Source organism: Manis javanica, chromosome 9 (genome assembly GCF_040802235.1).
Source record: "Manis javanica isolate MJ-LG chromosome 9, MJ_LKY, whole genome shotgun sequence".
Taxonomy (NCBI): Eukaryota; Metazoa; Chordata; class Mammalia; order Pholidota; family Manidae; genus Manis; species Manis javanica.
In genome coordinates this window covers 101,781,903-101,903,798 of record NC_133164.1, presented here as the reverse complement: position 1 = coordinate 101,903,798, position 121,896 = coordinate 101,781,903, and the positions used below count along the sequence as shown (strand labels likewise).

Sequence of the window (121,896 nt, the reverse complement as noted above, 5' to 3'; positions counted from 1 at the left end):
CTTGCTTTTAAGCCCTTTGGGGACTGGACTGGTAGCCAGGTTGTTCCTTGTCAATCATACAGAACCTGGAAGGCTTCCTCAGTGGAAGAATTAGAGATCCAAAGTCTAACACTTTGGAAAGATGGTCTAACTCAGACCTCAAGTATATCCACTGAATTAGGGTACCCCTCTAAGTATCTCACTCCCATATTGGGAACAGATTATTCTAGAATTCTAGCTGGCCCTGATTTTGTTTCTATGTCTACTCACCCACATGGACACCCTGGTCACATAGGAGAAAACATTTGTGTGGCTTTAGGTAGCTTTTTATAGGCCATTTCACATTAAAACTGTTGGCTTGTGTTACCAGGAAGGACAAAAACACCAAAACAGCCTTCCTATTTCTAAATCTAACAGCCTTTACCCTACACCATCTTCCCCCGCTGCTCTAAGAAATGGAAACAGAAGTCTTAAGAGATGGAATGCTGCACCAATTGGCTTTCTGGGTCTCCTTCACAAGATATGTTTTAAAAAGAGGCGAGCAGAGCTGCTTCTAAACTGACAATGGAAGAAACCATCCTGTTTGGTAGGTTCATCTTAGCACAAATGCAAGCAGGCAACAGAAGAAATGGTAACAATTATCAATACTCTTTTAACTTCAAAGCCCTGTGCTATTTATTCACTTTCATATTTACTATTTTATTAAATCATCACACAGGTATATTTAGTTATCATTGTAGGTAAGTTCCACTTACAAAGACCAGATAGAACAGAGCTGCATTCACAACTACAGTTTGTCAACGCCATGATTCATGTTCTTGATCATAACCTTTCTATGAGAAAAGTACTTCAGTGTTTGAGCAGAGAGATGGTGAAAATGAAGATTTTGAAAGGAAATCTGAAAAACCTGTTAAGACTCAGCCAATTATTTTTTCAGGTCCATCTGAAGGTACCCTCCTCAGGGAAGCCTTCATTTCTGCAAAGAAAGAGTGTAAGTCAAGAACACTTACTTTTTGAAATGGTACTTCAGCTTACTCGTTTGCTGCCTCTTTCCCATTAGTTATCTTGAGTCAACAATTAAATCTACACAGTAGAATGAATGCTTGACAGGGAGTGAAGAAAAATATGTTCTAGTCTTGTCTCTGCCACCAATTACCTGTGTGTCACCTATGTTTCTTTTTAACTTTAGTCCTCTGGTATTCCCTGCCTAACTTAGTAAATGCTTAATAAATATTTAATGTGATTAGTTGGGTCCAATATGTCAACAGAGGCCTGGGTGTCCATAAATAAAAGTGACCAGGTTACCCAAGTGCAGTTACGTCCCCATCAGCTTTGGGCAGCCAGCAGCTTAGGGCTGTGTGGTGAAGTTGGTACTTAAAATTATCACTTGAACAGCGGAGAAATGAAGGTAAGAGAAGACAACGCAGCAATTAAGGGGCATCGTACTAGGCGCTTATTTTTTATTCCTTAGAAGGATCATTTAGAGCATGAATTATTAACACTATTCTTAACCGGTTAAACAAAAATACCTGGCATGCTGTACCCTGGCCCTAATGCCCATAAAAGATCTCCGCCCAGGGTTTATTTACATCTTGGACCCCGCCCCCGTTTACCACCACGAGGGCCCCGCCCACTTATTCGCATATGGGCGCGCCCACTGTGGGACGGGTACCCGGGCTTCTAGGGAATCCTCTTCTACTCCAGGTTCGTCCTGTCCTCTGGGCAGCCTCCGGGCCAACCTAGGGGATGAGCACTTATCCTCTCCCGGAGTGACTACGGAAGGTAGCACTGGCGGCGGCCCCCAACAGGCCCCACCCAATGGCGCTGGCGAGAGACCGAGGAGACCCTAGGCTAGACAATAAGCGACGGGTGGTCGCCAGCATGGCAGGTTACAAGCCTTCTCCTCCCCTCCCCTACCCTCTTCCCAGTGCCTCTGGGGTGAGCGCGCCGTAGACCAAGTCAACCGAAACCGCGGACGACCCACCCCTCCTCTTCTGCCGCCCGGCCGCGCCTCTCCTCACGCTCTACGGGAGAGGCGGGACCAATCAGCGAGCGACGTCTCCCTTCCGATTCGAGGCCCCCGACGCGCGGCTCACACCCCGAGCACCGCGCACACTGATTGGTCGTGTGCGCCGCCGGTCCGGCTGAGGGGCGGGCCGAAGGGAAAGGAGGTGGGGAGGTAGTGGCTCACGAGTCTCCGATACCGTCTCACGCCGCGGCTCTTCCCGGGTGCTCGGCCTCCTTCCTTCCCTTCTCCGCTCTCCCTGTCTTCCGTGCGCTCCGAGGGTTGCGCTCGGCCGGCGTGCCTCGCGCCCTAACGGGCGACCGGGGGCGCCAATCAGCGGGCGGCAGGGTGCCAGCCCCGGGGCTGCACCGGCGAATCGGCAGGGCTCGCGGCCCGGGGTGGGAGGCGGGTCTAGCGCGCGGCCGCGGCGGCGGCGGACCAGCTCCCAGCCAGCGAGCACCGAGCGAGCCGCCTGGAGGTGGGTGCGCCGCGCCGCTGCGGCCGGCGGCGGAGGGCGCAGGGCGGAAGCGGAGGTGGGCCGCGGACGCGGCGGGGGAGGGCTCGGCCGTCTGGGCGGCCCGGGAGGAGGGGGATGCGGGCGCGCGCCTGAGCGGAGGAGGGGCGGCGGCGGGACGCGCGTCCCCACCCCCTCCTTCCCGCGGGCGGCGGCCGGGCCCGCGCCCCCTCCCCGCACTGGGGCTGCCTGCCGGGCACTGGCTGGGGGGCGGGGCGGGCGGCTGCCGGAGTGTTTTCAGTTCCGCCTCCAATCGCCCATTCCCCTCTCCCCTCCCAGCCCCTCATCCCATTCGGAAGAGGAAGGAACAAAAGGTCCCGGACCCCCGGCTCTGACGGGGCGGGACCCGGAGCCTCGGTCCAGGTAAACGGCGGCGCCCGGCGGACCCTTGGGGCTGGGGGTGTGCTGGTGTCGGGCTCGGGTCGGTGTGGCTCGCCGCGTCACATGGCCACGGGGCTGGGGGCTGGGGTGTGGTGCGGTCGGGGCCGCGGTGCGCCCGGCCCTCGGGGTGCGGGAGCGCGGGGCCAGGCAGGCCGAGGGAAGGGTCGGTGCCCGGAGCTGCCCGCCGGGCCGGGGCGGGGTGGCTGCGGCCGTTCCCCTCCGCCGCGGACGCGCTTGATAGTTTGTGGTTCAGATTTTCAAAGCCGGAGGGGCAGAGTTGTTTCGGGAGTTGCTGGGAAGCGGTGTTAGGAGCGTGCGATACTTCGCTTCCACTTTCTTTATTTTTTGGTCCTGTAACCTTTGTTAACCATTATAGTCTTGGGGTTCTGAACTGTTTGTGTACACTCTCCCACAAACACGGCTGATACTCGTGAAAGTTACTCTGAGTTGGAGCCTGTTAGTTTTTAACATTAGTCTTTAGAAAGCAAGCTAATTGATTTCACGTATTTCAAACTTGGTTTTCAAATTGCAACTTTGTTTTGTTCTCTCCTGGAGGATACTGTTGTGTTGGGGACTTTTGTCTTTTACTTACTTAACCCAGATGCGGTTATGATTTTCTTTCCTAAACCGAAGAAAAACAATACCTAGGTTGGTTTTATCGTTCCTTTTGACCCTTTAAAAGCTGAGTATTACCGGCTTGTTGTCAACTAAACCTTTATTTAGAAAACCATCTCCAGGTAAAACGAATTTGGAAGTAGCGTTTCCCATAAAAGCTATTCTTGTTGGTTACAGTTTGGAGTATCCTAAGTTTTGGTGTTTTAAACTTTTTAAAAGACATATTTTTGCCTAAGTGGTTAGGCACACTTACTTGGAGTAATTCCATCTTTTCAAAAATGGTCCTTGAAATTTGAATTTCCAGAGTTGTGAATGATTATATAATCTTGGTTTTCATTTTCTTTTCTCATTTCATATGAGTTGAACCTGTACTAATTGTAAGGATGGTTTCCTTGAGCCTGATAATACATTTGCTACTACCCTGAAAATTAATTTGCCATTTTCTAGTTTGACCCCCTTTAAAAGAGAGTTTTCCTACGTAGAAGTGTAAGTCATATAGTTAAATGAAGTTTGAGGGGTTTTAATGTGAATAAAGTGAAGCAAATATAACACAAGGGAGAAATAATGTAAAATGGGTTTCATAAGTGATCGTAGTTTGAGGACTTTTTTTCATTTGCCTAAAAAAAATAGAGAATATTGAATTTTCTCTACCAAAAGTCATTTAACAAACATCTTAAATTTGTAAAGTAACATTTTATTTCTAAAATTCCCTAGTTTTTTATGTAAAATAATAAGAATTTAATTTCCATTTAATAAATAAGAATATTTCAAGTCCGTGGACATTTCTAAGGTGAGTGCCAACTTACACACACTCTTAATGTTAAAATTGAGTTTAAAGTAGTTAATTGGCCAGTTTTAATGTAGTGTGATTGGAAGCATCCATTTCTGGGCTCGTTTTAGTAAGAAATTGCTTTAAAGCTTGTTTTATACTTTTAAGGTATACCTTCTGAGCTGATGTCGTCACATTGTGAGTGTTCAACAAAAGTTCGGTTTTTCAAGGTAACAACTGTACCTTATCATACCTAAGTGGTCAAATCTCCATACAATCTGTAAGGTTCATGAAATAATAGTCTTGTAAGAAACTGTGCAGAGTAATTTCCTGTTGTTTGCGGCTGGTCAGATCTGGTATGTGTTTTAACTCTTAAGTTAGAATTTAGGGATGGTTTTCTGTATTACAGCAGAAATTCTGTATAATAGGAACTAAGGTTGTTTCTACTTGATGGTAAAAGGTGCATTTATCATATTCGTATTGTAAATATTAGAACCATGTTGCTATAATCTTGTTATTACACATTGGGAGAAAATATGTGAATGGAAAACAGTTTAGCTGCATAACCTGCTTATCAAAGAGCTATTGATTTTTTACATTTTGCAAATATTTTCAGTTTTATAAAGCTCTCCTTATTCTTGTGTGGTTTTGATTCTGTTTTGTACTTTAGGACTCCAAAGGCCTCGTTTTGTAGCATCTTTTTAATACAGGTGTTTTTGTAATGCATATAAAAGCTGTATGTAGTGCAGTCTGGCAGATGGAGGTTTATTCATATTCTTGGGACAAGAGTCATTTTTAGAGGATGGAGAGGGGCATATATCTTTTAGAGTTTTTTGTTCTTTGGTGGGAATAGAAGAGCCAATTTTAAGCTCTTAGTTTCTGTAGCAGGAAAGATGTTTTCCATTAAGTATTTGAAATTGAGAATGTGAAATATAAAGATTTCAAAACCAATTCAGGAGAGGTTATGCATCTATTCAACAAAAAACTTGTATTTATTGAACAAATAGTGTTTTATTCATTTATTCAACAAATAAAATAGCATTTGCTGTGTGTCAGGCCCTGGACTAGGCATTAAAGTATCTAACAGGGAACCAGTATGCCCCTCTTCCTTAATGGAATTACAGAAGTAGAAACTCCTCAAGAATCTCCTGCCCTGTCCTCTAGGGCTTAGAGTCAGAAAAAAAAAAAATGTTATTGTGCAAATTGAGGGAGCTTGTAATACATTACTGAGCCAGTTCCTAAAATATGCTTATACTGCTTTCTGAAACGTAGGAAACAGCCCTAGGGAAGATGTCAGGTGTCAACCTGAAGTGTCCCTGAGAACATTCAGTGTATTTTGGTGGGGAATTGTACAGACTGAAGATGTGACCAAGCTTTCAGAAACGTATTTGTTGCTGAACAGATCAACACTATGAGAGGTGCTCTTAATTTGGTCTTGGATTGATTATCCATTTTCTTTTAGTTCTAAAAACTGGCTGGGGAAAGAAAGAAAACCTGAATCAGGTTCCAATGAAAGAATCAGAATTAAAGTGTAAAAACAATTAGCTAAACTGAGAATAGGGATTGGGCCACAGTCTCATGTTGGAAAGGCCCTGTGTTTTGGAGTTAGAGACCTTGGCTGATAGTTGGTTTCTCAGTTACTATATTGGTCAAATTCCTTACCTCCCAAGCTTTGGTTTTCTGCCTGGAAAGGGAGGCAATAACACCTACCTTTTAAGATTATTATAGGATTAAATGGTTGTGATTAAAGTACCTAGGACATTGCCTCATATATAAGGGTCCTCCCAGCTGATCTCTTCTCTTGATCTCTAGTGTGGCTTTCAACTTTCTTTCTAATCCAGATGATTTACCTGCATTCTTATCCTTGAGAACCTGACAGTAAAAAAGGCGCAGGGTAGCCAAATTGTCCAAGTCCATACCTTAAAGCTTTAGTCATAGGAGAACCATTGAGAACTTTAATAAGAACATATTGGCATTTATTACAAATGTTTCTGACAAGCAAAGTTATCTGGCTTCTAAACACATAGATTAGAAACAAATAGACTGTGGGTAATGCGGGAGGTTAGGGGGACTGTAGTGGGGGGTGGGGTAGGAGGACGGGGAACTGTTAGCCTACTGTTAATTGTAAGAAAAACAGATAACAGCCTGGTGAGGGTGATAGAGATAATCTACAAGACACAGAAACAAATATTCAGAGTCTAAGTAGTGTGTCTGGGGCCATTCAGTGCAGGACCAGACCTGAAAGCATAGTAATGAATGTTCATCAATTAGCTTAAATCGTGTTTGGGAATTTAAGAGTGTGGTAATCTACATAATATACTTTAGATTGTCATTCAGGATGATTAAAAAATGTTTTTAAAGGGGTAGAACATTGTGCCATATCAAATAACTTGTTCCATGGAGGATCCACAGTACATACTATGACCAAGATGTTTCTCATTTGTTTTGCCAGAATCCAGACTGAAAAATCTTTTTCATGCTAGGCCAGTAGTAAAGAAAGGTGATCTAAATGGTGTAGTACCTACCCCATGCCACACCTTTCCTTTAGAGTAAGTCAATGTTTTGTCAGCTTACAGGGGTGTCATGACTCAGGCTTTAAGATAAGAAGAGTGCTAGAGATTTCCAGGACCCAACAAGTGTGGATGGTTGGTTAGTCTTTTGAGGTCTTCTTGCCTCTAATATGTGAATTCTATTCAATATAAGCCTTGATAATCTTTTTGGGTCCTTCTTTCTACCTCAGAGTTAACCTCCTAAACCATCTCCTCCATCATATATTAATTTATGACCTTATATTACACAGGCTTACTAGTTTTTTAAAAAACAGGATTTTTTTTAAACCAGAAGTAAAAAAGTAGTGCAGCCTTTTTCATTTAAAATGTACAGTTTGATGCTTGCTTCTTGTCTGTGATCAGTTTTGATCTTTTCTCCAGATCCATGTAATTTCAGTGTATTCAGTTAGGACACAGTTCAGTGCTGACTCTGGATCTACATCTCAGATGAGCTTTTAGCTTCAATTTTCTCTTCAAGTAGTTTCATGTAGGGAGTATGTAATTTTGCCAAGTCAGATGGATTTAGGCACTGCCTCTGGTTTGGCCAGCGAGTCAGAAATATTAGGGTAATTCTGTGACTAACATACTTGCCTTATATTCTAGAATGAATGGGTTCCTCTTACATGTAGCTGAGCCACATTGATAGGACAGGTGCCTGATCATTTAGGTCTGTTTTGAGGTTTGTACCCTTAAGAAAACAAACTGTAAAGTGATTTATTCTCATTAAAATTTGTGAGTTTACTGTGAAATTGTCACTAACTCATCCAGGTAGTTCTGTAATTTTTCAAAATCTGGAATTTGGCCTTGAGACTAGAGCATTGGGGAGAGTAGACTTTAATTGTGAACTATTCAGTACTCATGTCCAGTTTGCATCTGAAAACCTCATTTCCTTGAATAATCTACAGTATCCTACCCCTACCTCCCGTCCCTTTTTGGGGGAAGGGCATAGTTTCAGGTTTAATGTATTCTGTAAATAGAAGAATAATCGTGTTGGACCAGTTTCTGGAAGTTCATTTAGTCTTTCAGTTACAAAAAAAAAATCTGAGGAAGTAGTATAGCAAATCTGTGATCTTGTAATTTGCCTGTATTTAATGTAAAGTACATTTTCATATGCTGCTTCAGCTTCTTCCAGATATTCTTTAAAGAGATAGTGGTTAAGGTGTTGTAAATATTAAGGAAATGCTCTGTCTTAATCACACCTGTCATTACAAAATGTGGGGTGGTGAATCTGACTTGCAAAGTTCACAGAGTAAACTCCTGATAAATACTACAATGGAAGCTAGGCCCATGAGCTTTCTCCCTTGATTTGAATGAACTGTGGAAACTTTTTCGTTGACTAAAGATGCTCTATCTGTGGCAGTGAATGCAAATTGTCCATGTTTAGACCAACCTTTTACTTCACAGACAGCTGGTGAGGCTGTAGCTCATGTAAGCTGGCCAATTAAGCTTTTCTTTATAAAATGTTTTAAGTATCAGGAGAGTCTAGCTTTGGCTTGAAGTTGTGCATTGGCCATTTCTGCTAGAAACCAGTAGTCTTGTATCTTAGAGCATCCACACCCCTATGCACACAACAGCGACCAGAAGGCTCTTAAAAAAATAAAACAATGACATTATGCAGAATCTTCAAATGTAAGGGTAACAGGCAGTTGCTGAAGCCCTGCCTGCTTAGTTTTCCTCTGACTCTTAACCTCGAGAAGCCTTTGAAGCTCCACAGAGGAGTAATAGATTGTAGAGAAAAAATCTTTGCTGTTAACTGACACTGTCCAATAAGTGGGGTAGACACTAGTCACGTATGGCTATTTAGCACTTGAAATATGGCTAGTGTGACTGAGGAAATGAATGTCAAGTTTAATTTTAATTAATCTTGATCCAAAAGAAAGTTCTATTAGACAACACCACTCTAGACTTTGCTTTGATTGCCCTTTTACACTGGAAGACTGTACCCACTTGACATGAGTGTAAGTTGCTGCTTCAGCAGAGGGCAAAGACAACTGGGAATTTGAAGGGCCATTAAAGCACTGAATATTTGTGCTGATTCGAGTCTGGGCCTGTGTAGTCTAGTAGTTGGATTCTTTTTAATAATCTGGGAATGATAAGCCAGTATGTAATTTTATGTTTACAAGGTGATTATAGATCTGAAGGTTCCACACAGCTCATTAAATGTGAAAGGAATGTAACTCTAGTGAAGAACAGGGAGTCTCTTTACATAGGAGTCCCTATATAATGCAGACATTCGCTGAACTAATGACCTACTTTCAAGGTTAAATTCAAGCTCTAACATTAGAATTCAACAGTCCATAAAATTGAACACATGAATGTTTTCTGTTTGCTTTTGTTCAAAAGGCATGTTACCCATCGTTCTCCATGGGAAAACTTAGGTTTCCAGTTGGCAGTGTCTTCCTTACTAGCTTACAACTTTGGGGAAAAAAGCATAGTTAACTGACACTGTTACAGTGAAACTTGAGAAATTTGTTTTGTCTTTTTTTATTAGTTTTAATGTATTTTATTTATTTATTTTTTAGTGCTTTCTGTTGTCCTGATTTCTTTGACTAAAACAGTTGTAAAAATCCAGGTCATTAGTAATCTGCTATTTTCCCTTGTGTGATATTCCTTGTGTACTGCATGTTTGAACATGGATTGCCATCTAACAGTGATTTTATGCTATTTGCAGCAAGAACTTAAATGTTCTTTATGAGGCAGCACCATCACTTTTCAAGTATTTTATGTTGAAATGTATCTAATTTGATATTTACTCTGTAATTTGATTACAGAGTGTGTCGGGTTAATTGTCTAACTTGGTTTTCTTTTGAAATAAAAATTCATGTGGGTATTTGGGGAATATTTTATATTTGCAGTTTGAAGAGATTTGAAATTTCCATTTGCTTTCTATATTTAATCACTTCCTTTGTTCTAGACTTGAACTTTGTGAAGTGTTTTTTGCCACTCTTTTTCATATTCCTCCTCCCCACTGCTTTCAGAAGTCCTCAGTGAATTTTAACTGCTGACTTTAGCAGTCTATTGTCAACTATCATACTTTCTTCAGTGTTTGATGTTCTTGTCTATACTTTCTTTATCTAAATTTCTTAAAATCACACAGACATGCAAAAACACAGATTAGGCCCATTCCTCCTGCTAGAAATATAAGACTTTTTCTCTTATGTATAGAGTTGATCTTGGAGGGTGGGGGAAGGGAGAAAAAAGTCCTCAGGTACCAGAAACCTGAAAAAATCAGTGTTAAGGAAAAGCTGTCTTTGGGGAATTTGCTAGATAAAGAATCCAGTAGCTGGGGATGGAGTTGTAATGCCATTTGAGGAAAGGAGAGAGATAACTCTGGGAACTGTATGCTAAAAAAGATATATATAAACTGCCCTGGTATCATTGAAATATCTGTGGCCTGTGGGAAAAACAAGTCTCAAACCTCTCTATGGAGGAACAAGGAAAACATTAGTCTGTAGATGGACTTAACAATCACATGAAGGCCAAGCAGGGTAAATAAAAAGCAGGTGTCAGCTAGATGTAGAGGATATATATATTTTTTTACAGGTAATGTATTTCTGTAATTTGAAATTCAAAAGGACATATGGTGAAAAGTCTCTTTGCCAGCCTGGCCTGTGTTATCCAGTTGTCTTCCCAAAGGCAAGTAGCATTACTAGGTTTTTGTATATTGTTCCAGAGATTTTTTGCATATGTGAGCAACTTTGCATATATTACCCTTTAATACAAATGGTCATATATTTTACTTAGTGCATCTTGTAGATAATTCCATGTCAATACATAATGAGCACTTTTTTAACTTTTTCTTTTGGTTGCATGTATTTCTATTTGTCCTCTATTGATAGGCATTTAGGGTATTTCCCATCCGTGGTACTAAAAACAGTGCTGGAACAAATAACTTTGTTTATACATCATTATACAGGGTGAGAGATTTGTAGAAGTAGGTCAAAGGATATCTACATTTGTATATTTTAGGGAATGTATTTTATTCATTTTTTTGGAGAGGTAATATACATGTGCAAAATTCAAGAGTAAGTAATGAAAAGTTAAGTGTGTCTCATATGTCCTACCTCCTACTACCCAGTTCAACTTTCCAGAAATGTAGCCACTTTTCTTACCTTTTTATGTATCCCTCTGGAGCTGCACTGGCCAGTATGTAACCACTAGCCACTTGTGGCTCTTAAACACTTGAAATGTAGGGAGTCTGAATTGAGATGGGCTGCAAGTGTTAAAATACACACTAAGTTTATAATAATATAAAAATAGAATATAAACCATCTGAATTTTTAATACTGATTATACATTGATAAAATATTTTGGGTATAGTGGGGCAAATTAATAATAATCATTAATAAAATGAGTTCACCTACTTTACTTTTTAAATGTGGCTAATAGAAAATTTACAAGTACATGTGTGGTTTGCATTCTATTTCTGTTAGACAGCACTGGCTTAAAGAAATTCCACACATACAGAAGCATGTGCAAATAGAATTCCTGTTATCAGGCAGGGTTTTCTTTCCCCCTTTTGCATTGTAATCTGTGGATTGGAAATCTCTTGCTGACAAGTTGGTTAAAAGAGTTTCCAGGCTGTTCTTTATTGTCTCACTCTCAACCGTTTACCACAGTCATTGTGGGTCTCATTAGTGAAAATCATGCTTCCATTGACTTTGGTGTTTATTCACTTTGGAGAAGCCTGGCATTATTCTTGGCTATGTGTTTTGGGACCTTCTCCAGTTTTCACTGGTCGCCTCTACACTTAGTACACAGCAGTCATCCTAAGGGGTTCCTTCACCTCTCTCCTTTCTTACATCTCCATTATTTTGCTCTTCTTCCATTTGAGGAAAGCTGTCCTTCATGATCTCCTGTTACATCTCCATTATTTTGCTCTTCCTCCATTTGAGGAAACCTAAACCTTTCCTTGAGAGAGAGTGTGTGGGGTAAATATTTGAAGATGTTACTTGTCTGAAAATACCTTTGTTCTACCCTGGTTAGGTAATAGAATTCTAGGTTGGAAGTAATTATTTTCAGAATTATGAAGGCATTGCTTTGTTGACCTCACCTACAATGTTACTGTTGAGTAAACCAAAGCCATGCGAGTTTTTCTGTATGACCTGTACTTTCCCCTTGGAGACTCTACTGTCGCAGTTGAAGTTTTACAGCTACTAACTTTGATGTGGGTGTGTTTTCTTCCGTTGTCCTGGGGTGGGCCAGGCCCCTTGATGGGCCCTTTGAATCTGAAAACTCCAATCTTTTGGTTCAGGGAATGTGTCTTGATTTCTCTGATGGATAAGCCTATGCCCACCAGCCTGTTAGCTTTGACTTCTTTCTGGACGTCTTACTTGGACACTGGACTTCTCAGCTGGTCTCCTCAGCTTTCTTCACTTTACTGTTTTCCACCTTTTTGTTTTACATTCTGGGAGATTTCTTCTACTTTATTTTCCAGCCCTTCTATTGATTATCCCTTTCTCTCTCCCCAGTTGTGCTATTGAGAGCTAGCAAGCTATCCTACAGCTCTTTGATTCTTTGAATGTTCCCTTCGTAAGGCATGTTGCTCTTTCTTCAGTGTTGCTATATCTTCTCTTATTTCTCCAACTATAGTGATGAATTTTGCAGTGTTTTCTTTCTCTGTATAGTCTCAAATTCCTTGAAGTTGGATTTTTCTGTTTTTGTCAGTTTTCCTCAGATAATCAAGGTAATCCTTGATTACAGAGATAGGGGTCTAAAAAGCTGATTGGAAATTAAGCATGTGGGTGAGACTTGTCTCCTTTCAGTTTCACTGTAGAGTGATCTGAGTGGGTTGTTTGTTGGTAAACTTTCAATATTAGTGTCTGTCCATCTTTCCTCCTGGTTTGGTCAGCTACTCCAAAGAGGAGTCTTGATCTGACTAAATGGGAAAAGGCCTGGCTGCTAGTATTTTGGGAGCCAGAACTCAATGGAAGAGGGGATCAGGGAGTTTACATTTAGCATGCAGTGAGCTCAAGTTCATTTACTCTCCCTCTTTTCCTAAAGGTACCCAGGTCGTCTAGTCCAGGGAGACTGTCTTACTCTTTGCTGAGAATGAACATTGTGTATCCGGAGAGGGAGAGGAGCATCTACCCAATGACATAGAGGGGGGAGTGAATCTAAGGGTCTAATTGCTTTTCAAGTATCTCTCACCCAATTCTGCCTATTTTATCTCATTCCCCTCCTGTCCCTCAGTTCCTCTATGACTGTGCTGTCTGTTACTTAGCCTTCTGAGGATTCTGCTTTGTAAATCAGGATGTTTCCCCAGAGCTAGCCTAGAGTTTTTAGTCTCTGATTTATTCACAGTTACCACTAATTCATCCATTTAACAGAAAAATTTTGATTGTTTTCTCTTTCCTCTTCTCCGTATCTTCATGACGTTGTCTCTTCTTTTCTTTTTTTAACTCCTCTATTACGGTTTTAAAAGGTTGCTGTCTTCACCTGCAACTCACTGATTACAGTTTTCCATTAAAATTTTTTTTAAGAGTAGCTCTCTGAAAGAATTGGAATAGAATGTATAACTCCAAATCAGTGGGGACAGGGAGTGGGGTGGAAATGAGGAAAATTCAGGCATTCCCATAGAAGGAAGGAAAGGAGAAAAAAAGCTAAGGAAATGCATAGCAATTAGAAAACACAACATAAAATGATAGAAGATAAGGTTAAATGTCTCTGTAAATTGAAAGTACAATTTCAGATTAAGCTTGCAGGTTAAAGGAGAATGAAAACTTGGAAAAAAAAACTTAATTAAATGCTTCTTCTTAGTAGACACACCTTAGAGTGCAGTCATATAGTTTCCAAGTAAAAGTTTAAAAAGATATTAGATACAATCTATGTCGTAGTTCATTCAGGCCTCTTCAACAATTCCATGTACTTCAGTGGCTTTATAAACAACAAAAATGTGTTTCTTACAGTTCTGGAGGCTAGGAAGTCTGAGTTCAAGGCTCTAGGAGATTTTGTGTTTGGTGAGGGCCAGCTTCCTATTTCATAGACATCTGTCTTTTTGTTGTAACCTCATGAGGAGAAGGGCACAAGGGAATTCCCTGTGGTCTCTTTTATAAGGGCACTAATCCTCTTCTTTAGGGCTTTACTCTCAAGACCTAATCACCTCCCAAAGGCCCCACCTCCAGAAATGATCACATTGAGGATTAGGTTTCAATATAGGAATTTGGGGGTAGGGGGACACAAATAGTCTATAGCACTCTTTATGGTAAAGTTGGCAGAATTATAAGGATAAATCAACAAATACATAACAGGAGATTTTACACATCTCTCAGTAATTAAAGAAAAAATAGGTAAAAATATAAGGTTGTACAGGATTGGAAAGGTGCAGTCAAGGAAGCACACAGCAATTACAGAAGATGTATTTTCAAGTACCCATAGAATTTTACAAAAATTGATTATGTACTAGACTTGAAAGCAAGTGTTGACAAGTTCCTAAGAATTTATGCATACAAGTAGCATCCTTGGATCCTAGTGCAATTAACTTAGAAACATAACAGGAAGATACCAACTCCCAAATTCATAGCTGTGCATTGAAAAACCTAAGTTTATGGGATGAAGAACAACTCATAGAAATTAGAAAATATTTAGAACAGAAAGGTGAAGATATTATTTATCAAAACTGGAATACAGCAAAAGTCCTGTTAGGGGAAACTTAGAACCTTAAATGTTTTATTGGTGAAGAACTAAAAATTGATGATGTAATGAGCTAAAAAAATACCCAGAATGTAATGAATAGAAAAAGGAAGAAAATAAAATTGAGAAACATAAATGATAAAAAGAAAAGATAAAGTTGGATCCACTATGCTAAAGGTGCTAAGTTGAAAAAACTCAGTTGCCAAGATTGTTAAAGGAGGAAAAGAAAGCACAAAAATATTAGAAATGAAAAAGGGATATGACTGCAGACAAATTGAGATTTTAAAACTAAAAATACTGTGGGCAGCTTTTTGCCTTCAAATTCAAAAACAGGTAGAATGGACAATTTCTAGCAAAATAAATAACCAAAATTGGCTTAAGAGTGAGAAACTAAAGTAGATTATAATTAACTTAAATTCATAGTTAGAAATCTACCTGTACCAAAGTAAAATCAAAATCAAAAAAAAAAAAAACCCCATATGAAGACTCCAGATGGGCAAGTTCTACAAAACATATGAAGAATCAGTAATTCCAATCTTACACAAAATGTTATAGAAGAAAACACAAAAACTCATTTTGCTAGACTATAGTAATCTTGATACCCCCACGGGACATGTGTAGTATGAGAAGGGAAATGTGTAGGCCACATCTCCTTTATGAACATGGCAGTCAAAAGTTTAGGTAAAATGGTAGTATTGCTCAAAACAAAAATTACCATGACTAATTAGGATGTGCCTCAGGAATGTAAAAACGATTAAACATTAGAAAAACCCTTAATTGAAATTCATAACATTAACACATCAGAAGAGAAAAGCCATGTGAATAATCTTGTAGGTGAAGCAAAAACTATGAGGTAAAATTCAGGACTCATTCTTGATGAAAATTCTTAGAAAACTGGGAATGTAAGAGAGCTTACTTAATTTGAGTAAAGGGTGTTGGTTAAAACCAGACACTGAAGTGTACATATGGTATATTTCCATTTATCTGAATTTCTAGAACAGGTAAAATTAGTTTGGTAGAATCAGATCAGTAATTCCCTGGGGTTAAAAGGTAGCTTGAAAAGGGACACAAGGAAACTTTCTGGGATGATGGAATGTTTTATATCTTGATCAGGATGATGGTTACTATATGGCATAGATTTGTCAGAACTCATCAAACTTGTTACATATTTAATATCTGTGCATTTTGCATGTAAGCTGAACCTCAATGAAATTGATTTTTGAAAGTATATAAAAACCAGTATTTGTATATACAGGCAACAAACAATTTAAATTTTAAAAAGCCATCATTTAAAATGGCAACACGAACTACAAAATAACTAGAAAAAAATAAAAACGTTATGTGACCCTAATGGAGAAAATTATGAGACCCATATAATTCAAAATATAAGATGTTACACTTGTGTTTATGAGTAGAGGACACAGTATCATAACTATGTCAGTTTTCCTCCACTTATTTATAAATTCAGTATCATTCCAGTTAAAATCCCAGGAGGTGAAAGAGAATTCATTTTATCAGATACCAAGACATATAGTCTGTAGCTTCAGTGATGGTTATTTACCTTGGGTACAGACTAAGGGAAGAAGAAAAGCCCAGAAACACAAGTAGCATTGTAATCACTAGGGAGAAGATATGGTATACTTAGTTGTCTCTGTTGAGGAAGGGAGATACCTACCTCACAGCATATACAGAGATTAAGTACATTTAAGTATGAAAAGCAAAACTTTAGACTTCATGACTTTCAAAACATGGCAGCATATGGAAGGATTTTTAGGAAGGTGCTAATGTATACATAATGAGCACACTAAAGTAAAATAAGTATAGAAAAGGTCACTTGCTGTGTGAAGTTACATGTGCATGTGTAATTAACAGAACATCGTTATCCAGACTATATAAATAATTTGTGAATTAAGACAAATGTGGTGAATGTGAACAAATGATTCAAAGGAATAGAACCCTGAAAAGTCAATAAACATGAAAATATTCTCAAGCTTCTTGGTAATCAGGGATGTGCAGAACAGCAGCTCTTTATGTCGCTCCCTTTCTTTTGACAAGTCTTGGTGATAGTGGGTAAAATAGCAACTCATACTTCCCTGGTGGGAATGGCAGTTGGTATAACCCGTGTTGACAGTATTTCGTAAAAAACCAAATGACAGTATTAAAGTTTCATATAAAATTAGAAAGTTCTATTATAGGGAGACAGTATATAAAAATCACATGTGCATGTCCTACTATGCAGCATTTCCACTCCTTTGTATATGTCCTAAGGCAGTGCCTTTCATATGATTTTTTTACAGACCCATTGTGGGAAATACATTTTACTTGTGACAAAAACTGAATTAAAGATTTTAAAATAAATAAATGTATGCTGTTTCCTATATTCTCTTATATTTTCTCTATTATCAATCTTTTTCTGCTTTCTGTTTTTTTCTTTTTAAAAGATACTTCTCAGGATCAATTAAATTGACTTGATGTTCACTAATGGTTCACAACTCTCAATTTGGAGAAACAGCAGAGAATAACATGGTGAAATGTCTGTTTTAAGAGAGAAGGAGACTGTGGTGTGAGTGAGAGGTTGCAGTATAAAATATATTTCTTACTGTGGGGCTGCTTTTCTTCATTAAAAAGTTTGAAAAGTTTCTGCCCTTGAAGAGCTTCACATATTTACAAAAATATTGATGCCAGACACTCATGGCAGCTTGTAAGAGAGGAAGATTGGAAACAAATAGTAGTCAGGAAAGTGGACAGTGAACTGTGATAGAGTCATTATGGAATGCTGTATGATAGGCAAAAATGGCTGCACTGGAGTTGAGGATCATGTGTGTATCAGCATGGATAATTACAATACTGAGTGAAAAAAAAACATGACAATATTAAAGTTTCATATAAATTTATAAAAATTCTATTATATGGATACAGTATGCAAAAATCTTTAAATGATCATACAGGAAAATCAGGATAGTGATTATCTCAGAATCAAGAGGGAATAGAATGAGAAAGTTACACCTAGGGAACTTAAGCTATATGCATCTATCATGTCTTAATTCCTTTTTTTTTTTTCAAGGTATCATTGATACACAATCTTATGAGCAACATTGTGGGTTCAACATTCATATTATCAAGTCCCCCCACCCCTACCCCATTGCAATCACTGTCCATCAGTGTAGTAAGATGTTGTGGAGTCATTACTTGTCTTCACCATGCTGTACTGCCTTCCCTGTGTATCATGTCTTAATTCTTACATCTGATCAAATACTTAATACAAGATGCTTAATAGTTGATTGAGCTGGATGGGTGGCCCAAAGGTGTTCAATAGTTTTTTTTTTGATGACCGAATTATTAACTTCTTAAAAATAAACATCCCATTCATAATAAAATCTGGTACCTGAAGAATAAAAAATTTAACAAGATGTTAATTGTATGGAGGAAATTAAACAACTTACTGGTGAATATTAAGTCCAGAATAAATAAAAAATCTCATTTTCATAAATAGGAATACTGAACATTGTAATTGGTTGGTTCTCCACAAATTAAACTCATTGCCACCTTCAGTCAGAATCCAGTAGGGTTTTGGTGGTACTTGACAAGCTAAACTTAAAATAAATTTGAAAAATAAAGAGGGGGGCTCACCCTAAAGATACTGAAACTTACTAGAAAGCAATAGTAAGTAAAACTGTGGTATTGGTATAGGTAAGAACAAGAACACCAATAAACAGTATGTAGAGCCCACAATCAGTTGCTTGCTTACAGGGATTTGATGTGTGACAGGAGTGGCATTGTGAATTATTAAGGAAACAATTAATAAATGGTGCTGATAAAATAGGCTATCCTTATAGGAGATGTTTAGATTGCTATCTTACCCCTTAAACAAAAACAAATTCCTGATAAATTTTAGACCTAAAGCCAAAAGGTCTGTAAAAATATCTAGGGAATATCTTCAAACCATCAGGCTACTTCTTCATGCCTTGGCTTCCTCATCTGCGAGTAACAGTACCTGCCCCCGTGGATTCATATGAGGATTAAATGAGTTACTTCTACCTAATTGTTAGACTCAGGGGTTGCTGTCATAGAGTAAGCACTCCGTAAATGTTTCCTTATTGTGTTGGGGACTTAACTTACTTACTTAGGGATTTATTTAAAAAGCAAAGTTGTGTCATAAAAGATTTTAGATTAAAATATAAATCTGTGTATTCAAGAAGACACTGTAAGAAAATGAAAAACATTCTAAGGGTTTAGACATTCTTGTAATATTCAGTGATAGAGTTTATATCAGAATTAAAACAGCAGAAACAGCACAGTTGAAGACTGCAAAGAATATGAACTGTATTAGTAGAACATAGAGAATGCTACTTGTAAAACTATGTTACACGTTTTTAATAATTTGAAGGCTGTATTTGCTAGTTCAGGATAATCAGACCTCTTAATTAGCTGAAACTTTCCAGTGAGTAGTCTTAGAATCCCAGTTTTACTAAGGTGTTACTTGAGAAGAAGCTTTCTTAGCTGTAAAGATAAAGTCTTCCTATTCTGTTCAGACTTGCATTACATAAGTATTACTTCTTGCTGGAATTAGGAACAGAATTAATATCAGCTTATTTTTTAATTCTTGTAGATGTTGGAGAAAAGATTCTAACGGGAGTGCAGACCTTGCTGCCACAATATTGAAGGAAATCTGTATATTCTGTAAATGACTTACTCATATTTTGATAACTTGATCATAAATTTCGTTTTCTTATTTTCTTATTTCATTTTGTCTTCAACTTGGAACATATTGACATTGATTCCTTGTAAAAACTTAAATTCAGTCTGACTTACATTTCAAAACTATTGGCTTAATATGATACCTTAATTATTTAAAATGCTCAACTGGTTGAAATCAGCATTACTGTAAAACACTTTTATTGAATAATTTAAAGATTCTCTGGAGATAAATAGCTAGGTGTCAAGTCAATCATGGCTACTAAGACATGACAAGTTAAGATTGATAGGTTCAGTGATTGCATGGTTCTAAAGTGGTCATAACTGCTGTTCTAAGACAGGGGATGCTGAAATCATGTGGCAGTACTAGGTCATGAGGTCATTCAGATGACCCAGAATAGATTTAAACTTTTCATGTGTTCATTTCCATGAAGAAAATAAAATGGTTTTATAGACTTTTAGATCCCCAAGACTACATCTCAACTCATAAGGAACATTTATCCTAACAAAAGTGTAACAGAATACTCAGATTCTTCCTACCCTGGGAAACCCTTTCCTTTTGTCTGGTTATGTAAAGATTTACTTTCTATTTGTTTTCTTAGGCTGAATTCTCCTGGATGGATTGATTGAACCAAAGGTGTAGATACTTAAAGATAGATTCTTGTTATATTTTGCTTGTTCTATCAGTTTTGTACAAGGAACAGAGATCTCCTCATGTAACTCAAAGAATTTTGTTCTAAAGATAAAATTGGTATGGACATCAGCAGGACCTGGAGAGTCCTGGGAACCATGCGTTAGAGACTGGCTGCTCTGCTTTTCTGCAAGAGTAGTTGTCTCTGCCTTGCTTGGGCGCTACCCTCTCTCATATTCTCTGGTGCTTCCTGATCATGTGATGAACACGGTTACATGTATAAAGGCATGGATAATACTAACCTTGAAACCTTATTCCTGATCAGATTTGCTTCTCTGTGTTCCAAATAGTAATTAGTGCATCATTTGCTGCTCAGTTCCATTAGTTAGCAGCAGTACCTTTGAATTCTCCTTTTCCCTAAACTGTCCACGTCCAGTTGGTCCATAATGTACACGAACTGTATCTAAAATAACTAATACTTTTATCAGTAGCAATTTCTTGTTTGCAGCTTTTAAACCTGGGCTGTAACTCCTAAAACATTGCCTTTCTGTAGAAAACATGCTGAACTTTCTGCCTGTTGTACTCTCCTCAGAGTTCTGCTCTCCTGTCGCTTTTGCGATACCTCTCCCTTCCAAAGGTTGTGTTAATAAGCATGTCCTCTGCGGTCAGATAAGACTGTCACATGGTATTGAGGTTTATATAGGTGGCTCCCTTACAGCACAGAATAGGAATTAAGCAGAAGCCAAAGGTAGCCAAGTGTACCTTTAGCTGCCTGGTAGTCCCAGACGCCTGCTTTGTTGGATTATTACATGTGTTTGATGGAGTTTAGTTGTGTTTGCTTTGTTCTGTCAAGTTGTAGTTGTATATGCTGTAGTGCTTATTTATGTGTGTGACAGAGTCTACCACTGTAGACAGCTTAACAGGGCTGCTGTCAATTCTTACCTTACAATTGCCTAACTGAGCAAACCTCACTTTCCCACCGTTTCTGTACTGCTAAAGAAAGTCACATATTGGCTCCTTCCAGTTGTTAGTGTTTCAACCACAGCTGGACTATAAAGGGTACCAGGGCAGCAATGAGATGCCCTTTAAATTAAGGGTTTCCATGGCCAAATAAATGTATGAAATTTAGTAGCCCACTCATTTTTTGTTCTGGAGCAGTATTCCTTTGTATGAATATACCACAACTGTTTGTTTAGTATTCTTGATACTAGGGCTGTTTCCAGTTTTGACTTGTGAATATGGCTGCTGTCAACATTCTTATGCAAGTTGCTTTGTGGACATAAGTTTTCATTTTTCTTGACTGTGTAGGAGTGGAATTATGATAAAGGGTAGTTTAAGTTTTAACTTTTTAGAAACTTGGCCAGTTTTTCAAGGGCACTGTACCATTTTTAGATGGGTGAAAAAAATAACTTCTGAAAGTCTGTTGTGTCTGAAAGTCCGTTGTGAAAGTAATAATTTGAATTTCTATTTCATTTTGTAATTTGCTTTCAATATTATGTTGAAATTATCACTTGATTTGAAAGTTAGCCTCTAAATATTCTCTGTATCTCTCCTAGGTTAGATAAAGGAGAGTATTTTCTTAGTGTGGATTGCTGCCTTTGGTAAGAACATGTCGTCCATCTTGCCATTCACTCCACCAGTTGTGAAGAGACTGCTGGGATGGAAGAAATCAGCTGGTGGATCTGGAGGAGCAGGTGGAGGAGAGCAGAATGGACAGGAAGAAAAGTGGTGTGAGAAAGCAGTTAAAAGTTTGGTGAAGAAGCTAAAGAAAACGGGACGATTAGATGAGCTTGAGAAAGCCATCACTACCCAAAACTGTAATACTAAATGTGTCACCATACCAAGGTAAGTGTTGATAGATCCGAAATTTGATGGTCACACTGTTGAAAATTGCTTAAAGGACTCTGAAGTACAGTCACTGAAATTTTATTACTTTCAAGTCACCTGTAAATAGTGATTATTAAAATATGACAGCTATTTTTAACCTGTCATATTAATTTTGCTTGACTAGTTAAGACTTGTTTATTTTATAAAATATTTACTTGAACAGGGAGAAGGTTTACTCCAGTAAAATAAAATACTTAGGTTGCAAAGTTTGATCTATATATTTTCATTTATCTCCATGTTATCCTAATTTCTGTGATTTAATGACATTTGAATAAAGATTCAAAGCTTTTTCTATCACTAGTGATTGATAGTTTTTTCCCCCATTGGTCAAAACTTCAGTCAGTAAGGAGTTAACAGAGACTGCAAACACTGATGAATTTTATATAGTTTTTGTTTGAGTTGTAGCATTACTTCCAAGAAAGAACAAAAGAGGAGGCAGCTTCTTAGTTGCACAGGTCTTCTATTGCAAGGAACTATTTATGAAGAGGTTGAAGTTCTATTAGTGTAAATTTAGTAATTTACAGATAAGTACCACCGTCAGAAAGACTATTTTTTAAAAATAAAGTAGCTGGTGGTTTTTAAGTGTTTCACTACTATTTGTATGCATTACAGGTTTTTTGGGAGTGTCAATATAACATTTTCTAAAATGATATCAGAGTCATACATGTAGACTAGCTAGCATGTAGCATGTGAAACAATTCTACCTGACATGTTTCCACTGAGCTTTGGGAAATACACATTGGATGCCTGCTGATTAATAGACAACAGTAACACCAGCCTATTTACTTGTAAATACCAATAGTAGAATGTTTTCTGCCTTGTTTGGTAGATAATCCATTTCTTTTACCTTACTTGTTTCATGTATATCTTAAATAAGAGTCACTTTTCTTGGTTTAATCTTTTGTTTTACAAATGCTTATGAGTGCCTGCTGTGTGCAAGACACTGTTTCTAGGCAAAGTATGAACAAAACACAAATTTCCTGCCCTCCTGAGAGATAGATATACACAGTAAACAAGTGGACAAATTCATATAATTTGAGATGGTAATGAGTGCGAAGAAGGCAGTGACTGAGGGATAAAAAAGCTGCTTTGGATTGGATTGTGACACTTAAGTTGAGCTTTGAGAAGTAGCAGCTAGCCAAGGAAGGAGGTCTTGGCAGAGAAAAGAGCCAGTGTAAAGATGCTGAGGTGGGAAGTAGCTTGTTGTTTCGGATGATCTAAAATCACAGTATAGATGCAATAATGCAAAATGAGTACAAAACTTGGAAGGAGTCAGATCATATAGGGCATCATAGGGTGCTCTGGGAATTTGAATTTTATAGTAAATATAATAGCAATTTTTTATGTAAATTAATTTTTATTTTATTTTGGTATCATTAATCTACAATTACATGAAGAATATTATGTTTACTAGGCTCCCCCCTTCAGCCCCCCCATATACCCCTTCACAGTCACTGTCCATCAGCATTGTAAATTATTATTATTTTTTTTATTGAGGGGTAGTTGGCACACAGTATTACATTAGTTTCAGGTGTACAACACAGTGATTCAACATTTATATACATGATAATTCTAGCTACCACCTATCACAATACAGAGTTGTTACAATATTTTGACTATATTCCTTATGCTATACATTACATCCTGGTTACTTATTTATTTGTAAATTAATTTTTTAAAGGATTTTTTATATTTACATTTTGCAGAGATCACTGACTGCCGAGACAAGTGGTGGGGGATAGTGGTGTGTGTGTGTGTGTGTGTGTGTGATAGACTGGGTGGTGGGTCTGGAAGCAGGGAAATCAGTAGGCTGTTAAGTAGTCTGAGAGGCTGGAGGCTGGACTGTCATGGGAGCTGTGCTAAGTCAAAGTGGTCAGATTTGGATAGAAGTGGAACTGAAAGTACTTGGTAATGAATTGGCTAAGGAACTAAGTCAAGCTGTGTTTGTTAAATTTTCATTGTATAACATCTGGTATTTCAGTTTGATGAACAGGTACTAAATACTCACTACATGTGCAATGTGCTCTTCCTTCTTGGAGTTAAAATGCAGTCTTTACTTCTGAGTTGCTTGCTTTCTAGTAAGGGGGATAAACTTTAAAAAATAAAAAAAGAATTTTATAAGGTGCAGTGGGTGTTAGGAAAGATGTATGCTCAGGGAGCTGTGTCCAAAGGAGAGGAGCTTTGCCTTCTTTGTGGCTGTTGACAGTTTCCTCCTGGAGAAAGATTGGTGCCTGGACTGAATCTTGATGGATGTAAAGGAGGCATTTAGACAGAAGTCTGCTTCATCCAGAGTTGTGCTGTGGAATTGAGAGTGTGGCAGTTGTCCTGGGACTGTGAAGTGGGAGGCAGGAAATGGCAGGAGGCAGGAGCGGGACTGTGTAGGTCCTGAGGAAGCCCAGCATGCTGCTGCAGGAGTTCACAGTGACTGAGTGTGGCTGGGGGAGGGTGAAGGCGTTGAGGAGTTTTAGTAAAGACTTCTAAGTCTGGTTGATTTTGAGTACAGCATCTGGCTCTAGGGAGGAAAATCGTTGTGAGACTGTCAAGTGTGGAGTCAGGGAGACCAGTTAGTACATTATCTCCTTCATCAAAGGGAGCTGTGTGAGCCAAGAAGAACTGGAGCCATGGTTTTGCACAGCTTCATCTAAGGCTCAAATTGCCTTGGCACTGAGATTATTGACAGAGCAGAGCCTGAGAGTAGAGTTTGCAAATAGTGTCCTTTGAGGAGATAAGTAGGTAGCAACCTGATGATTGAAATATATAGACATGGGTATTTAAACCATGGAGGTCATCCTAGTCAAATTTCTTTTCCTTGTTTTCCATTCTTCTTTTTATAGCTGGTCTTTCATGTTCTAGGGCTTTTCATCTTGAAAAAAATTTTTTTCTAACCTTTGTCCTGAGAAATGAAAGTGAAGTAGTTTTCTATTGTCTTTTTTTTACTATCAAAAGTTCCTTGGAGCTTAGAAACTTACTTGTCTAATTTGGTGAGTTTTTTAAATTACTGCAAGAAATATGAATTTGTTAATATTGGTTGTCAAAAAATTTAAGCTTCTCACACTGTGGTTTGGTGCTATATATTTTATAAAGTTTGTTTTTAGTCAAACAGTTATATCGTGTCAGATTATTAGTTACTTCTTAACTGCTAAATGTCCTTAAATGTTTAGTCAACTATGGGGGTGGAAAGGATCCATTATGCATAAATCCAAACCATAGTTAAAACAAAATTATCTAAAACATTTTATACAAAATGAACTTACCATAAGCCTACTTACTTAAAATTGTAGCTGTTCATAAAGTACTTTAAGGTTTTACAAACCTAAAAATACAAATAAGTTCAACTGATGAACATGAAACAAATTACTCAATTTTTAAAAATGGCAATTATTTTCTGTTAAAATACCTGTTTTGTTGACTCTTCACAGAGTTTTTAACACCTGATGTTAGAGTGGGACTCAGTGTAAGTAAACCACAGGCCTGGCTTTATGTCCCTCCCCCCACCTCACATAATGACTCTGCCTTCATAGCTTTGTCTATGAAGGGATAGCATCTGCAGTTACTGTAGGTGTCATGACTTCCTTCCACTGTTGTATGTGGTGACAGTGATTCATGGGTAGAAACTATTAACCTCTTAAGCTGCAATGAGCTGAAAAGCACAAAAAAAGTTTCATGAAGCTTTTACATCTCAAACATTTTTAAGACTGAGAAATGAAAGATACCTGTCATAAAATCGGAATGTCAATTGATATTTAAGGTAATGAATCAGAAGTAAAAATGGCTTTCAGTGCATATTATCTGTCATAAAGCAAACCCAAACTGCAGTGGGGATGGAAACAGTAAACTTAAAAGCATAAGGCTCTGAGGTCTAAAATGGCAATTCAATAAATGTATGGGAATGCACAGTTCGTTTTCATCAGCATAAATTATAAGGGCTTTCCTAAGGTGACACTTAGACAGTGTAATCACATTTTTGATTTGTCATCCTTAAGGTAACAATCAGGAATATAGCCAAAAATTTCTGATGCTCATTTCAGTTTTCCTAATATTTTTTATATAAAACATAAAGTATGAAAACACTACTTTTACAGCCAACACAGTTAAATGTTTATATAGCACTTTTTGGCAATACTTCAGTTATTCTAGTCTTTAGTGTTTTACCGTTTGTGGTCAGTTTTTCACTGCCCTATTAAAGGGCAATTATATTTTCATTTTCTTAATTTCTTTTGAAAAATGCATAGTTATACCTGTTTCTTCATTCAAAAAGTATGTTCCTTAAAAACATAAGGTGGTATGTGTGTACATGTTTAAAAATTTAGCCACAGATTTTACAGTGGAAAAATGTCTCTTTCCTATCCTTGTTGTCACCGTATTGTCACCAACTTGTCTTCTTCAGGGATAATTAATTGTATTACTGGTGCCTTATGTATCCTTCCAGGATAATATGTTTCTTTCTAATGTTGTCACTGACTTTTGGATTTTGTTTTCCATATTCTTAATTTTTAAACAGAGTAATTAAAATGAACTTTATGCAGATGGTCATCTTTTATTTCTAACTTCATATTCCTACTCTTTTAACTTCACTGGATTACCCAGAAAGAATTAAAAACATGTCTTTTAAAACGCAAACTATGGTATCCTTTAATTCTTTTTCAATTAGTGCTTTTTCATTGTTTCAGAAGAGAGTAGGAGTAATTCTTCCTTAGACATACATAGATTTAGTGTGTCTGTGTGTGTATCTCTGTGTGTGTGTGTGTGTGTGACAATATGTATGGAAGACTGTGATGGTGAGAACTCTGGAGTTTAGTTTGAAGTTTGATAACCTGTCTTTGAGTCAGTTTCTTTGATACTGATGAATGTGGACCCTGAGGCATTTGACTATATATAACCTTTACTATTTCATCTGTGAAAGAGGGTGGTACTGAGTACTTTCATAGTACTATTTTTGGGTCCTTTGAAATAATGTAAATTTGGTTTTTTGAGCTGTAAAGCACTATAGCCTTGAATGTAATTTATTTGAAATCTTCACAGATGTTCCATGTCTTCATTTTTGTTCCAGTATTTCTAAGAGAGCTCACATTAAATTTTAGGCATTAAATTGTGTTGTCTATCCTTGAAAAAGTTACTGCCAGGCAACATTGTGTTATCCATAATTCAGTTTATTCAGATGTGTAACATTTATTCCCAGAATCAAGTAGTTAGAACAATGAAACTTTTTATAAGTGCAACTTAGAACTTTGAGATCATGATACTAGCTACCTTTTATCAGCCACAGCATCCAGCTTGTCATTTTCTGTATTTTCTGTGTTTAAGTTGTGAAAGGACTTCTGATTAGGTCTAGAGTCTTATGAAACACAGTTTGAAAGACACTTTGACAGACCGTCAACCTTGATTTGGTCCTTGGATTTGCAGTTCTGGTTTTTGAGGGATCTCTGGCCCCAGGACCTGATATTCAAAACCCTTTTGTTTATATGATATATTCTTACCTAGGACATTTTTATTATTTATCTTATCAGGGAAAATATCTACTTTAGGATCTTTGTCCCTCTATAAAATTACTGAATTATATGCAGATTGATTAATCTCTGATTTTTAGCATGTAACACTGAATGCAATAAGGACCATCCCCACTTTTTTGTCCCACTAATGTAATATATTGGTTTTAAAGAAAACATTTATCAGCCTAGAATCAACCTTCCTAAAATAATAGTCATTAAAAAAATTACAACCATCTTTGTTTTCCCAGCATCCTTGGTCTGTTTCCTTTTGTACCATTCCAGCTTGCCCAGAGCATGCCTTAGTCACTAACCACATTCTCGGAAGATCATAATTATTTGGTATAACATTTAACCATACTGTTTACTCTCTTTCCTTCCTGTCTCGTAGTAGAATGTTCCCAGGCCTGTGTGGTCCTCCTGGGTGACACAAGTAAATGTACCATCATGTAAGGGACTCGAAACAGTACCATGTGTGGACTGTGGAGATGGAAAATAATAATGAAATGCCAGTTTAGGATAAATATTCTGCAATCTTCCTTCTAATCTGACCTGGTACTTGAGCTAAAATGATTGGATCTCACATATCTCTTATGCTTTGTTCTTTTCATTTTTTTTTTTGTCCTATTTCAGTTTGGATATTTTCTGTTCATCTAACTTTGAGTTTACTGATCCTATTTTCTATTGTGTCCTGTCTGCTCTTAAATACATCCAATAAGTTCTTAATTTCAAATATTTGTATTTTTCACTTTTAGTATGTTGCTATAATATTAAAGGTACCAAATCTCTATTGAAAATCTCCATCAATTTTTTTCTATTTTCCCAAATTTTCTTTAGTATATTTATAATAGTTACATTAGTCCCTCTCTGCCAGCTCTATCTAGATCATCTATCAGTCTGCTTCTATTATTATCTGTTCATTCTTTTGATTATCTCTCACAATTTCCTGCCTGTTCACATGGCTGTATGCCATATATTGCATATAAGGGAATTATATAGATGTTGCAAATGATATTTTTCCCCAGAGTATCTGACCTTTCCTGTGTCAAATAGATAGAAGTTAATTGCCTTACTCTATCTCAGTGAGAGATTGAGCTGGGTTGGGGTTTGGTTGCCATTTTGATTTGATTTTGTCTATTAGTGGTGTAAACCTTTTTCATGAGTAAGACTCTTCTGGGAGTTTGATTGAAAGCCTGGCAGATCTCTGTCACCTACTGTGGGAGAATAAATACCTGTGGATATTTATTTATTTAGTGATTCTCTCACTGTGAGAGATTCTGTTCCTTCTTTCCATGGTTTCAATTTGGCTCTTGAGCGTCCTGTTGCTTGCAGCTTTTAAACATGGCAAACATCTTTGAGGAAGGAGAATCTTGTGATGGTCAAAAGTTCTACTGTGTTATTTTCTTCAGTAGAGTTTCTTTTCCCAGACGAGGGCAGATCCTCATCCTGTATCTGGAATCTGCAAATGACCCCAGGGAAGGAAATGACAGGCTCTTTTCAGTTCACCTAGAAAGCATTAGTTCTTCTCAATTTTGGTTCATCTGGATCTCACTTTAATAGCTTTCTGTTTTCTTTGAACAAGTTTTTTTTCTGTTATCTTTTTCTCCTTAGCTGTTGCAACAGGAATGATAGCTGGCTACAACCTGCTTATTTTCTTACCTGGAAGTTGAATTATAACAGAATGTTAAAAATGGGAGCTATTCTGATATTTACTAGAGACTCGACTCTGAGAGTAGTCCATTGAAAGTAACTTACATTCAGAATTGAGGTGTTATACCATTCAAGCAGGACTACAAAAAAAAAAAAGGATTCCTTGAGACAAGTATTGCTAGAGTTAACCCGTCACTCACCTCTAGGCCAAATAAATAAAATAGAAAAGTTTGTGAGAAGGATCCCATATAAGAACTTCTTTGGTGAGAGTAGCATATGCTGTGGCATTTCCTCAATCCTTCATCCAAATTGAGAGGTTCCAGGGGAACTTCTCAGATTCACCTGAGTGTGCTGATGTTTGTGAGATAGAGTGGTATCAGACTTCCACCTGAGAAGTCTAAAAAGTGAGAGAGCAGCTGGAGCTGTTCCTGCATCAGTAGAATGAAGAAAGATCACAGTGAGAATGGCTTGCATATTCAGAGTTTGGTGGGCCAAAGATGCAAAAATTTCCCCAGGGGCCAGGTAGACTTTACTAAGGTAATCGAAGCTGACTTGTCTTAGAAAGATCAAGAGGCCCAATTTGAAGAGTCAAAGTGAACCCAGAAGTCGAGCCAGAGAAATTCCTGCACCAGGAGTACCTACAGGTAAGAGGCAGCGTTTGGGCTTCTATCCTTCACAGGACTCCACCACATGATTGTCACATCAGATAGCAGTCAGATCAGCCAGTTCTAGAAGGCTGATCTTTTCCTCTAAAACCCTGTCCTTGTTTTCTTCCAGAACCTACAGGGCCTTTAAAAATCTTAGCTGGAGAGTCTTGGGGGAGGTGGAGTTAGCAAAATGGAATGAAAGAATAGTTTTGATTTAGATTAGGGTAAAATTTTAATTCCTGGAAAGAGATTATAAATATATCTATTTGTATATTATTAGACTAGGCATGGGGTCTTTGAGATTTTATACAGAAAGAAGGAAAACAGTTTGATGAGAACTTGTTTGAGGGTAGTGATATAAGAGAGTCCAAGTATGTATGGACTTGGGAAGCTCACCAAGTCCAGCTTGTTGAATAAGCTGTCTGCATTCTCCTTTTGAAAACTTGGGAATCCAAATTCAGTGTGTTGGGAATGGGTAGAATATGTAGGGAGAATGGAGGATTGTTACATACATCTGCATAAAATGTATACTATTTTCACAAAACATAAGATGTTTTTTCCTAAAGACAAAATATTTGACCATAATAACCTATTAAATTATTCAATTTATGATGCTTTATTTCCAAATAAATTATTTTATTACAGCTTGAATTTTTTCCTGTTACCATCATATTTTTTCCTTGAACTGTTTTTCTGTCTCAAAATCCAACATTACATCAGCTTTGCTTTTGGGTAGTGCTTCATAGAAGCACTGTGAAATGGTTATCTTGAGGTGCTTATGAAACTATAAATGTGAATGATGCTTAAATTAGAACTGAAATATGTAAGGTTTTTGATGAACTCTCTCATCCCAGACTTTTCTCTTTTATGAGCTTTGCTAATCGCTATGATTTTCTGTGTATGTAAGAGGATGTAATTTCTCCCTAACTTGTTTTAGTACAAGTTTGTTAGGCCACTGGAGGTGAAGTGAATGGAGGCTATATTTGTATTGTATTAAGGTAATATGAAAATTCATAGTTTGATACAAAAATAATTTAGGTAACTTGGAGAAATTTTTTCCTCATAGTTATTACATGGTGGTTTATGTAATTTGCATTAATGGGTATAAGTAATATATTAGCCTATGTACATTACTTAAACATTTTAACCTCTACATGTAAAAGCACATTGTTAACTTAGAAGTGCTATCCAAATGTGAGTTAATTTTTATTTTGTAGGATGCTAATTTTTTAAATTCTCAGATTAAAGTATCTTTTCTTTATAATCAAATACAAGCATCACAAAAATATATGACTTAAAAAGTTGAGTTTATACAGAACTCTTCTGTATTGCAGTCCTGTTTTATGCATTTAATTTAAAAGATTGGAATGATGTATTTATATTTTGCTAGGATTTCTTTTGTTGCTTATACTATTTTTTTTATTAAAAACTATATATTCAAATACATTTAGAAAACCATATCTATATTACTAAAATAAAAATTTCTGAGCCCTTGTCATTAGATTTTTTTCTTTTTTTAAGTCAAAAGTTTATGTTTTTGGAAGGACTCAAAATATTTCAAGCAACTATCTTTAGAATTGATACTTAAATATTTTCAATGGTAGGGACTGTATCAATTTTCTTTTTAATGATCAGTGACTATATAGGTTCTACTGCCTCCCCCATTTTTATTCAGCAGTGTCTCTACCAGTTGTCTAAGGAATATTCCTTTTTTTTTTTCTGAGATAACTCTTAGCCTACAGTGAAATGTCTAGTTCTTAAATTTTAAGTACATTCTATAAATGTTTTATGATCTGGAATACTGTACAAAAGTTTTAGTTTTGTCTTGCTGTGTTTTTGTTAGTTGTTTCTTTTTACTAACCAAGAGGCAGAATAGTGTTGGTAATTAAATGTAGCCTCTCTCCCTGCCATCTGCGAGCTGAATGACATTAAGCATGTGATCTCTGTGCTTCCATTTCTTAATTTGTCAAATCGGGCTAACAATGCCTAATTCATGGGCTGCTGAAGGATTCAGTGATTTAATATGGGGTGAATCAATCCAAACGTGGACTGGAGAGGGCATGAAAAGGATAAGTACTCTTATAGTGAGGCTTTATGGGGAGAGCAGGGCAGGCTCCCAATCTGGTCCCAAATTAATGTGAAGCACAGTGATAGGAGATGTGGTGCTGAGGTGACAGTTCCTGTGCTCATGTGTTGCCCAGATTTACCTGGTTTGAAATTTCCACCAGCACCAAAGGAGAGAGAACCTGGGCTTTCTTATCAGCTTGCTCAGATTTGAGATGTGGGGATGAGGGCATAGTGAAACTTGAAACTGTTAGTCAAATAACAAAATGAAGTCAGATACTTCATTATACATAAATGAAAAGAAAACAACACCTAAGTGCAACATAGTCAAACCTATGAAGGAGAAAATCTTGAGAGCAGCCAGTGAAAAACAACATGCTACATACAGGGGAACAATGTTGCAGATGACAAATAACTTTACATCAGAAGCAAGGGAGGCAGGTTATTATAAAATGACATCTCTGAAGTGCTGACATCAAGGAGCCATAACCATAAATGTGTATCTGCTTAATAAAAAAAGCTTCAAAATACATGTAGGAAAACTTGATAGAATTAGTGGGTCATCATCACAAATGCACAATTATACTTGGAGAGTTCAGTTAGGCCAAAAAAACAAAAAGATACAGAAGGTGTAAATCCCACTATTAACTACCTAGTTGATATTTATAAGAGTACTAAATCCAGCATCAGTATAATACAGTCTTTTCAAGTGCCCATAGTAACCTCACCAGGAAAGACTATTTGCAGGGCACAAGTCAATGCATTTTAAAGGATTGGAATCAACAGAGTATGTTTTCTGTCAACAACATAATAGAATTCAATACCAATGAGACATCTGTTAGAAAATGGAAATTAGCACAGTTCGTTGACCCATTGGTTATTTAGAAGACAACAGAGAGAAATTACAGTATATTTTAAGCTAAGTGATAATGAAATTATAATCTATCATACGTGGGATGCAGCTAACACAATGCTTAAAGGGAAATTTATAGCTTTAAATAATTTTACTGTACAAGAAAAGTTACCTAAGATATCACCTAAGAAACTAGAAGGAAAGAACAAAGAAAATGAAAAGTCACCAGATAGAAGGTAAAAATGTGCAGAAATGTCTAGAAAAGAGAAAATAGAGACCATAGAGCCAAAAGCTAGTTTTTTAGAAAGATCAATAAAATTGTTGAATTCCTATTAGATTGACGGAGAAAAAAGGAGAGACCATAACCATAAGTTACCTATGTCAGATATGAAAGATGGGTTATCATGCTAGATTCTGTAGACATTAAAAGCATAATATGCATATATTTTAAACAACTGCATGCCATTAAATTTGTAATGGTCAAATTTCTTTAAAAAAAAGTTACCCCTGTTGATCTAAGAAGAAATGGAAAATTTGGATAGCCCTGTATCAATTAAAGAAATTGAATTAATAATCAAAATCTTTCCCACAAAGAAAACTCCTAGCCCAGGTGGTTTGTTTTACTAGTAAATTCAAACATTTGAACAAGAAATAATATCATTCTTGTAAGAATTCAGAAAAAAAAGTTACTTTATGAGGCCAGCATAACCATGATACCAAAACCTGACAGAGGTGGCATCAAAAGAAGAAAATGTACAGATTAGTATTTGTCATGAACATAAACGAAAAAAATGTTAGCCAGACAAACCCCAGTGTACAAAAAGAATACATCTTGAGTGAAATTTATCCCAGCAATGCAAGGTTACTTTATATTTTTCAAAAATTAATGAAATTCACTGCACTAACAAGAGAAAAACCGCAAGATCACCTCACTTGGTCAAAATCATTTTGCAAAGTTCATCATCCATTTATGATAAACATTCCTTGCAAACTGGAAATGCAAAGAGAGGCCCTCAGTCTGATAAAGGACATCTAAGAAAAACTGACAGTTAAGAATGCACTTAATCATAAAATGTCTTTTTCCCCTAGGATCAGAAACAGCAGTGCCCACTCTTGTCTTCAATTCATTATTTTAATGGAGGACCTAGCCAATTGCAGTAAGGAAAATGAAATATAAAAGGCTTATATAAAGATATGAAAGAATAGGTCAAAGCTTTTGCTTTTGTAGGTGACATGATTGATTATGTAAGAAACCTTAAGGAATCTTCAAAAACAGCCACTAAAGCAAAGGAGTAAATTTAGTGAGGTTGCACTTTACAGGTTCAATGTATAAAAATCAGTTGTATTTTCATGAACATTAATAGGATACAAAAGGATGTTACATTAAGGAAACAATTCTGTAAATAGTATCAATAAAGTAAAATACCTAGGAATACATTTTTTAAGAAGACACAAAATCTCTACACTGAAATTTCAAAATTTTGATGAGAAATGAATAAGCAAATAGAGAGTGTTTACATAGCCAGGTATGCTTTTACCAGACTCATACTCCTTCAAATAATATAAACTGCATAAAATTAAAAAAAACAAACATAAATAGACATATTTTGGAGGGGATTTGACCCTTGGGAGAAGGGAATGGCATGGGTTGAATTTTCTGTTTTTATGGCTTTTACTCATGCAAAATGTGCAGAGGAGCTTTTCTGTCCTGAAAAACCAAAGGTTGGAGTTTAAGAGAACCACAGCTCCTGAAGAGTAAGGGGAGAATCCTAGCAAGGAGAGACCTACCAAAGGAGAGTTCCAGATGCTGCTGAAGAACCACCAAAATCACTAGGCTGACCCCAAAACCCACACATGTCAAGTAGACTTAATGCAGCCTAACTAAAGGCAAAAAGCTGATCTGAATCATTCAAAGACAGTTTGTAGTTTGAATGCAAACAAATTAAATGCCTGCCAAAACAAATACAGTTAACACTTCTGGAAAAATTATATCTAGCACCTCTATCACACAGTATTCACATGTCCAGCATATAGTCCTAACTTACACAGCATACTTAAACACAAATAATGCTGGAAAAGTTGGATATACATATGGAAGAATAAACCCACCTTATGCCCCACTTCACACCATTCAAAAAAATTAATTCCAGATGGGTCATAATTTGCATCTAAAAGCTTTAACTATAAAGCTTGTATAGGATGTATTTGTGACTTGGGGGTAGGCAAAGGGTTTTTTTTTTTGTTTAAATACAGAAAGCAATAAGAGGAAGAGGGTTAGACTACATCAATTTTAAAAGCATCTCATCAAAAAACATTGTTCAGAAATGAATAAGCAAATCACATAGTGGCAGAAAATATTTGCAAAACACATTTCTGACAAGAATATTGTATCCAGAACTTAACAATGAATTTCTGTAACTCAATAGTGAGAAGAGAATTAGCCTGATGAAAAAAAAAAATGGACAAAAGATTTAGATACTTCTCAAAGATACACAGAGGGGCCAGTTAGCAAATGGAAAAGTGTGCAACGTTGTTAGTCATCAGGAACATACATATTGAAACCACGATGAAATACCACTGCACAACCGCCAGAATGGTTATAATTAAATAAACTGACCACACCAAATGTTGGTGAGGATGTGGATCACCAGAAACTCCCAATTGTTGAGAAAGGGAATATAAAATGGTACTTACCACTCTGGAGAAAAGGTCTGCCAGTTTCTTTTTTTTTTTTTTAATTAAGGTATCATTGATGTACAGTCTTATGAAGGTTTCATGTGAGTAACATTGTGGTTACTACATTCCCCCCTATTATCAAGTTCCCCCTACATACCACATTACAGTCACTGTCCATCAGCATAGTAAGATGGTCTGCCAGTTTCTTATAAAATTGAACAAGCATCTCTACCCAGTAACCAAAGAATTTCACTTCTAAGTATTTACCCAAGAGAAATTAAAGCATATGTCCACAATAAGATGTGTACTTACTTGAATGTTCATAGCAGTTTTACTCATAATACCCCAAATCTGGCAACATGTCAGGTGTTCGTTATTAGAGGAATAACAACAAATTGTGGTCTGTTTATGTAATAGAAAACTCAGCCCTGAAAAGGATGGAATACTACCACACGCGGTAATGTGAATGATCTCAGTCATGATGCGGAGCCAAAAAAGCCAGACCCAGGAGTATGTACTGTATGATACGTTGATGAAGTTTTAGAAGATATTAAACCTATGGTGGCAAAAACAGATCACTGATTGCCTCTGGGAATTGGGAGTGGAACAGGATTGTCTGAGACAGGGGCATGAGGGATTCTGGATGGATATTCTGTATAGGGTTGAGGGTTACACAATTTATTCATTTGATAAAGCTCACAAAATGCTGAGTCAAAATCATCAAGAATGTGTTTCATGCTATGTAAATTCTACCTGAAAGAAATGAGTGAACGGTGAATTCTAGTTAATATAAAGTGTCTAGATTTGAAGTACCTGCAACTTAATTTATAATGTTTCAAAAAATAAGATAGATTGATAGAGGGGCAAGGACAGGGCACAGCTCAGAGCCTGTATTGGAGTTTTCTAGGGAAAGAATGGGCAAATGGCGGGTCGATACACTGAGTAAGTCTAGGACTGAGTAGTTTGGAAAATGTTAGCAGGGTCTGGGCTGTAGGGGTCTAGTTGCCCAGTCCCTAAGGCCCTAGGGTGGTTTGGGCAAGAGGAATACTGGCCTGGTGTATGTTTGATAAAGTAGTTGGGGGTTGGTTGGTTTGTCTATCAAAGGTGTGGTCCAAGGAGTCTCTCTTTACTTCTAGGAATTAGCTAGCCCTAGGAGGGGCAGTCTCTCCAGGATCAAGGCCCCAAATGCCAGAGTATCAAGGGTGAGGAAAATATAGTCAGTAGATCCTTGTATAAAAGTTTGACACCACAGATATAAGCCATCATTCTGCAGAAATGTACCTTGGAACATTAGGCTCTTAAGCCAGCCAGAAGTAGATACAGATCCTGACTCTTACTTCAGTAGTTCTGTGACCTTTTGAGTTAATTGCTCACATTTACTTATTTATTTGAAAAGAATGGTACTGTTAATTCACATTATAGGGTTGATGTAAGTGTAAATTAGACAATAAGTGTAATGCATTTTGAATAGTTTTACAAATGAAAATTTAAAGTAAAAAATTTTTAAATGCACTTTAAGCAAATGCTTAAAATAAGTGCTGACAGTCTTAGGTAAATTTTCTATAATCAATGAACAATTTTTAATTGTTCACTTGTATCCTTTGCTGATTTATTAAGGACAAACTTGTTCATAAAACTCGTTTCTTGGTGATGGAGGGAAGGTAAAAATCTATCTAGAGGTAGGCATTTTCTTGTTTTCCATTCCTCAACCCTTAGCTGTATAGTAGTGATAAAGTACACAAAAGTAGTACATGTAATTATACTTTCTTTTTTCTATTACAATGATCAGCCCTTGATTCCCAAGTTATTTAAAATACAAATTTTTAGTCCTTGCTAATATATTTTCATGTATAAAATTAAAGGACTTATAAGTAGAAATAATTATGGATGGGTAGTCACAAATTATTCCATTGAAGTCCATGCATCATGAGTTACATCAGTAATCAAGAGCTAGAGCCTTGAGTGAAATTTCTTATGTTGATACCATTCTGCTAACTTGTTAAAATCCCTTTAATTTTACCCAATGTTCAGCATAAACATTACTGTCTTCTCACAGTGACAACCTGGATTCTTACTCCCTTTAATTCATAGAAGAATACTCACTTTAGGCAAGAAGGTCATGAAAAATAATAAATTAGTAACACTTGGGTTTATTGCTATTGACACTGGTAGTTTAACTGCTGCAATAAATCATCCAAATATGGCAGAAACAGTAAAACTCACTTGTTTAATGGTTTATATGATTCTGTGGTACAGGTCTTTAAAGTCAGTGTTATTTTCTTGAACTTAGTTCTTATTTGCTTCTTATATCTCCTGATAACAAGTATATGAATAAATACATGTCCTAATACAAATAGTGTTTTAATAATGTCTGTTGAACCTAAGTGCAAAGTGTTAATGTTGATGGGTGTAAAATACCTATGCATGTATTTTGTAATGCACTAGATGTGTAATTTTGACTTCAGTTTTCAAGTCATATTATTCTTAGAAGAAGGAAAGCTTTAATATGTTAATTTTTCTGATAATTACTTGATTACTAGGGAAATTCTATAAGGATATCTGTTAGGTTTACTGTTAAGACATCTGGTTAGTCCATTGATCCGATAAATACACTGTTTGCCGTACAAACTTTCGTGGCTGGCACTTAATGTTCTTATGATTTTAATGGTTGTCCCAACCTCTCTTAGCCAGATTTTCTTTTTTAATTCAAACGGTAAGCAAAAAAGTTACACAGTTGAAAGGGCGCAATCTAATCTGTTTTTAAGAAATTGTGTTCTATACAAAGAACTGCAGGACTTTGTAAGAGATTCTAACATGGACATGCTTGCTAATCAGTCTACACTGATACAGGGACAGCACTGTAGATGATTGATGGTCTGTGATATCTTACTGCAACATACATTTGTAATAATCTATGCTAATTGCAATGTGTTGGCAAAACTGGACAGCTACATGTAAGAGAATGAAACTGGATTGTTGTCTAGCTCCATACACAATGGAACAAAATGGATGAAAGGCCTGAATGTAACTCATGCCATAAAATTCATTCAAGGAAACATAGGCAAAAATGTCTTGAATATAAACATGAGCAACTTTTTCCTGAGCACATCTCAGGCAAGGAAAATAAAAGCAAAAATGAACAAATGGGACTACATCAAACTAAAAAGCATCTGTACAGCAAAGGACACCATCAGCAGAACAAAAAGACATCCTATGGTATGGGAAAATATATTTGTATTCATAAATGACTTATCTGTTGAGGGGTTAACATCCAAAATATATCAAGAGCTCACATACCTCAACACCTAAAAAAGAAATAACCCGATTAAGAAATGGGTGGCGAATCTGAGCAGACACTTCTCCAAAGAAGAAATTCAGGTGGCCAACAGGCACATGAAAAGATGCACCACATTGCTAATTATCAGGGAAATGCAAATTAAAACCACAATGAGATTATCACCTCACACCAGTTAGGAGGGCCAATATCCAAAACACAAGAAACAACAAACGCTGGTGAGGATGCAGAGAAAGGGGAACCCTCCTACACTGCTGGTGAGAATGTAATTAAATCTACCATTATGGAGAGCAATATGGAGGTTCCTCAGAAAACTAAAAATAGAAATGCCATTTGACCCAGGAATTCCACTCTAGGAATTTACCCTAAGAAAACAAGATCCCTGATTAAAAAAGACATATGCACCCCTCTGTTTATTGCAGCACTGTTTACAATAGCAAAGATATGGAAGCAGCTGGTGTTGGCAAACACAGTAGATGAATGGATAAAGAAGATGTGGTACATATACACAATGGAATGTTATTCAGCCATAAGAAGAAAACAAATCCTACCATTTGCAACAACATGGATGGAGCTAGAGGTTGTTACACTTAGTGAAATAAGCCAGGCACAGAAAGAGTACTAAATGATTTCCCTCATTTGTGGAGTATAACAACGAAGCAAAACTAAAGGAACAAAACAGCAGCAGAGTGACAGACTCCAAAAAGGGACTAGCAGTTACCAAAGGGAAAAGATTGGGTAGGGTACCCGGGTGGGGAGGGAGGGAGAAGGGGATTAAGGAGCATTATAATTAGCACCTAAAATATAGGTAGGTCACAGGGAAGGCAGTATAGTATGGAGAAGACAAGTAATTCTATAGTATCTTACTATGCTTATGGACAGTGACTGCAATGGGATGTAGGGGGGGATTTGATAATATGGGTGAATGTTGAAACCACAATGTTGCTCTTGTGAGACCTTCATAACATTGTGATCAGTGATACCTTAATAAAAAAAATAATCTATGTTAATTGTATTGGTGAACAGAATCAAATTTTAATCAGGCAGAATTTATCCAAGACCAGTTTTTGTTTTTAACCAATTAGCATGGTATTTTTCAATACTGAGAGGGTTTTAGACTGTCTTGAAGTCAGATGGTCAAATAAGTTTTGAAAATGTGTGCTAATGTGGATAATTTGGATGGTGCTGTCATAATAATAGTAAAGTAATAATACAATTTAATACTCTATTTGGGATATATTGTTAATTTCACCTAGCAAGTATTTTTATTAGTTGGATGTTTCAGACTTAACCTTATTACTTGTAAACAGTTTGATGTACAGGTTGATCCTTTTCACATTCGAGTATGAGTAAAGTACAAAGATTTCTCATGTATGTCTCTTAACATTGTTTAAATGTATAGAAACAGTTTAGTGTATACCTTTACTTTGCAGAAGGCTAACTTATACTGACTTCTGTAACTAAGAAAATTCTAACATCAATTTAATAAGTGATACTGTTTTTGTTCATACTGATTTTCTGTTTCCATTGTGACTGCCATGCTGAACGCTATGTATAACTAAGGTTCTTTTGAGGTCTGCGTATTACCATGTGCCCTGTGTTGCTGAGTGCCCCCAACCTTTTTTCTCTAAACTACTCTGAAACATAAATTATTGCACACCTGATATCATTTGGTCTTTCTGGTGTGTTGTCATCGTGTACATGTTAAGTCAATGTCTCTACTTACTCTTGGTGCTTGTAACTGATTGTAGTGATTGGTAACTGTAGGTGTAACTGTAGGTGATTGTAACTGATCCAAACCCAGAGATGATGAAGCAATGAAAGACTGGTGCTTGTCCAGGTGGTCCATGATATGTGTTTAGAAAATTGGTGTAACTTGCTATATTCTCAGAATGAAAATGTAACTTAAAAAATTATTGTAGGAATCAAACAGATCCTTGCCAGTACCATATTTGAGGTCCCCCGGTGTCTCCGGGCTTTTGTTATAGAAATGCCGATGTAGGTGGTGTAAAAAAGCTCAGAAAGTTTTTAGTAGAGTGGAAAAAGTTGTTTGACAAGACATGGACTAAGTAAGATCTTGGCCCTGCCACTTGTTAGGTGTATGACCTTGGTGAGGGTGTTTTCTTATCTGAGGCTCAGTTTCCTCAAAGTTAATACGTGATAGTACATAGCTGCAGGTTATTGTAGGGTCCATGATGTATTTAAGGTATTATGGAGTACCTATCATTTAGTACTTACTTCGTTGATTTTAACTAAGATGCACATATTTTTACTTTGCTATGCATCTAACAAATACAGTTGGAGGAAATTTTTCCTTTCAAATTAACACAAAATGATGTTGCATTTTAAAGTAATGACATTTTAGATTTATTGAACTAGGGAATGTGTAAAAGACCTTTTTATATAGTTGTTATAGTCGATGCCCTTTCCCTATTATTCTCAGGCAATTTTTTCTTTTAATATTTTTTAGGCACCGTCTATACTTGAAGTTGTAACTTCCACTCCTTATTAATAATCTGAAAACGTGAGAGATCCATTTTTCATGGTTGCTGTTTATAATGTTATGATTTAGTATGACTAGGAATATTGTAATTCAGTTTTTGTGCTGTAAAGATATAATTTAGTCACCAAATACCTTGTTTGCAAGGTGGTAAGTATACAAAGACCTTTGGGAGCTCAAGAGTCTTTGAGGGAAAGCAAAACATGGTTAGAAATAATCTTTTAGGAAGAGGGGTAATTAATGCTGCCTAATTTAAATCACCTAGACCACTAGGTCTTAAAAATTGACCTAATTTGCTAAACATACCTAAAGAGTTAGTAGTTAAATCAAAAGTTGGCTAGGAAGGGGCTGTTTAGATAAATGCACATGAGAAAGTGAACACCAAAACCCATGTTAGAAAGGACATTGTACCAGAAGAGAATAAACAGGGCTCAGGCTGGCATTTTCTCATCTCCTATAATAATGCCCAAGTGAGCTGAAAAGGAAATAGTCTGTACTTCTTATGCTTAGTTATCCAAGGTTAGAAGCATGTCTTTTTGTAGAAATGTCAAGATGATTTGCATGTAATCATGTGGCAGTATTTCTTGTTCCATTTGTTTAATTTTGGTAAAAGGCAATACATTCACATGGCTTAAAAATCTATGATATTTACATATATACATGCATGCATACATATAAACAACATTATACATGGGTCTCTTTGTGTTTCAAGTAACTACTGTTCATATGTGCATCTTTCCTGTATGCATACACAAATATATTTTAACTTGTCCTTTTGTTATACCAAGAGTAGCTACAGTACATACTGTATTTGCTTTTTTCATAACTTGTCCTTTTGTTATACCAAGAGTAGCTACAGTACATACTGTATTTGCTTTTTTCACTTAACATCATATTTTAGAGATCTTTCCATATCATTTAATAAGAGCTTAAAATTACTAAACAACTATGAAAAATTTTTCCTGCTTTCCATTCTTATTTTTATTTAGTTATCTGAGTTTTTCTGTATTTTTTCCTGTTTGTGGTGAAGTACACAAACCATAAGTGCTCAGTAGGATAAAATCGGACAAATTGCACATACAGTGTACCAAGATACAGAATATTTCAGTCCCCCAGAAAGTTCTTTCATGCCCTTTCATTCCTCTGGAGGCAACTAGTTGCATTTTTTTTTTTTTTTTGCTTTGTTTTGCCCCTTTTAAAATTTGATGTGAATGGAATCATTTAGTATCTAGTCTTTTAAGTCCAGTTTCTCTCAGCCAACTAAATATTTCTGAGAGTAATCCATGTTGTATCAGTAATTCTTTTTAAGATTGTTTTGGTATTCAAGATTTTTGTCATTTCTGTATACATTTTTTATCTGCTTGTCAGTTGCTTTAAAAATATCTTGTTGGAATCATGACTGCAGTGAATTTAAAAAAACATCAAATATTAGGGAATTTGGGAAAATAGACATTGTAGTATTGAGTCATTTTATCTTTGAATATAGTGTATCTCTGCAAAAAAGTTATTAGTGTATAAGTCTTACACATCTTGCATTAATCTTTTGTCTACGTATTTTATGTTTTTTGATGTTACTGTAAATAGAATTTAAAATTTTAATTTTCAGGTTTATTGTTAGTATAATGAAGTATAAGATATTTGTATATGTTGCTCTTACATTCTGCAACATTGCTAAATTCACTAATGAGTTCTAGAAGTTGCTTCAGAGAATTTGTAAGCAATTATGTTGTCAAAAAAAAAAGCAGGGCTTTCCAGCTTTATTGAGGTTATTGACATAATAACATAAGTTTAAGGTGTGCAATGTGATGCTTTCATACACATATGTGTTGCAAAATGATTACCACAATGAAATTAGTTAACACCTACATTCCCTCACATAGTTACCTTTTTTTGTGTATGTGCTGGTAACTTTTAAAATCTACCCTTTTTAACTTTTAAACATATGATACAGCATTGTTAATTATAGGCACCATGCTGTACTTATCTTATAGCTGGAAATTTGTACCCTTTAATCAACATCTTCTCATTACCCCAGGCTCCAGCCTCTGGTAACCACTATTCTCTATTTCTTTGAGTTAGGCAAAGAATAAATGCAAAAATAAAACAATTTTATTTCTTCCTTTAAAGTATTTTTGCATTCACTTGTTCTTGTACTGGACCTCTAGTACAATGTTAATTAGAATTATATTACTATTGATTAAAATTAAATCATTAATTTAGAATATTTCTTAAAATGTAAACACTTTTTAAGCAATAATTTCCCTTTAAGTATTACTTTTTTTATTGTAGATTCATTATTACATAGTTCAAAGTATTTCCAAATTATTTTGTGATTTCTTCTTTGACCCATGGGTTATTTAGAACTGTGTTAATTTCCAAATATTTGGGACTTTTCTAATTATTTTTCAGTCATTGGTTTCTGATTTATTTCTTTTGTGGTGAAAGAAATAATCTTTAAGATTTCAGTTTTAAAATTAATTGACTTTTTTTTTTATGGCTCCAGCATGTGGGCTTTGTTTTTTGTAATGTTCCCTGTATACTTGAAGAGTATTCTCTAAATGTCAGATCAAGGTGGTTGATAGTATTGTGTAGCTCTTTCTTGATACGTGGAATTTGGGGTGGGGGATTAATCTTAACTGTTCAAGGAGTTACTGAGATTACTCTGCTGATTTGTTCATTCATTCCTTATATCTGTCAGTTTTTGCTTCATGCATTTTGAAACTGTACTTTTGAATATGTTCATGTCTCCTGTGAATTGACTCTTATGAAATGTCTCTTTGTGTCTAGTAATATTTGTGGTCTTAAGTCTTACTATTTTGATACTATATTTTATTAAACTTACTGCTTGCATAAACTATGTGTTTCCATTCTTTTGTTTTCAGCTTGCCTATTTAAAGTACATCTTTTTTGTAGACATTTTGCATCTTGTATTCACTCTGAGAAGTCTGTCTCTTACTGGAGTATGTGGTATATTTGTATAAAATGTTATTAATATGGTTGGATTTACTCTTGTTTTACTCTTCGCTCTTTACACTTTGTTTTCTATTATCTGTTTTTCTTTTGTCCTTTCCTTCCTTTGGATTGTTTTTTAGTATTTCATTTAAATTTTCTTTATGCCTTCAACTGTATCTCTGCCCTTTCTGGGGCTGGGGGGCTCCCTTCCCAGTGACAGTCAGAATCCTTAGCTTCACAACAGTGCAGTTGTTTCTGGTATCTTCTGTTGCTTCGGCTGCTATTGTCTTGACTTCACATACTTTCCGAGTTACAGTTTTTGTTTGAATTGGTCATCTCCCTTTTGTAGAAATCAAGAGAAGAAAAGAATATCGTTATTTGTATTTACCTACCTACTCAACATTTCCTAGTTCTCGTAATTTTTCCCTGTGATTTAGAGTTTCTATCTTGCATTCCTCTATCCTGAAGAACTGTCCTTTTGTACAAAATCTGATAGAAGTGAATTCTTCCAGTTTTTATCTGAACATGTTTTTTGTTTTAACTTTCTTTATGAAGGATGTGTTTGTCGGTTATAGATTTTAGGTTGAGTTTTTTTTTCCCCTTTCAGCTCTTTAAAGATGTTGTTTCATAGTCTTTGGCTTCCATTGTTTCTAACCAGAAACTTATACATGTGTTTATGCCTTTGTTCTTCTCTGGCGGCTGTCAAAATTAAACAAAGTTGGCCACTGGTTAAAGGCAGTAAAAGCAGATTTTATTCAGTAATAACTACTGTAGGGGAAAGAGCTGAGTTCAGTTTTGATTTGCACAGAGGTGACTGGGAGGACGAGGGAGTGGGGCAGGGGTGCACAAGAGTTGAGTGCTCAAGCAGTTACTGGGAAGTGAAAACTTACCCAAAAAGTGGGTAAGAGGGATGGTCAGTGACAATGTGATTAGGCTGTTTGTGTCTGTTGAATGGCATTTATTGAAGTTAGGCTTCCATCCTCCCTCCCTCAAGAGGATAGATTGGGAGACAGAGGCCCTATCCTTCCTAATGATTGATTACATTTCAAAGGAATGGGTTAGTCTTTGATGAGGACACTCCTGAGTAAGTAAGTAAGATACATATACATCTCCAAGAGACAGGAAGGATGTAAGCTTTTAAAATAAATGCTCTAAGAAAAGAAGGTGGGGCCTTTAGACAGGTGTTGGCTGGAACAAATGGTAAATTCCTTTGGCAGCCTTGAGCTTTTCAAGACAATAACTCAAAGGGGGATGTGGCGGTCGGCCCAGGGATGCAGCCTTAGGCTACTGCTAGACTGTTCAGGCCTCTCAGTGCAGGGGTTTGGATGCAGTCCTTTGTGCCAAGAGTTTTTGTAGTTCTCACCACTTTAAAGATTTTCTTTTCATCTTTTTTTTTTTAGCAGTTTGACAAGGATATGCCCAACTGTGATTTTCTTTGTATTTAAACTGCTTGGTATTCACTGAGTGTCTTGGAAGTGTAAGTCTAGTTTTTTACTGAAATTGAAAATGTTTCAGCCATTATTTCAGATACTTCTTTCTGGTTTGTTCTTACTCCCCCCTTTCTGGGACCGCAACACATTATTGAGACTGTTCCTTTTGTTCTACAGTCTTTTATTTCTGTTCTTCTGATTGAATAATTGCTCTTGATTGATCTTCAGATTTACTGACTTATGTTTTCTCCAATCATCAGGTTAATTTTTTATTTCTGATTTTATAATTTTCAGTTCTAGAACTTCATTAATTGTTACATTAAATCCCTGTCGGTTAATCTTGGGGGTCTGTCTCTATTGGCTAATTCGTCTTATTTCTAGTAGATAATATTTTCCTGTTTTTTCACGTTTAGTAATTTGTGGTTTTATGCTGGATATTTGGGATGAAACATTGTAGAGACTAAATTCTGTTACATTCCTCTGAATAGTGATGATTTTTATTTGGGCTGATAGTTTTGAGTGGCCTCAGAGTCCAAACCGTTTGCCTGTCACTGTAAGCGACAGCTGAAATCTCAGCTTAGTTTTTCTTGGACTTCCATGTGCCGATTTTCAGCAGGCCCCCCAGTCTGTCCCACATGTCTAGTTTAGGGGTCAGTCAAGAATTTGGGCAGAGTTCATATTCAGTATTTTGATGTTTTTTTCCTCCTGCAGTTCCATTCATCACAGAATTTCCCCCTTCTTTTTCTAAACTCTCTGGCAGCCCCCAGTCCATCCTTTGATTCTGCAGATCTGTAGAACTACAGTTTGCTGCTTAAGGTCTAGTTGCCCTGCCTGCCTTAGACTGCAGGGTGTCTGTCCTCAGGTACAAACCCACGTAAATGTATCTCTCATCCACTGCAGTTTCCCTCTGACAAAGGTTGATTTCCCTGCCATCTTTATCTGTTTTTGGTTTCTTTCCACACCGTTTTCAAATAGTTGATTTTATTATATTTGCTTATAGTTTATTTTATTATATTTTGTGTAGAGGCTATTATTTTTTGTCAGAAGAAAGGTTTGCCTAATTGAGGCTACTCTAGACAGTACCTCTGCTGTTTTGTTTTTTGTGTCTTTTTGCTAATTCCATGCTGTTTCCATATTGAGGATTTATAATGTGTTTCCAAATCTAGTCGGGCCGGCCTCTTCTCTTCTTTGCACGATGGTCATTCTTACTTATATTGGTATGTTACATTTGGAATAATGCCATCTGTGTCTTGAATTTTTTTCTTTCAGTTTTTGAGATTACATCAAGTATATAAATTTGATAGAATTGATACCACTAAGATGTCATCTTCCAGTCTAGGAAGATGTATTTGTTTCTTTTTGCTCAGTTTACTAATTACATTTTCTCTAGATGCTTTGCGTGTTTTGTTATAAATTGATTGTTTTTATATATATGAATTGATTCTTTCAAAAAATACTTTTTCTTAAGCAAAACTTTTACTAGCTGGGGGTGAGTTTAATATTTTTAAATAAACCTTCCAACTGCTTGAGAGAGAGATTATAAGACATGATAGAAACAAGGCCTAAATATAGTGAATGCTGGCAATTGAAAAGTGGCTTAGGGAAGGTTGGGATCAAGGTCTGTGCCTCTAGCTTGATTGCATGTTTTGTTTTTAACAACTGGTGTTTATTATTTTGAGGCTTAAGTAAAGCACAACTTCAGCTCTCCATGCTTTCTTTTAGATTCTAGTTGTCATGTCAGTCCTTGAGTTACTTGAGTGAAATGTTCCTTCTAGTCTCATAAGAGCAGAAGAGCCTCTCAGTCCACTCTTTGGTTAATCATTTTCCTCAAATTATTTTCAAAGAAAGAAGACTTAAGTTGTATACTATTCCTTCAGAGGTTTAAGTTCAGATTTATTATTCTAATTTAATTGATTTTATTGTGATTTAAACTGTGGTGCTATATTTTCCAGTAAATATTTGATAAATATCTTTAAAAAAAGAACCATTTACATCATGGCTTTTTAATCAGTACATCTTTGGGGGGAAGCTATCTGAAAATGTACTTTAAAACAAACTGTCCAGTGTTAAGAGTCCCTGTAGCCCCATGACATAGCATGAAATGTTTCTGCAGCTTAGCAGCCCACGGGGTATGTGTTGCCCAGCCACAGGAAGACAGCACTTTCCACCATCCCCTCTGAAAAGTTGGTTCAGTTAGCTTGTTAGCAAGATACACATCTGGAATTTAGTCGTTTGATTTTATTTTCCAAAGTTGTTTGGAAATGTTTGTTCCTGCCCTTTGAAATTTTGATGATTTTTGTAAGGAAATGTGAAAGAAAAATGTTGAGGTCTTTCTGGTCTGTGTCTTTTAGGTGGATTGATTTTAAAACAACTAGATACAGCAAATTTTTCATATTTATACAATATTTTAAGAATTTGGTGCTTCATTTATCTTTAGTCCTTATATTAAAACTTTTAAGGTCTGCTATATTAGAATGACTTCAAAATATATTTTGTCCTTTGTATTAGTAAGAGAGCAGTAATAATTAAGTAAATTCAGCAAAACGTAGTATGTATCTCAAACAAATAACCTGAAAACTGAAAATCTTAACTGTGTATATGTGTTATATACACATATTAACAAACACAGTTGGCATGTGATTTTAGATAAATGTTTTACAAACTAGATTATAACATGAAACACTGTTAGTAAGGCTGATGGTATAGCTAATAGGTCTTTTGTTTTGAGTGGAAGAAATTGGAAAGGGCATTACAGGTATGATTTCATTAAGCTAGAGAAACATCGGAGTTCACATTTTAAAAACATAATCATAACTTATCTGGAGTCACGTTCCATTTTATTGGCTTCCTTCATATAGAAAATATAGAAACCACTTAAATGCCTGTGAAAAAGTGAAACAATATATATTTTCTGGGTGAAGGAAGTATTCTGTACATTTTCCATGTTTTGCATCATGGTATTTTGAATAACCATGCTTCCATGTTCACATCAATTTTTTGTTTTTCAATTTATGCACAGCACTTGCTCTGAAATTTGGGGACTGAGTACACCAAATACGATAGATCAGTGGGATACAACAGGCCTTTACAGCTTCTCTGAACAAACCAGGTGAATATTCTGCCCTCTGTCAAATCCTAGAGCTCTTGTGGGAGGGGGGCTATCTTGGAAGACCTGTAGTGGGTTGCTTAGTATAATTTTGCCTAGTATGTTCCTTAATGTAAAATAAGGCATGGCATTTAAAATACCTGCTTGCCAGTATTAGAAATATATTAAATGTTTCAACTGATGTTTTGATCAATGAATTCTAGTTTTGAATCTTCTTTAAATTATTACATTCCCTAAAGAATAGGAACTTTGATAATTATATTCTCATTTTAATTTTAGATTATAATCTGTTGGCCTAATTTTTAAGTAGATACATAACCAGTTTTTACTAAATTTCTTGCTATCATCTAAATCTCATCTTCTTTATACTAATAAATACATATTTACCAAACCCCTTATATCACAATTAACACTAGGCTAACTTGTTTTTGTTATTTTTTTCTAACCACCTTACTCTCTTTTTTGAGCATATTGGTATTTGTCCATTTCATCCCATCATATTCATCACCATCTGCATTTATGTGTGAGCTATAGAAATACACCTCAGTGCTCAGAACAGTCATAGCTGGGTAGTAAGTTATGTTAGTTTGAGTAAGTTACTTTTACTCATTGGTGGTATTTACCATTCTTCACACTAGCACCTTTTTTTGATAATTCAGTCACCTGCAGAATTAAAGCCCTTAAAAGCATCCCTAAGTAGGAGTTTACTAAAGATAGAAATTGACAGAAAGTTTTTCAAGTGTAACTGATATTCCCGCTAAAAATCAGTGTTTTCCCAAGTGGCTAGTCGTTCATTGCCATGAGATACGTCTTCTAGTGCTGCTGCTCACTATCACATCAGGGCCATTAAGTAGTGCATTTTGCTTCCTTGTGCTCACTAAAACTAACTGAATGTCTACCATTCCTTTCTTTATGCTCTTACTGTACTAATTTAGTCCATTTGAGTCCACCTTTTTTTTTTTTTTTAAGTTCCCACCTTTCTTTTCCCCTTGCTTTCAATAGGTCTCTTGATGGGCGTCTTCAGGTATCTCATCGAAAGGGACTGCCACATGTTATATACTGCCGATTATGGCGCTGGCCTGATCTTCACAGTCATCATGAACTCAAAGCAATTGAAAACTGCGAATATGCTTTTAATCTTAAAAAGGATGAAGTATGTGTAAACCCTTACCACTACCAGAGAGTTGAGACACCAGGTAAAAAAAACTAGATTTCTTTCCCCTTGTTTTAAATTAAATGCTTGAACGTTAAGTATATTGCGTACTCTTATACCTTGGAAATTTGGTGTAAATTACCTTAAATTCAGTATGTATTTGGTGGTAATTAAAAGTTTTTTTAATGTTTTAAATATTTTATAGAAAATATATCTTAGAGGGTAAGATACGTCATTCTCTTGGGATAGCATACTATTTGACGTCAGTGTACATATCCAGGAAATTCTAATCCCACAGATTTAGTCTGTTTAGAACTAAACTGGTAGACCTCTTTACCTGTCTGCTGCCTTAAATGTTTTCAGTCATCCTAATCTTTGAGTGTTTTTTTTTTTTGAGGTACTTTAATGACATCATTTGTATCTGCTCTGTTTAGTAAAACTCATAGCAAGACTTTTAGTTTAGTTAGCTGTGTACTGGAATCTTAGAATCTAAAAATCTGTATTCTAAGAATGCAAAGTCTGTGTTACGAGAATACAGCTGTATTTTTTAGAAAATTCCTTAAATTCAAATTTACAGGTCTTGCCACAACTGTTCCAGTAGGGATTTATTAGCTCTTAGGTTAATATAATATTACCAGGATCACCCTGTCCTCCAAAGTACAGGATAAATTATAACTTGAAAATTTAGGTTGTGGACTATATGTTAATATTAATCAGATCTGTCAATTTCTCAATATCTAGTATAATACCAACTAAGTGGATTCTAAATTTTCAAAACTAGGAAGGCTATGTTCTTCTTTCTTTATGAAAACTTATTAAAGATTCCTCTCTCCACCCCCATTCCCTTGCTCTTTGCCATTAACATATATTTCTTTTACTCTTTTAGTCTTGCCTCCGGTATTAGTGCCACGGCACACTGAGATCCTAACAGAACTACCACCTCTGGATGATTATACCCACTCCATTCCAGAAAACACTAATTTCCCAGCAGGAATTGAGCCTCAGAGTAATTATATCCCAGGTATTTTTTGCTTCCTGAATCTCCTGAAAGTTGGGATACATAGAAATTTCGTTGGTAAACATTCGGTAGTAGTAAAGTAATGGTTTGACTTTTTTTAAAAAAAAGCTTCTGGATTTTGAATAGAAAAGTCTGATTTGCTAGGTAATTATTTTGTGAAATATATAAGCCTAGCACTTTAAACTCTTTTGTCTAGAGAAAAGTTTTACTTTATATTTCACTTTCTTTTGCAGTGGCTTTAATCAAAGTACTGTGAGAAGCAGAAAAGAAAAGATCTTAGTAAGTTTGTCTTAGTTGTTGAAGCTAAGATAGATGCAGAATGTAAGCAAAATAAATGGCACAGGAAACAAGAATTCTAAAAACAAATGAAACTAAAAACTGACCAAATAATCACTTTCACAGATAGCTTGATAATGTTGAAGAAAAATGTAACATTCCCATAGGAGATAGAATATTTTAGTTCTACAGACATAGCAACACATGTACTGAAAATCAGAAAATCTTTATTGTTGTTCATATGGGCCTTGGTAGTTCCTTTTGTAAACTAAGTGAATTCAACTACATGTTTCTCAAATTCCACTCATTTTATTGTTTTATATGATCCAGTAATATTCTATGATATGGTAGCTAGCCTTTTAGTTTTCCCTATTTTTTAGGAAAACAACTAGCATTTCCATACTTTGTGTCCCTTTTTTGTTTTGTGGGTTATTTACTAGCAGAAGCAACAGTATAATATTAGGATAAGGATTAAGTTATCCATTGGCTATTTTAGTGTCTCAGTCCTTTTCTCCTTTTGTAGTATTCCTCCATTCCACTCTAATTTTTATACAACTGAAATTAATGTAAAGAACTTAGCGTTTCACGTACACTAAGCAATATTTCTTTAATGTGTCTCATCACAGAAATAACAGTTGGTCATTGAAAGTTTTAAAAACGTAAGGAAAAGAAGAATTTTTCAAAATAGTTATTTTAAAGTTAGGAAGCGTATTATGATTGTTTTATTCTGCCTTTCTTTATTTAATTTTATTACAAAAGAAGATTCAAGGCTGCTTTTTGGGTTGCTAGAAACAAACTTTTTGAGAAGTTAGGAGACAGGGCATAGAGTGGGGTGGAGTATGAGGCCCAGGATGAGGGAAAAACAGGACTACACAGGACATTTCCCAGGGAGAAGAATGTGGCTGGAAGCAGAGTGATGTGCGTGCAGTGTGTGGAGCAGGAGGCATTTTAAATCTTTGATGTGGGAATTACTAGTATTCAACAATACCAGGAAGCTGAAGGTTTAAGCTTAAGGCCTTTTAAGACACCTACCCAATAATGATTTAGAAGAATGTTCATCAGAATGTTAGTGGCTTTCACTGTGGAGATGTTTGGGTTTATTTTCCTGTCTTCTTAATTTGTTTAGGTGTGGGTACTCTACAAAGTAGAAAATTGAAAGTGGATTCCACCTATTTATTTTTCTGGGCAGAGGGGCTTTATGCAGCTCGGTCCAACTGACAGCAAAACTTAAGGGTTCACTTTTTGTACCTCTTTAACAGAAATTTTAACATTTCCTCCAAAATGCTGATAGCTCTGTTATTTATTATTGTGTAGATAAATAATAATGAGTAAAGAAAAATAGAATAAAGAACAAAGAGCTTTGAGACATGGCTGGTTAAACTGGCAAAGCTAATCATTTAAATTTTATTAGCTTTAACCTTTAAAATAGTACATAATGGGATGTATTATTCTTATTTTTGTGTTCTTTGTTGTTTGAGAACATGGAAGTATTTTATTTTATTCTTAGAATTTCATTATTAAAAATTTTGGGGCACGAACAAATGAAAAGGTTGGTATTTCAGAAGTTAAAATGTGTAGTTAGCTTGCAGGGAGGTTGTAAAGGGTCAGTGAAGGAGCTCTTTAACTCTTCTCTATCCCCCTTTTGATAATTTCAAAATTCATTTTAGGTATGTGTCAGCATTATCTTGAATTGCTTAAAATTGTCCAGCAATATAAATGTTGAACTACTAATAATCATCTAAAATTATTTTTCCTCCTTGAAATTATAATTAGTAAAATTACATGAGTGTTTTTATTTTATAAGAAGCTTATTCAGCTATTCAGATGCCTCCCGAATATAAATATAAAATGTTGGAAATGACACATTACAATCCTATCTTCAGAAAGGAATTTGCCTCAGTTTTGTACAATACTCTGTATTTAAATTTAATTTCCCACTTCAAACACTCAGGATTTACTGTTTAGAAATCCCTGGAGAAATGTACTTTTTAGGCAGAATTCAAGCTAGACTAGTCCTGAATTATATTACCATATTTTGCCCCACAGAACCTAGTGTAAGATGTAAGCCTGTATCCTGAATTGTGTGTGTGTGTGTGTGTCCTTTAATCATCTCTGAGGTGTGTGTGTGTGTGTCCTTTAATCATCTCTGAGGTATATCCATACATGATGACCATAAGTTAAAAAATTGTGGGTACTAATTTCTTTGAAGCATAATGATTCAGAACTGAGACATCTTTGAAGTTATATTTTTGGCTCTTGCCCTAGAAAATATACATATGGGAATGAGCCAGATACGTAAATAATAGCTAAGGAAGTATGCTCAGAGAGCCTGATTGTATTATAAGTAGGTTTAAGAATTCACCTATAAGATTTGGATTGGAATCTGAATTATAAGCCCTCAATAGCCAATATTGCTTTTTGTAATGTTATATAATGTTCATTTTTGTTACTTGGAGTGATTTCTTTATCTTTGGTAGCTAGGAGAAAAGGTGGTGAGATTAAATTGCAATTGCACTAGATTTGTTCTAAACTTTTATAGAAACGCCACCTCCTGGATATATCAGTGAAGATGGAGAAACAAGTGATCAACAACTAAACCAAAGTATGGATACAGGTAAAAAAAAATTTGAAAATATCTCGGTAATTAGATAATATGTTTTGCCTTGTTTGAAATGCACAAGAGTTATTCATAACACTAAAATTGAGAGATGTTGGGACACATATCAAGAAAAGAATCTTCTGCCTTGATTTCATCACATTGAACCAGGGAGGGCCCTGTTGTCAGTGAAAAATTAACATGCTACTGTGCAGAATGATTTTTAGAATTTTCTCATTAAAATTACTGAAAATTTGAAAACACTTTTCAAGTATTCTGTGCTTCTGTTTAAAATTTTAGTTATCTTATGAATAAATGTCTTTGTGATGTAAGGCCATAACTAGCCCAGTAACAGATTTTTTCAAAGGAATTTGGAGGTGAGGGATGAGGGTCTGCATTTCAGTGCTCCTTTAACCTAATAGTGAGTTTTGAATTGTAGTAGATTGTTTACACAAAACACCTTGTAGCCGACCTGATTTAATTAATTTCTAATATTTAGTCATCAACTCCAAACATAGTGGACAAAAAGTGTTAATATGTAATTCGCATTACACACATCAGAGCTTTAAAACAGTTATGTCATAAAATGTGTAACCCATCAGAACTAATAGGTTACCAGTGAAATAGTTGTGATGTTATTGTAATTGTCTTATTTGATGTATTCCTCCTTGTCTGTATCTTAAGGATTGGACACTTTAATATCATAACCTGACAAACATAACATTAGCTTTTCTATATAGTTTATACTATTTGCAGTTATGATAATCTAAGTTTTTTTAAAATAAATTAACATTGGCAGGAGTTGGGACAGGGGAGGACTGGATTTAACAGTAATTCCATTGTTTAAATCCTTCCATTATTTAGACCCAAGTAAAGATGCTTTTCCTATAGCTAATCATGCTTGTAGCTGTTAGAGTAGTAGGTAGCCAAGAAAAGTAAATTATCTAATGATCATTGGAAATAGCATGTTGTACAGCTTAATACAAATGTCTTACTGCAGATAATAGCTCTCCAAGTGTGTTTTCCTAACATGCCTGTATATCAAAAGAACTGTATTCCTGAATCAACCATGTTCCTTTTTTGCCCTATGATGGATGACTGCTGCTGTGACATTGAAAAGCGAATGCCATGAAAGATGCTCAACTTCACTAGTCATCAGTGAAATGCAAATCCAAATCACCATGGCATGCTGCTTCACACTCACTAGAGTGGCTGTAATCAAAAAAGGACAGTAACAAGTGTTGATGATATGGAGAAGTTGGAGTCTTCATATGTTGCTGGTGGGAATGTAAAATGGTTCAATTGTTTCAGAAAGGTTTGCCGTTTCTCAGAAAGAAATAGAGAATAACAATGTGACCCAGCAATTCCTAGGTAAAAATAAAATATCCAAGAAAACTGAAAACATATCCACACTAAATTTGTACATGTAGGGACTATTTATAAAAGTATGTAAATGGAAGCAATTCTATTGTCCATCAAATGATAAATGGAGAAATTAAAGGTGGCATATCCATACATTGGAAAATCATTCACCATAAACAGAATGAAGTACTGACATAAGCTACAACATGGATGAACCTTGAAAGCACTGTGTTAAATGAAGAAGCCAGGAACAAAGGGTCACAAAGATTCCAGTCAGTGCACAAATGTCTGATCGTATAGCTCAAATGTGGGAAGAGCAATAAAATAAATATAATCACTGGTAATGGAATGGGTCATAATTGAAAAGGGGAGAACAGGCCAACTAACATGAATTCATTGTTTTCAGGCTAGCTTTGAACCTAATATTTCTAATTCTGTTTCAGTGGGAAAATGTTACTGACTTTTTCAAAATGATGCATTTAAAAATTTTCCTGTAATGACAATCACATACTTGATTCATGAGATGCTAAAATTTGGTTTAGCTAGCAGTCTTCTACCCACTAACAATTCTTCTCTCAATGCCATGGAAAGAAAGCTCTGACTGATGTAGGGCCCCAATTTAGAACAAAATTGACCTCAGTTTAAACTCTAGTCCCTACCTTCACTGAAGGGAAGGACATGATTAAATTCGTCTTTCAAGCGCAGCTGGGATAGGAGTTAATATATTTTAAAAGGATAACCAGAGGACAAATTAAACAGAATAAAGAACTGTACGAACAAGCCCCTGTTATTTTTTTCTTTTCATTTATATTCTCTTTACCTCCTCCTTCTCCCCTCCACCTTTCCTCCTCTTCTTCACTCACCCCTACCCCCATCCCCGCTGTATTTTATTATTACATTCTCTGTTCAAGCCTTCATTCTTCCTTTAAAGTCTTGTGGACAAGTCTCATGGACATTAACGATCAGGCTGGACATCACAGGAAATCTAAACACTTGATTAAGTTGTAATTTTTTCTTGCTGTAAGCAGTTCTGTGTACCGAGACAAGGTTCACATACCACACTTAGTAGACAGCTTCTCTAACCAAGTGCATATAATCAGGATAGAATGGTCAGATGCTGAGCTAGACTACATGAGTTTGAATTGTTCCTCTACTGTGTACTAGCTAGGTGACCTTGGCACATAGTCTCCTTATCTGAATTAGGGATAGTAACACCGCTCAACCCAAAGGGTTGTTAGCAGGATTAATATTCGTAAAGCAATTAAAAGTGTTTCTAACTTACAGTAAGCACTATCTGAGTGTATTTAAAGAAAATATAAAAGGAATTCACTACAAAAAAGGAAGGAAGTTGATTATGCAAAAATTAGAAGGTAAATGAGAAATTGAGATCCAGGGAGAGAAGCAGTTCACTTTTTATGCTTAGAGTCTTCTCAATATAATTTGAAAGTAAGGTTATTTGTCAAGAATGAAAGATCAGGTTTGAGAATTTTAGGATAGTTGTCTTATTGGCTACACTATCTTTCTGCAGTGTCTCACAGTTTTTAGATAGCATATAACATGTCCGTCATTAGATGCATTCTTCACTATTTTTACCTTTATAGAGCTATTGTGAATGTTATTTTTCTTATTATTTTCTAATTGTTCCCAGGATACTGAATAAAATTTGTTTTTATGTATTGATCTTTTTTCCTGCACTTTGCTAAAATCACTTTGGTTCTAGTAGTCTGTAGATTCCTGAGATTTTATGTGTATACATAGAAAATGTATGTTAAATGAAGACAATTTGCCTTCTTCCTTTCTAGTGTTTATACCTTCTTTTTCTTTCCTGGCTAAGATCTGCAGTAAAATGTTGAATAGGAATATCACAGTATTGTTTTTGCTTTAGAAATATTTTGTATTTACCTACCTTTTTGTTTGCCATTTCTGCTCTCCATTCCTTTCCTAGAGACATCAGTCCAGTTTTAGCACCATTTGTTAAAGAGACTTTTTCTTTCTCCATTGATTTATCTTGGCTCCTTTGTTGAAAATCAAGTGATAATGTTTATGTGGGTCTGAGTTAGTCTGCTGAGGCAATTCAATGAATTCATTTCACATAATCTGTTTTTCAGTTTTATGATTTCCATTTTAAAGTCTTTATCTGATAATTCCAGTATCTAGTTCATATGTAGGTCTGCTTCTGTTGACTTTTATCTCTTGATTATGGGTCAGTTTTTCCTACTTTGCATGTCTCATGTTTTTTAATCAGGTGCTGTATGTTGTGTATAAAATAATGCTAGAAAGTAGTATAAATATTTTCCCTTGCAAAGAGTGACCTATTTTTCTCTCTGGCTGCTCACTTAAGGAACTAATCTTTTCTGTATAATTAAGGACTTTCTTTGAATGGGTGATGATTAGAGGCCTTAATTAATATCAGATCACCTCAGGTTTGAAGGAGGAGCAGTCCCCTAACTGAGCAGGACTTTCAGATTCGAGTATGGCAAGATTGCAGGATCTCGCACTGCTTTCCAGCCTTGCTCAAAACTTCTGTGCTATCATGTACTTAGCCAAAGACATGGGGGGGTTAGAATTGAGTAGTGAAGAGGACTGTACCTTATGCTTGGACTTCTCAGATTCCATTTGCCTGTGCATGGCCATTACAACTTTAGGTGGTGTGCCCTTTGGCACAATCCTGTGTGTCTGTGTCCTGACTTGGCCCGTGGTCCCAGTGAGGAAAGTGGTTAGCACTCTTTACTTATGTAGGAAGAGCTCTTCCTTCTCCCTAACTATTTCACTTAGACTTAACTAGAGCTATAGCTTTTTGGTAACTTCATAGAAAAAAAATTGTTTAGTGTGCTTGTTATTTTCTCATTGTTATTTTAGGAGCAAGGATTTTTCCCTGTCTTCTACATTCTAACCATTAGGGGAACCTTGTAGAAGTTATTGATAAAAACAAAAGAAAAACTTTATTTTCATTATGAACAGAATTCATGCTCATTAAAAATTTGGAAATTCATAGAACATAATAAAGAAACAGGAAAATATTTTTTTAAAGCTGACACTGGCATATTACACATATCTTTTTTGTCCAATCTCATATTTCTACCATTCTATGTCAAATAAAAGTTAAATAGTATTTTACAGATAAAATTATGACTCAACATTTTGAATTATGCAACAAAAATGCTCACTATATATTAAAAAGCAGTAAAACAAAACTTAAACATTGTTTAATTATATCATCTTGCAATAATTACACTCTTAATTAAAAAAATTCGACGCTTACCAAAAAAGCCCACAACATTCCAATAAACATCATAGAAAAATGGCTAGAAAGTGATAGAGGAATTTGCACCTAGGATGCAGATCCTAGAGATCCTGTTTTTGACTATTACATGAGACTTTTTCTGTCTGGTTTCAGAGGACATGGGGAGAAATGCATGCTATTCAGATATACTGCCATGGGTAGGACTTGATTGGTGATTAGGTAGGGGTAAGGTTGAAAGAATTACCCAGTATGATTCCCAGTTTTCGAAAGGTTTGTTAAAGTCATTGATCTGTGTTCAATAAATTATATTTTTTAAAGCATATATTCTAAGCCTTTTTTGGTATAAAAAGAAAATGGCAGGTGATTTTAGTTCTTCAGGATTTTTTTGTAATGAAAACGAAGGATATAAAGTGAAATGATTTGTAATGAAAACAAAGGATATAAAGTGAAATGATTTTAAGACCTTTAACTTGCCTTGTCTTTTTGTATATGCCTTTTGAAAGAATGATTCTATTTTTACTTTTTCATTTGAATGATAATTTATGCTTTGTTACACTGAAACTTATTAACTAATATATTTCTTCACCATTAATTTTGTTTAGGAAATTAGAACTAATTTTAATTCTCCTCAAAGATATTATAAAATAAATAATAAAGGTAACTAATCTCATACCAAAATGAATTCTGTTTGGAGCAAACACTTAAATGGAAAAAATGAAGCCTATTATTTCTAATACATGACACTTAAGAATTTTTTACTCTGAGTATGAAACATGCAATATATAAAAACCATACGAGAAGAGATTAATTTGAATAAGTAAAATGTTAAATGTTAAGACTACCCATTTATTAGAATGGCCAAAATCTAAACCTGGCAATACCAAATCCTGGCAAGAATATAGAGCAACAGAACTCTTCATTCATTGCTTGTGGGAATGCAAAATGGTACGGCCAGTTGGGGAGAGAGGTTGGTAGCCTCTTAGAAAACTAAACATACTTTTAACCATATGATCCAAAAGAATTTACCCAAAAGAATTGAAAATTTATGTCCACACAGAAACCTGCATGTGGATGTTTATAGTAGCTTTATTCATAATCATGAAAACTTGGAAGTAACCAAGATGTCTTTCAGCAGCTGAATGAATGAACAAACAGTGGCACTTCCAGACAGTGGATATTATTCAACACTAAAGAGAAATGAGCTATTAAGTCACAAAACTACATGGAGGACCCTTAAACATATATTACAAGTGAAGGGAGCCAATCTGAAAAGGCTGTGTGCTTCATGATTTCAACTATATGACACTCTGGAAAAGGGGAAAACTGGAGAGTAGAAGAAAGATCAGTGGTCACAAACAGTTAAAGGGGAAGGAGGATGAATAGGCAGAGCACAGGATTTTTAGGGCAGTGAAACTACTCTGTGTTATACTACAATGGTGAATATATCATTACATGTTTGTCAAAATCTATAGAATGTATAACACCTAGAGTGAACCATAGTGTAAACCGGGCTTTGGGTGATACGGACATGTCAGTGTTGGTTCCTCGATGCAACGAACATACTACTGGTGCCAGATGCTGATGACAGGGGAGGTTGTATGTGTATGTGGGAACTCTGTACTTTCTGCTTAGTTTTGCTCTGAACCTAAAACTGCTCTAAAAAATGATGTCTGTTAGAGAATTTTAAAAATGTTACCTTGTAAGATAACCAAAACAAACCAAAAACTTGGGAAAATAGAGTTGTCCCTTTAACCCTATCAAATTGGAAGTATCAAAAGGGAGTGATGCGGACTACCTTATAAATTGTTGGGGGAACTAAGTATTTTGGGAGGGTACTTTGGCACTTAGGAAAATTTAACACATGCCTTTTGATCTAATATTTCCTCATTAAAAATATTTGTTTCCTACAAATATGTGCAACTTTGAATGCAAAGATACATGCACAGGGATTTCTCTAGGTCTTTTAGCTGCAAGTAGCAGAAATCACTGATGCAGACTAGCTTAGTGAGACAGACTTACTATTTCTCATAACTAGAAGTCCCAGACTTCTGTAGCAGCATGTATATTAAGTAAGTAAATTTTTGATCAACTTACCTATTTTAAAAAATGTTCTTAAAATCTTTTAACCTCTTAAAGTTTTCTATATGATTATACTGAATCCTTTACACAATCTGTAATTCTAAATTTTACCACATCTGACTGAATATTAGTCTAAGTTAATGATCTGTCACTCTACTCAATGTATTTAATAGAGGAGTAAACAGTTAAGAGATGTGAAAAATAGGACAGTTTCCTTCTTTTCTAATAGTGGCTTTGTATTTTTATATCAGCTCAGGAAATAGCACTTAAGTTTTAGCTCATTGTTCTAAATATATTTTGACCTTTCTTAGTTGTACCTGTTGTGACTTGCCAACAGATTTTGCAAAGTGAGGACCAGAAAAAGAACATATGAGCTTCATTTGGTTATTGAAGAGTGTTCTGTCTTCTAAAAAATAATTGTCACCTGTTCTCTATTTCTGGTCATCTGTTTATCTGGGGATTGCCATTTCACCTGTGTTGCCTATGGGTCTAGTGGTGTGGGGGACAGGAGAGGAGGTGCACAGAGGAGGATCTGACTGTCTTATTCTACATCTCTGCCTTTGCTCTATATTCAGAGCTGAGGAGCTGTGGGGCATGCTCTTTTAGATAACTTGCCCAAAGTTTATAGAGAATAATAACCAGAAAACAAAACTTACCATGTAATTATTATATGGTTATTTAATAACATTTATAACAAATGTGTTTTGATTGCATGGAACTGAACAGAGTAATTTCTCAATCATCCTGTTTTTCTTGTGTCAGTATTCATTCCTTCTTTTTCTTAATGTATTTGTGCCTCCCTCATTTTCTTGACTCGATTTAGCCTGTTTACCTAAATCTGGAAGAAAGAAATGGATACTTTTCTAAGAAAATAAAATTTACCAAAGTGACCAGAAAATAGAGCTATCTTACAGACAGCTTTCATAGAATAGAGAAATGTCTTAAAGTAATCCTAGAAGATTATTGACTGCAAACAATTACACACAGGAATTTTACAAAACTATTAAAAATTGTGTATTACAATGCTATTCAAACTGTTGGAGTATAGAAAAGACCTAAAGCTTCTAGGTTGTCTTTATAAAGCAGCATAACATGGCACTTGCAACATAAATCTACCAACCAGTACTGCTTGAGATTATTGCCACAAAAGTCCTGAATAAGGAATTTTCCCTCTCATTCTCAAAGCTGGCATCAGACTTTATGGGAAAATACTAGAAGTAGTCCCTGAAAGTTAAGACAAAAATATCCACTGTCACCACTGCTTTTATCAAAGTGTGACAGACCCCAAAATGATTAATAGATTAAATAACGTGAAAGTTTTAATTATGCTTAGTCAAAGTTAGAATTAAGAATCATGACAAATGACCAGAAATTTGCAACCCATAACATGAAAGGACTAGTATCCCTAGTACATAAAGAGCCTTATATAAATTGGTGAGGAAAGTGATCAACACCCTAATAGAAGAATGAGCAAAAGAAAAGAACAGATTATTCACAGAAGGGAAATACAATATAAGGAAGTATAAAACTGCTCAGTGTCATTTATAAGGAAGATAGAAGTTAAACTGTACCATGTTCTCATCTATCTGATCACACACAAGCAGGCTCTCACGATTTACTGGGAAGGTGAACTGATACAACCTTTGTAGGTGACAATTTTGGCAAAATCTGTCAAAGTTACAAATTCATAGCCCTTTGACCTGGCATTTCCTCTTAATTTTAAAAGTCTATTATTTGATATGGTTGGAAGTATTGCAAAATGTAAAATAGTGGTCATTGTAATCTTAGTTCTTAAAGCAAAAGATTGAAAATAGCCTGAGGTGAGTATCCATCAATATGGAATCATAATATACCATTATGTAATGTTACACAACTAAAAAATATATATATAGTGGGGTAAATAATAAGGAAACATACCAGTATCTCTGATAAGTAGTGTAAAAGCAAAGTTCATAACTTTGTTACCATTTGTATATAAAAAGTGGGGGGCACAGAACAGTGTATTTATTTGTAGGTTCATAGCATATTTCTGGAATGATACACAAATAATTGATAACATTGAATATCTTTGGGAAAGGGAACTGGGTGGCTAGATGCCAGTACTGTTTATACTTTTTATACCTTTTCTGTATTGAAACTTCCAAATTAAACTCATATAACACAGTTGTATGTTTTGAATTCTTGGGATGTAAATTATGTGATAATTATAACAGATAACCAATTTTATTGTTGCTTGCTCAGAAATTCTGGGTATACTTCCACATCTGTTTTAAAATGGAATCCTTCTATTTCAGGATCTCCAGCAGAACTATCTCCTACTACTCTTTCCCCTGTTAATCATAGTTTGGGTAAGTTGGAAATATTTTTTTCCCACCATTTTTATACTGTATCACTTTAAATGCCCCTGTGGTAATTTTTCATAGATGAGAAATGAATCCTAAAGAATAATCAAATGATTGTTCAAATTAGTACTTTTTTAAAAGCAATATTGATAAAGTACCTCAATATTATCAATATTACTAAAACTTGTATGGTACATATAAGAAATTATATTAATGGAAACCATATTCTGTATTCATGGAAAATTCTATGACTTATGGCTGAATTTTTATGAGTATGTTTATGATATGTTTTATTACAGCAATTATTGATAAAAGAGGTATGTGTATATACATGCTGTAGTTTATTCTTGGCCTTCTTTTTACCTTACTATTTCACAATTTTTCAGTTTCTATGCATTTGGAATTTACACTACAAAATTTTCAGTTTTTATCATGATACTCCTTATGATGTCTTTTAATCAAAACTGTTTCTTGTGTTGGTTTTCTATTTTTGTAACTCACTGAAAGTGTCATGTTAAAATGGACAAATGTCAGAAATACATCATATTTTGCACTCTGTTATTATGACAATTTTTCTTCTTGTGGCTTTTGACGTTTTAATAGTTTCTCCAGCTTTATTCCACTTCATCCTACTAGAAATTATCAATACATTATGCAAGTTGATTTTCTTTACCTGTTGTGGTTTTATATTTGGACAAAAACTAATGTGACTAGTAGAACAAATGATCCACCGTAAAGTCTAAAAAAGTTATATGAAAATTAGGTGACTTAATGAAATGGAGGAAATTTGAAAAATTAAAAATCTGGTCTGACTGGATGGAAACAAGTTTGTGATACAGATTTGTTAAGTCCACTTCCTGAGCTGTTGCCAGTGTAGGCTGACATAGAGCATGTAAAGATGATGATAATTCAATCTATTCTTGGCTTGAATTGTCCACACAACATTTCTTGCTTTTACGGGTTTGGTTTTTTCCCTCCAGATTTGCAGCCAGTTACTTACTCAGAACCTGCATTTTGGTGTTCAATAGCGTATTATGAACTAAACCAGAGGGTGGGAGAGACCTTCCATGCATCACAGCCCTCACTCACTGTGGATGGCTTCACAGATCCATCAAATTCAGAGAGGTTCTGCTTAGGTTTACTCTCCAATGTCAACCGAAATGCTACTGTAGAAATGACAAGAAGACATATAGGTATGTGTTTATTTCCTTGTGTGAAAAACCAATGCCGTAATTCACAATGTGAGCATTACATGGTTTACCACATCAAGAGATCATGTGCCAAAAAGCCTGCCTTCTCTGTCAGTTTGAATGCATTCCTGGTTAAGTACATGCAGCATCACTGCTTTTAATAGATCCTGGTGATCCATCCATCTGCAAACTCTTATCTTCAACTTCTCTTTATTTGGCGCCCTTGATTCTGGGAAGGCCTTCAGTAAATATATGTTAAAATTATTTTGCTTAGTCTCTACCAGTCATAAAATTGCCATGTTCAGATTTTAGGTTATAATTTTAACAATAATGGAATTTTTTCAGTTTGTTTACATCTCCTTGTTTTTTCCCCCTTCATTGAGTTCATACATCAAATTTTCTCACTATTCATCTGATCTAAAACAGGAACTACCATTTAATATATGGTTCAAAAAATAATTTGGAGGATCTCAGAATGTGGTATTCTCACATACTTTTTCAGTAAGTTTGTGAGGTTAAAACTATCTTGATAATGGTACTAAGATATTTTTTGCCTTTTCAGTCTCATTCTCTCATGAGTGTATAGTGACAATTTCAGAAGCTATGAGACATGATTTAGATTTCTAAGAGATTAAATGTAGAATCTGATGAGAATCCAGCTCTGTTCTGTTAAGTCAGACATTAAAGAGATTTGCAAAAATGTAAAACATTGCTACTCTTCTCACTAATTTTTCTTGCTTTGGAAAACAGTTATTTTTTCATAAACATTTATGTTAATATGCAATGGGTTTATTTTTATTTTTACATGAATTAAGAAATTTTTTGAATCTCAGTTTTAGTATCTAATATGGTATGTTTCCATAGATATAATCCACATAAACAAAAACTGGAGTTTTCAGGGTTTTTTTGAGAATGAGATAGAAAAAGTTTGAGCACCACTAATATAGCTGAACATAATTCTAATCACCTGAACGTAGCTTTTTTTAATACTAGCTTGCTTTTGTTTTCTATTTAATTAACCATTACCTCCCATGAGAAATACTGCTGATCACTAAAGAGCGAGGGTGCTGCTGCAGGCCAGTGACTTCAGAGGTCTGTTACTTGGTTCCTTGTGGAATTTCTCCAGTCTTACTTGTGTAAATTTTGTATCACTTCTTAAGGTACCCAGCTGTCCTGTAGGTGGGGAAGGCTTCTGAGTACCCACCCTACTTTTAACTAAAATCATTCTGTGTTTTTTTGTGGTTTGGGGGTGGTTCTGCATACAAATTAACAGAAGGTATCCTCTACCCTGTTCACTTGTCTAAGAATTTTAGATTGCTGTGATTATTCAGTCATCTTTTTACTTTTGATTTCTAGTTTATTGTGTGGTTTTGATCAAAGAATGTAGCCAGGAAAATGACTACTTTTTAGACTTTTGATTTCCTGACAGTCAAGTACATGATTGGTTTTTTCACAAATATTTTGTAGGCATAAGAGAACAGGGCACCAGGTTCTGTATTTTTATATTAAATCTGGCTTGTTTTATTAGTTTTCCTTTGCTGTGTAACTTAATGTCACACACTAACCAGCCTGAAATAACACAAATTTATTATTTCATGGTTTCTGTGGGTTAGGAGTCTCCTCAGGGGATATCAAGGTTTCTCAGCTGGGCTGTGTTCTCATCTGGAGCTTGAGGTCATCTTCCACGCTTAACATGATTGCCACAGAGTTCACTTCTTTGAAGTTTTAGCACCGAGGTCCTCAGTTTCTGTAGACTGTCAGCCAGAAGCTGCTCTCATTAACTAAACGCCACCTGCCTTCCTCACCACATGGCCCACTCCATCCTCACAGTCAGCAGTGGAGAATCTCTTGTGTTGAATCTGTCCCACTCACATTTTGAATCACTTTCATCATGGACAGTCCAGTCCCTTGTAAAGGCTGTCACCTAGTTATGTCAAGCCCACCAAAAAAAATCTCCCTTTCTTGGGGTCAGCTGATTTGAGACCTTAATTGTATCTGAAAAATTCCTTGACATACAAGCACCTAGGTTAGTGTGTGACTGAATAATAGATGTGCACACACCAGTGGTGAGAGTCTTAAATGCTGTCTTAGAACTCTGCCTTTCATAGTTGATTTTTAAAATCCTTATATTTAATATTTTGTGTGCCTTTGGTATGCCAGGTTCTGAAAGTGGTGGTATATTAAACTTTCATAATGTAATTTTTTCTTACCTAATTCTGCTTATAAATCAAGGGATTTCATTGCTATAATAATACATAGTCTTAAAAGGGGTAAATGACTCTAACATCTTGATTTTTATTACCTTTTTTCATAACCTTAGTGGCATCTTTAAGGAAATGCTGCTTATTATATAATGAAGGCATATTTATCCAAACATTGGTTAATTCCTTCAAAATTAACTCAATTTATTTTACTTATTTTAAAAATATGTATAATTTATATGAAATTATTTTACTCTATGTACTTCTCGACATTGTTCACATACACTTGATAAGCATGTATTCTTTTTACAAATCAGTAAAATCGTTGTTAAAAACTACATGGAAAGTATACAGTGATATGTTTCTAAACTAGACTTCAGAAAAGCATAGTTATGGAAAGGTTGTCAAAATACCTTACATCATTTTAGTATTGCTCCAAGAAGACCTCCAAAGTCATACTAAATAATAAATGTTATAAAACTAATCCCATATGTATTTTGTTTTAGGAAGAGGAGTGCGCTTGTATTACATAGGTGGGGAAGTTTTTGCTGAGTGCCTAAGTGATAGTGCAATCTTTGTGCAGAGCCCCAATTGTAATCAGAGATACGGCTGGCACCCTGCAACAGTGTGTAAAATTCCACCAGGTATGGATTCAACACCGTAAATAAATGTACCATATCAACTTGCTGAATTTTTCTAGTTGCTATTAATTTTAGGAATCAGGAGATGATTTGCATGCTCATAGTCTGATATCATAGCCCTTTTAAAGTTATTTTCTTTTGGTGATACTCTTTCACAAATTTCTTTTACTTTTTTCAATCATAGGCTGTAATCTGAAGATCTTCAACAATCAGGAATTTGCAGCTCTTCTGGCTCAGTCTGTTAATCAGGGTTTTGAAGCCGTGTATCAGCTGACTAGAATGTGCACCATAAGAATGAGTTTTGTGAAGGGTTGGGGAGCAGAATACCGGTAAGAAATACATGTTCAGTTTCTAAATTTCCACAGCATAGTCCTTCTTTCATCCATTCTTTGTGTCTTCTGGAATTTATATATATCTGTTTCATTGAAGAGTCAGCAGATCTTATGTAAAATAACAAAAAAAAAATTGGCAGCCTCTAGATTCAAAACTACAAATTTCTGTGCAGACATTATAGATGATACAGTTAAAGCCAATACAGACACACATTGTAACATGATATGGAGTATTAAATACCACAGGAGGCATATATTTGAAGGGTTATGTCTGTTCAGGGAAGGAGAGACAGTTTCTCTGGGCTTGGAGAAGGTTTCTGATGGAGATGGCATGTGATCTAGAGTCTGAAAGATGTGTAGGATTCAGGTAGGCTGAGTTAGATTCGATTAGTTAGGAGGGGTTGGGTAATGAACCTCCTGGCAATAGAATGTTTCCGTTTGACTGGAGTATAGAAAATAAAGAAGAATAAGGCTGGACAAATAAGTTGAAACCCCTTTGAATATACAGTTAATAGGTAGAATGTTTTTTAGTGATAGAAGGGGGGGGTACTTGCTAGGTGCCAGGCACACCGTGTTGTGTTTTAAATGCAGTCTCACACCTTCCAACTTGGCTAAGAATTACTGTTTCTGTTATCCTTTCTCTTAATAAGGTTGCAATCTTTGTAGGTAAAAAATGGTTCAGACTAATACTTACTTGGAAATAAGCTTAGAAAAGATTTGATAATTTGCCCAAGGGCACATTGTAAGTGGTAGAGATGGGACTTGAAGAAAGCTCTCCTTGACTCCTAACGCCTTCTCTACAGTTAGTAACATTTACGTAATTGAGTTTTACAAAAGTTAATTTGTCATCAGGGGATAAAAGAGACTAGATTGTTGCTAAATTAAACAATAGACTAGCTTCCATATCAAAGAAAGAGAAGACCTCCTCAGCACATGAAAGGATAGAATTATGAGTAAAATACTTAGTCTTCCTCCAACTCTTATTGCTTACTCTCCGAGTGCCTTCCTAAGAAGACATTAACATAATATCATAAGTTTTCCTGTTAAATCCAGCAGTTGGGCCCATCACAATTTGTTTCACTTTATTTGTAAACTTGATTCCCTATCTTGGACATGTTTGATGATGTATATAGCTTTTTGAGGCAGTGAGATTTGAGGTCTGCTCATTGAAAACTTACAAAAACATCCTCTGTGTTACATAGTTATATCCTAGAATGAAGACTTGTCACTATTTTGTCCAAGTTATATTAGAATAATTAATTTTGTGACTTGTTCTCTTTTGTTTTAATCATTTCCCTTTTGAGATGTGATACTTTTAAAGAATGCTGAGTTCCTTTTTTCCTTCAGACTTGAGTTGACCTGAGTTAATATTAAAATTAGATTCAGATGGTACTATCTGATAACTGTAAGTCAGACTTGTTTTTTCTTTTAAAAAGATAGAATGTTGCAGAATATGATAAAAATTCAGTGGAATTAAGTAGGAACTGGATAGGTCAGAGAGGCTTCCATGTACATCTATAGGTCTCCTGCTAAGAACCATTTTCAACAGTGGAGAGAGGTACTGCTCTTCATTCACCATGGATTCTGCCATTCTTTAACCTAGAGATAATTTATATCTGTAATTATGAGAAGCACTAACATACATTATATTTTTATCTATGGAGGCAGGTACATCTACTTTGGATAGTGTAGTAGTTCCTTTAAAATTTAAAATTTACAAATCAAAATGCTGTCAGATACCCACATATCTGTGAACTATGGGTAGTTACCAGGAACCTTTTATCCTTAGTGACACTGGAGCTGAGGAGGTAAATCTATTTCTAAAACTGTTTTTCATTTTCTTTAATGCCAGCTCAGTGCCAGCATAAAAACCAGGAAATGAAGTAAACAGGAAATATAGATGTGTAAAGAGTTCATGTTGAAGTGAGAAGTATGCCTGAGTTTAGTGAATCAGTACTGAAGTGAGTAAACAGGGAGGGGAATAAATTATGCCTCAGGTGCATTCCTATGCTCTGTAAGTCCAGTTCCAGCCTTCCTAACCCTGCTGCCCTTTGGTTACCTGGGTTAAGAATATTCCTGAAAGTTAAGCTAATCTAGTAATAAATAATCTGATTGAAGCAAACTGGAAAATATCCAGAATTCAGCAAATGGCAAAATCAAAATTAAAAGACACCTTGGCAAAATTACTGCACAGGGCCTGATCCAAGGTAGAGAGAGAGGCAGGAGAAACATTTTGTGAAGAATAAAACAACAAAAACAGGGGAAGGTAAGAAAGGGTCCATCTTGACTATACCTCATGGTCAATGTCAGTTGACTTGTGTGCTAGTGCAACTGTAAGGTGCATAAACCAAAATAAAGGAGCTAAGTCAGAATAAGGTATCACGTCTGTGTAGATCAGATTTGGGACTGTTCTGTTATATTCCATGTGTTATATTTTAGGAATGATCATGTATGAAAATGTCTTAGTGTGTGTCTCAGACCCTGAGACAAGGATTTGAGTGCAGGGAATTTATTCAGAAAATGGAGGAAACGCTGGTAAGGAAGGAGGAAGTAGGGAAGTGAGGTAGGGGGAGGAAGACAGCCATACCATTCTTAAGCCATCTGTTGTGATGGGTGGGTCACTGGAGTTATTCCCTTAGGAAACACTGGGAGACAGTAAAGAACATTCAGAACTATTCCACCCAGAGGGAAAGGAAACTGGGCATTTAAATGCCAGTTCGAGTATCGGTGATTGACAGTGGCTCCCAGGGATGTTCATTTCCTGGCACTTGTAGTCTGCTACATGTGTGGACTGAGCAGAGAAGTATTCAAGCACAGAAATTCAGGTGGCCTGCAAATGGAAGTTGACTAAAACACTCAAAAATCTAAAGGGATCAGCAGTATAGTGGAACACTGACACCATCTGCTAAAGAAAACCACATCCTTTAAAATACAGTTTTAAATTATATTGGGCATGTGTCTTTCGGAAGGGAAGAGTTGATATGGCCGTTTCTCATGTTTGAAGGGGCATCACACTGAAGAGGCAGACTTAACTGACGTATATATGTAAGACAGAACTACAGTCAGTACATGGAAATGACAGAATGCAATTGAACAGTTTGTGGTTCCCAGAGAGTAGCCTGTTTTGTTGAAGTACTAGAGGTCTTTCTGATCAGAAGTCGTATGATACTAAAAGGGATGTTGTGCATTGATTTGTCAGGAAAGTAGAACGCAAACTCTTAATGTTCTGTGAAAAACTTAGGTCAAAATTCTGTTTTGTTTTGGTATACTTTAAATTTAAACCCTATTCCATTTAGATTTCATTGGTGTTACAGTATTTCTGTTCCATGGTTGATTAATAAATAGGGTGGCTGTGTATTACAGATTGCTTGGGGCAGTACTGGTTTATGTCCTTGTCCTGATGTGATTAATAGTGACTACATTCTCTCTTAAAGGTTGCTCATTTGGGATGGTAAATACTGTCACCCTACTAATTTAATTTGAGGGGAAAAGAGTGCTTTTGTGAATCCCTTTTAAAAGCAAAAATAGTCATTAGAAGTACTTTGTTAAACTTTGAGTTTTCAAAATAATAGCTATCCCAACTTAATACTTATTCAGAAGAATTCAGATGTAGTATATATAACCTTCTAAGAATTTATGTAAATTCTTAATGCATGTTTTCTTTTAAATACGCAATTGTTTTCTTGTATTCTATTACACAGAAGGCAGACAGTAACGAGCACTCCTTGCTGGATTGAACTTCATCTGAACGGACCTCTACAGTGGTTGGACAAAGTATTGACTCAGATGGGATCTCCTTCAGTGCGTTGCTCAAGCATGTCATAAGGCTTTGTCACCAATCAAGTCCCATCAAAAGACTTAATGTAACAACTCTTCTGTCATAGTATTTGTGTGTGGTCCCCATGGACTGTTTACTATTCAAAAATGCAAGAGAGAAAACAGCACTTGAGGTCTCATCAATTAAAAGCACCTTGTGGAATTGGTTTCCTATATTCGAATATTAGATGGGAAAATTAGTATCTAGAGAAGATTTTAAAGACTTACTGATGTCTTGTTGGGCATAAAACTGAGTGTCCCAAAGGTTTATTAATAACAGTAGTAGCTATGTGTACAGGTAATGTATCATGATCCAGTATCACAGTATTGTGCTGTTTATATACATCTTTAGTTTGCATAAATTAGGTGTGTGTGTGCTGCTTCTTGATTTAGGCAAGCCTTTATAAAGTTACAGTACCTAATCTGTTATTCCCACTTCTCCGTTATTTTTGTGTCTTTTTAAATATATAATATATATCAAAATTTCCAGATTATCATTTAGAAGCAGATTTTCCTTGTAGAAAAACTAATTTTTCTGCCTTTTGCCAAAAATAAACTCTTGGGGGAAGAAAGTGGATTAACTTTAGAAATCTTTGACCTTATGTGTTCAGTGGGTCTTAAACATTCATTCTTTTTGTGTTTATTTACTTCTAAATCATATTATAAAGAAATGTAGCCGAAAATCTTCCCAAATCTCTTCTCCATTCCTACTTTTGCCCTGAGAACCAAAACAGCGCAGGATGACCTCCATTGCCAGTACTGGTTGCACTGATACTGCCAGGACTAGTTAGTGCTGGGGTACAGTAAGAATCATAGGGAGTAAGTTCCTTAGTCTTACACCAAATTTCAACAGGTAATAATTGACTTGTGTAACCTAGCAGTCTCTTGACTTACTTCCAGACCTCATAAAAACACAGGTGGCAGTATAATTTTTTTCAGGAATATGCTACAATTATTTCAGTATATTTATCCTTTTCTTTTTACAGCCAATCTATAGATAGAAATACTCTTTTTAAAAGGTGTTTAATTTGGTAGCAGACCTAATACACTTTAATTTGAGGTTCATTTGATTCAGCTACCAGATTGTATTGTGAAATGGACCTTTTGTAAGTGTAATTGCTTTTGCAAAATACCTAGAAGAGTGATGCTGAGGTACTATCAGCAGATAAGGGCCATCTGTTTTTAAAGTATGTTTTATTAAATTTATGAGATCTGTTATTTTACATAGTTATGAATTTAGAATTTTAAAAATTGGGGGAGAAGCAGTTTAGCAAGGTTTTTAGCTTAAAATTACTGACAATCTGAGCTATTCTTAACTAATCCTGAATATGTGGTTGAATATTATAACCAACCGTATTTTATTCTCCCCAGTGAGAGTTTCCAGAAGCTCTGTTGATAGTCCATTATGCAGCAAATAATCTTTTTGTCTATGTTAACTCATTGCAGTTTAAGCATTTGTTTGCATCTTTATGGAAATGGAAAATAACCACTCCTGACCTCCTTCAAGTAAATTTTCATATTTTTGAAGATAGATATCTTTGGTACTTGTTCTTTAAAACCGTATTCCCCCATCTCCACAGGTATTAATTTCAGTATTCTTCAGATTTGGTTGTTCTCTATTAGATATTCCCCATTTTCCTGTGTATGTGTGCACATGTAAACTTGGTATAGTAATTTTTTATTCATTCAACAAATATTTATTGTTATCCTGTTACATGTGTCAGGAACTTCCTTAGTCTTTGGGTAAAGATGAACAACACAGGGGGTATGGTCCCTGCCTTTGGGGAGACAACAGTTACTATAACCCTTACTTAACTTATTTGTCTATGAAGGAGAGAAACAGAGTACTGTGATAGGGCATAGCAGAGGGAAGGATTCTCCAAGGAAATGATGTTTGAGCTAACTAACATCCCATGAGAAAGTCCATGTGGAAAGCCAGGGAAGATGAGCATTCCTGGCAGAGAGAAGGGCATAAAATTCAAAGGCTCATTATTAAGTATAAATGCTTTATACAGGAATCTCTGTACAGATCCAAACTTGCAGATCAAAATGGTTCTACAGTTGCTTATAGTTGAGGGTGACCTTGTTTTGTTATTGACTGCTTTATATGTCATTCTCATTAATACTTCTTCAAGCCCTTGCTATAAAACATTGTCATTTGCACCAGGTTGATACCATTTGATTTAATAACCCTTTCTTAAATCTGCCTTGGCCAAATCTTCATTTGGCCATTGGTGAAATTTTCATTTCACCATTGTAGTGACTGGCTGCTTGCTTCCAGGTGTGCTGCTGCCCACTAATTACTACTTCTACTGTCCATACCAGTTGTTACCATTGTCAGGCCTGCTGGAGAAAAGCAGTGGAGCTTCTGGCTGCTAGAAGTGTTTACCTAGAAGAAAACTTGCAGTGGTATTAGAACAGCTCTGGGGGTGGAGAAGAACTTTGAAAATGGTAGAAGGCCCTGCAGTTAACTCTTGCATTGGTATGTCAAGTGAAGCAGTGCCAACTGTGGCATTTCAGTAGTGAATCACATCTCTCCAGTTACCGTGAGATTGTTCTGTGCAGCATGACACTTTGGACTCAATTCCTTGGAAACATCTATGGAGCAGTTATACCTGTCCAGCAGTTGACTTCATGGTGGTGCTTACATCTGTGTATATTTAATGATCTCATATATTTTTTAATGAGATGTTCTTGCATTCTATTTTGTCTACTGTGGCTTAATTTTTGTTGATTTTTTAAAAATAGAGGCTGTTTTCGTTCTGTTAAATGATCTCCCTGTGGAGTTTTGTGTTTATTTAAATTAGCAACATTATTTAGAATTTCTCCTCTACAGTCTGGTCATTTCCTCAGTGTGACAACAGGAGAACTGAGTGGTCATGCTTTCTCTCATATTTCTAAGATGAATGGTGGTTCTCACAGTGGATTCCATAGACACCCTTTAGGGCTGGCTTAGGGAACTGGAGGCTGGTGACATTCCCACTGACTTTGGTCTAACCAGTGGCAGCTTCATTTTTATTCTGTATTGAAGTTCTACATAGATTTTATTTTTTTTAAAGAAGAGTTTTATTGTTTAAAAAAAGTTTGGGAAGTCTTTATAGCCACTTGTTAAGATTGGAAAACATAACCAGAATTTGGCCCACCTTTTGGAATAACTCTGCCAGTGTCTTTTCATTCTGCTTTAAGAAACCTTCCTGATGAGGTTTGAACTACACCAGTTATACTAATTCTACATTATGATATACATTCAGTCAATAAATACTTATTGAAGCCTGTTCTGTACCCAGCCACTGCGACAGATGATGACTGGAGTTTAATCCTGACCCTCCAGCTGTGCTTAGTCTTAGGAGGATTACACGCTCTCTCAGGACCTGTCACTTTGCCCAAAGTAAATCTGCCTGATTATTCTTGAAAGCTAAATAGTCTTATTCTGTATTCCAAGCATATATTTGCAAAATGTTTCATACTGAGTTTTTTTAAAAATCTTAAACCATACCCAGTTTTGCCTAGTTCATCTGTTTTAAACATTGTTGGATTTTCTCTTTCGTTAAAATTATTTTAATTTTACTTTATTTGTGCTTTTTAGGTCAGTTTCAGTCAAGACTAAGACTTTGAAGGTAAAGAATGATCCATCTAGTCTCGCTAGCAGAAATCAAATAAAAGAGTATATGTATCCAGTTGGTTTCTCTACCTCTTCCCAGAACTGTCCAAATATACCTTTAAGACGTTTCTGTCTTTTTTAAATAACTACATACCTTGAGCATTTATTCAGTAAGCAGAATCCTCCTGGTCTGGTTGATTGTCGGATATAAAGTGACTAAAGATAATCTTCACTGTACTTAAATTTGTCTTATGTACAGTCTTGCTTTCATAGCTGAACATTCCAATTTCGGTTTGCCCCCCACAGCCGCACGCTACCCTTCCAGTATCTCTTTAGATAACTAAGTAGTCTGTGGACATAAGCAACACACTATCTTTTCTCTTACTCTGGTCTAAAACATTGATGATTAGACATGACAGATTCTTGGCTATTGTCTTTCCTTCTTGAGCTTTACTTTACTGAATCCTTTATAGTCATCAGCTGAACTTTATTCTTTCTCCCCTTCTCTAACAACATGTATCCCTCATGGTTTTGCTGGTTACCCTCTTGCCAGCCGTGTTTTATCTGCATACACGAGAATGTCTCCTTTAAATTTCACTGAAAACCAAAAGAGATGGTGCTGTTCATATGCAGGGTCTTAATTTCTTCACCATGGAGGTTAATGTTGTTCAAATTGGTCAACACTTAAATCTTACAAACGGCTCATAAATTTTCTCTAGTTCAATGTCTGTGTGGCTAGCAAATAGCTTAAATCATTAGATCTATTTTAAAGTATGTTTAGGATCATAAACTTTTCTGACAGTTGCAGCCAGTTACTTCCCTATAGCACTAGCCCTCTTTCCACCTTGGAGCATATTGAATTGTATTTAGTACAATCAAGAGTAATGATGATAGCGTGTGATCTCTAGAGGTAGTCAGAATCCTAATGAGATCCTTTTATATCTTTTCAAGTTTTTATGAATATTTTGTTCAGACTACCTTTCTGGGGGGGGGGGGGTTGAGGGACAGATTAGCTCTTGGAGTGTAATTCCTGTGTTTGGAGCCTCAACCAGAAAATGTCAACTAGATATGACTGCCTCATGATGGCCTTTATGATAAGAACTTTTCTAATGTGTTCACATAATTTCTTGAGTAGGAACTGTTTTATCTTGGATATTATAGCTAACTTTATAGCATAACTGCCTTAAATCTTTTTAGTAGGAAATAAATATATAATGTGTGTGTATGGATTTATATAAATATACACTCATAGAAAAACCTTAACAGTGGGCGTCATTTATCTGCATACATTTTAACAATGGTGAATGAGTCTGTTGTTTAAATCTCAGATCTCAGTAAAATGTCCTTAATTTGCTTGCAGACATTTTCCTTTCATGATAGACCATCAGAATAATTTTTTTACTCTGCTGGAGTCCTAATTTGGCACTTCAGTAAGTATGCTGTTTTAGGCAGTTTGACAGTTAAGAATCGTAACTGGAATTTATTAACATCATTAATGAAGCTCTGCCATGTATCCCTTCATTAAATTGTAATACATCCAGTGGTCTCTGAAAGGTACTAGGTTAGGGTTAACTTTAAAAAATATATAATGTTAGATTGCATCACACCCCCGCCAAATCCTTTCCCCCTGGCTTAAGATTGTTGCTTAAGGTACCCTGGGAAGTACTACTACCAAGTCCAGTTCTCCTGCATTTAAGCGTAGCCTAAGGCTGGTTCAGACCTGACACTCCTAGCTGTGCTCAGTAGAAATGGATTTTCCAGGCTCTCTGGGCCATCTCGGACTCAGAGGATCTGACCAGAGTACATCAGCTCAAGTAAACCGCAGTGTCAGTTGGTGGGCAGCCATCATGGCCCAAACTGTTCCCCAGCAGTTGAGCTGTAAGGAGGGCCCCTTGGAAGAATATCACTGCTGCTGTTGGGAGTGAGAAGGACTTCATTAACTCCACACAAAGGACTTTTTTCTCCCCCCAAATTTCCCCCAAGTGATGATCTCCTACCCTCCCCAAAAAAGCTCTTAGTTTCTCAAAATTTCTAGTTTGCTCTTTTTGGGGGGTGGGTGGGAGGACACTTCTTATTTACTACTTCTTTCTAACTAAAGATGATAATTTTTTTGAGCCATGAAGTCCATAATATATTGATTTGGGGACAAAAGTGAAGTTGTAGAATTATAAAAATATGTAACTTCTGTATTTTCCATTTCACGCTTTACTGTTTCTGTGGCTTTAAATCTTTTGGCTATTTTACAATGTTAGTCACTAGATAACTTGCCATATTTCTGGTTCTATATTAAGTTCTACCCTTTACAATGATGCTGTAGCATAAAGTTGGTTCTCAGCATTTGGCTGTAGGAATAGAAGTCTCACTAAAGTCTCTTTTCTTCCAAAGAGATTTTCCTTTTCTCAGGCCCTAAGAAGATATTGTCACTCACATTATTTATATCCTTGGATTGTTCAAACAAAAAAAAATATTGGTAAGAAAGAATAGGGTCTTTTTCTGGTGAATGTATACACCTACTTTAAGAATGTAGTCAAAAGTTGATTATGTAACTAATACACATTAAATCTGTAGAAGTAATTATTACATATGTAGCAAGTAGGTAACGGATTTTATTATTTTTTTAAATCCTATTTCTTGGTAAAATGCAGAACCCAAATTGGTCATCCTTAGACCATATTTACCTCAGGACTTTATTTTTGCTTCTTTGACATTGATCTTTAAGGCATAAATACTTGTTATCTTTTTATTAGTGATAGTGAAGCTGTGACACCATTTTTAAACAAGAAGGCACACAGAAAAGTAGAGATTAAGATGAAAGTTCTGCAGTCGCTGAGCTAGGTCACAGTATTGTAGGCAAAACAAAAATGTTCCTATCTGAGAATATTCGTTTCGCCATCTTTTCCCAAGGCCAGACCTTCTGGTAGAGCACAGTTAAAAGTAACATAATTTTGGGCCTTTGTCATCTGAGGGAAATATCTCCAGTTGGCAGTCTTTTTTTCAATATATGAGACAAGATTGTGGAAAATAGTTGGCAGAGTGTTTTCAACTAAAAAAAGAATATGAAAAGACATAAAAGCTGAATTATTCATTTTGCTCTGAAAATCTCAAAAAGATACAGTAAAATACTATATAACTGGACAAAACAAGAAGAACCTTTGAGAAGATTTGTCTGAAAACAGGTTTCAAGGATGAACTCTTATATATAGCTCACTAATTTGCTTAGATACTACCCAGCAACTATACTTAAAATTGACACCACTAAATATTTATGGACTTCTAGGAACTAGCCATTAGCAAGTATTCTAAAAATATTTTTGAGCTGATGCCTTCATAAGTAGCTTTATGCTCTTGAAAATTCTAATCATTTCTAGTGATACCAAGTGAGGAGTGTGGAGTGTTCTTAGGATAACCAAGTGCCCTGGTGTGCCTGGGACTGAGGGGTTCTCTGGAGCTAAACTCAGGATCACCCTATGTTTAGCTCTCTATGTGCTAAACCTATGTGTTCTTGTGATTTACTCCCTTAATAGTTGTAATTAAATTCAGCTGTCGTATGGCTGTCAGCATTTCTGATCCTTGGATATGTGTCCTGTAAACACCACTGTGGATACAATGTAAGATTTATAACATAATAGCTAATGGCACCAACCTGGTGGTGAGACTAACACTTAGTAGTAACTGGTGGTTTAATGAATAGAGAAGGGGCAAATCAGCCAGCTAAGTTCTTCAGAACCTGTGTGTTTATATATGTACAAATAATGTCTTTATGGGGTTAAATTTCATCTGAAATTTAAATGTTTCAGTATAAAAGAAAACTGAGTAGTGGTGTGGATTTCTTCTCTCTTGAGGAAAAATATGGCCTTTGATGCTCTGTCCTCTGTCTACTACCTTCACCAGACTGTGCTGCTCAAGAAGCCAGAATATGGTATTACATGTATTCTCAGTGAATGTTGTATTGAGATTGCTAAGTGCATCAGCCAGTCGCAGGTGAAGGAATTGGATATCCTGATCCAGATCAAGCAGCGTACTCCCAGTTCTGATAGCCTCCTACCCATAGGTGCTTACCAGCTAGAACACTGGCCACAGGAGGTGAGGATTTTTTAAATGCCATTAATTTTGTAATGCAGTATGATGGGTGCAGAGTCTGTTTCCCTGTGGTAGTCCCCAGAGACTGCATCCTCTGTGCACTGTGATGTAGATCGTAGATGTGTTCTTTGTAAGCTTTAATCCTATGATTGTCAAAAGTATGATGTGGTTCTGTTTTGTTTTTTTTTTTAACAATGAGCTGAGGCTTTATCACAGCTGGTTTTCAAGTTAAAATTGTGAAATACTGATTTCCTTCCCCCCCCCCCCACACCAAATATTTTAGTCTATTTAAAGTACAAAAAAATAGTTCTACTTAAGAAAACTGCTTAAATGTCCTGTGATTTCTGGTCAATTTTTATATCCATTTGTGTGTGTCTTTATGTGCTTTCACTTTTTACCTTGTTTGCTCTCTGTGTTAACAGTACTTTCATCATTGAAAGGTGAACATTTTTCCTAGCATTAAAAAAAAAAGCCATTTGAGTTGTTTACCATATTATTATGGGACTAATTTTTAATTGTTTTAAATTGATTTTGATTTAAACTGATCTTTTTTAGAGGGGATTATTTTTTCTGTTCATGCCCTAAATTATATGGAAACAAAAAAATTTTGTTGTGTGTATTTCACATAGTGGAAGTGTGATATTAAGAGTGCATCTTTTTGCTTTTTAAACTTTGCGTTACATAGGAAGTTTATCCTACTCCTAGGGCAGACGGATATGCACTGCTTATTATATTCCCTCCTCCCAACATGTCACGCCCTCCACATTGCTAGTCAGTTATTCATTTTAGTTCATTTTAGAGCTTGCCAGTTGATCTAATACACATGATCTATGCTGTAAAGAAAAACAGGCTAGGTGAAATTCACATTTTCAGAATGTACTCTGAGCAAAAAGGGAAACACTTTTTTAAAAAGACTCCTTTGGAAAATAGTAGCTAAGACATAGTTTACTCACAGTTTGTTAGGTAACCTAACTTTTTATATTATCCAGAATTCCTTTGTGCCTTGACAGCTGTTCCTAAGAGGAATCGGTACTTCTCTGGTTAGCAGGCTACTCTCTTCAAACCCTTTTAAAACAGACATGCTTTAGGATGCAACAAAAGGGTTGCTAAAATACAGTACCCTACGTGGCATCAATTTTTTATTGGTAAAAAGCCTGTTTAAACAAATCCTACTTAAATATCTCCACCATTCAACTTGATAAAAATCTGAAAGGAACTTTCCAACATTGAACTACAGCATCACTTTAGTTGACAGATGACCAGAGGAAGACCTTTTCCATTGCCATTTCACCCTGGGAACATTCCTGCCTACTATTGACACTGGTTATCTGCACCAAGAGGTTTTCATAACAATGCTAGCATCCTTAATTGCATATATTCATTAAAGGGCTGAAGATTAGGCAAGAAATACACTGTATGTTTGGGCTTTCTCCACTCTTGGCAGATCTTTCTTTCCCCTTGTTTCACAATAGATCAAAAGCCCCATAATGCAGGAAGCAGGCATATTAGTATCAAACTGATGTACTCCCATATAGTTATTTTAAGCAACAGATGTTTCCAAGAACTAGGGTGAAGACCATGTTCAAGAACATATTTGCACCATCCAGTTACCCAGCTTCCTTCTTAATAGACTCTTGTACCCTTTCATCAAAACATACAAGCTGAGTCCAACCTGAAAGTGTTGTAAAGTTCACATATGTAGGAATTCAAAGGATAATGGCATACATAAAAGCTATTTTCTGCTACAATGAATAGATTAGGAAATACAGAATTAGGTTAGCTGATGGTGACTTTGTTAAAAATGTGTTATGCTAGTTTGCTCATAGGGAGACAGTAATTACATTCATAAAATCAGCCGTATCAATAGAAGGCGAGAATATTGAATCCAACTTATGGGTAACAAGTTCAGTGATAAACCAGCAACAGACTAAGCATCATCCTTTTAGGAAGCCACAAGAGAATGTACTAACTGCTCCAGTCCAAGCTATATGACATCACTGGTTATAGGATAAATGCATTTTGACATAGGAGTTTGCCATGGGTTTCACATTCTGCCTTCCATAGTTTGTTAGCTGTCTGCACCTACCTTAATGCTATATGCTAATAAGGTTGCTTAAACCATATTTAAAGTAGTTTAGGAAAAAAGATGATCGCAGAGGAAGAACGTTCTTCTGAACAATGTAATGCAGGAAGAGGATGGACAAAAACCCACGTAAGGCATGGTGTTCAAGAATGAGTTAAATCTGGATAGATGGAGAGGACTTGAAGCTGGTAAGATGAGATCTTGGAGCAGAACTCTTGGTTGTGGGTTTGAGTGTTCATGAAAGCTGGACATTACTGAACTACTGCTATGCATGGTGAGCAGCTGTTAGCCACAAGCTAGGTAGATGCTACTGTGAAGCTCACATCTAATAATAGAGCCTAGATCTCTAGGACATACAAGCCATAGATCGCTTGTACCCTGGTTTTCATAATCTGCAATGTGATTGTGCTACTGAGCACACAGCCTGGGGCAAAGAACAGGAGAATACCAGCCACAAACAGCTGAGGGTGGGCTGCTTGTTTGGGTATGGGGGGAGTTAAAATGACATGTATGTGTGTGTATTAAGTGAAACAACTTTTTGCTCACTTATAGCTGAAGAGTTAATACAGAGAACCCTCTGAAGTTTGTTGCAGAATTTTGTGTATACGTAGATTTTTCTGATGAGAAGTAGCAATCATCAGAGGCCTTAAGAGTGATTCTCTATTGAGACCATTTTATCTTGAACTTAAGCTAGAAGTTACTGATTGTAAATTATGTTAAAGTTTTTCCATGAAAGATCTTATCTCTACACTATATTTTTAAAAAATAAATGACATGTAAATAAGATTTTAATACGAATGATGACCCACTTTTAAATGGTTGTTTACAATTTGTAAGTATGCTTGGGCTGCAATTGGAAAAATGATTTAAATAAGTCTAGCTTAACGTCTGGAATAAAAGCATTCTAGGTTGCCTTTTTACATTGAAAATATTTTTTTATTGTGGGAAAAAAACAGATTACTGTCTTTGTTTTACCCAAGAACCATAGGCTACATGGTTCCAACTTTTAAATCAAGATCTCGAATAATAGCATGTGTTATCACCACATTTTAAAAATGTAGTTAGTCAATCACAAACACATTTTGTAAGGAATTGGATTTTATAGAGATAATTGAGTGCTTTCATCTGTAACAGAATTAGTGGCCTGCAAACCACTGTGGTTTCTTACTGTGCTCTGAAATTGTTAAAGGGGAATTTTTTGCTGTAAGTTGCATGCATAAAGTGTGAGGCAAAGGAAAATACAGTTTTTAAATTTTAAAATGACAACCACTGACAAAATGTTACACTCTGAAAGTCTGACTACTTTTTAACTAGCATTATTTTCCTTCTATCATTTCAGTATCCAGATGCTTAAATTTAACATAAGTACAAAATTAAGTTTGAGTTAGTAAACTAAATTTGTAATTCAAAGTTTCTAGCAATGTCTGTATAACATTTCATATAGTGCAATTTTCATTTGCCAAAATGTCTACTTTCCTCTATGTCCTGTTTCCTGCTTTTCCAGTCTACCCCTGTAAGCCCCTACAATTAAACCCTTAGAAAACTGCCTTATCTTAGAATATTTAATTCATTTCTATATTTTTTAAGAACCAAATCATAAGAGAGAGATGTCTAGGCATCTGGCTTGCTTATTATGCTCTTTAAAAGATTACCTTGAAAATGGGTGCATATTTTGTGTATCTACTATTCCCTAATTTATATTTGCCTGGGTGTACATTTTTTCTAATCAGTATTGTCACCAACTAATCTTCAAATTTACAATTTATGTAATTAGTGATTGGTTGAAGGAGGGGTATTGAAGGTAAAATCCTTTAAGATTAAACTGGGAAATAGTGGAGAATATATACAATTTAGTCTCTGGTTGTCTGTTTCTCAACTGGGAATTGTAGTGTCTTGAAGGCCATTTAAACAGTAAGAATGCTGAGGGTGGAGTGCTTGAGGAAAATAGCCCTGTAATGGTCAAATAGTTAAGTTATCTTGGATAATGGAATAAAAACTCAATTGCCTTCTTTAAACAACCTTTTTCTGTCTTTAATGACTTTGGGCAGAATAACATTCTGCTAGTTGTAAGCCTTGGTTATCATTCCTGATGGAATGGAAAATGCAGTTGGAATCAGAGGTCTTGGGTTTGGTCCCTGATTGGGCCAATTTCTGGTGACTTTAGGTAAATCATTTCATCAGTCTGCCTGAAGTTCCTCATTTCCTCAAATTCCCCAAAATTGAGGAAGCTGCTTTTCAGGGAGGTTATGAGGATTAAATTTGAGCACTTGCCACCAAGTAGGGGCTCCATGTTAGATGGCTGGACCTGCAGTCTGCAGAGTAGCAGGAAAGAGTAACAGTGAAGGTCTTTTCTACAAAATCTTCCTCAGAAAAAGTGAGAGAGCCAGCACACTCTGAGATGTCACGTCAATGAAAAAAACTATTGTAGCAGTTACTTGTTGCCACAAAAGTAATGCACACCAACTGCAAAAACACCGTGGTGTGCAACAGTAAATGCTCCTTTAGTTTATGAGTTAGATCCAATGATTGAGGCTGGGCGTCTCTGAGCAGTTCTTCCAGTCTTGCCTGGCTCACTGGGGAGTTGGCCTTGACTAGAGCGACTCAGCCCTTTTCCACGTTTGTCATCCTCCATCAGCTAGCCCAGGCATGTATTCGAGGAGTGGCAGAGGGCAACAGCAGCCTAGCCCATCCCCCAAGCCCCTTTCAAGTCTGCATGCCTCATCCTAATCAGCATTCCCCCCAAAAAAACACCCACATGGCTAAGCACAGAGTTGAGGGACTAAAGAGTTAAATGGCAGGGCCAGTGGTTATAAGGACAGGTGAATAACTGGGGCCCTAAATGATCAGTTCGCCACACCCATGCTTCCTGTTTGACAGTTGTTTGCCAGTGGAAAATAAAGAGGCTGGAGATCCCAAGCTGGGATCTATTTTGTTCAAGTATTTTTAATTCATAGAGCATTAAGTAGAAGTCTTTTTGAATATATACCACAAAGGTGAGTTAAAACCAAAGGAATGTATTTTCTGTTTAGATTCATTGTGGCTGCTACTGGCCATCATCACATGATGGAAATTAACACCCTCTAAACTTTGAGCGTGGCCAGTAGGAACTAGAAGAGTTCATAAATGAGGTCAGAGGAAGCATTTCAGTTCAGAGAAATCTTCTCTCAATGATAAGCATTTACAGTCATTAATGCCACTTCCAAAATCTTTATTGGGAAGCTGTAATTCATGCTGGGCATTTTTAGGAGCATGGAGGGCTTTAGAGCAGCTTCGATAATAATGCTTCAGCAATAACTTGGTAGGCTGATCATGGTATGTTGTAACTGACAATTTTTTAAAAAGTCACCACAATTATCTGTGTCCTCTTTCTATATTACAAGTATCAAAAATTGGAGAGTTGTAGTCTGCCATTGAGGAAGTTAGGATGTGAGCCCTTTGGTGATGGATAGCTGTGCTTGGTCGCCCTAGAAAGTGGACTTTGACCTCAGCCTTCATCTTCTGTGTGCCAAGCTTTTCTTTACCAAAGTCTTCAGAGAACTGAATATATTTCTCCTTGACTATATATATGTTTAAATGGGCTCCCATTCCCCACACTCATCTTAAATGGTCACACACTCCTTTTTATTATTTGCGTGTACATACAAAAACATTTTATGGTCTTCATTGTCAGCCCAGAGAATGGGACCTTTAAAAGAAATTTTTTATACTTCCTAAGAGACTTGCTGTTTTTGTAAAATACAAAAACGCCAACCAAAAAAAATCACCCAAATTACAACAGTCAGAAAAAACCACTGTTCAGTGTGTATTTTTTCCACTCTTTACTTGGGATGAATATGTTTGTTTAATAGGAAATGTTTGAAGCTTCTCTAGCAGCATGTTCAGTTAGAGAAAACTCTAAAATGCATTAAGCCATTCAGCAAGCCATAATGGACATACTTCTTTTTACTTGCTTTGAGCAACACAAGATCTATGTTGGTCTACTTAAAATTTGGTGTACAAAATTAAATAGAATTGTAGACCCTTTTCAAGCATTTTTTTTAATGTGCCCTAAGTCAAGTATATACTTTGATTAGTATATTTGGAACCAAACATTTGTCTGTTGCAAGTTTTCTAAAATAAAGGTGTGCAGCGGGACCAAACATTTTTATTGGTCAACTAGCATTAAGTGTTCAAATATGATGAGCATATAAAGTACCTTAGACATATATAGTATTGAACATGCCAAGTTAATTAGTACTATTACATTAAAACATTTGTGATTACCTATTAATGTTTTGGTAAGTTGTTTAGGCAGTTATTAGGCCATGATCTATCTTATTTTCCAACTTAACAATGTATTATTCAAAAGTATTATACATTTTACATATAATCCAAAAATGTCATAATATGCTCCAGGTATTTTTTTAAAAGCTACATGGTTACATAAGAACATTTGAAGAAAAAAAAACTTCTGAACAATGCATAGGTATAGTTAAAAATGCGTTCCCTTCCAACCCATTCTCCACTGCCCTGCCTATAAAAAGCCTTTTGGTATTTTTGTCTACTAAATGTGGAATGGGAGCTGACATTTTCAAGGGAAGCTAATCTAATCTCCAGGTTCTGAGAGGCCCCGGGTTCTGTGTCCACCATCCTTGACGTGTGACCCTCCGCTATTTCTACAGTGACTCCCAAAGGCATTCTCACCACCAGTTCTTGCCCGTAGCCCAGGGGCGGAGGAAAGTTACCTTCTGTCAGGGCTAAGCCATGTGGTCCAGCCCTAGATAGTTCCTCCCGCTTTTTTAGGACACTTTCAGCCAGTTATTCCTTCTCGGACCTTCATTCTCCATCGACACTTAATCCATTTCTATAACCTACACAGGCTCAGTAATTCTCACTTCGAAAGACAAAATTAAGAGAAAGTGCCTTGTAACCCACCTAACTACTTCCTGTCACTGCTGTTCACAGCCAGGTGTGTTGAGACCAGTTTGTACCAGCCACCTTGGTTTTCTGTCACTTCTCCAATTGCTGCAGTTGCCTTTGGGCACCGTACTTGTCTGTTCCCTTGGATTCAAGGAAGTGATATCTTGTCCAAGGCTAATTCTTGTACTAGTGCTTTGATGTGGTTTCCAAATTGGAATCTCAAGGAAAGCTATTAAAATGCAGTTTCCCTGACTTCCCCTGAGGGATCCTGATTTAGCAGGTCTGGAATTGGAGCACTGGGGTCTGCATTTTTAGAAGCCCCAAGTGAGTGTCAGCCAGCAAACCACTGCTTTAGACTGTGTTCCCTGTGGACCTTCAGACCTTGCCCCATCAGTGTTCTTCCCTTTTCCCACCTCCCACACATTAAAACTCAGACTGTGAAAACAAAGTTGCAGTTTCTTCAGTTCATGTCATTACTTTAAAATCCCTCATGAATCCCATCTGGCTTTGGGAGGGTGTGGGAAGAAGTGGATGGCCTTAAACGTGTCAATCAAAGATATAACTCATTCTCTTACTCAGTCTGTCTCGGACTTCTGACTGCCTTTTTAGGGTAAATGCTCAGCTTTTCAAAGCCTCTGCCCGTTTTCCTCGCTAAGCTGGCATCCAGCAGATAGGGGAGTAGAGGTCATCGCTGATGACAGGGATCACCGGTTCTCCAGTGCTTGTGCTCAGACCGTTGGGCAGTCTTGCTGCTAGCGTTCCATCCTGCTGCTCATAGACTGAAGTTCTTGCTGAATGCTGGTCACTGTCAGTGGCTCCTTGGCTTTTCGCACATTTGCATGTTCTGTGCTGACCACAGCACTGCCATTGCCTTTGGTCTCAAAGTCTCCACTTTAAACACACTCCATTTTCCAACTTTGGGACTGTTTATGTGCTTGGCTCTTGGAGAGTGAGTGTGGAATTTTGGAATGTCCTGAACATCTTTCTCAAGCTTTGGGAAGCCAGCAGTGTTCCCACAGACTGGCCATACAGCTCCCTCTTCCAATCCTGGGCTAGTGCCTGTAAGTCCGGGGAGAGGAAATCCCAGGGCAAAATACTTCTAAAAACCAAAAATCAGTCAAAGGGAGAAATTGAAGTTTAAAACCCATTTATTGCTTACAAACTGCAGTCCGGGCCCTTCTCTCTTTCCTGCTCCAGCAGAAGCAAAACCGGCCCTCCCCCTCACCTCTCAGGTACAGATAAGCCCTCCATTGCCCAGGTAACAACTACCCATTGGTGTGGAGGTGAACTTCTCTCCACCCCTGAGGAATGATGCAGATGCACTAAAGCCATACTTCTCTCCACCCTTGAGTGCCTGTTGACATGCAGATGTACTAAAGCCAGGCGAGATATTCTGGAAATAATACAATTTTACCCACAGTGCTGCCATGCCATATGGGGCCTGCATCTGAGTCACAATTAAGACTTCCCTGAGTGGCTTGCAGCCTAACCCAGGCAATGCATAGGAAAGCATACCGTTAACTCCTCATGCAATTTCTGTATCACCCTCCATCCCTCTCTCTTCCACATGAGGTTTGACCCTGAGGGAAAGTAAGGTACAATCACAGATGTTCTTTATAACCTAGTCTTCCTTTTGGAATCTCTTACTGTCTTAGGAGGCATTCCACTTTCTCCCTAATGAAGGGGCTCTCTTTACATCATATCTTAAGTTCCCTCTCCATATGGCTTAGAGTAAAACTCTACATTTCAATTGTTCAAGTTTTGCTTTTGGTATATGAATGATACTCTTAGAATTTAGAACTCCCTTTTTATGCTCAATAAAACTGGACTTTGAAGACTCCTTATCTTCACAGAGTTGCCAAAGAATAATAAAGACGCTGAAGGTCACAGCTAAGTATTAACTGTTTTCACTCCAGTGCATACCTTTTCCTTCCCTGTCATTATTAAGCGTCATGCCTAGCTTTATTGGAAAGACTGCAGCGGGGGCACCTGTGAGGAAAATGGATCTTTAATATTATCAAAATATTAGTCCAACCATAGGTATTTTTGCCCCAGACTTGTTTGTTCTGGTTTCAGTGTTTGCTTTTTCTGGTCCTAGGACATTGAATGCCTTCTCAACAGCGTGATATAACACTGGTCATTCCTCAAAGCCCAGTTCAGATACCACCTCCACCACAGACCTTTCTTTATTCTTCACCAATTTCATTGTCCTCAGCACTCCCTGCATGGTTGCTTCATACTGGTGAGAGAGTATTCGTCACATTATAATTAGACCTGGGTACGCCTAACTTCCTTGCTAAGTCGTGAGCTCCTTTCTGCCTTGGAAAGCTCTCCGGCCTTCCAAATTTATCCATTCTCCAAGACCTAGTTTAAATTTGAACTCCTCTGCAAAATCTTCCCCAACTACTGTTATTGAAAATTACCTTCCTCCTTAGCAATTACTGGCAGCAGCTCAGGAGACACATGCCCCAAAAGGTGTCTGGGAGCAATGGGGGATAGTGACATGGGCAATCATGATGAATCTTGACAGTGAGTTTGTGAATACAGGGACTTTGGGAAGAAGGATTTCTATTTGATCAGCATCACTTAGGTTTTAGCTGCTTGACTTAGAGGCTAAGATAAGTTTTTCCCAAACATTTCTTCTTTATGTCTGTTACATCATCCACTTCAACTCTTCCAGCAGTGCCTTATGCAGAGCAGGTATGCAGTACATGTTTCTTGATCGACTGACAGGTGCTCAGAAAACCTAGCAGTATTGATTCTTCTGTGATGCCTTCCTTTCCTGAGAGTTCATTAATTTTTAAGTAATTGTCCTTGAAATTGCTTGGTATGCTTCTCTCCCCCTGCCCCGTTTGTTTTTGTTTTGGCCTTCCACGGGGTCCCATCTTGATCAGCTGCTCTCACTTTCTCTTTTTTGATCACAGGTTCTAGCAATCCTTAAAATGTGTTGTGTTCTGGCAGAAGTCATGGGGAGAGGTGGGATTGGGGACTAGCTCAGTCCAGCTCAGAGAAATCAAGCAGTCCCTTATGGGTGCTGAAGCACTTCTGTGGATTTCAGAAGAAACTTCTTTCAAAGCATTTTAAGGCCACATTGGAAGGCCATATGCTGCGTGGTTCTCACCCTGTTCCTGGCAGCCAAGGGTGGGCAGCTAGTTCTTACCTTCTTTATTGTGCAATCAAGGCTGGGGCCTCTTGTTGGCCTGGTCTCAGGTGAAGCTGTAGATATTGCAGAGTGGGTCTAATGAACATTCCATGGCGCTCCAGTCCTTGGGGGGTGGTAGTACTCATTCCAACAGAAAAACCCCAAACCATGTGCAAAGAAGATGATGTTGAATCCAGAAGATGCTGCAAGAATGTGAAGTTCCAGCCATGGCTGCCCTTGTTGATGCGTGGAGCGATTTGATTTACATTTCTAAGTCAGTTATGTTGGCTGATCAACCAGTCTTTTCCAACACTGATTTCATGCGTAGTGCTGTGGATACTGTGACAGAAAGACACCACCTGTTTGGGAGGACCTAGATATGCTGGCATGGCTGTAACCAATTCAGATTATAAAGCAATGTGGAACCAGAAGCTGGAAATACAGTCTGTGACACAAAGTGCCGCAAGGTCCCAGCAGGAGCAATTAGGGTGGGCCAAGGTGGGCAGGGAGGGTGGATAGCATTTGACTTTAAGAACATCACCTAAGCAGAGGCCCAGTGAGGATGGCGAGCATGGAGGAAGGTGGGTGCAGCGGGTGAGTGAGAGAGAAGAGGGGAGAGTGAGCAAGGAGGGAGCCCAGGCAGTTCTGGAAGGGGGAAATGACTTGATTGGTGGCTACTTAGTTTAATATGTGTACAATTTGGAATTCTCTTGCTTCCTCATATTCCTGGGACAAGTAACTTTTTTGTCAGGTGGATGTCCATTTCACAGGTGCCGTTCACCTGGCTTTGGTGTTTCCTAGAGGCTCCTCTGACTGTGCTCAGATGAACTTGTCTGGGTAGCTAGGATGGCAGGCACCCTCTGACGTCATGTCTCCACGAGTACGTGTTTCCTCTATACAACTACCATCATTTAACAGACTGTGTCAGCCCTCTGTAGGATGGCTTTTGGCAAATGGGGTAGAAATCTATTATGCATTTAAAGTATTCTCAGCCTTCTCCTTAAAGGTTTCCTGCAGCAAATCTACTTGACTCCATATTCAAGTTATGTCTCAGACCATGAGTCAAAAGGAAGCAGGTAGGTTGTTCTTTTGGGTTGAAGAATTAAGAAATCTCCACCCAAAATAACAGGTATGAGGTGGGAAAAAATAACGTCTCCCTGAACGTTAAGTCATTAGGCAAGGAGAGGGGCAGGAGAGTGCTCAGTAATGGGGAAACCTCAGAAGATTTAAAAGAGAATTACAGACAAGGCTGAATGTTGGATGTCATCCAACAAAGCTCTTAAAAGATTGGAGACACTGCCCCATTCTTGAGCTCTGACCCAGAGGGAAGAGGAGTCGGAAGACCTGGCACGGAGTCAAGAGCGCTTAGTTGCCTGTCTGGTTCTGGGTCCTCTTTAACCCCTTGGGGTCGGAGTGGGCCATCTTCACTAGTGCACACATTTACACTGGCTAGTCTAATTTACAGTCCCCTTTAGGTTCCCTTAATCTCTGCCTGACTCAGTTTCCACATTGGAGGGATATACAAAGCACCCACCCCAACACGGACCCTGGAAAACTGTGACATCCCTTTACCACCAACTGACATCTGCCCTACGCTTAGGAAACTGAATAAAGAGGAACTCGAGGTCAAGGTCTGAGGCTGTAGTACAGACACTGCCTGTCTCCCCAATAGCACAGAGCAACTCCTCCCGTGACCACCATCTCCCACAAAGATGCCAGAGGGCAGTACTTCCCTTGATGTAAAGTCAAGGATGTTACTGAAAATTCTTCCATGAGCCCCACCTTCAACCTTTAGTAGTTCTTTACTGTGGAGCAGGCCAGTGGGCAGATAGCTGGAGATGGCCACCACTTACTCCGTTGATGTCCATGTGAAGTGCTGTTCAGTGCTAGCAGTGAAGGTAGATCTGAAGCAGTGAGACTGCTCTTTGTGGTTTGTGAGTTAACTCTGATACACATTCTTAAAGGGAAGTCCAGAAACATTTCAATCAAAACAAGTTTCAGAGATACGCAAATAGTCTTAGGTGTAGCCAATGTGCCAGGCACTATGCTAGGGGCTTTATCTCTTTTCCTTAATCCTTACAACACTCTGAGTAATATCCCCATTTCACAGATGGGAAAACTGAACCACACATAGATTAAGTGACTTTGCCCAGGGTTACTCAGCTGTAAGTGGTAGACTGCCAGTTTGGACCCAGGCTTCTTTGGGAGCAGAGCTTGAGCTCTTAACCCTGATGTGGTATTATGTCTCCTTTCAAGGGCATCTCTCGGAGTATAGATCCCTTGATTCAAGAACATTTATTATAGGCACACATCCTATGCTCCACTGGGCAGAAGCTGTCTTCTAATTTGTATTTCCGTGGAGCTGTGCACTCAAATGCAAAGACTGAAGCACCTATTGTTGTCCCTGTTTTCCCTGTGAGGCAACAGGCTTTGCCAGGTTGGGGAACTCCTCCAAGATCACCTGGTTTTGAGTGGAGACCTGGGATTTAAACCAAAAGCTGCCGGGCTCTGCTTTGTCCCTTTACCACCATCTTGGCGGTTTGGTTCCTGTATGCCGTGGGAAAAGAGGAGGATCAGAAGCTGAGTTTTTCCAGCTGTCTTCCTGTAACAACCTCTTCCCCCATCTCCTTGATCTTCCCATTGCTCCACTGAGCCCTCTCCTGTCCGTGATTTCATCTCCCTTGGGGAGGTGGGGCTAGGTGGTGATGAGAGCAGCCTCCAGGCTCATGATGGAGATTGCACGTAATTTTGCAAGGAGGAGGAAGAAACAACATCTGTATGGTTTCTAGGCTTTTTGGACACAACAGCCCTTTGGGCCGAGGTCTTCAGGGCACTCTCTATAGGGAGCCTTGGGTTTTGTTTCTGGTCTGTAGCTGATAGGAGAGGAATACCAGGAGTAACATGATGATTGCAAAAGTGCCTCACAGAGGGGCTCCAGTGTTTGTAAATGTAGATAATGTTATTTATTCATTCATTTATTTTTCCAGATTGAGCCCTCTTGAGATAACCTCTTTGTAGCCACAGATTTATTCAGTGGAAAGCAGAGATACAAATTATCTGAGGCAATGTATCACAAACGCCTTGTGAGGGATGGATGGAAATGCTGCATTAGAGCACTGTGTGGATTGTGAGTTTGCACAGCACATTGAATTATGCCTTGCTAATGAAGGACACCACATTAAACATGTGATGGAATGTCACAGACATATGTGTTGAATTATCAATGAAGTATTATGTATATTTGCCAGTGTTACTTTGTGGCTACTCTGTGTGAAGCACTGAACAAAGGAAGGCAGCTTTAGAGCCCAAAGCCCACACCCATGGGAGCACACGGGGAGTTATTTCCACCTTGAGGTCTGTAGCTTCTTTTTTTTTTTATATTACTGAATTTTTTATTAAGGCATTATTGATACACACTCTTATGAAGGTTTCACGTGAAAAACAGTGTGGTTACTACATTCACCCATATTATTGAGACCCCCTCCCATACCCCATTGCAGTCACTGAACATTAGTGTAGTAAGATGTCTGTGGCTTCTTTTTTACACTGAAACCTGTCCACTCTACTTTTTTCATACTTGTGCACAGTGTCATGGGGTCGAAGTATTATCCAGGCATGAGCAACACAGAGTCTATAGAGGAAGGCTCCCAGAGAACAAAATCTTACCAAAGCCACAAGACCCCTCTAGCCCAGCAATATTCCAGAAGAATGGAGAGATGTATTCAGTATCCTTGGAATTAGGTGAAAGCCTGTCCCAGAAAAACATTCCTGTCTGCCTGCCAAGAGCCTGTCATTCCCTTAATTAGTCATTCTTGTTAATGGCTCCCAAAACCTCTGGTTCACATGCAGATACTCATGGGCCAGGGCAGGATTAATCCATGGACTTCTTAGTTTGAGTATCAGAGTAAGAATGAGTAGAATGGATAAAGCCGGCGTAGTGTCTAGAGACCGGGGCCCACGCGGGGTCTCTGTAGTATGGTAGGAAGCACCCCTGCTCTTGTGCTTGCTGGTTCTGAAAGGAGGCAGCTTGGAATGTCTGCCCCTTATGCTTCTCATCCTGGTCGTGAATAATGGGACACTGCGTCACCAAAGGGAGGTAGATCAGCAAAAAGGATTCAGGGATGGGGACATAGGGTGGGCAAGTTTTGAAGACGTTGGTGGGTGTATGGGAGGGAGGTTAGGGGTGTGAAGGGTCACCCTGGGAGGTCATTTGAGTGGAGACACTGCTTGTCCTTGAGAGACCTTAGTCCTGTGTGCCTGTGGGGGTGGGGGAGTGGGGTCTCAGTGTAGGAGGGATGGGGTAGTTGGGTTTCAGGCAGATGTGGCAGTGAAAGAAGGAAGGCTAAGGAGAGAAAAGACCCCAGAGGTCATGCAACCTGGGCTGCTGTGCCTGTGGGTAAATGGGTTGGACCAGTGGAAAAGGTGGAGGCTTAGAGAGTGCAAGGGCATCAGGTAGGATGTGGTTTCAATACTATTTAGAATGCGTCAACACCAAGTTGGAACCCACTTGTCACCAACTATGTGTGGTCTTAGCAAGGCCCTTCTCTCAGGGCCTGACAAGGGTGTTCTAGTGGGATGATTTCTGTTTTAGGAACTTCCTTTAAGAAACTAACACACAGAAGTTCTGAAGCAGAAGGGGCACAGATGGCTGTGGAGGACACACCACCTTTGTATTCCCACCCAGGCTCAGCCACCACTATCCCCCCAACTGGTCTCACGGTTTCTGCTCTTTTCCACAGATGCCAAAGTAGCCTCTTCATTTTTATTTTTGCGTAGGAAATAGATCAATGTAGTGCAAAATTGAAAAAGTCTAAGAGAGTAGACATTGAAATCTCTTCTTCTTCAGAGGCAATCAATATTACTAGCTTCTTTTATATCCTTCTAAAATATAGTTCATGACTATATAAACAATTCTATATACATATTTGTCCTACCTGAAATGGAAATTGAGTAGATCCAGTGTTTTTAACTTAATCTTGTCACTTATTATTTCTTGGAAAATATCCCATATTATTAAGTACGTTTCTTTTTTCAACTGCATAATATTCCACTGTGTGAATACACTGTAACACATTTAATTAATCCCCTGCTAGGGAGCATTTAGATTGTTGCCAATGTTTTGCTATTCTAAACAATGCTGTAGTGAGTAACATTGTGCTTAAATCATTTTACACACAGGCAAGTATATCTGGAAGATAAATTCTCAGTGGGAGAATTGCTAGATCAATTTTTATCTTCAATGTTGAGTTATTGTGGTTATCTTCCATAAAATTTCTATCAGTGTACTATCAGTAGTCAGAATAAGTATGCCTCTTTTGCCACATACCCTCATCAACCCAGTGTATTATCAAACTTACTCAACCTTTTCAATCTGAAAGGTGAAAAATGGGGAGAGGGTTTGGTCTTTTAAAGAAGTAAATCAAATGATGTCATTCCTGTGCTCAAGACTGTCACTGCTTTCCCACTAGTCTTAGAATTCAAACTCCAAGAGCATGGTCCAAAGGGTACTCCTTATGTCTCCAACCTCTCCTCCATTCACTCTGCTATTGTCTTCCTGGTCCTTCCTTGAATGTACTAGGCTTGTCTCATTTGCTCATTCCTCTGCCTTCCACATTCTTTGTTCAGTGTTTTCCATTCACTTATCTCACACTGTTTCAGTTTCTGCCTCAAACTCATCACCTCAGATCACAGAGAAATCAACACTAACCTCAGCCCCTAGAATAGTCCCCACCCAGAGAAGAGAGGGCACTTCTTTACAGATAATACCAACCAATAAATATGAAATCACCATGATGTGACCACAGGAATAATGATTGATTCACTCAAGAATCATCCGTGGACACTAAAACCATTAGGTGAAAGTTAATTGGGAATCAGGATATTTGCACAGATTATCAATTACAAAGGGGAAAATGCTGTCTTTATAGTGGAGAGAGATGGTGGAAACCTTCTGAACAAAGTGATCAAAGCTAACATAGTACACACATCAATCTCTTGAGTGGATTTTCAGCCAAAATACATAACCCAAACCTAATCATGATGAAATGGAAGAACTTAAATTTAGGGACATTCTACAAAATAATTATCAGCAAGGAGTTAGAGAAAATAAATGCAGAAAGGTAACAATGAGTCTTGTAGACTATTAGAAGGTATTTGTTTTTTAAGTAAATAAGCTGAAAAGCCACTAATGAGTTTTGAGCTGAGAATGGCATACCTATATGGGTTAAGATCAGAAGCCAATAGAAATAATCCAGGCAGAAGATGGTGGGGACTTGGACTGGGGTGGTAATGATGGACATGGTGAGAAGTGATTTGGTTATAATATATGGTATTTCAGACATTTATAAAAATAAGATAGGATAAGAACCATATACCCACCACCTAGGTGCAACAATTATCTCATGGCTGATCTTGTTTCATTTATACTCCTGCCCACTTTCCTTCTCCATTATATGTTTATGAAAATCTCAGATGTTTCATTTCTTTCTGGATGTGGAAGTGAGCATGAGGGAAAAGGAGGAGACAGGATATCTAAAGTTTCTGTGAAGGATGGAGGTACCATTTACTGAAATGGGAAAGGCTGTAGGTAGAGTAGCTGTCTAAGGGAAATGATCAAGGGATTACTTCTGTTAATATATAGTTTGAAATGCTTTTTGACATTATAGAAGCTGTTGTGTATACAAGTCTGGACATCAAGGAAAGATGGGCTATAGATACGAATTTGAGAATTGTCAGATTATAAATAGTATGTAAAAGCAAAAGATTGAACCTCCAGCCTTTAGTGCTCACGGGGTAGCTTGTGTCAGACTAACTCTTGTGCTGATAATAATTACAAACTCTGGAGTCATGGGAGAGTGACCTAAAGCAAACAGATACTGAAGGAGATTTAACCCTCGAGAGAAGGGAATCAGACTAGATGAGATCATAGTTTTTTTCCCCTAAGGGTACTTACTGGCCCATGTAACACACAGTGAAAAGAACTCGAGCAGAAAGTAGCAGTCTTAGGGGCTAAGTCTTCTGGAGAAGCTGAAAATTGAAGAGAGAAGGAATCATAAAATATGAAGCCTCATACTCTGTATATAAACTCTTCTTGAATCTTTTCCTTGACTCCTTAAGTGTGCACATGGGGGCAAAACTCTAGGGTGCCTTGAGGCAAGCAACAGCTGGAAGGCTGAAAGAACTCGGCAGAGATTTCAGCTTTCCACAGCAGCTCAAGTGTTTCTCAGCTAGAAGGGCTTGATCTCAGACTTACCATCAACTCTCCAGAAAGTCCACACTTTAGGAGTAAAGAAACATCCCAAGACTAAGGGATTCACCCTACAAGTAAGGACAAACTGAAATAGACCCACTACAACAGAGCCTAACAGTAAGCCATCTCAGGATTAAGATGATTTGCCAGGAATTAAAAAGCTTGGTAGAACAGCATACAATACCCTTCAAAGAAAGATAATAGAATCTAGGGTCTTTACAATAGATCATCCATAATGTCCAAATACAATCCAAGATAGGAAGAAATTCAAAGAAACAGGAAGATGTGGTTTACAGTGATAGAAAAATCAGTCAACAAAAGCAGATGCCCAGATAACACAGATGTGGGAATCAGCAGAGGACTCTAGAATAAATTTGGTAAGTCTTTTGAAGAATCAGTAGGAATAATGGGGCCAAATGGAAATTTTAGGAGAAATATGGAAACCCTGAAAATAACCAAATGGAAACCCTGGAACTGGAATATAAATATATACAATAAAAAATTCAGAAGCCTGGATGCAACCAAGGAATGGACACATGAACTTGAAGTCAATGGACAAATGAAGCACCAGAGAGAAAAAGATTTTGAAAAAAATGATGAACGCCTACATGATCTATATTAAAAAGTACATGCAATTGGAATTCCAGAAGAAGAAGAGCGAGAGTAGGACAGAAAAATATTTGAAGAAATAGTAGCCACAATTTTTCAAGTTCCCTCAAAAGCACAACCCACAGATCCAGGAATATCAGTCAACCTGAAGCAGGATACAAGAAATACAATGTACTACAAAGAAAACAAGGACTAAGTACACATCATTAAACTGCTAAATCAGCATAAGGAAGATAAAAACATTTACAAATAGCAAGAGAAAAAGAGACACATTACATAGAGGGCCACAACAATAGGAATGATGGCTGCCGCCTCATCAGAAAAGTAAAAGTTACTAGACAATGAATGAATATTTAAAGTGCAGAAAGGAAAAAAAAACCTTCCAACCTAGTATTCTTTGTCCTACAAAATGTATCACAAAAATGAATGTGAAATAAAGACATTTTCAGAGAAACAAAAGCTGAGAGAATTTGTTTCTGGCAGTGCACACAAGAAAAGATGCTCAAGGAAGTTCTTCAGGCTGGCAGGAAATGACAGCAGGAAGAAAGGGATGAAAAACACCGGATTGTTAAGTACAAGGGTATCTTGGTCCACTTGGCTGCCATAACAAAATAGCATAGTCTGGGTGGCTTAAGCCACAGAAATTTACTTCTTTACAGTTCTGGAGGCTGGAACGTCCAAGGTCCAGGTGCTGGCAAGTTTAGGTACTGGTGAGAACTCCATCTGGCTTGCAGATGGCCACCTTATTGTTGTACTCTCACATGACAGAGAGACAGAGGGCTCTGGTTTCTTCCTCTTCTTTTAAGGGCACTAATCCTAGCACAAGGGCTCCACTCTTATGACCTAATTACCTCCCAAAGATCCTGTCTCCACATACCATCAAACTGGGAATTCGGGCTTCAAAATATGAACGGGAGGGACACGCACACACACATTCAGTCAGTAGCAGTGGGTAAATATAAAGTCATGGGATGGGTGAGCTCTCCAAGGCAGCAGTATGGATAGAGAGAGAAGAGGTACAAGGACTGAGCTTCTGGGTACTCATGTATCAAGAGCTGGGACAGTGAGAAGGAACCAACAAAAGAGACTGAGGGGAGCTGCCAGAGAGGAAGGAGGAAGACCAGGTGAGTATGGTGCTTGGGGGAAGCGAATGGTCAACGTCTTGAATATTGCCGATGCTCCTAGGTCAAGTTAAATCAAGACAGAACGGACTGCTGGGCTTAGCATCCTGGAGGTCACCGATGACATGACAAGAGCTTATTTGGTGGGCTAATGGGGGTAAAAACCTGATCAGGGTTTAAGAGAGGTTTAAAAAAAGAGGGATAGATGTTAGGAGATAACCCACTTTCTGTTCCAGACCTACTAGGTGAGCATGAAATGATAAAATGTAGGTAGCATGGTTGGCTCATAGCAGTGGCCTGCTGTTACCTGTTTTTTTCTCTTCTTCCAGAAAAAGGCTAACACTGACCTGTCCCTGCAATAGAATGGGCCAGGGCTGAAGGGGCTGTTTTGGGGGGAGTTTCTGGGGGAGAGTACCAGAGTTTCTATTGTGACCTTTTCCCACCGCTAAGCTCCTTACTAAAGGTCTAGGTAACTATGGGTTTTATGGCACACATGGTGGTAGACTCTTGAGCACCGTCTTGCCATATTAGATGTGAACCTGGGGAGAAGCTGGTAAAGTCATCTCAGAAGTGGTAGCTCCTTGACCCCATGCTGCAATAGGTGGACTTTTACTCAGCTTGGCTGCCAGCAGGTCTCTCCTGTCTGGGGCCCATGCACCCTTGCTTCCTGCCCAGTGGCCTAAATGGCAGCAATTCTGTTAGGATGCTGTTGGCTAAAACCAAAAATCCAATTTAAAATAGCAGAAGTAGTTAAGAAGCTTAATGTCTCCCAAAATAGGAGTCTCCAAATAGCTTAGGCCCTGTGTTACAAGGGAGTGAGTTACTTTCTATCTCAATGCTCTGCTATCTTCACCATTAATTCATTCACACATTCATTCATTCAACAAATATTTGTTGGATGCCTCCTTCATGCCAGGCACTGCTCTAGGGGCTGGAGCTACATCAATGAACAAGACAAATAAAATCACTCCTCTTGGCATTTACATTCTATTATGGGGAGAGAAACACATAAAAAAAAGAGCACATAGTGATACATGATATGAAAATAAATCAAGCCGGGCAAGGGAATATAAAGTGACAGAAATTGTGGGGCATCTATTTTATATGGAATAGTCAGGGACGTCCTCTCTGATAGAGGACATTTGAGCATAGACTTGTAGAAATTAACCTTGTGTGGATATCTGGAAGTAGAACATTCCAGGCTGACAGAAGAGCAAGTAGGAAAGCGTGATATGGGAGTTGTGTGGCGAGGTTGGGGCCATCAGGATGGCTGAGGAGCAGGCCTGGTGGGAGATGAGGACAGAGATGTAGTAGTGATGGGTCACATCACATAGGCTGCAGGAGGATCTTACTTTGCAATGGAAGCCTTGGAAGATTTTGAGAAGAGGAGTGCCTGCATTAAACTTAAGGAATCACTCCCTCCTGGGGGAGGGCAAGGACAGAAGCAGGGAGCCCAGTTAAAGGACATGGGACGAAGGACTACCCACGGTTTTTGACCTGAACGGTTTAAAGAATGGAGCTGTCAATAACTGAGACAGAGGACTGGGAGGTGGCAGGTAAAATCAAAAGTTTGGTTTGGGACATATTTAATCTATGCAAGTGGAGCTGTTGATTACGCGGCTGGATTTAGAAATCTGAAGGTTAGGGATGATGATGGGCTCATGCTGTGTGGAGATTGTCAGGATGTAGGTGGTACTCGATGCTGTGTGACAGCTGAGCCCCCAAGGAAGTGAGCATGGGTAGAAGTGAGGTATAAGTATTAAGGCCTGAAATCTCTGAAGTCTGGGGGTCAGAAAGATGGGTTCAAACTATTAAGGAGATGGAGCAGAAGCAGCCAGTGAAATAGGATTAGCAAAGGGGTAGTGTTGTCGCTGAGACCAAGTTTCAAGGAGGAAGAATGACTGTCAAAGCAGCTGGTAGGTAAGACAGGTGAGACCAGATCGCCCATTGGACTGACATGTGGAGGGTGTTGGGGTCTAGGAAGACTGGTTTATGTAGACAAAAACCCCAGATGGAGTGGAATATCAGGGAAGGGAAGTTGAGGAATTGTAGCCAGAGCACAGAGACAACATTGTCAGAGAAGCTTTGCCATAAACAGGAGCCGAGATGTGAGGTGGGAGCTGGAGAGGGAGGTGGGGTCAAGCAAGTGTTACTGAAGACAGGAGATGGAGCTGCATGCTGGCTTCTAAGCAGAATGATCCAGAGAGAAAGGAAGATGAAGGGGGACGGGAGGATATCCGGGGGCAGGTGAAGGGGTGAAATGTGGTCTACAAATGGGAGGGTCTTCAGCCAGGAGCATGAAGAGTCCAGGGCCAGAGCAGGGAGAAGGCAGAAGGCATGAACTCAGGTGCAGCTAAGCTGAGCGCTTTGATGGTGAAAGCATTTGAAAGTTCTCTTCTGGGTGCCTCTGTTTCCTGCGTGAAATAAGGACAGTCATGAATTAGCAAGGGTGGAATAGAGGAGTGGATGTTGGACATTCGAGAAGAGTGGGAAAGGCATAAAATAGTGAACTAGGAGTGTGGGGGATTGAAAGGACTTGGCAAATGGAGACTAGAGACAGCAGGAACCTGTTGAGGTGAGTGGCATGCCTTTTCGGTGAGACTGTACACCTGCTTGGTAGACTATTATTTTGTGAAAATATTCACAGTCCCTCCCTGGGGAAGAAGTCTGTTTTCCTGCCCTAATGACATCAGGCTTGGCCATAAGACCTGTGCTAATCAGCAAAATATGAAAGGAAGTGATTTGTATCATTTTGAAGCAGAAGCTTTTGAAACAAGGTAGGCTCACCATGTCCTTTTCTCTCTGCCCCAAGATGGCTACATCTCAGCTAGAGGCTGCTCCATCAGCCTGGATGCTGAATTCAAGACGATGGGAAGGGTCTCACCAAGCTGCAGTGGACCTGCTCTCTGTGAGTGAGAAATGAGCCTTCAAAGTGGGGTCCCTGAGACCCTGGGATTGTTTGTTACTGAGCATGACCTGTGCTGATTCATACAACCTGGCTGTGTGCTTTACTCCAGCTATATTCTCTTGTCTAAGTGTGGGACTGAGAGGATGGACTCTTGATTTATTCAACTTTGGGGTTTTGCTAGGGAGACATGACAGATGGAGGGAGGGACAGGAAAGTCAGGGCGGATTTAATGAGGCCAAAGCAGGGCAAGAAGGGAGGAGAGGAAGATGCTAGATGCATCCTGAGCTTCCTTCCTGTGCTTAGACAGTTATGAGAGGGCTGCCAGAGGCAGAATGAAGGGGCTCCTCCTCCCGTCCCTGAGAACTGTCCCTGCACCCAGGTGGAACTTCTAGCAACATTGAGAATCATCAGGCTTTTTTTGGTACCGGCTCATTTTAACTTTTCTTTCCAGCAGAGCCTCTACCGCAGCCATCCCTGGTATCTGCTTTACTTTGTCCTTTTCAGATTGAACACAAGGGAGTGAGAGAGAGCTTGGGAGAGAGAAAATGCCTGCTCCCTCCCCATTTTCCCCACTGTGCTCCCCACCTGCCCATACACTGATAGGGATTTCTGGTTTTTACAGACTCTCCGCGTGCTTGGGTGAGGACTTCCTTGCGTGTCTGCCACACCCTCAAGTCCTGATCACTGGCTGTCCATTCCAGAGAGATACAGGGGCCAAGTCTCACACTGGGGAAGCTGGGCAGACTGGGACATGGTCTGTCCAACTCTATCCCATTCTTTCCCTGCATCTCGTAGCAAGGAGCTAGGGAGCTCCCCATCCTCATGGCTCCCTTCCCCTTATTAGGGATGTCAAATGGGCCTGGACAGCCATGGACTCTGCCCCCAGAGATGATCTGCAAGTTCAGGCACCAGCTTGCAAGCCCTCTGCCCAGCCAAGTTTTGGGGAGCAGGGACAGTCCTGCCTGGATGCCTTTTCCAGCTGCCCACCCCTTTGGCCAAGACACTGGATGAGAACCCACATGATCCTTGCTCCTCCTCGGCCTCTGCTCAGGCTCCAGCACTTAGAAGAGGCTGCATCACGAAGGCTGGGAGTGTCAGATAGGCCCTACACCCAACTCAGGGTGGGTGCCTCAGCCAGGCTAAGACATCTGCTTGGCTGGCCCCTTCTTCCCAAGGGATCTGGTCTCCCTCCAGGCTGGCTCTATGGGCCTGCCTGGCACCCTCATCTGCCCTTGGCAAATTCCCACCAAAGGCAAGGGCATGAACGAGACGATCCCCTAGCCAGGATATGGAGAAGTGAGCATGAAGAACAAGGATGTGTTTTACAGAGGAGCGGCTGGCACTCAGAAAGGGAACACATGCCCAAGGCCACATGGTGGGGTGATGGTAAAGCAATCTGTGGCCTCCTTCCACCAAGTCCAGTGCCCTCTTCACTGGCCCTCCCCAACAGGGAGAGGGCCACTGTGCATTTGGCATGATGTTAGCAAGGCCAGCGCGGCTCAGCTGCAGCTCACCTTCAGGCCTTTCCCTGGCACCCCTGCACGGCTAACTGGTAAACCTCGCCTGAGGCTCCAGGCTCCGCTTGCTCAGGGAGTGCTGGGGCACCAGGGGCAGGTGGTGCCCTGGACAGAGGCTGCCAAAGAGAGTAGGGAGAGGGGGGCAGGCCCTGGCAGACTTCTGTGGGGTTTCACAGGCTTTCCTGAAGGAAGGGCACTACCTTTGTATTTTATAGAAGGTAAGTGTTTTCTTTGCTCAATGACTCAAAATTTAACCTCAGGTCCCTCTGCACAAACCCTGGGCTCTTGGCTGAATCACTTCTCTTCACTTCGGTTTCCCCATGGGCTTTGCATTCAGTGGTCAACCACAGTGATTCCTGGAGGACAAGACGCCTGGCCCGGCTCACAGGGGCCCCATTCTGCCACAGGGGAGAAGTACATGTGGGGTGTCTAGCTGGGTGGGGACTGTAAGTGGTTAGAGCTGGCAACAGAGCCTACCTGAGGCACTGACTCACCAAACCCGGGGCTCTGGGCAGGTAGGACAAGCCAGCTCAGTTTTCCCAGGTGTAAAATGGGTATCAGGCCAGTGACTTCTGTGGGAGGGCCTAGAGGGCTGTAATTATGGAAGGGTGTGTAAAGCTCTGGGAGCCCGTGGATGGGTGTCCTGAGGAAGCTGGATGACAGCCAAGGACTTTTACTGGCTGGGGGAATTAGGAAACTCCTTTAGAAGAAAGGACCATGGCGGGGAGGGTGAGATGGTGACCCAGGGAGAAAGTGCCTGGTGCCCTTGGGAAGCCATCTTAACACACACCAAAGCCCTTTCTCAAAATGCAATCAAGTTGTTGCTTCTGCTCATACCAAAAGGGCCTTTTTAAAATACAATTAGGCTCTGTTTTATTATGTGTGACAGACGAGGCCATTAACCATTCCGACTATTAAATCAGACTTCATTAAAAAAAATGGAAGTAACTGTAAATTGCCTTGGGTCACGATCGTTTAGAGCTGAGACGTTGCAGAGAAAAACATTAGGGAGCTCACTCCCACGATGAAGGCCATCAATCTGACACCCCTTGGTGGGTGGGGCCCCGTCCCCAGAGCCTGGCCCCTGGGGGAGACGGGGCGCCGGGGCTTCTCCCTCCTTACTCGCCAGAGGAGGGCTACGAAGGCACCGAAAATAACTGGAAAAGTTGGGGGAAAGGGAAGTTCTTTTTCCCAGAGAGGTTTTATGGGTTTTCTTCTCTGAAAAAGTATCTAAATATATCAAATGTGATATCAAGTCATACATAATACATTTTTTTCATGTTTTTGCACCAAAAAGTTAGAGCTATAAGGAGCAGTGTTATATATATGATAAGTGTAACGTGTCTCCCCTGCCCCACAAGCAGGGTGGGGCGGCATCAGTGTACTTGCTAATTTCAGAGTTTGGTGGGTCCTGCAGAGCAGCCCCCTGTGTTGGGGTGCATCTTGCCCTCCTTTCCTGTGCAGGAGTGGGAAGAAGAGGAAGGAGAAGGTGACACTGCCAAGAGGGCTACAAAACACAGGAGACCTGCCTGGGGCCCCTTCTCCCCCAGGCCCTGCTTAGCCCCAGAGACCCAAACCTCAAGCTGCCTCCCGCCAAGGAAGCAGGGTGGGGCCTGGGCATGGAGCCGAGGAGAGCCCTGGAGCCTGGCGGGGGCCCAAGTTGTGTCTGGGGAAAGTCCCCAGCCTTGAGATGGCATCAGGCGAGAGGGGTGGGCAGAACACACTCAAGGCTATCGCCTGGCCCTGGGGAACTTGGCCCTGTCTATGCACAGGTTTTCTGGCTGGAAAAGTCTCCTAAATCCGTCCTGGAAGGGTGGGGTGAATGTGTTCATCTAGGAGGCAGCGGTGGGAGGAGTGGGTAGCTGTGGCCTAAGGAGAGCTGGCCTCTGGTGCCTTCCTTGCCAGCTCGTTCCCCTTCCTCTTACCAGGCTGAGAAAGGCACCTGGCCCTCCTGAGCCCTTCCTTCTGGGGTGGTCTGGGGGCCTCAAGAGACCTGCACAGAACGTGCCTCCTCCATGAAGCCTCCCAGGCTCTACCTGGGCTGCACTTCCGTGCTCAGGACCCTGTGGCTCCTTGAAGTACTGCCCTGTTCTGCTGGCACTGTCTGAAAGCTGCTAAATCAAGTAGTTCCTTGTCAACAAGCCTCCCTCCGGCCTCCACCTCTGCACTCCAGCGCACTCCACCCTTCCTTGTCCTCTGCCTAAGCACTCTAGAGCCCAAGGACAAAGCCCTGATTAGACCACCTTTACAGCCTCAAGGCCCTTCAGGAGCCATCACACCTCCCTCTCTGGCTACCCCTCTTGCAGCTCTGCTCCCAGCTCAGGCCGGCGCTCCTTCCAGCGTCCTAAATTCTGTTCCCTATGCTTGACTGCCTGTCTGCTCTTCTCCACCCAGGGAAATCCTGTAAGACCCAGCCCTGTGCTGCCTCCACTGGAAGCCCTCCTCAGATCTGCCAGAGTGGGTGAGTCAGAGCATCTTCCCTCCTTTCTTCCCTTCTTTCAACAAATATTTACCGAGCAGCTTCTGTGCCAGCCCTGTAACAGGAGCTGAGAACTCCCACAGGAGCAGGCGAGGTCTCCGCCCCCACGGAATCGGCAGTCCAGGCAAGGCCGGCAGTCAGTGGAAATCAGGAGGTGGTAATAAGAGCCCTGAAGAAACATAAAGCAGGGTCGGAGCTCTGGGAGGGGTGGGCATGCTCAGAGAAGGCCCCGTGGAAGGAGTGGATCCCCCAGGAGAGTGGAAAGTGCTCGGTGCGTTCACACAGCCCAGCCCAGGACCAGGACAGTTCGGGGCCGCAACTAGAGCTATTCCAGCTTGTTTCCTCTGGCCTCGGGAGCCACTCATGGGCAAGGACTGTCTCACTAATCTCTGAATCTACCCTGAAGCCCCACCCAGCTTTGGGCACACTAGGGCGATTGGCACAGGCCTGCAGAACTGCAGAATGAATGACTGTACAAGCACAGGAAGAAATGGACGAGTTTCTCAACATGTGCCAGGCACTGTAGCGTGTCTGTCCCCAGGTATCCACTAATGTCCTTGGGCTGCAGAGAAGGCGACAGAGCCTTAAGTTCCAGTCACCAAATCATCCTGGGACTCTCATGTCCCAAGTCAGAAGCAGACCCTGGGAGCTTCTAGGGAGCCCCACACCACCCACACTGCTGTTCTTCCCTGACTGTGTCAACACCAAGAGGTGAAATGTGTGTTTGGATACAGCTTTGAGGGTCTGGGACTAGGCTCGGTATGCTCTGGCAATAAGAGAGCATAGGTTTGAATGTCTGTGTTGTTTCCTTGTTTGTATCATGAAATAACTTCATGTGTTATTTTCTGTGAAGATGGGGTTTGATAGAGAGGAGAATCAGGCCTCACACTTTTGGTTAGAGGTCCAAAATGAAAGTGCTTAAATATGTTAGCCTGGGGAAAGCAGAATCTGATTCTCTCCACAGGTGTGGGCACCTGGGGATGTAATGGGGTTAATCACTCCTAGCCAGGTGGGCGCATGATCTTGTCCTTGTAGAAGCAGACAGGTCCATTTGGGCCCAGCTCTGTCCTTATCACTGCCATCGTGCTGGGGGAGGTGTCCCGGCCATGGCCAGGAAAGCTGGCTCCCAAATGCAGCCAAGCACATGCCCCCTTCCCCTCAGTGTCCTTCCCTCACGCTGCTCCCAGGGCCCCCACAAGCCTTAGAGATCAGCGCTGTTGCCAACCGGGTGATTTCATTCCTGTTTTTCCTTCCTGGAGACCAGGACCCTCCCGAGATCTGTCCATACAGAGCTGCTCCCGTGCACAGCCCCCCTTTTCCTCCACGGGCTGCTCCCTAGGGAGGAGTGAGTCACTAGAACAGTCACTGTCCCTCTGCAGAGGGGTGGGCTGCCGTGAGGGGGTGGTGGCAGGGGGCTGGCATCCAGGGGATGGGGGTCCCACTACTGTTTTCTTTGGCCCTTTGCTCCCACTCAGTAAAAGCGGAGTCCTGTTCTGGTCTGGAGCACATGTAAGTGATGGCCTGAGCTTGGCGGGCCCCTGGTTTTCTCTGGCAGTGAAGGTGCTTTTCACAGCTTTCTGCCCTGAGAGGGCCACTGTCTTTGGAGGCCGAGAAAGACTTCTGTTCATGCCCCACCATGACTAGTTAACAATACTGACAGCAGAAGAGGGCAGCAAGGCCCCACCAGTATACCCCGGCCAGAGCTTTTATCCTGGTGCCCTGCCCGCCATGGACCCCCCACCCCCTTGGTTCTCATCTCTTGGACCCCAACCACTGACGCCTGGAGCGCTGACCTGGAAGCCAGAGATGATGGGCTTCAGGGGACACTCGGCCTTTAACAAGCTGGGTAGTCATGGCTCCTCCTGGGCCCCTCGGTTCTTCATCTGTTAGATGGGGATTTAAAAGAAAACAACAACAACAACCCCCCCACTGTGTCTTGCCAACCCTACAGAGCATGAGCTTTTTTGAAGTTCCAGTCAGCTGAGGCTAAAGACGTAGCTTAGTCAGTGCAGGGCCCTATGCAGATACAAGCTTGGGGCTATTTTTTATTTTTAATGTTGCAGCCCTGTGCGTCTCTGGCAGTACCAGCCTGGGGAGGGACAGTGGTGAGGGGATGTACAAGCCTCTAAAAGGGGAGGTAATGACAAATATTTAAGTCAAGATTACTTTTCTTAAGCAATAAAGAAAAATCAGGAGATAAGTACTAGTAGTTCACTAACAAATGTCATCCACCTTTTCCACCTTTTTGTCTTCTGCCATATCATATAAATACATAGTTTATGGAAAAAGGAACTATGGTACAAAGGTTTATGTGTGAAATAAACGGAAGAAAGCAGATCACTGAAATAGTGAATCAAACCGATAGTCACTGGCTGCTTTACTCTTTGGTTTCTTCATTATGGAGTCATGGCATTTTTCACGCAGCCACTGCCACACTCAGGAGCGCCCCTGTCACTCCTGGGCTGGCTGGGGTCAGTTCTGACTCTCTTGCGCAGCGGTGGCCTCCAGCTCCCCTCGGTTTCACAGTGATTCTAACTGGAGGTCAGTGATGCTTCGCTTCAAGGCTCCCTCATCTGGGCCCTCAGGTAAGAGTCATGACTTCAGAATTTAAAAAAAATAATTAAAATATGTGTTCACTAAGTGGTACCTGTGGAGGCGGCAGGCTCACCTCTCATTCTCCACGACCATTTCAGCCTCAAGCCTGCAGCTCTCCTACATGCCCTCCCCTCCCGGGCATCTGGTGACCAAGCGTCCTGCTCCGAGGACAGGGAGGAGCAGCTGCCCGCTGGGCTCTGGCCTCCAAGCCCTCTGGCCTGCCTTGCCTGCACCCGCTTCTCCCTTTCATCCTGTGGGATGCACATGGGCTGCTCAGAGCCTCACTCCGCTGGCTGTCTGACCCCCACCCTTGCATCTTGATTTTCCCCTCTCTCAGGTCAAAATACTCTGTCTCTCTCACTGGGAAAGAGAGCCTCCTCTTAACTCCTTGCCCTTCTGTCCTCATTCACAGTCAGGCTTGTCCAAGAAGGTGCCTACACGTGCTCCTGCCCTGCACCAGCTCCCGGGTCCCCGGCACAGGGTGGCAGGTTTTTGACACTGAACCCGCTTTCTTGGCACTGCCTTTGCAGAGCCCACCATGGCCTCCTTGCTGGATCCATGGGGCACAATTAAGCATCTGTGTGACTTGCCTCTGCATCCCTAATGGGAGCTGCCAACTTGCTCCTCCAATCCCCCTCTCCCATGGGTGTCAGAGACCCCTCTCTGCCGGCAGACATCTTCCCTGCCCCTCGGGCCACTTCGCAGGCTTTCCCACCTCCTCCATCTGTGCTGTGTCCTCATTTTCCTTTAAATCTTTTTAGTATAGAAAATTTCAACCATATACAAAAACAGAAATAGCACAATGAACCCCTAGGTACTCTTCACCCATCTTCAGCAATGACCAACTTATGGACTAAATATTCATAGTAGTCATTCTTCCCCTGACCTACTTTTTGGCAAGTCCCATGCTTCACATTATTTTATATATATTATATTTGTATGTAAATATAATGTATTTCAGTGTATTTGCCTAAAAGATAAAGACTTTTAAAAACATAGCCTCAATATCACTCACACACCTAAAGAGTATTAACAGTAACTGGTGAGGTCCTTTCTGGGTCTCTGTCCTTCAGAACTCCCTTTACATCCATGGTCTTAAGCAGCCTGAAGAGACCAATGACTCTCTGATTTAAATCTACAATCCAGACCTTTCTTTCAGCTCCAAAATCCTATTTCTACTTCTCTGCTTGGCATGCTAGGCTTGCTAGGCTTGGAGGCATCTCACGTTTAATGTGTCCAAGACAGAATTCATGATTTTCACCCTAACCCTGCTCCTCTAGGCAACCGCATCTTGGTAAATGCCATCGGCCTCCACCCAGATGCCCAGACATTGTCCTTCACACCTCCTTCACCCTTACCCACTCATGCAATCCATCACCAGGTCCTGTGAATTCTGCCACCAAACTATACTGACTCTCCATTCGTTTCTTTCTAGCCACAGCCATGCCAAGCCACCACCCTCTCTCGGCTGCCTTGCAGAAGCCTCTCGATGGGTTTGCTTCTCACTTGCACCCTCTGCTGACACTCAGCTATGCACGCAGCAAGTCCATGCTGGATTTTAAAATGTTAGAGAATACTATCCTGCCAGTTAATAATTACTCCCCACCCCAGGGCTCCATCCCCATCCAATCCCCAGCCTCCTTCCATCCGGTAGGCAAAAGTAAGGGACCTCAGAGATCTGGCTACAGTTGGGGGCTTTGTGTCCAAATATTTTTAAATTCATATGATATTGTGATGACTTTAGGTACATTCCCTATGAGATTCATGGGAAAATCCAGAGAACTGCTCTCACACCCTCCAAAAACTACAATACTGATGTTTAAAGTAGGTGACCCTAACGTGGAGGGGAGGAAGAGTAGGACTGGGAGGGGAGACATGAGGAACTTTTGGGCTGCTGGTGATATTCTGTTGTAGATCTGGGTGGTTACACAAATGCAATCACTTTATGAAAATTCACTGGACTGGCCACTTTACAATTTGTGTACTTTCTATCTGTTATACAGTAGAGCTTACTGAAAATACATCACACTTTCCCTGTGGTTTTCTGCTCAGTAAGGTAATAGTCTCTTGATATGACCATTTCTCTTGCCTACGTTCTCTCCAGAATGTTCCTACAGAGGATTGGGTGCCTGGGCCATCCCTGGCGAGAATTGCAGTGGTCCGCCTGCCCTCACCATAGGTCACCATCAGGGCACTGTGCTGGCCTCCCATTGATGAGTGGGTGAATGAGGTGAAGCAGGGCTCTTTACCTCCAGTTTCCACTAGATCAACTCCTCCAGGCTACTCAGGTAACAGGGAATTTCTGACCCAGAAGGTAAGGGAATTTCTGGAGTTACTGAGAGCCAGGACAAAGATTTACTGAGATGCAGCCATTCTGCACTTCTCCTAGAACCTCACTGGAGGAGATATCTAAAGATTCAGGCCATTAAAGTAAAGCCATGAAAATTGGATACTATCTCAGTGTTGAAGAGAACATGCAAATGAAAATCCCAGTGAGATACCATTTCACATCCATTACCTTGGCAAAAATCATGAAGTCTGATATTACCAAGTGTAGGCAAGGATGTGATGAGTTCAAATGTTTACAGGTGGAACTATACATTGGTAAAACCACTTTTAAGAGAAGTTTAGCAATACCCAGAAAAGCTCCATGATCCAGGAATTCCACTTCTAGGTCTATGCTGTAGAGGAGCACAGGAGCTTTGTCTGGGTGAGAATCTTCTTGTAAGATCATTTGTAACATAAAAAAGGGAAACAACCAGAAAATATATTTAAGAAATTGTGACCTGTCCATACAGCAGTCCCAAGTGTCATGAGGAATGTCCAGCATGTTACCATTGGGACAAAGTTTTAGGACATACAAATCAGCACTATAAACACCTTTTCCTGAGGCTTTCTTTGCTTTATTTTCGGGTGGGGGATGGGAGGATGCCCTCTCAGAAGCAGTGCATATTTTTTTAAAAATCAGCACTATGTGTACAGATGCATGAACATATACGAAAAGTATGAAAACATGCACAGGAGTGGTAAACACCAACTTCATGATGGTCATTTCTTTTGGGAGAAGGCGAGTGATTGCAGGAGTGATAGGCAAGGAACTCTATCCGTTGTTCCATTTCTTAAACGTGAAAATCTGAAGCAAATGTGGCTTAGTGTTAAATTTGGTAAAGCCAGGTAGTGGGTAGATTTTTATTTTCTATCCTTGTCTGTATATTTGATATGTTTTCCAATAAGATCATTCAATTGATAGAAAAAACTACATTGGCCTCCCCAAGGGAGAGGGGCATGAAGGACTCCCCCTGCCTGCCCTGCTCCAAACGGCTCACCAGTTTTTGCTCCCCAGCACCAGCCCCCCTCCTCTAAGGCACTTCGCTGGGAAACTCTGAAGCACGAAGTGGAAAGCGGCACCCTTGCCCCAGGCTCAGCCTCTCTCCCAGAGCTCTTTCTCAGCGCTACCATATACATCCAAGCCCTTCGTTCTGGGTCCTGGCCCAGCTTCTGCCTGGTGCAGGGGAGCATGGTGTTGAGAAGCCATACTGGCTGGGTCTGACTGCTGGCTCTGCTACGTGACTGTGGGGCCTTGGGCAAGTCACCCCAATTCTTCATGCCACAGGATGAAGGGAGCACAGGTGGCGGAGAGGGTGCTGTGCGGCTGGAGAGCTGAGCAGAGACAGGCGGCTGAGGGGCAGGTGATACTTGTCCTCTGCAGAACTAGGCTGCTCTGTACGGAGTCACCGGATCGTACTGGTACATGGCAGCAGGAAATGGCAGCCTTCTACCCACCCACCCCAAACCACATGGGGGATTAAAGTATTATTTTAGCATCAGTTCTTTTGTTTAACCCTAATGTGTGTGTGTGTGTTGGTGAGGGGCTCCAAGAGAGTGCCATTTAAAACAAATTTGTTATAGATTGTAGCAGACCCTTAGATGGGGCAGGAAAGAAAATAAAGGCTCCACAGCCAGTCTCAGGAGGTGAAACTCTTTCCTGGGTTTGCCTTTTTATAACAAGCATTTCAGGGGAATATGGATAACCTGGCTACCCAGGTTCTCTGCCAAGCTCTCAGAACAGCCATGACCCCCAAGCTCCTGCCTCTCAGAGGTGTTACAGCCACATCTCTCTGACCTCCATAGCAGAACCACACAGTTCTTCCCTCCTGTCTGCTTCGTCTGCCTCTAAATATTGTCATATGCATGCCTTCTGTGATCCTCATGGGCCATGCTGAGATGGCAGGGATGGGGACAGTTATCAGTTGAACTATGTCCTCCCAAAATTCATATGTGAAAGTCCTAACCTGCAGTACCTTAGAATGCGACCTTGTTTGGAAATGGGGTCATTGCAGATGGAAGGAGTTAAGGTGAGCTCATTGGGGGGGGGCCCTAATCCAGTATGACTGGTGTCCTTACAGAAAGGGGAAATTGGAGACAGACATGAACATACAGAAGGAATGTCATGTGAAGATGAAGGTGGAGATCAGGTGATGTGGTTACAAGCAAAGGAACCCCAAAGATTCCTACCAAGCCCCTGGAAGCTAGGAGAGGGCGTGGGAAAGACTCTCCGTTACAGCCTTTGCAAGGAGCCAGCTCTGTTGATACCTGCATCTTGGAACTCCAGCCACCACAACTGAGAGGCAATACATTTCTGTTCTTGAAGTTCTCCAGTCTGTGCTACTTTGTGACAGCAGTCCTAGCCAACAAATCCGGGGACTAACATGATCACTTTATGGCTGAGAAACTGAGGACCCTGAGAGCCGTGGCTGGTTCAAGGCCACAAAGCTACTAAGAAAACTGAGCTAACACTTGATTTCTCTAACAGTGTCACAGTTTGACACTTTATATGAGGGAGTCTGTGATTGTCCCAGGGCTGAGAATAAAAACATACAGCAATTTATTCTTCTATTAGTCATGACAGGTTACAGCTGCTTTCTGGGTGATCTGCTCATGACCTTGATCTAGCTGGTGTTTGGGGAAAACAATACTTTCTCTTATCACACATACAAGATCATATAACAAGCCAGGTTAATATCATGGGACCTGTCGTAAAGACTGCAGCCTTCAGACACGCTGTCAGCATGCTGGGTAATTATAACGAGTCTGGCATGTTTGACCGCCTAATTTATGGCACCTATGGCATTTTGGCATAGCCTTCGCCTTCGGATCCAGGCGTCCTTTCTGCTTTATATCCTTGGGTGTGGATGATTCTAAACTCCTTTCTTTGGGAGCAATCCCTCTCCTCTCTGAATCTCTGCCCAGCTGGTTCCCACAGGGTGCTGTCAGGCTGTTGGCTGCAGCTTTGCAGTTGGGCAAATGCAGAGTGTGTAGAAGTGGGAATGCAGTGGCCACCAATTGGGAGGTCTGCAGCACAATCAATTCTATCTCCACCTCTCCAGCCATAGCTGTGTGGCCTTGGCCAAGCCATTTCCCCTCCCAGGTCCTGCTTTTCCCCCCAGTGAATTGAGGAGATTGGACAGGAAGATTACCTCTTTCCAGCCTGGGAGGAGACTGGAGACTGCCAAGGCTGGTAAAGGATATCACAAGTGGGGCTGGCTCACCAGCTATTTTTGGTGTTTAAAGTTCCCATCTAAAGTGGTGGGTTTTTCTCCAGCATGAGCCTGAGCAGGACACCCAGATGTCAAGCATCTGTCAGCTCAGCTTGGTGCTGTGATTTTGCCCAGGTGCACCAGACCCTTTGACCAGCAGAGAAGCATCTTAGGTGAAAAGGGCAGGAAACATGAATTAATTCTACTTTGTACAATTTAACTGGCAAGCAACTCTTAAAATACAAGTCTATTGTAGTGGTCTTATTAACAGGTATCTTTGATTCAGAAAAGGTAGAGAACAACTAGGCCAGGGTCCCCAGATTGTCTCCTGCTCTAAAAGCCTATGGTCCCAGCCTTAACTGGGTGGTACCCCCAGTCTTAGTGACCCAGCTGGGTGATACACCTCTGAGGTTGTCAGTGGCTGTGCCCCATAACTTCCCTCCCTGCCCTGGTTATGTCATTACCGCCCCACCCTCCCCAGCTTCAGATTATAATTCAAGGTCACCTGATATGAGAGAATTTCCACCTCCAGTTTGCTAGCAGTTGCCAAGATCATCCTTGGCAATTTTTGTATATAACTTTATGATGAGGATGGCTTTTGAATAAGTCCTTGTGTGGAATGTTCCCTTTAAGATGTGCAATGCCTTGAGCATCAGGACAGAGATATACAGCTACACACAGCTGGATCTGGGGCCATGGATTTTTCCAGCCCATGGCCAGGACCTCTGCCTGACATTGCGGTGTCAGTTTCAATGAAGAAGTCTCAGAGAGGGAATCAGTGATGGCCAGGACAGCTGGTGAGGGGCAGAGCCAGAAAGAAAACCTGAGTGTGAGCAACAGCCTTCTTTGTAGTGGTGCTGTGCCACATCAGCCCACCTAGCTTAGAGGGCCTGTAAGACATGGACTCAGGGGACAGGGCCAGCTTTAAGGGGCCTAATAACAAAATGTAACCTTTGTTGGGATAGAGAATGCTTTTCTTAGCTTGCAGGGTGTCAGAGGAGCAGCAGGGCCAAGGCCAACTTCAGAAGCAGTTGGAGATGTCTGCCCAAGATCTGGGCTTGGACTGACTCAGGTGGTCCACCTGGGGTGAATCTGGGAGGCATACTGGTGTGGCACAGAGAGTGACAAAATCACAGAGAGTGCTGTTGCCTGTCCATTTCTCTACTAATAGAAGTCTTCTCCCTTATTTTTTAATTCAGGCACTTGGCTGCCCAATATGAAAGCTACATTTCCCTGTTTCCCTGGCTAGGTGACTAAGTTCTAGTCAATGGGATGCAAGCAAAACTGAGGAAGTTTTCTTAAAGAGGAGGGGTGTTACTTTTTCTTCCCCTTTTCTTCTTTTTTCCAGCTGCTGGCTGGAAAGCAGATGTGATGGCTGGTATCGGAGCAGCAATCTTGAGCTTTGAAGTGACTCTGCAGGCCACACCTGATGGGACCACAACATAGAAGGTGTACCTTCATTACACTGTGGTGCATCACACCATCCCTAGTCCACCTGCCTCTGGACTTTGTGTGAGAGAGAAATAAGTTTCTATTTTGTTTAAGTCACTATTCCTTTGAGGTTTCTGTCACCTAATCCCAAATTACAGAGACGATTTCATTCCTTTTTTTCAGTTTTTTGTAATTCTAACTTGGTGCTGGTCTGTTATGACTAACCTCCCTAATGTTTGCTAAAACTCCCCTGTTTTAGCAAAGAGAGAACACAGCTCACTCAGGCTCAATGCTTTTGGCAGGCACCAGCATCTAACTATAATTTATTGACATTGTTTTGTTTCTATGGTTTTTATTTTTAGGTTACCATTTACTTAAGGTAAATGATACTGCTTTTCCATTTACAATAGCAACATGAGGTCACTTTCCTTTTTAACTAATTTACTTAAGCAAAAACAATTGACTCAATTTAAAAGATATTAAGTGACTAAGAGTACAGGTTATGTCAGCTACAGTACAATTGAGAAGGTGACGACTGGAAGATGACTAAACTTGGGAAACAAGGATATAAATCGTATTGCTTCAGAAAGAATTACTTAAATATTCTTCCTCAACTACTTTATGGTTCTTGTTTTTGATGATTCAAAGTATTTTTGTATTGGAGTTTCCTAATTTCTCAAGGCATACTTTGATAAATAATCCCACAGACCAAGTATGGTAGTTAAGGAGTGTAAATGCTGCACCAAATTCCCTGGGTTTGATTCTTGGGACCTGGAGCAAATTACTATACTTCTTTGTGCTCAACATCTCAACAGCAAAATGGAGTTGATGATGTTTTTGCTAGGATTAAATGAAAAATTGTATATAAAGTATTGAACTGAATATTTGGTATACATTAAGTACACAACAAATGGAAACTGTTATTATTATTGTTCTGTCTGACTTGTACACATCAAGAAGTGAGTGTTGAAAGTGAGCCCTTGGGAGTAGAATAATTCTGTCCTAATGTTCAAGCAACTTCACATCTTAAAGGGAAGTTTTTCTTCAGTTTTTCTGCTAATATTCTTTTTCTTTTCCAGGATTCAATTTAGGATACCATGTTCCATTCACTAAATGTTTACCTTAGTTACCTCCAATCTGTGGCAGTTCCATATTCTTTTCTTGTCTTTTGTGACCTTGACATTTTTTAAGGAACATTGGTCTGATCATTTTGAATAATTTTTTACAGTTGGGTTAGTATAATGTTTTCTCACAATTAGAATGATGTTACAGATTTTGGGGAGGAATACCACGGAGGTGACATTGCATCATATCATAGGTTTACTCTAGCATTCCCCTCTTGCTTCTTTGTAACTTCTTTCTCCAATAGTGAAAAGCCTGACTCTCAGAACTAACACCAGAATGGAGATGACAGAAAAAAGAATCAGTAGGTGTAAAGGTACCTCAATAGAAGTTAGCCAGTCTGAAGAAGAAAGAGAAAGAAAGATTGAAGAAAATGAACAAAGCCTCCAGGGTTTGTAGGACAATATCAAAAGATCTTACATATGTGTAATTAAGTCTCAGAGGAAGAGGAAAGAAAGAATAGGGCATAAAAAAAGAAATGACTGAAAATTTCTCAAATGTGGTGAAAGACATACATTTATAGATTCAAGAAACCCAGTGAACCCCAAGAAGGGTAAATGTAAAGAAAACCACATGTAGGTACATTATCATCAAAACACTGAAAACTAGAAATATAGAGGATATTTTAAAGTAGTCAGAGAAAAACAATACATGACATACTGGGAAGCAATAATTTTAATATCTACCAATTTTATGAGAAAACATGGAGGCCAAAAAATACTGGGACAACATCTCTGAAGTGCCAAAAGGAAAATCATCAACCTAGAATTCTATAACCAGCAAATATATCCTTCAAAAAAAAGAAAGCAAAGTAGGCATTCTTTCACATGGTCAGCTGACCTTCACTAGAAGAATGGCAAAGGAAGCTCTTTCAGCTGAAGGGAAATTATTCCAGAGAGAAACTTACATACTCAGGAAGGAGTAAAGAACATCAATAATGGTAAATATCTCAGGAAAGAGATAAAACTATTTTTTCCCTTTAATTTCCTTAAAATATAAATGATTATTTAAAAAAGAATTTGTATTTAAGAATTTAAATAAGTCTTGCAAGTTACAGTGTATGTCAATATCACATGGTAACTACAGTATGAAAAGTAGATAAATGGAACTATACAGTTGTAAATTTTTTCTCTCATATGTGAAATGGTATAACATTAACTCTGTGAAAAATCAAGGGTGTATACTATCATCCCTAATGCAAACTCTAAAAAATGATGCAAATAGTTCTAGTTAAAAGGACAGAAGATACATTAAAATGGAATTCTAAAATATATTTAAATAGTCCAATGTAGGAAGGAAAGGGGGAATAGAGGAACTAAAAAGCAAAGGAGACAGATAACAATTAATAAAACGGTAGACCGAATTCCAATTAATCAATAATTAAATCAAATGTTAACAGCCTAAGCACTCCAATTAATAAGTAGTAATTCTCATTATCATTACCATTATTATCACTGTAGAAGTGTGCAGTCATCCTTCTGATCACATTCATCTTTCAGAATATCATTCAGCCCTTGGGCATCCAAGGTTTGGCTTTGGATTACCTGTGGCTTCTGGCAAAACCTCCTCTGTCTCCCCAACAGGCAGGATGTTCCTGAAGATATTATTTGTCTGCTCTTTAAGTCCCTGCAGAGTTTGTAGGCCTGAGGATGGAACTTGTTGGTTAGAGCGTGGTCCTGACCACGTGCGGGGCAGCCCAGAATCAGCACCCAAGAGATACAGAGATCATCAAACTCATCCTGATAAATGTTTCAGTCTCCCTTACTAGAAATCTCTCATCTGAGATTAGTTTTTAAACAGATTTTTAAAAGGTAATTAACATGCATAGTATATATTTAAAAACTGAAAATATGTACAGAAAAGTTTTGCAGTGAAGAATCATCCTCTCTCCTATCCTGGATCCTTGAATCAGAGGACAAAGTTTTGTTACTTGTTCAGCTTGAGCCCCATCTTGAGGGACTGGTGGCAGGGAGGGGGTCACCTAGTGACATTAGCGCTAGGAGCCGTTGGGCTTTACGTTCTTCTCTACTGAAGCAGATGTCTGCCTCAGGTTCTTTTTTTAGCATTTGAGACCAGCTTCCTGGAATCTCTGTCCTCACCATGGGCAAGCAATAGGAGTATTCCAGAAAGCTTGTTTTTATGGAGGAAAATCCAGCTGAGCATGGTGGGCTGGTCCTGTCAGCTTCATAAAATACAGAATTTTCATGTAGAGGAAAATCCTTTATAAATGAGAGTTGAAGGGGTCTTGGAGGGGATGTGCAGCCAGAAATAATCTTTGCTGGTAACTTTTAGGGATTTAGAAAAAAAATCCACAGGTAAAACAGTTTGGAAGTGTTTCTCTTCAAAAGACAGAAAATTGAGCTGAAAAAGGCAAAGGTCATGGGCATGGAATTGGATAGAATTTGTTTTGTTTTCAACTTCATTCTGCCATTAACAGCTGTGGCAAGTCACTACACCTCTCTAAGCCATCTGTGACATGATCCTGGACATAGTAAATATTCAACAAATATAGTTTTCCTACCTAGCTCTTCCCTGTCCCTGTGTTTTGGTGTTTTCTAGTTATCTAATAACAAACCATCTCCAAACCTAATGGATTAAACTAACAAGACATTGATTTTGCTCAGTGTTAAACAGCTTCTGGCTATGGCTCCTGGTGTTTTCACCCTTGTATAATCCTCTTCCCTTATGTGTAGCTGGACATAGTGACTTTCTTATAATGAATAGATAAGGCAAAATTGATGTGCTGTCACTTCTGTGATTAGGGTGTAAGATGGTGACTTCCATCTTGCTGCCGTCTGTGGCCTGTTGCCTTCCTTGTTGGCTGTGTGCAGTGAGCTGCCATGTGACTTGAAGGCCACGGGGCGAGGACTGAGGGCGGTAACTCCATAGGCCTCCAGGAACTGCATCCTGCCAGCAAGCACATGAGTGAGCCCGGAAGTGTAGCCTTCCCGGGGGTGGGGGCGGTTTGAAGTGGTTAAAGCCCCAGTCAACACCTTGATCAGCCCTTGAAAGATCCTGATGCAGAAGCCGCAGCTAGGCCAAGCTCAGATTCCTGGTCTCTGGAGGTTGAGGGAAAATAAATGGTGTTTCAAGCCACAAAGTTACGGGGGTAATTTGTTAAGCAGTGATAGATAATTAATATATCAGTAATCTGCAGTTTGGGAAGGACTCAGCAGGGATTACTCATCCCCCTTTGACTTGTCAGCTGGGTGTGTGTGGAAGCTGGGAACTGAAATCATGTGAAGGCCCCTCCTCCCCTCCCTCCGTCCCTCCTTCCCTTGCCTGGGGGTGAATGCTGGCTGAGGGCTGAGATCTTAGCATGTTGTTGACTGGAACATACACATATGGCCTCTTTAGGAGGCCTGAACTTCCTTATAACAAGGAGGCTGGATCCCAAGGGTAGGGGAGACGGAGAGAGAGACAGACAGACAGACAGACAGAGACAGGGTGAAACCCCACCAGATGGAATCCATATCACCTTTACAAACTTAATGGCAGGAATCACACAGCATCTGCTGGATTCTATTCATTGGAAGAAAAACCCTAAGGCTGAACAGTATTCAAAGGGCGGGAGAAATAGACTCTACCTTTTGTAGGAGAATTGTCAAAGAATTTAGAAGAGTGTGTAGGATCAGAAATAGTGCTGTAGCCATTTTTGGAAAATGTGGTCTGTCACACTTGGGGAACTGAGTCTCCCACGTTTGTCAAGGGTCCCCTCTGTCATTATTTGCCTTACGCTAGCTGGCCTCCTTTAGAGAATAGTGTACCTAGTAAGAAAGGTTTCAGAAAAGTCTTTTTCCTAGAAGATTTCCCAGGGAATGAACTTGGCTATAGGCTCTATCTGCCTTAAGAGGCCTCCCCATTTTTTTCTTTTTTTGAAGACACCATCTATGTGAGGTGCAAAATACATTTGGGTAACACATCACTGTGACAAGGGAGGAAGCCCTGAAGCTTATCAACTCATTGGAAAGCCACTTGCTTGGTGACTTACCAGCTCTCTGCAGGAGCAAATCTGCAAAGGCAGAATCCTGAGAATTTTCTGCAGTACTTTTCTTTGGGAAAGAAAGAAATGAAGTAGGAGAGAGATAAGAGGGGAAGAGAGAGAGAGAGACAGAGACAGAGTCAGCCAATGAGATAAGAAACATAAATCCAGGATAAAAATATGGGAAGAGGAAAAGAATGGAAAACATGAAATATGAAAAAGCAATGACCCAGTCCTATCCAGAATAAGGAAGCGGGGTATAACATTGTTTAAGAAAAAATACATTAAGATATAATTCATACCACATAATTCAATTGTTTTTCGTGTGTTCACAGAGTTACGCAACCATTATCACAATCAATTCTGGAACATTCTCATTACCCCAAAAGGAAGTATTTTACCCTTTAGCAGTCACTCCCCGTCTACCACCACCCTTCCAGCCCTAGGTGACCACTGATCTGCTTTCTGTCTCTGTAAATCTGCCTGCTCTAGATACTTCACATAGATGAAATCATACAAGGTGTGGCCTTCTGTGATGGGTTCTCTTAACCCAAATGAGTTCAGCCACCTGGGACCCCACAGGAGAGCCCTCCACCAGGAGCAGGTGTTTCTCTGGGTTTGACAGGCCAGATATGCCCACCTCCTCCAGGAGCAGGTGGCAGTGTTTCTCCCTGGCCCCTGGCCCCTGGCCCCCGGCCCCCGAAGTAGCCCTGAGAGTACCTCTGGGTCAGGGCAGACCTGTGACACTGCGGCCGCGCTGGCTCCCAGCAGTCACACTCCTTCCTGCCTTCTCTCGGTTCCACCCTGGCTGTTCCTTGGCCTGAATGCTCCGCCCTTCCTTCTCCATCTGGCTTTTGCCTACTCACCTGCTCTGATCTCGGCTTCAGCATCCTCAAAGAAGCCTTTTTCCCATCCTTTCCTCTTCCTCAAATCCCCTGCTATTACTCCCAGAGTGTGATACTCCTTGGTCCCTGTGCCCCCACTGTGGTTAATTTGGAGTGTAATTATGGTCTGGAGTGTCTTTCTCACTAGGTTGTGAGACAGGGACTGTGTCTGTTTCAATGGCCCCCGTTGTATCCCCAGAGCCTAGAACAGTGCCTGGCACATACCTGTCACCTTGTAAACAACTGCAGAATAAGCAAATGACCCTAAAATGTTGAGAAAAGTCTTAACTCTGTTCAGTGCCCTCTCTTTAAGAAAGCAGAGTAGCCCTCAGTGCACCAAGCGGGGGAAACCTCTCCTATGTCCGAGGCTCTGCCTCTTTTCCTCCTGTCGCCTTCTCCAGTGTACCCCCAACTCTGTGCCCTGATATGCAGGTGGTAGTGGGGCCATGATTTCACTTGGAAAAAGGAGCATCAGTAATTGATATATTAAAAATATCCAGGCCTGGGGCTCATAGACATCTAATCAGTCCACAGTTCCCAAAATCACAGAGTCCCTCTCCACTTTTATAAGCCCCTCCTTTCAAACTGGATAATCTTTGTGGGGAATGGGGCCTTCCTTTGACTGTCCACCCTGCAGCCCTGGGAGGGTCAGCATGGGGAGCAGCCCTGCTGAGATGGGGGCCGCAGGGTCCTGCCCGTCCTGCCCCAGGCCCTGGGCAATTTACACAGATTTCACGAAGATAAACAGGGTCGTGGGTCTCACCACAGGGAATGGAGGTGGCAGGAGTCATTTATTACCTAGACAGTGAGGGAGGTGGTGGCGATCAGGACACAAATCCCTGTGCTGAGTCACAAGAAATGCTATGGGATCCAGGGATTTGTTTTGGCTGGGGGGTTGTCTAAGGGTCCCCTGAAGCTGTAGGACAACACTGAGTATATGTGCTAGGGCATTTTTCTGGGGAGAGGGTCAGTAGTTTTCATCAGATTCTTAAAGAGGTCTGTGGCCTCCAAAAGGTGAAGGAGGCTAGCCTGGGTGATCCTTACTGAGGTCCCTCTGCCTCAGGCTTCTGCTTTTCTAGAATAGTAAGCTGTATGGGGAGCCTCCCCTGGAAGGGGAGATACTGGCTGTGGCTGGTTCCCAGGGGCCATCGCCATCTGGTGGTGCTGGGGTGCATAGTTTCCTTTGGGCAACAGGAGAAATCCTGGGTGACCTCCTGCCTGGTCAAGTCCTGGGAAAGGGTCCTGATCCCCTTCCCCTACACCCACTCTGCACTCAGCTTCCTCTGAGCCCCCTTAGGATGCTGTGTAGAAGTCCAGGGTCAGAAGCCAAGTGAACCTGGCTCTGGCCTGGGTGATGGGTGTGCTAAGGGTAGTCTTGTGAGGAGGGAGAAATTTCTGGTTTAAGGGCATAGAAAGGCTGAAGAACCTGGCCAGACTTGAGAATAAAGGCTGAGCTCTGTGTATTGCAGAGGGCTTCCCTTGAACACCTCCTTCACCCTGCTCCCACACTGAGAGGCAGTCCCTCTGTGCCCAATTCACAGATGTAGAAACTGAGGCCCAGAGAGGTGAGTGACTTGCTAAGGCCACACAGCTAGACAGTTGTGGAACCAGTCTCCCCTTTCCCAGCCTCCTTGCCCCCTCTTTGGTTCCAGCTGGGTCTGATCTTGGTCAAGAGCTTGGACTGGGGTCCATGTTTCTGGTGGAGCAGGTTCAGGGTGGGAAGGCTAGAGTCTGATGTTCAAGTTCCTGCAGTCCTCGTTGTGCAGCAGCTCCGTAGGGCCAGACTTATGACTTAGGGCCTGGGGCAGGACAGGCAATACCCTGCAGCCCCCATCTCAGCAGGGCTGCTCCTCGTGCTGTCGCTCCCAGGGCTGCAGGGTGGACAATCAAAGGAAGGCCCCATTTCCCACAGTTGGGTGAAACCAAAGGAGCTCATCCCCCTAGTGGGTGTTGGAGGCTGACTATACTATAGGAGCCAGGAAGGGTTTGATCCTTGAGTGACAGACCCATGAAATGTTCCTAAACCTAAGTCAGGTTGAAGCTGGGAGGATAATATTACAGAGCCCCTGCCTTCTCAGCTTAGATGATGTT

General features: G+C 39.1%; 1 protein-coding gene and 1 long non-coding RNA gene across 8 annotated transcripts; both read left to right on the top strand.

Moving 5' to 3' along the window:
* The first annotated feature begins 1,970 nt into the window (after window positions 1-1,970).
* SMAD2 (SMAD family member 2) lies at window positions 1,971-78,481 on the top strand. 7 transcript variants are annotated; one of them, XM_037016838.2, is made up of 12 exons: window positions 2,011-2,462; window positions 2,778-2,861; window positions 21,327-21,615; window positions 48,230-48,319; window positions 49,319-49,512; window positions 50,356-50,490; window positions 53,303-53,377; window positions 62,339-62,392; window positions 63,367-63,579; window positions 66,284-66,421; window positions 66,603-66,747; window positions 70,452-78,481. In XM_037016838.2, the coding sequence occupies exons 3-12, from the start codon at window positions 21,380-21,382 to the stop codon at window positions 70,573-70,575; spliced, it is 1,404 nt and encodes a 467-aa protein (XP_036872733.1). In that variant the 5' UTR covers window positions 2,011-2,462; window positions 2,778-2,861; window positions 21,327-21,379; the 3' UTR covers window positions 70,576-78,481. The 7 variants fall into 7 exon arrangements, with proteins under 7 accessions (XP_036872749.1, XP_073069125.1, XP_073069126.1 ...); XM_037016844.2 differs by having other exon boundaries at window positions 2,011-2,517; XM_037016854.2 differs by lacking the exon at window positions 48,230-48,319 and having other exon boundaries at window positions 1,971-2,462.
* A 25,462-nt stretch (window positions 78,482-103,943) lies between these two features.
* Window positions 103,944-111,109, top strand: LOC118971801 (uncharacterized). The gene is made up of 3 exons (XR_005060466.2): window positions 103,944-104,236; window positions 106,679-106,839; window positions 108,954-111,109. It is a non-coding gene; the product is annotated as an uncharacterized lncRNA (long non-coding RNA).
* Window positions 111,110-121,896: the final 10,787 nt, after the last annotated feature.

What these genes read in the sequence shown, in the direction of transcription:
- SMAD2 (XM_037016848.2), top strand. Translation starts at nt 21,380, where the DNA reads ATGTCGTCCATCTTGCCATTCACTCCACCAGTTGTGAAGAGACTGCTG. An exon ending in CCAGAGAGTTGAGACACCAG is followed by an intron (nt 49,513 to 50,355) that starts GTAAAAAAAACT and finishes TTACTCTTTTAG; the next exon opens with TCTTGCCTCCGGTATTAGTG. An exon ending in TCAGAGTAATTATATCCCAG is followed by an intron (nt 50,491 to 53,302) that starts GTATTTTTTGCT and finishes AAACTTTTATAG; the next exon opens with AAACGCCACCTCCTGGATAT.